We start from the raw sequence: 121,896 nt of genomic DNA on the forward strand, positions 1-121,896 counted from the left end.
CACCCTGCTATTAATAGTGCAAAATGTAGACAAGAGATGAGACAAGAAGACACCACAAGCGCTTGTGGTGTCTTCTTGTCTCGTCTCTTGTCTACATTTTGCGCTGTTATTAGCAGGATAGAAAACCAACAAGCCCAAGCTGCTATTCTAGCGAAATACTCTGCACCACGCCGTGTGAGTGCTACCAATCGCAGCATCCCCAACGGCGTTACAGCATTTGGCTTCACTTTTGGAAGCGCGTTCCGGGCACTTTACAATTCTACGTCACTCTAGCGGAACTCTGGATTTATTTGGCCATCTGGGGTTCTTTACCATGCCCCCAATGCACAATACACAAGCACTTTTGCATTCCACCTACAGCAAAATGTGGTCACTGCGGCCAGGATTGAACCTGATACCTCCCTGGTACACTCCGTAATATAGTCAGTACAGTGTGTGTGGGTAAGCGTGTGTGTTGTGTGCATTGGGGGAGGATTTTAGCCGAGTAAATACAAGACGTCTACAAAAATCGCCTTACAAACTTGAACTCAGTGCACTGTGGGTGCACAAGCAAAATTTTTAATATTGAGCCATTAATGAGATCAACAAACACATGCAGTAGAAGGCTTCTCTCGGCATAATAAAAGTAAGTCTTACAGAATTTAAACACTTAAAGGTGCAGTGCATGTAAGTAGGCTGCCTGTTCAAGTTCACGTAATTATGTTCCCACTAACTGAGCCTTATTCATATCATGAGAAGCCAAAAACCAGGACACCAAAGACAACATAGGGGAAATTACTTGTACTTACTAATTGAATTAAAGAAATGGTAAATAAATGGCAATGAAAGTGGATGAAGAAACAACCTGCTTCAGGTGGGCAACAATCCCAAGTCTTTTCATTATGCATGCAATGCTTATTGAGTGATGCTTATTGGGCATTACATGTGCACTGTTTATTGAGCACTTCGTCACACAAGATGCAGCTGTAAACAGGTGGCCAGCCAAGAACAGCTTATCTTGAATGTCTTACATTTTGGATGATGTCGAAGATAGCATTTATGGCAAGGGGGATAAGGCCAGGCTGGCTGCTGTTTCCCATCATTGTGTACGTCTTGCCAGAAGACGTTTGACCAAAGGCAAAGATGGTTCCTGGAAAGAGCATCAATGTTTCAGCAAAGCAATGAGTGGGAGGAGGTCGCTCACGCATGCACACTTAAGCAAAGAGTCGCAACATTTGGAGAAGCAGGCACACAAAGTGAAAGGGGAAAGAAACATCCACTTAAGAGGTTTCACATGCAAAAACAATATAATCATGAGGCAAACCGTAGTGGGGCAATCCAGATTAATCTTCACCACCTGGGATTCTTTATTGTGCAGCTAAATCTAAGAACACAAGCATTTTCTTTTCTTTTCATTTCACCCCCATCAAATGCGGCTCTTGTGGCCAGCACTAAATCTGTGACGTCGAGCTCAGCAGCATAACGCCATAGCCATTAAGCTACTGCAGCGGGTCTGGAGAGAAATAGAGTACAGCCAAAACCCACGATAACAAAATCCCGCAACAACGAAATTCTCACGACAATGAAACATTTTCGTATCCCCAGCAAACGCCCATGGGATTCAATGCATTTCGAACCTCTCGGCAACAAAATGTCACTGTACTGCAATCCGGCATCAATGAAATTTACCGGAACGTAACTCCGCATATTACCTACTCGCATAAGGCTAGCAGGCTCCAAAATGTGCTCAAATTCGATTGTTTTGCACTAAAATTGTGTATAATATCACCACATTACTACTTGTGTGGGCCCCGCCATTTTCATTCACAAAAACAACCAAGCGCCAGAAGCGGTCACTGCACTGGAAACACGTCATGGCCGCCATCTTGTTTGTTGATCGCCCGTTTAAAACGGCACGCATGTTGCTACCCATGTTGCTACCGACATGTGATGATGGTTTTTGCAAACCTACTCTTATATAAGCGAGATCATAAATCATTGTTTGAAACGCGCATTCAGTTTGCTTTCCCCATGGCCTATGCCAATCACGTGAGGCAAAACTGAACACAAAATAAATGCCCCTTTCGAAGTACAATCACTGATCACTGCAGTGCACTGCGTAATGTGTGCCTTGGTGATAAAAATGCAGCAAAAACAAGGAAATCCACGTCCCAGCAACTTGGAATTATTCATGGCACTTGAGATGGTGGTCCCAGCATATGGAGTGTCACGCATTGGGCCATGATTGAGCTATCGACCCGGAATATGCATCCCTTGCTTCAAGAACGCTGGTTTTAGTGCCACCCGCCAGGCATTGCATGCGGATTTGGCGCCGGGCGTAGATTTGCGCGAAAAGGCCGTTATCTCAATAGTTTGCCTTTGGGTACACGAGATACAATCCCTTTTGCGCTTGGCATTGGACGCGTCGGCGCCTACGTGCAACACCATGAGCTGGAGAAATGCTGCTGCATGTGCTGTTGCTCTGCGTACAGTGCCGAGTTACGCAAAATTTTGTAAAAGTGACCGCACCTCCGAAAGCAAACTACCGAGAATACTGCGCTATGGCAGCGCTGCCACTGCTTGTACTGTCGCATTGGCACTGCGCACTTTGTACTGTCGGCAATGCGGTTCTATATCCTCGAACAAAGCTTGCAAAGCAGGCTAACGGAATTTTGACAGCAAAGTTTTGCATTACCTATCTGTGCTGTCTCTTTCTGCAACGACGTAATTCTCACAAGAGCAAAGTTTTTCGCATTCCCCGCCGATTTCGCTATTGCCAGGTCAACTATAGAACCTCGTTGATGCGTTCCCGTTACGCACGTTTTTCTGGCGCCAACGTTCGCAATCGAGAACACGAAAACTCACCCAATAGAGTTCTGCTCTTTTTTTACTGGTTCATACATTCCCGAAAAACATGAGTTTTCGGCATCAATGTTCAGTACATCGTCAAACTGCAATAGTATGATACGTTTTCCAGCTGCAAGATCCCATGTAAACAAGAAAATGTGCAAGGTAAGCGCGATCTAGTACAGTACATAGCTGCTCACCGCGGCAGCTTCACTGCAATGCTCACCCGCCAGTCTCGCGTGAAAACACCGGCGCGCACTCAGTTCCTTATTTCGGTACCAAAATAATCTTCTGTGCAGTCGTTGCACGATGCATTCCCGGCTATCACCACCAATCCTACTGCAATAAGCATCTTTGGCTAGCTGTTTCACAGCGCGTGGTGCCATTGGAAGCGTAGCGCACACTTTTATTAAGCGATAACCAAAATGAGCCGCCGTTCCCTGGTGCAGACTGCGATCATACACCTTTTCTGGCTGCTAGATCCGATGTGAACAAGAAAAGCCGTGAGGCACGCGCGATCGAGAACAGTACATAGCTGCCCGCCTCACGTGAAAAACTACGCCGCACGCCGCATTCCTAACTATCGCCGTCAGACCTACCGCGATAAGCACCTTCACCCATCTGTTTTACAGCACATGGTGCGTAGTGCCATTGGTAGCATACTGCAAGCTTTTAGAAGGCGATAACGCACACACGCTGCCATTCCCTGCTGCAGGTGGCACGATGTGAGCATCACGTTTCGCTTTGGTGGCATCCGGCGTCGCCCACTAGCATCTTGTTTCGGTTGCCTGCCGCCTTCTTAAAACGCGACGCTACAAGAAAGCAACAAAACGCGTCTCAGGCCGCTGGAGCACCACCAGCTTAAGCATTACACAGATGTCAACAATTGAGCCTGCCAATTTTTTAGACACCTCAGATCATACGTTTTCCTGGTTAGTACGTTTTTCTCGTGTTTTTTTCTGAGACGTATTAATGATGGTCTCCTGTATCAAACTAGACTAAATAACACTGGCAGAATGCACTTAATACTAACGTCACTCTCACAGCGAGTGAACGTTTGTCAAATTGGAAAGGACAGAAAAAACAGAGTGGGTCGCGACCCAATTTTGAAGTTCCCGCACTAGTTCCATATCACACATTTTGACAGTGGTCGCTCGGGGATGGCTAAAAGTTTGCCTATAAGGAAGTGTTGAACTGCATTCCAATGTAAGCAGAGACCCAGTGTGGAGACCTGAACACAGAAATGGCCCAAACATATGAAAATGGTGTGAAATCTCACATGGCACTGACACTGGCGTCGAATTTGTGTGCAAAGATTGAAAAGGGGAAGCTTGGCCTTCATTTTCTCTGTAATCGGTGAATTGGTGCCAAAGAAGTAAGGCTAGAACTTTCAAAGAATGCTCTACTAGACTACACTAATTTGGGGCTGCCGTTTAGTGTCCTTTTCACCCTTCATCTGCCAAAGCAAACTCCAAAGAAATTTTTTTTAAAGAGGGACATTTTTACTAAAGGCGCTTATTTATTGCCAATTATCTCTAAAAAGTATACCAGGAATGCCGAACGCATTTCACTGGTCATGCTGAAAAAAAGAAAAGTTGCAAAATTCATTGTGTATTATTTACGTACTTGTCAAAATTACAAGAAATTACACATATACACAGATGAAGAAATTGTGGAAAGCTCGCAAGTTTACTTGTCATAGGCAGTTAGCGGGTTAAACGACAAGCACAGATAGCCATCGTTTATTCTTGTCCGTGTGTTTTATTGTGTACACTACAGAGGAAACGTAGCAACAAACAAAATGCTCTTCCTTCACATATCAGCAGGTAAGCCAAAAATTGGCTGCAAACTGTAGCTGACAGTCATATGCATGGGAATTTCAAAGAACGAGAATTGTGGAGCAAAGTAGGTACGACAAGAGAAGTTCTATTTTTAAACATTCACTACGGTTTCCGTAGGAGGCTGAATATCAAAAGAAATAAGAAAGAAAGGAGCACTCGCTTTTTTGGAAGCAAAAGTTGCACTTGCAAATTCACTGCTTCTACTGGGAGCAAGATCGATATGGATCATGCAGTAGTCCTGTCAAAAAATATCAGTTTCACCCAATAAGGCAAAGCACTAAAGCCAATATCAAGGTTTATTGCTGTAACGAAGTTCCTCGTACGATGTTCTAACAATATGTGGAAGCAACATGTTGGCATGAAGCAACACGCAAGGCAGCTTGATGCTGTGCCACAGAAGCAGTACTCTGGCAGCTACCAGGCGTCGCAGATGGTTGGCACAATGAGGAGGAGAGCCAGCGGTGTTGCAGGGCATTTGATACACGAGCCGAGACCAAAGGAAAATCACTGGTGTTTGTAGCTTGAAGCACAGGCAGAAAGTTTTCATTTTTCTGGAAGGGGCTGGGGCTCGACCAGCTTTCCAAACCCCCCTCATAAAGAAAAGCAATATATGTATATATATATATATATATATATATATATATATATATATATATATATATGCAAACCTGTTACAACCATCCCAATTGCGATTTTTTTTTTACATGTACTGTTAACTGGTCAAGAGTGCAAGCCCCTTACAGCAACAATGTGTCTCGGCAGTGGACAAGCACGTAGGGGGGCCCCACATGCCATGTGCGTATTTAAGCTCAGTGCCTTACTGTTTCATGTACTCCCTGACGAAGTGCGGACCCCGGCAGAAACGTAGGAAATAAAGCATCGTTTTTTCGTATGTATGTCCTCAACCTACAAATGCCTGCTCAACTACCAGATCCCGGCAGACTCTCACTTCATGTACTATATTCCTTCACCCAATACCAGTTGTAATTGAAGAAACTTCGTATGACCTCGAAAAACTGCTCATTGAAGTGACGACGTTATATGGGTATTTACAAGACTTCATAGTAGGAGACAGTTCACTTTCACAGCCCGAGTCTTCGCCAGACGCCAAGCATCTGGCGTCTTTTGGTGGCGTAATCTTCCTTCGTGGAATTGTCATATAGTACTTCACTATCACTAATACTGCTCTTTCGGGAGAAACTGCAGCCTCTCTTTCTCTCTTTTTTTTATTGTGAGTGCGAGTATAAGGGCTGCTGCGCATGACTGCTGTTGATTCTTATTTGCAGTGAATCCGGCTTGGCTTTATTTCAGTGATTTAGTTGAATTATAAAGGGTGTCCCTACTATCATGCACTATGTCTTCAAAAAAGAGCAATTGCGTTACTCGAGGAAAACCTAATGCATATAGTTTCCAGAACAGTGGAGTAGCCGCCACTAATTTTTTGTTAATGAGGTTTATTAAGTTATTGCAATCAATTATCGAACTTGAGAATTAATGTTTTAATTATGAAAGTGAGAATGAGGCATTTACAAGCACAGCCGAGAGACATCTAACTGTGGTATTTTCAGCGACATACTAATTGCGTACCGTTTTTTTTCCCGAGTGGTAAAGGAACCCCACAATTATAAAAAACACCATGTGACTGTGCACCCACCTGCATCAAAAAGCAGCGCCCTCAAATACGCTGACTGAAAGCAACTGCTTTGCCTGTCTTAAACCTGAAGAAAGAGACAGCGCATCACCTTGATAATGATACAGAAGGAGCACCAACAGCAGGTTTCGTGGCTTCACACCTATTCCTTCCTCTAATTTTTATGTCACACTTACTATCCATATCTCAAGGCCGACTGATCACATTGATAACAAAAGCCCCTTGATAACGAGGCCGAAGCACCGCTCTGACTATGCACAAAATGCAGAAAGCAATGTAATAGGCATAGAATGTTTAAAAATCTTGGTTCTGCTCACGCCGCACCGAGAGAGCGCACACGCAGCTATATTTTGCGCCAGAAACTTGCTTCAGACCAAAACCAAATTAAAGTGACGGTTTTAGACTTCATGTCAATGTATAACTGAGGCAAAATCTAGCTCGTGGCAAAAAACAAAAGCGTTCCTCTTCACTTGAACATTATCACCCATGGCAGCAAAAGAAAATAAATGTACTGCTTCTAAATGAGCTGATTTGAGAATTGGGACGTCTGCACAAAAAACAACAGAAAAAGAAAACCATCAGATTTCAGCGGCTCTGGTTATCTGTGAATGTGTAAGTGCCATTGAACACCAGCTGCTGCTTAGAGGGCTTCTTCGAACAGGTGTCCTTCTGCAGCTAGGCAGTACTGAGCCCGCTTTAGCACATCTTCAGTGGCGTTCTTGATCACCAACGCTCGAATTCTATACAGCAGACATCCATTATCCTTGTCTTGAGCTAATCTGACGTCTGTCTTGGTCATGTAAGCACAATCTTTCACATAACCCCAATGAAAGAAATCAAGTGGAGAAAGCGCAGTTGACTTAGCCAGTCAATTTAGAGGCCCATGCCTTCCAATCTATTGTGTATGAAAAGTCGCATCCAGCCAGTTTCGTGCTTGGATATCACAGCAGTGGAAGACACGACAGCAAGATTTCACTGAGAAACTCATCCACTACTCCTTCAAGGACTTCGTCCATGTAGTGCTGTCTAGTCAGTGTGCGATTGAAGTAGGTGGGACCGATTATTGCACCATAGTAAATTCCGCACCACACATTGAACACCGATTGGTACAGGTGCCAAGTACACTTTACCCAGTGTGGACTGGAGTCACTCCAAAAGTGTGCATTATGCAAATTTGCCTGGGCATTTCTGCAAAGACTGCCTTCATATGTGCACATGATGTTGCTCACAAAGTCTGGTGACTCATCGGCTTTCGTGAGGACCCATTTCAAGAAATCTAGACGATTCGGCAGGTTCCTATCTTCCAAGCATTGGTGCTGGCTAAGGTGGTACGAGTGAAAGGCTCAGTGATTTAGAATCCTCGAAACTGATGACTTGGAAATTGGTACCTGGGCAGCCATGTCCCTTAAGCTAGCATGAGGGTTTAAGGCCATAAATGCCAGAACATCCATGCATAGGCTAGGGCTCAAAGATAGGGTCCTCCGTGGCTGTTTCTGGAAGCTGCTGGTTTGTCTCTGGCTTTCATCATTTCTGATAATAGTCATTGTGTCTGGTATACCGCCACACTTCCATGACAGATATATATTTGTGGCCTTCCTCTTGTTGCCATTTGCAGCTGCCAAGGCAAGGATAATGTTTTCCTTCTGCTCATTAGAGAAAGACATGGTGACTGGGATGAAACAAAACGCACTATCTTTACAGTCACGTTCTCAATTCGTTTTTGTGGTGATAGGCCTTGTGGGAAAAAAAATAAGAAGACCCATCCATGCACTTTATCTACGCTAAGACAACAGCTATCACAGTTTGTTTTCAACTAACAACAAACGCGACACGTTACTTCGGCCAGGGTGCAGCATATGAGGCACTAGCTAGATCACTATGTTTTTCTTTATTTCCTTAATTTTGTTCTGGCTAACTCGGAAGGAGCCTGTTCGAGGGCGCTGCTTTATGATGCGGGTGGGGGGCACAGCCACGTGGTATTTTTCATATTTTGCAGGGTTTATTTATCAGTTGAAAAAAATTAGCACATTGCTGAAAATACTGCAGTTAGATGTCCCTTGGCTGTGCCTACATATGCCTCATCGACACTTTTATAATTAGGGTAGTACTTCTCGAGTTAGATAATTATTTACAATTACCTAAACAAATCTCAGTAACGAAAATATTACTGGCATCTACTACACTCTACTGGAAACAATATGCACTAGGTTTTCATGGAGTAATGCAATTGCATATATTTTTAATGTTGGCGCATCATAGTTAATTGGGGCACCCTGTATATATTTATGACCTCTGCATGCAAGTGACAATGTTTCCATCCTTAATAAGTGTCGTAACTTATTAGAAGAGTTTCTCCTTTCTTTTTTCATGAGTCGTTAGAATTGCCTACTGGAAAGAGAAGCAATACTGAAACACATATCTTTCACATGCATTTCATACACCATGGATAACATACTCTGCCGAAGGGGTCACTGAAGTTTGCAGGTTTTCTTCAGGATCAAAAAGCATGCAAAGCAATCTGAAAGGAGGTGAACATATAGCAGCATATTCATTCTCTATGTGAAGGTTATCCATACCTTTAGAAATAATTGTTAATTGCCTACTTCCTCATCTTGCAAAAATTTAAACTTTGTCCTGTGTATATATTTAAATGTATTGTATACATGCATGGTGTTTACAGTGGAAATTTAAAACGGATGAGCCAGCCGAGGCTGATGCTTCTAATGCGCTTGTCTTCATTTCGTCAGGGTTTGAATAAATAAAGTGAAAGTATTAATTAGAAACCGTGCACGCCCGTGCAAATAATGATGCAGTAAGCTATTAGCCCCAATAAAATATTAGGTGAAAAGGTAGAGGCAAGTCAAAAGAAGCCTCAAATGATGTGGGTTACAAAACTCCAGTAGTGAGGGGGGGCTGGGGGTGAACTTCCGCATCGCGAGGCAGGGGGGGTCTCAGCTACCTTTCCCCCCTGGAAAACTCTGGAGGGGGCTCGAGCCCCGGAGCCTCCTCATAGTCGGCATCCATGGCTTGAAGTTTATTGTCCCTTCCACTCAGACTACTGTATGCACGTAGCTGCACAGCAGGAAAACTGGCGTGTGTAGAATGTTCATGCTAGCAGCAGGAGGCGGAACCTGGCTCCGCAGCAGAGCATGATGGTGCGTCCATGTGGCTTCATCATTTCTGTAGCCAAATTCACTGCGCCCTGTCATGCTTCCATGGTAGTGGAAGCGTGAGTGCATGAATGCAGCACAAATGCACATCAAGTGTCCGTAGAATTGCTATCGCAATAAAATGTCATTGATACCAATGCATCATTGATCATATTATAAGCAGAACTGACGATGGTGGTAAGTGCACAATAAGGTTTGAGGGGGTGCTCAAGCTATCTGAGTCCTTTACGACTTATGCCACTGTTGTCACCTAGGACATGTGGACAGCAGTTGCAGAAGTGGCCTAATTGCTTTCACAAACTGTCCTCTGTTCTCCTTTCTTTCGTTATCTTCAGCTGCCCTTTAACAACAGCAGCTGTGTTTGTCACCCTTCGCAGCAATTCTGTTCACTTTCTGTCCATGTCCCAAAACATCCTGCCACCTTTGCACATTGCCTGCTTAACTAAAGGTAAATAAGAAATCTTGCACAACCGTCGCCCTACATCAACGCATGATTGAAGCATTCATAAACCAGCACTAAGGTGAACTTGAGCAGTACAGGCAGCTATTCCAAGGTGTATGATGTCAAATTGCTGAACACGTCACACATCTACAATTCTTTAGTACACATACTTGCCTAATACCCCTGTCACACGGCAAATCTAATGTCATTTACAACGAATTACATTCATCGAAAATGACATTTACGAACGAATGAGTTCGCCAAACTCATTCACATTCGTTTTAGAACTGAATGTGTATCCTCGACACCATGAGCCTACCGGTCCAGTTTCGCAAACAGTATGTGCTTCCTTTATTGTTAAAAAAAAACTAACTACTGTTTTATTGATTTTATGACCTAATTATTACTTTAACCCTTTGATGGTCAATGACGTAAACATACGGCGCCGCGAACAAGTCTGAAAATGGTCGATGCCGTATATTTACAGCGCTGTCTGTACGTTTAAAAAGCAGGCCAATTTCCAAACTTTCTCTTTTTTGTCATGTGCTGCCACTATGTGGGGGTACAGGAAATTTCTCTTGCGCGCCTACGTCTCTCGGTTTTCATTGCATGGTTTGTTTTAGTGCTTGTTTGCTCCTGCGCGTCTATATACTACCGCTCGCGCATTGGCGCGCGCGCACACGGGCGGCCGTTTGGATTTTGTTTCGCGGGCGGTTTCGGCTTTTTGTGCTTGCGAAACTGATGGTTACCTCGTTCCTAATCGCTCAAAGGGCGACCGCTTGTTTCTCGCTCATTTAGTGCTCACAGGGGTGCGCATAGGAAGGATGCCGCCGTGCATGCATCTCCATTTCTTTTTTTTAAGGCTGGCGAAAGCTAATTGCCTTAGCTGGTTGGCGATAAGATGAAGATTAGCGGAAGTTTGTCACACGTGTTGCTTTATTTGATGGACACACAACCAAACAGTTTTTTTTAGTGAGCGTGCCTACGCAGTTCGATTACGCTATGGACGTACATATTAGTGTAAGAGTAGGAACATTTGAGTCTTGCGAAATATTCTCGTGTACGCATTTTCAAAGCCTTGAAGTATAACAATGCATAAAATTTTCAATTCTTATAAGCTTATTTTCTTTTTATTGTTATTATTCATGAATGAAGAGTGCATATATACCAAGGCAAAATATTTTTTTCTCACTTTACAGTCACTCTAGAAAAATTACGGTAAATTTTTTTTGAAATAAGTCCCTAAGAAGAATCGGAATCTGCAATAAAAAAATCAACCCTGGGCGGTCGCATATTGCGAAATAAATCGACCCTCAAAGGGTTAACGACATTGAAGTGCATCACAGTGCATAATCACAGAAAGCTACTCTCAATCCAGTGACTAGACAGCCTTTAGCTTTCGCTGCGGCAGTCGTGTTGGTTCACCCTGGAGCATCGGCCGCGGCCACTTCGGTTGACTTGACATAAATGCATGCACATGTTTTCCTGTGGCACACGCCAAGAATGTGGATATTAGGAGCCTGCATGCACATCAGAATGGCGATGACGTGCAACTGCTGTTCTCGTTCCTCTTTAGTAGATGTAGCCTATGCACCCATCATGCTTTTCGCCATGTTGCTTGCCTGATCTACAGCTTGGCTTGACTCCACTTCATTGGCAATGTTTATATTTAGTGATCGAACACTATGGTATGAAAGGGACGATCACGTATTCGAAGGGAATTTAGCATATTGGAAAATATTTATTGGACAAAGGTGAGTTTGAGGCTATTTTTGAGTGTCTTTTTATTTACTAACGTCAATGTCATCTTTTTCAAATGACATTAGTTTTTGCCGTGATAATGACATTAGCCCCAACAAATGTCTTTTGTTGGTAATGACATTAGATTTACCGTGTGACAGGGATATAAGTCACCCACTCTATAGCTGCATTTTCTTGAAAATAAACATTCGCTGTTTGCACTACTTCGAGGGGGCAACACAGCAGGCCTTCTTCAGTATCACAATATTCACCACATAATATGAATGTCTAGTTGTACAGGCAAACATTGAGAAGTTGCTCTTTTTGTGAGAGCACAACAGCTATGCTATGCTCTATTTTCATCTCCCTAGCTCTGTGCAATGGAGGCTATGCATCACATCAGCCAATCAGGGAAAACTGGCTGCTAGTATAAGAAGTAAAAAGAAAAAAAAGGGGGAGGGGATCTGCCCGTAGCACACCTGTAATCCTCCCACGACCTCTCCAGGGAAGTTAAGCATAAACACGAGGACAAGAAAGGAGGCACAGTGGACAAACAGGTGCTTGTGTGTCCACCATGCCTCCTTTCTTTTTGTCCTGGTGTTTCTCTGTGCTTGACTTCCCTTCAGTGAAGATGTACCAACAAGCCCGTATTGCTACCTTTGTCTCTTCACTTGAACATTATCACCCATGGCAGCAAAAGACACAGTGGTAAAGCCCTTCTGGTTCATCCACATGCTGCAAGGAGCTTACCATTGAAGCCTAGCATAACTGACTCCACAATTGGGTGGCAGTACTTTTCATAAACTTCAAGGTTGGTGCTTGTAGAGTCAAAAACATGGTCTGTGGAGGGAAAACATGGTGAATTAGCGGGGACTGCAAAAACACTTTTGTTCAGTGCTCAAGTTTGGGCACTAATATATAAAACATGGCCATACTGAAATTTCTGAATGTTAATCTCAGTTTGGTTTAGACATGCAGTCGATCCCGGATATATCTAATTATTGCCTACATCGAACAGTTGAAAAATCCCGGTGGGAATCCTATGCAAAAGTATAGCGCTACTGCTCGCGTAGATAGAACTCCCGTGCAACGGCATATCGATGTATTGAGCTTCGTGCTAAGCTGCGCCCTGGCAAGTGCGCTTCTCCCACCATACCCCACCCCTGCAAGTGCGCTTCTCCCATCGCTTCCCACCCCGCAAGTGCGCATCTTCTCACAAAGCTCTCGCAATGTTCCCGCGACATCACGTGCGCCGCCCCGCACTCCGAGAAGGGGGCGTGTGGGTAAAGGCACGTGAAAAGGAGCACTTGGAGTGCGATTGGGAGTGAAAGGAAAGCGGGAGGGAGAAACCACGCTGACCGCAGGCGCCCGTTTCCTGTGTTTTGGTTGGCTGACACCGCTGGTGCAGCGAAGAGTGGCCAAATATTTCTGACAGCTTTTCACCATCGCAAATATTCAATGCATATGAGACGGCACTGTTTTGGCAAATGCTGCCAAACAAGACTCTGCATCTGAAGGGCACTGCATGCCATGGTGGAAAAAACAGCAAAGTGCGCGTATCAATGTTGCTTGCTGCAAATATGGATGGGTCATGCAAACTACGACCATCTGTTATCAGAAAGGGCAGGTCACCACGCTGCTTTAAGAATGCGAAAGGCCTCCCGGTTCGATACGCGTTCGATAAGAAAGCTTGGATGACACACGATTTTTTCTTTGAGTGGCTACAAGCATGGGATGCCGAACTGGAGAAGTCTGGCTGCAAAGTTTGTCTTCTTGACAATTGTTCGGCCCATCATGTCACTTGTCACTTCGCCAGCGCGAAGCCTCTGCCATCCCGAGTAGGGGAACAGCGGCAACGCCGGGAGACGCACGCACCAAGACGTCAACTACGACCTCGCCGCAGTTACCGTGACGACCATGACATCGACTACGGAATCGCATCCGATGGCTCAACAACCCACACTGGCTTTGAGCGATGAGGTTATGGGCTTTGACGCCCAAAACCGGGACGATGAATGACCGCCCGGGAATTGCACCATGGCGTCGGCGCACGCCAACGTGAATTTTCCCACCCAAACAGAGACTGACCGCGCAGATGATGGTTGGCAGATATCCCAATCGCTCAGTGCACGGAAGAAACAGGCAAAGGAGTGGAATTTACGACAAGGAGGGGACTTCTCCGCGGACAGCAAGCATACGGCGGACAACCAGCCAAAATGCCGGGGTAGGCCGACAAGACGCAGGCCCCCACCACTACCCAAGGATGACCTGAGAGTGGTCTTTCAACCTCACCAGGGACTGCCACTGAGTAATGTAACCACCCAAGCGCTTTCCGACGCAATAGCGGAGGCCTGTCAAGGAAAAATCAGGTGGGACCAGTTCATTCTCCGCATCCAGTTGCGCTCCAACATAGCACTAGCGTCTACCCCGGATGCGACCGTCGCAATGGCGATGAGCGGCGTCACGTCTTTGAAGATCAACGGAAGACCGCACCTAGTCAATGTCTACGTCACGCCAGGCGAAGGAACTAGGCGAGGTGTTATCCACGGTATAGAGCCGCACACTCCATCTGAGACTCTCAAAGCTAGCATCCGTTTTCGCACCCAGGGTATGGAGCTGGTAGAGGCCCGGATGTTGGGAGACTCTCAGAGTGCTCTCCTTACTTTCTTCGGAGACGTCCTACCGAGATACATCTACCGTATAATGCGGAATATAGGTCGACCCCCTTAAATTGAAGCAAGGAAGTCAACATAAAAATTATAAGGCACAAAACTTTGTTTTATTTAGTGGTGCCGCCAGACTCGTCACCTGTTCATTCGTCTGAGCTGTCTGAACTCTCGTACGAAGACGACTGCTTTTCGCTGGCTGCGTCCCGCAACATGTCATCTTCGGTGCCGTCCAAGGAGTTGCTAATGCAACACTTCTTGAATGCCCGCACCACCATATCGTCGGGCAGCGAGCGCCAAGCCTGCGACACCCATGTGGCCACAGTGGCGAGAGGCGGCCTGCGCAGCCGGCCGGTTGGGGTTGTCGCCGGCCATCCACTGATTATATTGTTCACGGACACGGTCTTTAAAGGGCTTGTTGAACACGACGTCCAGTGGCTGAAGTGTTGAGGTCATGTTTCCCGGAATAACGGCGAGTTCCGTCCTCCCGTCGCGGAGTGCCTGCTTCACACTTGCGGTATCCAAGGTGAGCAGGCTCGGACACCGCAGGAGTGCGCCGGGTCGCCGATTATAGACGGTCTTAATCCAACTGAGCATGAGGGCCTCGTCCATATAGCGCTTCTCATTCACGCGAACGACAACATCCCGCGGGAAAGCCTCTTTCGGCGTCGGACACCAAGGGGGCGATAACGATGCGGATGCCGAAAGGTCTGCGCTCCTACACGTTGCCAGACGACTATTCATGCTGTGCCAAGGGCCGGTATATAAGTCGAGGGGTGACCTTTTAGTAATATTTTTTGGAAAAAACCTCGACCTATATTCCGCACTATAAGGTACTACAGAGGAGGTGAGAAGGAGTGCATTCCTTTTCATAACACGGTCCAATTCTGCCGAGCGTGTGGGGAAGTTGGCCACCACACCGACGTGTGCCTGCAACCAGATTTGCCCACGTGCCGTACCTGCGGAGTGCGCAACCCAGAAGTAACTCACAACTGTACCCCGACATGTGCAATTTGCTCTGGGGACCATCTTACTGGAGACCGCAGTTGCCCAAAATGCCTCAAGCCTGTACGAAACCAGGCAGCGAAACCACCCAAGAAACCACACAAGCCAGCACCTCGCTGGTTCTCCTCGGAGGACAAAGAATCGGAATGGTTGTGCGGACGAGGTGCGACCAACAGGAGCCGCTCAAGAACCCGCATGCCATCGAGCAACCGCTCGGAGCACGGACAATCAGGGCAGCAGCCAGTGGCGTAGCAACAGGGGGGGCCGGGGGGCCGTGGGCCCCGGGTGCAAGGGGCGCCAGTGAGGGAGGGGGGGGGGTGTCATATACGTCTGAAGACACCCCTCTTTCCGCCGGCTACACCCAGCGGGGGGGGGGGGGGGGGGGTGACAGAACACCTAAGGGCCCCGGGTGCCACGTGACCTAGCTACGCCACTGGCAGCAGCGCCGAAGGTCCACGTCGAGGCCAAAACGAACCACACAGGAGAACACGAAGGCGAAGGCCCATCCGAGAAGCAAGTCACCCGGGGCATCCCTGGCACAGAGCAAGCCACAGGCGAATCAGGTAAGGGGGGCGCAAATCGTATCTCCCACTGCCAAACACACATCTGTTACACCACCAATCACGCAACACCCTGAATACAAAAGGGTGGCTCAAAACAGAATTAGAGGAGGTTAAGTCTAGGATGGCACGCCTCGAGGCACTACATTTAAAACAATCGAGCAACACGCCAGGCCCAGCGAACGCACCCGTTGTGCAAGCCTTGACAACGCACCAACCACAAACAGTGTCGCTAGCATACCTCGTACAGCAGATGCAGCTTGTCTTTGCCAAACTAGGGCAGATGGAACGCACCATTAGCAACCTAAGCCAGACGCAGAGCCCTCGCAAGAGAACTCGTGAAAGTCCCGGCTCTTCCACCAGACGACCGAAAGAAGTAGGACCGCATTACGAGAACACCAATCATGGCTAGACAGAGTAATAGTAAACAGACCAAACAAGTGGAAATTTGGCAGTGGAACTGCTGCTCACTGCGGAAAAAGCTCACCAATTTCACAACATTCATTGAATCGTCTCCAGTCCCTCCCGATGTTATATGCGTACAGGAGGTAGGCAAACACCAAGTAAATCTGAAGGGCTATGTGTGCTACAAGACCCCACAGTACCCACAAATTGCTACCTTCGCAAAGAAGGACGTAGCACTCAGTATTAGCTATGCAGGGAACGAGCCTATTTAACATTACATAATCATGGTCTGGCCTCGAAAGCGCTGCCGACCTAAAACGGTAATAATCAATGTTTACAGCCCTCCCAGAGAGAAACAGGCCGACCTCATGAATATGCTAGTGCACTCATTGGGCCTTCTAAGAGGAAAGGACAAACTTATATTTCTTGGAGACTTTAATGCACAGCACTCTAACTGGGGCTATTGCAAAGAAAACCCAAAAGGAATAGTGCTAGCGGACTTAGTGGAAAGGTACGACATATACCAGCTTACACAACCAGATCTCCCCACACGCATTGGTAATAGTGTCTCAAAAGACACGTCACCAGATCTGACATTTACGAACACCGCAAGGAACACGACATGGACGAATCTAGGAGAAAATCTTGGCAGCGACCATTTCACTTTGAGTATATCGCTCAGTGTGGCCACGATAAGAAGGGTGATCGGGAAAGCCAATATCTCGGGCTGGGTGAAATTCCGCGAAGGGCTAGACATTCATGGAGACCTGACCGACGTCAGCACATGGACAGCACAGATCAAAAGGACACACGCGAGGGTAACGAAAGAGATTGAAACAAACACTGAAACTCCAGTGGTCGATAAACACCTACTTCATTTGTGGGATGCCAGAAGGAGCCTCACCAAACGTTTGGAGGAGACAGAAACTTAACCGAAAGCTGAATATACGTATAGCCCAGCTAGCACAGCAAACTAATGAGTATGCGCAATGTTTGAGTGACACCAATTGGAGACAGTTTACTGACTCGCTCAAAGGCACACTGAGTACTAAGCGGACATGGCATGTCTTGAGAAGCATGATGGACCCCGAAGGTAGAAAAACAGTGGCGAACAGGACACTCAAAACCCTAGAGAACGAATTTAAAGGGGACGACATCAAGTTAATAAACACGATCAAGGAGATATATGTCGGGCACAACCTTACTACAAAGCTGCTACACACGGAATACAAAGGAATAGAGCAACTCGATTTAGATGCACCTATAACATTGGAAGAAATATACGCGGCAGCCCAATCTTTTCGGAAAAACACGGCTCCAGGAAATAATCAGATTACCAATTCCATGATCCGAAACTTTAGTGACGCAGCCCTAACACAAATCATGGACTTCTTTAATGAAAAAGTCTGGAGAGAGGGCAGAAAACTCCCAATAGAATGGAAACAGTCCAATATCACCCTAATACCCAAAGCCGGGTAAATCCAGGGATATCCAGAAACTAAGACCGATTTCGCTGACATCATGCGTGGGAAAGTTGTTTGAAAAAGTGATCTTAGCCAGACTGTCCAACCATGTAGAGACGGAAAACCTTCTACCCAGCAACATGTTCGGCTTTAGGCCACACGTATCAGCTCAGGACGTGTTTCTCCTTCTGAAGTACGATGTCCTGCACCCGATCAGAGGCTCGAGTGACAATTTTATACTGGCACTCGATATCGAGAAAACTTTTGAAACAATCTCCCATGACTCAATCATGGAAGGCCTGGAGTCCATAAACTGTGGCCGCCGCATGTAGGTGTACGTTAGGTCCTTCCTGACGCACCGAACCATGACAATAGATTTGGGATCGACTAGGTCCGACTTTTTCGACCTCCCAAACAGAGGCACCCCACAAGGAGCTATACTTTCTCCTATCCTCTTATTTGTGGGCATGCGTTAGCTCGCCATTGAACTACAGCAGGACCCAGATTTAGGCGTCGCTTTTTACGGGGACGACATAATCCTTTGGACACGAAGAAGGTTGTACGTGGAAAAACAGGGCACACACCAGAGAGCGATGGACAAGGTAATGGCTTTCACGGAAGGAGCAGGGATGAAATGTTCCCCTGAGAAGACCCAGCTAATCAGAATCAGGGCTAAATCCGCGAGAAAAAAACGATATTGTACCAATAATGATACATCTGGTTGAATGTCCCATTAGGGAGGTGAAAATACTGCGCATTCTGGGAATGTGGGTACAACAGAACGGAGGCACTACACACACCATCCAAAAGTTGAGAGCAACAGCAAGGAACGTAGCCCGTATGATATGAAGGATATCCAGCAGTAAAGATGGGCTAACTGAAGTAGAAACGATCAGGCTGGTCCACGCCTTTATAATTAGCAGGGTGACCTACGCACTCCCTTACCAAGCACTAAGAAACCAGGAGATGAAACAAGCTACCTAATACAATTATAAGGAAAGCCTTCAAGGCACCGCTTAGCCTTAGCCGATAAAGTTGAGAAACTGGGCATCTACAACACCTTTGAGAAATAGGCGAGCGCAGTCCTCATAGCTAAAAGAGAGCAGCTCTGCTCAACGAACCAGGGATGTGCAGTTCTAAAAAAGCTGGGCTTCACACCACGACCACTATACTGCGAAGAGGATACAGTGTTACTGGACAGGGACAGGAGATCTCGTATTACGGTGGCACCGATACCAAAGAATATGCACCCAACGTACCATGCAGGTAGAAGATGAACACGAGCTGCAACCTTGCGGAATCGTTTTGGGAAATTCTACCGCGTACTACACAGAAGCAAGCAGAGCCAGTAGAGAGACTCACACGCTAGCAGTCACTCAAAAACAATGTGTCACAACGGCCACAGTCGTAAATCGGTCCACGTGTGCAGCCGAAGCGGCTGCAATAGCCGTGGCCGTTGCAGACGCGGAACACAGAAACGAATCGGCAGTCATACTCTCCGACTCGCAAACAGCATGTCGCCTGTTTCTCAAAGGGACGGTACCCAAAATGGCACGTAGAATTTAGGGACAAACCCTAACAGAACACCACGACATTATTTGGTGTCCGGCTCACGAGGGCAACGTTGCGGCGGACCGTACAGCTCGAGGATTCAACAACCGAGCTGCAGCCGAGCCGAGCGCGGGACTTCTTCCAAGCACTCGTGACATTCTTCTACAACAGCGGGAGGAATGCAGAGAGTACGGTCATCCACACAAGGTGCTTAACAGACAGCAGAGTAGGGACTGGTGACGAATTCAAACAAACAGCTTTCCCAACCTGCGTCAACTCAGTAAAATAAACCCAACTGGATTTCTGGACGTCTGTCCATGGTGTTCTAACAAACCCACACTACAACATGTCACATGGGAGTGCCTGGAACGGCCTTCACATATTACTAGCCCATACATAGCTGCACATCCACTTATGTTAAATAGGCAGTGGGAGGCATGGCTTGCACGCGAGGGAAAGTAGAGCCAAGTGGCTCTCCTGGAACAAACCCAGCGAGCCGCTCATGCCAGTGGAGCCCTGGACTAAGGGCCCAAACACGCTCGCCTACTTTTCTTTCTGAAAAATAAAGTTTCTTTCCTTCCTTCCTTCCTTCTGCTGCCAAACACAATGGCAAAACTTAAGGCTCTCGTCCAAGGCATTGTGAAAGCGTTTAAAGTTGGGTACAGACGACGACTGGTGCAGAGGCTCCTAATCAACCTTCGATTAGGAATTGAACTCAAGGTGGACCTTCTCGGAGCCATTCTAATGCTGGCTGGTGCTTGGAACGACGTGAAGAAAAGCACAATTGTGAATTGCTTCCACAAAGCAGGCTTTGTGGTAGCTGCCGACGACTGATGTCTTGACAGTGAAGACGATGACGCTGGATACTTGGACAGCGAATTTAGCGAGCTCTCGGCATTCCCAGGCGGCGTTACAGCACGCGATGTTGTCAGCGCTGACGACGGCATGCAAGCTGTAGCGGATCACGCTGATGAAGAGAGTGTGGCTGACATCATGGGTGACGACGACGTAGACTCGAGCAGCGGCGAAGGTTCCGACGAAGACGACCAACCAGCATGCACTGCAGCTGAGCTTGCATCAGCTTTCAGCATCATTCACCGCTGTTGTGGCACAATGGAAGGAGCTGGGCTTTCTCACTTGGACACTGTCAACAAGCTTGAGGACAGCTTAATGAGCTTGATAATGCACAAGAAAAAGCAAGCAAAGTTACGAGATTTTGCACTTCCGAAATAAAGTACTCTTGTCATCGCACTGTGTTTTTGTTTTTTTACGCGCCTTGAAGGCACAGATCGCTAAGTTCCCTCCCGTTAGTCACGACATCGGGAAACTGCCTTGAGATGTGTGGAGTTGTTAGAGACGCTTTTGACATGCATATTTTATATTTCGAATTATCAATATACCGAACTATTTCGCGATCCCCTTCGAGTTCGATATTTCCGGGATCGACTGTACAATGTCAGGGATGAATAAACTAAAGGCAGGTGCACTTCGTCTGACAAAGGCCCCACCACCCAGTGACTTTTGTGTCAAATTACACAACTTGTATAATCCCTCAACCAACTTTTAAACAAGGCAAGCATACTTTTAAGGCCCTTCTATATAACTCACAATAGTGAAGTTAATGTTCGTGAAATCTGTCACTGTTTATTGTGCAGACCAAATAGTATTTGCCTTGTGCTGTTGAGCAGTGGGCTTTGCATACACATGCAGAGTGCCACGAGCATGCATATGGTGTGCATGTGCCACTTTGTCAATTACCAGGTATGCATGCTTTGATGCTGGCGAGACGTGGCAATGATCGAGTGATTACCCCTTTCTCAGCTGTGATTCAGATAGCATAGAGCCAAAACAGCTCTTCGTGCTTGACGCACCCGTTTGACCACTTTACACAAGGGCGATTACTTATGTACAGCAATCAGTGTAGGTTAGCCAAACTTCGCGACTCAATGCCTACTGTAAAGATTGAAAAATACAGTACTACAGAAGTTGAAGTGCCAGAGCAGTAAAATATTGAAGTATACAAACCGAATGTGTGGAGTGAGTCGATTTTTCCACATTCCCTATATATAGTGTTGTGACGTGCTTTCCAGATGGCCGCTTCACCACTGTTTATCTCCCTAAAAAAGAAAAAAAAAATACTGGTAAGACAGGGTAAAAAAACTTGTTACTACACAGACCAGAATATTTTTATTGCCGCACCCACATTTAGAGCAAGCATACAAAATCCTGACCTTATTCACCAACTGTCAGTGTGGCCGGTGCAGTGACTGAGGGTTGCGCATGCAACAAGAACCTGGCTGAGCGCCAACCCTCTCCCTCATTCACCAGTTTCCGCAGTCCCGAGAAAAAAAATGGCTGCAACCTACAAGAGCTGAAAATTCCGGTCTACATAGCATTTCATGTGAAGAAAGCAGTTATGGTCAAAATAAAAACTACAACCCCAATAGAAAAAGAATCGCATGCTTGCAGAAAAACAAGATGAAGTGACTTGCACAGATGCCATCGCCACTCATAATTGATAGGGCTTCACATTCCAAAGTCACACATCCTACGAATAACTGAGGCTTGATGTCCCAAAGGTGCACATGTGGTCAATGAGGGACATTGTAGTAGACGGTGTTCTTTGACATGCACCTGTGCCTAACCTTTTATGTGACAGTGTACAGGCATCCCAGAAAGTAAATGGAAGACAGGAGTGTCGGCCAAACCGAAGGTTTGTTCAATCTGCTTACATCATTTTAGCTAGTTCACAATGTGCCGCATCCTGCCATTCGTGTTCAGCGGTAGAGCAATGGCACCCTCTGAACCATGCCGTTCGTTTCCAAAGGTTCAGCACAATTGTAGTACTGGTTCACAATTTTCCTGCACTCTCCCTACTGATGGTGCCGACATGCAAGTGCAAAGCAGCAGCGCAGTCAGCGACACAGCACCCCGGCATATGCATGATTGAAACCCCGCTTACAAACACCTACTGCGTATATACAACATCGGATGTGTTGTTTACGTGCTTAAATTTTCATGCATGTGTACACTATTCAGCTGTCCGTGCTGATCAAACCAACATTGTTCCAGATTAAACATCGTGTCCCAATCAATATGTCAGGACTGGTGGTTTACTTTATGTTTATTGCCCTGTAATACCGAGGGAAAAATAAGATCTTCTGCATGTTTACCAAAGAAGACAGAAGTTGAGTTCAAGATATGCTCTAGGGTATAGGTTGCTTATCTGTAGCACAGGAACGGCTTTTTTCGGCTGTTTTTACGACCAAACGCCCAAGAAGCAAACCATACCTGCAGTTTGGGATCCGTCATATTTTTACCATGCCTTTTAAACTAACATGGACGATGCAGATTATGCGGACTAACCGCATCTGCAGCTCACCATTCATTTCACGTGTCGTGTTGTGCCTGCATTGCTGAGCTCGAGCTGCACAACTTTTGGACTTCTTGTACCCTGCCATGAAATGCTTCACAGTGGTGCATGCAAATCAAATGGACCTTGCATCTCAATGCACTAGCGGCGGCAGCATGTACTACTGCGCATGCACAAGATGAATCTGCAATGACTGTGATACGCTTTTGACAACTGGCTCATTGACAGCTCAATTGACAGCTTATTTTAATAGTCGATGCTAGGGGAGATTCTGCACTTGTCGGCAGCAAACAGCTCTTTCCAGAAGCAATTGCTTCCTGCATATGTGGCAAGCGTCCTTGGCCAAGCTTTGTTTCTTGAGATAAGAAGTGCTTTCAAGATCTTTTGTAGAAATTTTTAGTAGGTGAAGAAGCCAGCGTGAACACTCGCACAGTTGCTCATGCAGCCAAACGACTGACCATCCACGGAGAAATGCCAGGGGATTGTTTCTGAAGTGTCATGTTCAAAGTGCCCCACCACTTACATTGATGAAAACAAAAGTTTTTCCGACAGAATCCACCAGAACAAGAACGACATACGAAAGCTCAAAGCCTAGCGAAGCGTTCTCCCTGAACGCTGCGAGATGCATGACAGTGCAATTGATTTGAAAGCCACCTCTGTGGTCGAAACCAAGACCAACACGACAAGACATCTCCCTGAGTCGTGGCACATTCAAAAGACTCACAGCAACATCCATCGGTCATCGAGTACACTTCACCATGTACATGCTCAAGGTCCTTGCTGCACTACAGAGAGGAGGAATCGGCAACACAAAGGCAGGAGCTGAAAAGATTTTTTTCAGTCGCTTCAGTCACCCCCTAAAGAAGGGATCGCACCAATCCCGAAATGCCTGAACTTTTTTTACCTTTGTCTGGAGCAGTTCTTTCCTCTATTTCCCACCCAGCCAGAGTGATCTCTGTTGAAAATATTTACTTTTAGGTCTTTGAATAAAAAGTGTTAATTGATCGCACGTAGCAGCAGTCTATCGTGCTCTGAAATCAACCTAATGCGGCACCGCTATCATGATGTTCCCGCTCACAGCGAGATGACAGTGATTGTTAACAAGAGCAATCATCGCATGCCTCAAGAAACGAAACTCAGGCAGCGACGCATACTGCACGTACAGGAAGCAAATGCTTCTGGTAAGAGCTGCTCAATGTTGATAAATGGTTGCTGTAAGCGCAAGACGCTTCCCTAGCACCTGCGGTTACAAAAACGCTTGTTTGCCTGAGCATTTGATAAAGCAGTGGTCAATAGCTTGTCACACTGCCACCACATTTTTTTTTCATGCGTACTCTGTAGTACGTGCTGCCACCGTTGATGCACGGAGATGTAGTTTAGCCCAGTAATGTTCTTTGAAGGTAATTTTCCTCTTTTCAAAAAACTGCTGCCCACAATTTTTCAGGAAAGGGAAATCATTGCGATGTTCCGGGAAAGTTAAGATTCATGGAGTAAACACTGAAATTATGCTAGTGAACAAGACATTGTAAAGTCTATCCAAAGCACGTCAATTTCAGTGCTTTTGCACCTGAGGGCGGTCCCTCCATTAGGAACCAGTTTGTTGCATTTGAAGGCGATCCCGCTGCAAGCGACCTGTCTCTCGAAGCTCCACCGACATTCCTTATTGGGTAGCGTGGCGTTGTCGGCGAGCTGCAGGCCTCCGGTAGAGCATGGCGACCGAGCAAGTGTGAGACGACGTTTTGCTAGTGCGAAACTTGCACTGTTTTATTCAATGGTAGTTGAAAGAAAGTAAGAAGAGAATGAAGCATCGAGTATGAAGCACGTGGTATGAAGTATGGAGCCCCTTAAATAGGCTCTTCTACAATCGTGTGGGCGGGATCTTGCTTGCGTCGATGACACGTGATAGGCACAGAGAGAAGGCCCCCCCTCCTGCAATACCAGGCACGGGAAGGAGAAGTCGATCCTCTTTTCGACGAATCTGAGAGGAGCGGAAGAGTGAATGACCTCTCCGGCGCTCGTGGGCTCCGGCGCAGGGGGTAGAGTGAGGGGACGAGGTAAGCATACCCGATGCCACGACCATGAGAAGGGAAGGGGATCACGTAGCCCCCACGGTGCCCGTCCACGTTGACAAGGGAAGGGGATGACGTAGCCCCCACGGTGCCCGTCCACGTTGAGAGGGGAAGGGGAGGACGTCGCACCCACGGTGCCCGTCCACGTTGAGGGGGGAAGGGGATGACGTATGGCCATCGGCGTCAGGCCATACCTAACAGTGCACGGGATCAACTAAGAATCAGTCAGTTTCAAGTTCTTATACTCCATTATTGAAAAGCTCGCATTATGGTTGGTACAAGGCATAAAGTGCAGACTGCTGCGTTAATATTTCCTTGGTTAAACAACTGAGCATCACTTTAAAGCTGGATGACAAATTTTGGACTATGCGGCAGAAATGCCCAGAATTGAACAGTAAACATTAGAAAGTGAATGTTTGTTTTACGCGTTATACACGGAAGTGACCAATAAACCTTGCAAGGTCACTCAACGTAACTTTCATCTAACAACCACGTTTGCCAAGGAACTGTCTTTTCAGGGAAACTTATGGGAATATTTTTCTAATCATGTGGGTAGAAAGGCTGAAGAATAGAGAACTTTCATTTCTACGAATGGGAATTTTTCTGTGAGGTGCGGAACATCACGGGTTCGGCCTTCGCTCGCGTGCTCCGTTTACTTTCTGAGGAACCTGTACGCGCTTGTGCACCTGTTTTTGCCACTTCCGTTCAACAGTGGCTGGAAAAAAGTTAAGAAAAAGAAAAGCATCGAGCTGGAGCCAGATTGCACTTCCTGCATATTAAATGCCGCTCTATTTCACTTTGAGTGTGCAGAGTATCGTCACGCATATACGGCCACTTTAGTGAAAGCACTACCATGTTAAATGGGGTGTTCGACATGTTGTCGGCGATACTAAATCAGTGGCTTTGTCTTTTCGTAATCCTGGGTGGATTGTGGGGTTATGCACTACATAAACAGCTATTAAACACTTTCTGCAGCTTCACGCCTGAAGTGGAACGCGTTATTTGTTTCGATGCACGTGATTAGCTGGTGGCCAGGACGTGATTAGCTGGTGGACAGAAAGCATCTGCTTCCCCATGGCACATAAATCCCTCTTTCCTCTAGCCACGTTTTAACAGGCAAGGTTCCCGTGTGAAGCTTGAAGAAGAATGTTTTAACGTTCGCCGGTATACACATAATTTTAACCCTTTTAAGTACGTCTTGCCCAGGCCCTTGTTGAAAAATTAACCGATATAATGGAACAGGGAACACACTTTCAATGAGATCCTTGATAAGACGCTTTCTTTTTACATTGGAGAGGTACTCAAGGGAAAATCTCGCCCTAAGGAAACGATAGGACGTTACAACTTCACGCAAGAACCTTGAAATTGTGTAGTGAAGGCCAATGGCTGAAGAAACAAAAAAAATCAGGCATAGAAACTGTTAACATGGTTTGATAAAAAAAACAACGCAGAAACGGGTCTCTTTCGTCCCTTATCAATATGAAACGTGATACAACTTGCTGAAGAAACAAGTGGCACACCGACAGACCACCTTTCTTTACTCGACGAAACAAATTTGTCCTTGATGTTCGTTCCCACGTAGAACACCAGGATAAACGTGGCAAATATTCCGTGAAATTTTTGAATGTGCCTACGTGTGCAATACAGTGCCTGCAGAAGATACATAATTTTCGCAACGAGAAAAACGTTACAAATAGTGGCACGTGCAAAAATCGACAACTCATGACCACCCCATGCCTAGGCCATCGCACGCATTTCATCCGTTTTTTCGAGCCAAAGTGACTCGTTCTCACGATACCCATCCAAAGGTACCCCCAGGTAAGTGCTAGGTGTCGTGAGCCACCGAATATTTTCAAAGAAAACACCGGGCGTGGCATTCCAATGGCCATGCCAGAGACCAATACTCTTTTGCTTATTGATTTCACTGCCGCTTTTCTCGCAAAACCTTTCAGAAATTCTTAATAATGCGCTAACACTCTCCCTATCTGCAGCAAAGAGGGCAACGTCATCGGCATAAGCTAGAACACGTACTTCACAGGACTGTATCTTAAACCCCCTGATTTCTGTACTATTAACTATTTTTCTACAAAGCGGCTCCAGAAATAAAGCAAAAAGTAGAGGACTTAACGGGCAACCCTGTCGAACGGAAGAAAGTACTTGTATGCATTGTATTGTATTGTATTGGGTTTTATGGCGCTTAAGCAACTTAAGGTATCATGCGCCAAACACATGGTATAACTTATTTCAAAAATTGGGTATCCTCAGCGAGGTCCTTGTCCGGACAAGGCTTCTGAGGAGCCCAACGAACCAAATGAAGGTTGAAGTTTGAAGGTTGAAGGTTTATTTCCGCAACTGGTGTTGCGAGGACAGCCAGGGAAAAAGCTGTATAGACAGCTTGAGAGGTCCTGGCTTCCTTTTACAGTGCAGCATTGACGGCGGCGGAGTACAACAACAAACAAAACGTGAGGAGAAAAACAAATAAAAAAAACACGTACGTTCGGTACAGAGAATGAGACATGCACGTTCAGTACGCAGTACATTGTACTTGTACAGTACAAAACTACACGAACATTTGGGGCAATTCTTTCAGAGAAATATTAGATAAATCAATATTCTCGTAGCAGTACAAATGGTTCAGAAGTGTCGGTAAAGTATGCTGCAACATTTGTTTTCCATAGTTTGTGCGGCATTTCTTAACATTCCAAGGTTCTGTTGTACGGGTATCATACACAGTTCTGCTCTGCTCTAACCCAGCAAGTCTAAGCAAGGAGTCATCATTTTTCATCATGGCGAGTTAATATTTATAGCACAGTCTGTAGTTATACATGGACTTCATCTGTATAATGTTGTGTTGATGGAAAAGGCCTGCAGTGTGGAAGAAATACCTAAGAAGACCTCAGCCTTCTTCTCAGAACTGAGAAAATGGGTGAGGTGCATCGTAAGATGCGTGAAAAAACCGGGTAATAAATTTTAGAATTAGTAGTTCTGTGATACATTATATTTCATTTCGCTTTGATATGCCATTTTGATGCCTTTACACATGACGGAACGAAGCCCTACATAATTAATAACAAGAGAACACTATGTGGTACCATATCAAAAGCCCTAGCTAGATCTATTTGCAGCATCGCTACCTTGAGGAGAGCGCTATCGCAATATTCTAAAATGCTTCTAGCTGTATGAATATTTGTAAATATTTTCCTACCTCTGATGCCGCATGTCTGATGCGGCCCAACTAACTTCCGTATAACTCCTTGCAGCCTTGCTGCAAGAACTTTCACGAAAACCTTGTAGTCAACATTAGTCAACGTAATTGGCCTGTATCCCGTTACATTACGTAGTATATTTTTTTCTTTGCCTTTTGGGATAAGTACTGTGCGTGCACGATTGAACGATGGTGGTAAAGTCCCCCGCTCGAGTGCCTCTTAAAATACTTCATGCAATGCTGTTGCCATGTCCGTCTTGAACGCCTTGTAAAATGCCGCGGTAATCCCATCCGGACCAGGAGATTTGCCCGAGCTTAGTTCCTCAATAGCCCTCTCAATCTCTTCCATACTAATGTTCATTTCTAATAAATTCGTTTCCTCTTTGCCTAGCGTTGGCATTTCTGCCAGAAAGTCATCCTCGTAGCCCGGCGCCTTTGGCTCACGACAAGCACTTTCAAATGCCGACATGATAACTTTCTGTTCTCTGAATATCCTACTATTATATTCTATTTCCAATATTTCATTTCCTCGAGCGTACGCCTTTTCATCTGACAAAGCTCGCTTTGTAGGTACTTCCCCCGCAAGGTATTTTTCGGCTCGTGCTCGTATAATTGCACCTCTGTATTTATCCTCCTCTAAGCTTTCTAATTTTCTTTTAATGACGCAGTTCTTGCGCCGCCAAACCCAGCTTAGCTGTTTCGATTCGCACCAAGTCTTCGAGCTCCTGCCGCAACATCTGTTCATGTTTTTGAGCCTGATACTTCATATGCCCACCTCTTTTTATTGCGTTCAATTTTACCCTTTGTTTAAATAACTCCCATTTCTCTGCGGCACTGCGTAGTGTGTCATTAAAACATTGATGTATTTCTTTTTTTGTTTCATCTATGAACACGTCATCCTTGAGAAGCTTGGCATTCAATTTCCATCTTTCCCATTCAAGCTTCCTTTTTTTTTTGCTTTTGGCCAATCTCGAAGGTCACTAAACAATGATCACTGAAAGAAACAGCATCAACATCGTAGTTCTGACACAACGGCGCAATCTCCGAACACACATACACTCGATCTAGTCGTGCATGGCTGGTGCCTTGAAAGTGTGTGAAATGCTGGCGACTTCCACCTCTTGCGAACTGTGCCACATCATTTAAAAGAATTTGCTCACGCATTCTTTAAGATACGCAGCACTTTCTTCATTTACACTAGCAGTGGTTGAACGGTCTTCCTGATTAAGGACACAATTGTAGTCACCCAACACAATCAAACACCTCTCACAATCAAAATATATACTCAATTCGCGAAAGAACAAACATCTTTCATGCGGCTTTGTAGGTACATAGACACAAATCTAAATTTCGCTTCCCCGTAAGAAAGATCGCACAAAACAAAGCGTCCTTGCAAGCAACTTGTAACCGTTTCAACGACAATGCCAATTGAATTTTTAACAAACAACATACACCCGGCTGATGTTCCCACCGCATGGCTCACGCATACATTGTACCTCAAAGAAACTTTTGCTACCAAGCCTTCGGTCGCCTCCTCTCTGCTAACCTTCGTCTCCTGGACCGCAAGCAAATCTAGGTCTCTTGCTTGCTTTATGCGTTTGACTTGATATTGCTTGCGACTAGCCCCTAGACCCCGTACATTGAGCGTACCGACGCGTAATGGTGCAGGTATACTAATCATGGTGATTGTAAGCGCGAACCACCAGTACAACGCTAACCGTGGCTCTACCTTGCAGTGGGAATACCAGTGTATTACTTATCGCGTCCCTGACCCCGAAACGGCGACGATGACGCCGACCGGACTTCGGGGACATATTTTTTACCCTTGGCGCCAGCAACGCGGTGCCACTGACGCTCCAGGCGTTTAACCTTGCGTTCGGTGCTTTCCTCCGTCAACTTCGGAATACCTGTTCTGGGACGCTTCCCGCGTCCCGCGGTCGCCCCCGTAGCGTCTGCTTGATATTCGGCTGTAGTGATCTCGGTGCTGTCGCTCATGTCTTCTTCACTTGCTTGACTTAAGGGCAGTGACTCTTGCGTGTAGCCTATTTCGGCACGTTCCTCAGTTGCCTTCGTCAAGTCCCGATTGTCAGGTGTCGTCCCTCCAGTTTTCTCGGCGTCAGTCTCCCGGGCCTTGTCTTCGCATTCCTTGGTGTTGCTGTTCGGGGCAGACTTTTTCGGCCTCCTCCGCGTCCATTATGTTCTCTTGTACTTCTGTTGTGAGAACCGTTTTAGTTACCCTGGCGTAGCTCCTTGCACAATCATTACTTTCGTGTCCGAACGCCCGGCACACACCACAACGTGGCGTCTGGCAGTCCCGTCGAATGTGTCCTTGCCTGCGGCACCTCAAACATAGCGGGAACCGGCCCGGGGCCACAAGAAGGACGGTGCCACTTCCCAACTTGAAAAGATGAGGCAGGTCATCAAGCTCAACATCTTCCTTGAGTCTCATTCGCACCACTCTCGTCGTGGATGTCGCATGTTCAAAACCGGCGACGGACCAGTTGTCGTTCGACACGTCAAGGACGTCACCAAAGCTGCTCAACGCTTGCCGAAAGCTCTCACTTTGGACAGCAAAGTCGACCCAGTGCACTTTCACGGTGACGTCTTGTTGGACGGGGTCAATGACAGCTCAGAAGCCGCCCTTGACCTGAAGTCCACCCGTTTTCACCAGAGCATCCTTGTCCGCCTTGCTGCGCAACTTGAATAGCCAGACGTGATTCATCTGGTAGGCTCCAAAACCCGTGATGTTCTTGATGATACCAACGTCCTCCAATGGCTCGCGAAAATCTTCCAGTCGATATGGTCTTCTTGCCAGGTCCCCGTGCAAAAAAACGCACTGCTGCATGCTCTCGCCTGAAGGCAATGTCGGCAGCAAAATCCTATAATCCGAGGGTGCAGAAGAAAACCTGTCACAGCGGCCAACGGCGGCCGCCAAAGAACCTCGCACGGAGCGAGCCATCACGCGTCCTTCCACCTCGAAAGCCGAACGCGGAGTCGAGCCACGAGCATAGAGAAAGAAATTTCTCTATGCCACGAGTTCGATGCTTCAAAGCGGTACAAAAGCGCCTCTAGTGAATGCGGTGTTGCCTTAGAAGCGAGCTGTTTCTAAGGCTCAGGCGTGCGTCGCTTGCTCAGGCGCACATTTCGTTGCCGCGCCGAACGCTGCGTTGCTCGACGCTCACCGCGTCCGATGCGGGGTGCGTAGTCTCTACGCCGTAGCCCATTCTCTTACACCCCTTGGCGGGTCGCCGGGAACGCTGTCGCGTTCCACTCTTGGAGGCGAAGCTTAAGCGTCCTCCAATTTTTAAAGCAAGCTGACAGTTAACTGTAGCAAAAAAAGAAAACGTGAGAAGGGGAACGGGAAGTGCATGTTCAGTATAATAAAAGGGTGTGTTGTTCCCAATGCCACAGTTAGGCCCCAGCAATAGAGCGATGAAATAACAGCGTCTATTGTAAAAGCAACAATCCTGCCGAACGCGCATTGTTACCACCACATCGTAGCTACTCCATTATTGATTGTTCTGCTGTGAATTCGATGCAGCTGCACTGTTTATATGGTATGACGTATGAAATTTGACACACGAAATGCTAGACGCAACGACGCCTCGCACTACAAGCAGTTAGTGTGAAACAGTGATAACCGCATAACGTAACTCCAACTCACCTTTCAATGGGAGGCCTCAGCCTGACAGCTACCTTGATGTTGGACATCTTACTTGCATGGGCTGCTTGCCCTAGGGCGAAATTAATGAAAGCCGACGCACATTACTAGTAGCAGCTACGACATTTGACGTTGAAATGGTTCGAATGAGCGGCGCGAGCCATGCGCGAGCGGGAACGTGACGTCACAGCTGCGCCGAGGAAAGCAACAATTTTTACTTGTTTTGTTAAATATATAAGCTAAATAAATCAAATTAACTGCATCTTGAGCAAACAAGTAATTATTTTTTAAATTAATTTTTACGCTAGTGTTCCAGCGTCTGTTGCTTTTCTATTATTGAGTCAAATTCAACTTGACCTCAGAGATGTCCTGCGGCACACGCTAGCCATAGCGCTAGTAGCATAGAGAAAGAAAAATGCTAGAAGTACTAGGAGAGCGCAGAGTTACAGACATGGTTACATAGTTCTGTGAGGCTGAGCAAAAAAATTAACAGCAACAAAGCGGGTAATCCATAGAGTTAATGTGCTACACTATAGAGAAAAAGCTAGACGAAAAAAAAAGCAGCAACTAATACGGTTGTCACACGGCGCACTTTTGATCGCGATCAAGCCGGACTCGGATCGAATTTCTCGGCTGCACTTGGTTCCTTTGCGCAAACTGCGTGAGGGAGTCAATCGCAGCCTAGAGTTTCGATCCGGATCGGGCATGATCGCGATCGAAAGTGATCGTTTGACGCCGGTATAACGGTAGAAGTGCTGCTTGCTGGGCGAGTTGGTTCACGCTGAGACTTGAGAAAACCAGCGAAAAAATTGAGACGCAAGCACGAAAGAAAGAAGAGGCACCAGAACGCTGGACTATAGCCCCTGACATATATATGAAAACACGGATCACCCTCGAACATCAAACCGCCAACGCATGCGCAATGCTCTTAGCAAGGTACAAAATCTTTAAAAATTGATGAGAGCACCATTTTGCCCTAACTCATCTTTAAATTCAGCCTTTTATAAGTGCTATCTCGATCTTTATCGCTCAGAGAGATAGACGGAACACTGATGCATTTTCCTTCCTCTTGTATACTGATATAAAACGCCTCAAGTATTTCTCTTTCGGTTTTCGTCCTAACCTTGCCAAGAATCGCTACATTTTCGAAAAGTGGTGCACAGGCGACAGTGACGACAATGAAAAGCCAGGTGACCTTGAGAGTTCGTTAACACACAAACTCGCGCATCAAGTCATGCACCAAACAGGCCGATATATGCGTCACTGACCGGATGCGCGAGCACTGTGCGTTGACCAATTCGCTCTTAAACAAATGTGCACCATAGAGTCTCTACGTGTACACCCTTTGGGTCGTACCTTGCCACACAACGGTAATCGTGATCTGTCTTCAGTGGCGTAGCAACAGGGGGGCCGTGGGCCCCGGGTGCAAGGGGCCACTGGGGGGGTGTCATACGTTGGAAGACACCCCTCTTTCCACCGGCTTGACTGGGCACAAATGGCAAAGAATGACCCAGTATCCAGTAGCCCGAGCTCATGTACCCGATGCGTCGCGCCGCAGAATTGTCGGCTGCAGCTCTATCAACACCCCACGAAATAATTGCACGAATGTGTGGGCTAAAAAATTTATTTCGCAAAATGGTCGCTAAACTATTCGCCTTAGCAGAATGTTTCATGTGGGGTGCACTCGTGCCGTGCGTTCATGCTGGGAGCAGGAGTCGCTAAACATGCACATAAGGCGTTGAGGCTCTTGGGTCCCTCTTCCGTTCAGAACGCGCAGCGAAGGCGAATAAAGACATCAGGAAGAGGGCGTTCAACCAGCGCGGCCGGCGCTCGCGTTTACGGCGTAGCGTTCGTTGAGAGCGACGTTGCATAAGTGCGGCTGTCATAAGTCGCGAATGGGATTCTCTGGATCGTCGTCAGACTCGGTGCGGCCGAAGAGTTTGGCGGCGTATCACTCAACAGGCTGTATTATAGTCGCGGGCGCCGCGATGTTCCGCTCGCTTTTACTTGCTCTCTCCCGCTCGCTCCGAGAAGCCGCTGAGAAACCTGCCTTTGTGTTTCACGCTTTCCTTCTTACCCTCGAAAGTTTCAGAAAACTGTTGTTGTGTGACTTCATGTCACAAGTACAGTGTCTGTGTCAGCTGTACAGAATTTGACAACAACAAAAACGTGAATTTTGTAAGGATATTTCACGATATTCTATGAAGTAATGTGTCTTTGTGATTACTAGGAACTCGCTAGCGTGAAAAATATGGCAGATAAGTAATAACCATGTCCTTAATAAACCCTTAATTAGTACTTATAGAGGAAGCACTTCAATTCCAAGAATTGAGGACTCAAAGTCATATTATTAACTCAACAAAAACTTCTTAAACAAAATCGTTTTGGGTGCTACAACCTGCAGTGCTTTGGCACTGCGGGCGGCGCCCAGTATGGCAGTAGCGAAAGAAATATGAAATAGTGGACCAGTGACGTTGATCCTTCAACCCTCTCCATTGCGAGTGCAGACCAACATGTTTCGCTGGCACGGACTTCATCGCAGTGTTATTTCTTTTTTCTTTTTTTTATGGTGACGCCAAGAATCGAGGCGAAGCGTGCTCTGTTCTGTTCCCAATATTTTGGTGGTACCGCAGCTCGGATAATCACGTTTGTCCGTATAGCAGCAAATAAAAACAGGGCTTTATTGATCAGAATGAAGAGAACTCGTAATTGTCATAGCATTGGCGCCCGCGCGGCAGGGAGGCAGGTGGCGTTTTCCGTTTTTCTAATACGGTGGAGAGATCAGCGTCGCTGAGACACAATTTAATTTTCATTTTCGTTCAGGGCTGCCCATCCAAAATACTGCGGGCCATTGTACCTACGACGATTTTTTGTGAAGTTGTTGTTGGGCAAGATATGAATGTCTGCCTTCAATTTTGCAAATGCAATGTTGCCGCTAAAATTGGTAATTAAACTTTATAATTTTTTTTTACTTGTGACGTGAGCCGTATTTGCCACGATGCCGCATTTGTATTGGTCGCCAAGCCTTACAGTCTGACAGAAGATGTGCAGATGCGCTTATCACAAGTTATCACTGCAGCATCCTGTGTTATTTGGCGCAGAAAAAACAGCGTGTATTGGCCTCGAGCTCCACCACTGGAAAAGCTGGCGCCACCGTCGGCGTGACGTGCTATTAGGGATCACGTGGACATAGCGGCCGCGTCGGCTGCTTCGGGAGCGCCGAAGCGAGCTGGAAACGAGAGTTTAAGTTCCCGCGTACGCTGCGGTCCTCATTTAGTGGCGATATTTTCCCGCTTCGAGTGCCTCCTTTGCAACGCTTGAAAGCACTACAATAGGTAGTGGCTGCCTTTGAAGGCGCGAGACATGGTAGGCTACTGCTCGGTGCCGCAGTGTCGGACGTACGCAATGGAGCACGGTGTCAGCCTTATTCATCCGTAGCCGCAGGACAAGAAGCTGCGTGAAGCTTGGTTCGCGAAACATAAAACCAGCAAACAGTCATCGTCTAGAACTCGGGTATGCAGCAAGCACAGATGCGAGCAAGATTTCTGCTACGGCGCTGGGTCTGCGATGTTCGAAAAACGTGCAGTACGACGCTCGCCCGAGTCCGCTGCCCGACTAATGTCATGACGGTATGGTCTATGAACTTGTCGATGCTATAGATACTGGCAAGTTCACTGGAGTGGAAAGGGAGCGGTAAGAAGCACATTAAAAAAAAAGCATGGCATATGGTCATGTTTGTGTTATGAAATAATGCACTGGATTACAAAAAAAGAAGCAGCGGGAAATCGCACGTTGAGAACACCAATAAACATATAGTGCGACGCAACTGGAGAAATAATATTGAAATGTCCAAGAATTTAGAAAAAGAAAGATTGAATCGTCGCGTCGGCGCATCACAGTCCCTGTAGGCGTCGAAGTCTCTACAATGAAATTATTTGTGAACAGCTCTGAAAGCGCCCACCCAACAATGGTTGCTTTTATACTGTCAAATGCTCATATTTTGCAGCCTAAAGCTCATTAGCATGGTGCGAAAACGCGCATGCGGAGAAAGCGAAACAGTGCGCGGAACAGAATGCAAACGTGCAGTCGATAGCTGCGAAGCTGTGCGATCGCTCCATTGAGGCTTCATTCTATTACGCGCCATTTAGTTATACATGCACTATAAGAACATGTTGCACATAGTTTGCTCTCAGCGTTTACCTACCTTTCATGCAAGAAGCCGGTTCGGGAGACTCCATCGCGGTGACCGCGCACAGTGGCGTTCACTGTACGTATTCTGCAAAAAGATAGCGTCTGTAAACGATTGTGTGCTTTCAGTTTGCACAAGGTTATAATTTAGACAGTAAAAATCTTCCCTCGTTTCGAAAGTACTTACAGAAAGGTCCGGGAGAGCTCCCGCGTGGTGTTTTCAGTGAGCGCTGATAGCAAAACCCATGAGGAGCGCGCCGCGTGATCCCTCATACTACGCCAGCGAGGAGCTTCCGATAGATGGCGACTCCCTAACTCCTCGCCGCCAACACCTGCTGCATTCACGATCCCTGGGAAAGAAAGCCAAGGAGAGGGCGACCCGGGGGACGTGCGCGGTATCCAAGGCGTCTGTACTGCTGCTGAAACTACAACCGGAAGGGGGGGGGGGTGGAGGGGTGACAGAAGACCTATGGGCACCGGGTGCCAGACGACCTAGCTACGCCATGTGTCTCCCGTTTTAATGTGTGTGAAAGCCCGCTGTATGGGGGAGAGGGAGGCGCAAATGCGCAGCGACGACCCTTTCCCATGTATCGCGAGGTCGCCACACATCCAGGAAAGACGGAAAATTGTCAGTCACGTTAGCATCCTTGCGTGATTTGAATACGAAAGCATCATGCCTTCTCTAATTCATTTGTTACGTCCATGATACGTGACGCCATACATTGTCACGTGTCCTTCACAACTCTACCGTAATCCACCTTGCTCTAATTGTACCAACGTCTTGTTTTCCTAAACACAACCACATAGCTTTAACGTGGCAGTTCTTCACCTTCCCTTTTCCAACAGGGATTGCCACGTCCTCTGGCGTCAGTCGAAACGTACAACACATTTATTTTGAGTCGTTGGTTGCAATGCAGCAGCACCTTTCACACAAAACATCATTTTCTCAAAAATGAGTGGCAACAAAATTACTAGACGCTTGACGTATGGTATCGCGTGCATCTATTGCTTAAAGTTGCAACAAAATATTTTAGCCTATCAGTTCGGTTTAACTTTGAAAGTGATTACAGCTTTTGTCCAGGGGAACATACACATGGCCTGAAGAGACTGTGAATGGTACAATAGTGTTGTCAATTTACAATAGAGCGGTTGTGTGTGTGTTCGCAGCTGACATCACTAATCACATGCGTTTATTTTAACACTTCGTTCTGGTCTAACGCGTATGCAGAGGCAAAGTTCAAATAGCCCATTTCATGAGATACTTACTTTACTTCATGTACATTCAGGGGGGGGGGGGGCAAGCTCCCAGTACTTGTAATCACATACAGGGTGTTATTTAGCTGTACAAATTATTTAACTATTACTTGCGGTTGCTAGCACAGTTCCCTTGATCTAAATTACTCAGTGAGGCGGCGATTGCTCCTATGAGGAATCAAAAATGGTTAGTTGAATAATAAACGCGATCATGCTAAATAACTTTTTCAATTAATTAGTTTACGCACATATTTCTACCAACGAATTGTGCCTAGTGAGTATGCAAGGCACATCGACTTGGAATGAATTTTGAGGATGGCACAGGTTTTGAGATATGCGCCGTCAAACCTGCGGTAAAAATGCACTGTTCCACTTTTTAATGTGGAACGCTGCTTTATGCATTCAAGCACAAAAGTAAGTGGAACGCCGATGCATTTCTTTGTATACTTTGAAATATAGCCGCTCAGCAGAATTGGCACAGTCTTGATAAGTGGTTCTAAGTCGATATACCTTGCATACTCGCAATTTACAATTGGTAGATTGAAATATCAACAGTAAATCATTCAAGTAAATAATTTAGAAGCCCAATTTTTTTTTAATATTTGGGGTTTTACGTGCCAAAACCACTTTCTGATTATGAGGCACGCCGTAGTGGAGGACTCCGGAAATTTTGACCACCTGGGGTTCTTTAACGTGCACCTAAATCTAAGCACACGGGTGTTTTCGCATTTCGCCCCCATCGAAATGCGGCCGCCGTGGCCAATTTAGAAGCCCACATTCATTGGCGTCATTACGAGGGTGAATCAGAAAGTCTTTGCCCCTACTTTATTTTTTATTTTTATTTGGCCTAATTACGACTACATGTAAATGCGAAGTCAAGATGTCCATTCCCAGCAGTGGCGCTTTCTTGGACCGACCCGGCCTTATCTGCCCATAGCTCGGCGACATGGCAGTGCTGTCTGTTGCTGAAGATGGCGGTCGTGCTTCACACGTTCACGGCGCACGAGTACCGATCGAAGTGTGATTCATTTTCTATGGAACAAGGGACGAACGCCCACTGAAATCCACCGGGAAATCCAGCCCACGTGTGGGCAAAGCCGTAGCTTTGAGAAGTGTGAGGTGGTGGTTTTGTGTATATTTGAAGTAGTAACTTAGCGCGAATAAAACCACGGAAACAAGAAAGACGGACAAGGACAAGCGGACAAGGTGTTGTGAGTTCACAAAAGGCCGTGAAGACTTGCATGACAATGAGCCTGGTTCCACAGTCAGCCGCACGAATTCTACCGCAAGGTCATCTCAAATTTAGTGCTGCGATGAGGTATTGTCTGAACTGGTTTGGGTACTAGGTGGAAAAATAGTGTAAGGTACGTAAAATAGTACGTATACTTGTAATTACCTGTATAAACCTAATTTGGCTAATAAAACATAGGGTCAAAGACTTTGATTCGCCCTCGCATTCTTTTCTTATTGAAATGAAAATAAACGAAAGAGACGTGGTCACCTTATAATGGTGACGGCTGTTCCATTTCTCATAGCGGAAACAACAATATAAATAAAAATTATGTAAGAAAATGAGAAAAAATCACTCCATACGGTCAGAAATCCACAGCACAGTCCTATACACCTATGAACATAACAATATAAAAGTAAAATGCAATGCACCACAACGAGTTTGTAAACAAAGTCACAAACACAAACAAACGGATGTGATGTAGACTGCGATGCGCATATAAACAGGTGAGGCATTACACAGTGTATTCTAATTATTCAAGTAGGTATTCTGATTCCTCGTAGTAGTAATGGATAACTCATCGAGCAACTTACATCAAAAGTAAGAACTGTGCAATCTGCCATAGGCATTTTTTTTTACTTTGCTGCAGCTAAAAAGCACGCCTTGTATTCTACAGCCCTTTCTTACGTTATGCGGTCATGTGCTTTCGCTGCAGGCGTGCAAGCCCGAACCTGCATACAAGAATGTCTACAGAGATTACGAAGGTCTGTACATCAGCAATACTTTCACGGATCGAAACATACGCTCTACTCTGTCCTACAAACCGCTCGATGGGGACGTCTTTGTCGTGAGCTACCCGAAGTGTGACACAACATGGATGCAATACATTGTGTACGGCGTATTCCGTGACGGTGTGCCCCGTGCGAACCTCATGGAGTTCATGAACATGGCTCCGTACTTGGAGCTTGTGGGAGCCGAGGTCGCACAGGCTATGCCGCGACCAAATGCCATCAAAACTCACCTACCGTTTCAACAAGCAGCCTTACTCGGCTAAGGCCAAGTACGTCTACATCACCCGCAACCCTTACGACTGCTGCGTGTCGTTCTACTACCACACGAGGAACATGCCGATGTACCTCTTCGAGGACGGCACGTTCGACCAGTTCTTCGACATGTTTGTCGAAGGAAAAGTCGACTTCGGCGACTACTTCGACCACGTCTTGTCCTGGTACGAACATCGAGGGGACAGCAACGTGCTTTTCATCACTTACGAAGACCTCAAGAAGGACACTCGCGGTTGGGTGCTCAAGATAGACGACTTCCTGGGTAAGGAGTACGGAGACAAGTTGAGGGAGAACCCAGATATCTTCGAGATGATTATGGCTATGACTACCGCCGACACTATGAAGAAGATTAACGCCTAGATGAACAACTGGAGCAAGGATTTGGCCAGCGTTCCCCTGGAGACGCTGCCTGAAGGGATGAAGTCTTGAGTAGGAGTCATGGGGAACCTGCTGGACAAGCCAATCAAGGGAGACTTCGTGAGCAAAGGCATCGTTGGGTACTGGCGGAACCACTTCTCGCCGGAGCAAGTCTCCAGGTTGAAAGAACGAATCGCACTCAAGACCACGGGCAGTGATGTCATGGAGCTGTGGAAAGACGCGGGCTTGCCCTAAATATGAGTGCAAGCTTGCGATTTGGCGTTCTGGCTGACGAAACGTCTGCAGCACGAGTGGACGGGTCATTTATGTGCTCTTTCTTTGATGAGCCGTAGCTAGTGAATAAAGAAACGGATGCTTCAGCACTCACGAGTCTTTAACCTAGACTAAGGATACTGGTGCAAGGCGAAGCAGTTGTGTGGACTTCGTGCCCACATTCCACATACATTCCACGTATACGATCACTGATATAGTAAGTTAGAGAGCAAATATAATTCTGAGGTGATGCGCATGGGAGTATTTGCAATACACTGAAGTAAGCACCATCGACATGTTTGCGTCTTTACCAGATTTTGTGAGTGGCATCATTGTGGTAACTAAGTTCGCAACACACGGCTAACTTAAGTTTCTTCTGTTAAGCTAGCTTTACAGTGTTTCTGCGTATTCAGCGCAAAGTTTATCGCCGCGGAGCAACACATTAATTTACCATCGTTGAAGAAGAAAATAAACTTTATTAAAAGAATGGTCCGACAGTTCTTATTGTAGTGGCATCAGGTGGCGGCTCGAAGTCCTTGAACTCGGGCGGCATCTTCGGCTTGCCGGACTGCCCAGAGCTGGTCTTCATGCTACGAACTTTTGAGAGCCACTCTCTGAGCAGCGGCGACACCGGTGGAGAAGGTTCGCGGCGGCAAGTAGAACTTGCAAGATTCGTCCATGCTTTATGTTTCGGATGTTTCGTTACGCAAACCGGCTGACTTGGTCTTCCGCCAACGTTTGTTCTCGCCTTTTTCTTTCCTGGTTAAGACCACTGTCTTTATTTTCCAATCATCTCCTTTTTCCGTATTGTCACTCGGTACAAAGGAGACATAGCTACATGCGAAATATACGCTGGTCCAGCATTCAACAACGCTCGCCATTATAACGTCTGTTGCTGAAGCAGTGAAAGGGTCTTCTGGCCCTAGAAACACTTTCTGAGCATAATAGGAAAAAGTTGTCCCTTCGTCGATGAGGCTGCTTTGAACATGCGAGTCAAATATGACTGCACTGCATGCAGCAAGGAATTTACAACCTCGTCTAAAAAACCACCATGCAACTACGTCGCAAGCAGCCATGCCAGCCTACAGTTATTGATTGAGTTCGTGACCACGAGAACAGTGTCAGTAATGCTACATTTGCTAATTCTATTTTAAATAACTGAATCAATCTTTAAAAGAATTATTTTATCTTTGTCCGTCCGGGCTACACACGCCATACGCGCGTAGCTGCGTCGGCCGAGTGTGACCTTCGAGATCGCATCATCGTAGATACTGCGTAGAACACATAAGTGCGTCGTATTCAGAAGTTAACGGGGTTTTCCCTGCTAAGCTACATCACTTCGTAAAAGGCGCTCTCTGTTTGTCCTTTGTTCAACGGTGCGCTAGACCACGTTTGGACAATATAACGCGTCTAACAGACTAATGCCTCGCATTATATTCGTCCTTACAAGAATATAACGTTTTTTCCCCTGTTGCTTCAAACTTCAGTGTGAGTGAGCTAAACCACAATCGCTACCGCGTACATAGCCATTGTTACGTTTCGCCTCCGACGTGCGGTATAGCCGGCGCGGATGCAACGGACGCCGGGGCTTCGTTCACAGCGGCGGACATTTTGGCCAGTTCAGCGCTGCCCCAACGCCTCCTGCCAAGCGCGTCCAGGCATGTTTCAATGCCACGTCTCTTCGTGCGTGCGTGTTGGTGCCCACGCTTGTCAAAGCGCGGCAGCCGGGGAGAGGAGCTCCCCAACTGTGAAGCGAGGAGGTCTGACCAGCACCGGCCCGGCGGATACTTGTCACTTGTCACAACGTGTCCGTGCGCCGCCATCACGTGCGCCTCTTCAGAGCCGTTCCTTCTTGCCCTCGACTCCGAGAGTATAAAAGCAGCTGCCCACGGACGCCAAGAAAGAAGCTTCGATTTATTCAGTCGAGTAACGTGGTCGCCCGGTTCTCCACTTCGGTCGACCTGACCGGCCGCTCTTTTGCGATGCTAGAATAAACAAGTTGTTCTGTTAGCAGTGGACTCATCCTTTGCCAGGACCTTCGGATGCTTCCGGCTGTGCCCCAGGCCGCCAGACCAACGCTACCCTTGAGGCTTGCGACCTAGATGCAGCAACTGGTTGCCAGCGGTGAGATCGCGACAACGGAGGCCAGCAGCGAAGATATGCGGTCGACTGTATGCTGAGCAGCACAACGACCATCCGGGAGCAGTGCAACGAGCCCTGTGTGATGACTGGTTGCCTGCAGTGTAACGACTGCGCTGAATTCTTGGCTGTGAGTGCGGGAATTCTTGGTTTGGTGAGTGCGGGACTTTCTTCTTCTGAGTTTTGCCAGGCTTTTGTTAGTGTCAGAAACAGAGCTGGTAATTGTGGTTGTCGTTGCTGCCGGGTTAGCTTGCGGCAAGACAATAGTAGGCAGTAGAGAAAGCAGCATTCAGAGCAGCCATGGAGTTGAAGTCGTTGCGCAAACCGTAATTGCTGGAGCTTGCAAGAGAGTTGGGTCTGGATGTCTCAGACAAACTCAGGAAACCAGAACTGTTAAGGGCTATTCTTGAGTAGAAGCTGAGGATGACGAGCTGTCGGAATGCTTTGAGACCATTGAGGAGAGGGAGACGGAAAAAAGACAGGAGCGCGAACGTAAAGAGCCAAAAGAGAAAGAGAAAGAGGAGCGCGAACGCAAGAGCAAAAAGAGAAAGAGGAGCGCGACCGTCAACACGCTTTGGAAATTAAGCGTCTCGAGGTAGAGATGGAACGCTCTCGTAATGGAAGTCAGGCACATGGTGCAGGAGAACGAGTATCGTTCAAAATGACTGAGCTGATGCGGCCGTTTAAGCTTGGAGAGAACGTTGGTTTGTTGCTGATAGTGATCTGGGGAAAGGAAGGACGCTTGGTTCTGCAACCCGTCAGGGAGCACGGCGAAGCGTCATCAGGGGAGAGGGAATGGGTAGTGAAAGATGATAGAGAAAGAGGGAGGAAGTGGCCTAATAGACTCCACTATACGCGGCAGGTGGCAGTCCTCAGTAAAGTTGCCAGCGTTGTAGCGGGCGCTTATAGGGTGTCTATTCCCGTGGAACTTATAAACTCCAGCAGGCTTCGCAGCGCAGGGAGCTGTGGACACACTGGGAACAGCAGGTCAGTCTCTGTGGCCGCTGGAAGGCCGTGGCGTCTGTAGGTGTTGATCACTGTGGAGCGTTCCTGCGCCAAGGATGGGCAAGCACAGAGAAGGTGCTCCAGAGTCTCGGGGTCCCCGCACCTCTTGCAGGCAGGCGACGTGGCGCGTCCCTTGGCGTACAGCCGGGCCGCAGTCCAGGTGCAGCCAGTCCGCAAGCGCAGGAGTGTGGAACGGTCTCTTCTGGAGAGGCCGTTCTCTGGAAGTGGCTTGGGGGCTTTGCCACTAGCCACTCGGGGGTCCGGATGAATGGAGGTGAGCAGGCACCGTAGCCGATGTCTCGTGTAGTCCGAAGCCGCTACCGCTCTGGTGACCGGGACTACATCTTGATGGGCAGCTTTGGCGTAGGTATCTGCCTCCTCGTTACCGGCTACCCCGACATGTGAGGGCAGCCAGTGGAAGGATACTGGGAGTCCGGCGGTGGCTAGAGCCGTTAACTTGGCAAGCAGCAGCACCACTGTAAGTCCTGCCCGCCGAGGGTTGACGAGGGCCTGGAGCGCTGGCTTGGAGTCGCACACCACCGCCACCGGCTGCTGGGGAAGGTGCTCAGCAAGGAGGTCGGCAGCCAGGTGCAGCCCCGCGAGCTTAGCTGCAGTAGAGCTTGCTGCAAACGGGAGCCTACACTGCCTGTGACAGGCGAGAGTTGGAACTGTGCATGCCGCTGCAGCCGACCCGCTGGGGAGGACTGAACCATCCGTGAACACCAGCAGGTGTCCTTCCAACTCCTCCTGGAGCTTGCAGGCTGCCGCCTGCTGCAGGGCTGCGGCTGGTGCTCTCCGCTTGGCTAACCCCCTGAGGGAGAGGTGCACATCCGGAGGTCCGTGATGGGGAGGAGGAAGAGCCACTGCCACAGGTAGTTGAGGAACTGTCTCCTCATAGAGGCGACACAGGTTGCCCATACGTGAAGCCGGCAGGCTCCGGAGCCGGTCTAGAAGAGCCTGGCCGTCTGGTGCGCGATGTAGCCTGATGTAGCCACTGTCACTGCTCATGTTGCAGTCCCCGTTGCAACATGAGCAGTGACAGTGGCCATTCGCCGGCCTCAGCCAGTGTTGCGGCGATCTTGGCCGTTGAGAAGCTCCACTCCGACATGAAGCGCGTGTTGAGAGCCTTGTGGTTTGAACAACAAACTGACTGGGAGCTGTGTCTGCCTGGGGTGATGTTTGCATTGAGGACCGCGCCGCATGCGGCTACGGGGTTTTCGCCAGCTGAGCTAGTGTACGGTCGCTCGCTGCGATCTCCGCTTCGCATATTTCGAGACGGATCACTGCCCTCTCCAATGGCTGCAGACCATCTGTTTCACAAATGGCCGCCTCCTGCGCTGGAGCCTCGCTTTGCAACAATATTCCTTTGAGGTGCGTTACAAAAAGGGGAGTCTCAACGGTAACGCCGATGGCTTAAGTCGAAGCCCCTAACGTGGGAATCAGCCTCAAAATTGTTTGTTATTGATGTTTTTCTTCCTGAGGCAGGATTTCTAACATATTGCTTTTGTGTAGTGTTTCAAAGTGATGATGTGCTTTCTAGTGCAATTTTCCGATTTGTGGACGCGTTCTGTGTGCTGCTAGACTACTGTAAGGAACTAGGCAGTAGTATAAAGGGGGAAAGAGCCTGGCATGGCTTAGTGAGGGTTGTGTCGTGCTTGTGGACTGAGCGGTTGAGTTTCGGTGTAGTTCTAACGCTTGCTGGGAACGAGAACAAAAAGAAGGCAACTCTCCCGAAGTCACTTTGCAGTGTCCTGTGTGAACCTGAACGTGAGAACGAGGCCTTCTCGGTGCGCTGCGCTCAAGAAACGCCGAGGGGCGACCGACTTCGGTTATGAGCATCATCGAGCGACATCCCTCCGGACAGCGGATGCAATCCCTTGACCATCGGGATCTCCTTCTCCCGGCGGCGAGGTGTGTTACGTTTCGCCTCCGACGCGCGGTATAGCCGGCGTGGATACAACGGACGCCGGGGCTTCGTTAAAAGCGGTGGACATTTGGGCCCGTTCAGCGCTGCCGCAACGCTTCCTGCCAAGCGCGTCCTGGCATGTTTCAATGCCACGTGTCTTCGTGTGTGTGTGTACATGTTGGTGCCCACGCTTGTCAAAGCGCGGCAGCCGGGGAGAGGAGCTCCCCAACTGTAAAGCGAGGAGGTCGGACCGGCGCCGGCCCGGCGGATGCGTCACTTCTCGTCTCAACGTGTCCGTGCGCCACCGTCACGTGCGCCTCATCCCGAGCCGTTCCTTCTTGCCCTCGATTCCGAGAGTATAAAAGCAGCTGCCCCCGGACGCCGAGAGAGGCTCCGATTTCTTCCGTCCAGTAACGTGGTCTCACGTCTCTCCACTTCGGTCGATCTGACCAGCCGCTCTTTTGCGATGCTATAATAAACACGTTGTTGTGTCAGCAATCGACTGATCCTTTGCCAGGACCTTCGGATGCTTCCAGCTGTGCCCCAGGCCGCCAGGCCAACGCTACCCTTAGGGCTTGCGACCCAAATGCAACAGTGAGTAGCCCTCCAGGACATGAGGTGGGGCACAATATGGTGTACATATTGAAATAGAGACGACGCTTTATTCCAAGCAGGAAAAATGGCGTCGATGCAAAAAAAAAACGAACACCAGCCGACGATTGATGATGACTTTGAACAAATGAAGATAAAGTCCGCATAAATGCTCACACAAATTTCCCCCGTGTACGGAAGCGGCCACCCTGGCCGCACATTAGACAGTGGAACTGAGATGTAAGGGCTGTGTGTGTGCAGCAAAAATTGCGATGTTTAATGGTATGAAGGCAGCTTTCTAGCAAGACTTTCCAGTACTTACAATCAGTCATACAATAATAAAGCTATTTCATAATTGTAAAGCACAATATTCTGTGAGGCAGTATGCCGACTAATGGCAGTCATTGCTGCAAACACTGTGTAGAAGCACACTTTGCTTGTATTATACTGAAAATGTTGATGTAGCTCTCGTGATGAAACTATGTAGCCGCAGTATGGTGCGTATAGCACCGTGTTCATTTGAACTATTGCCAATGCCACCATTAGTTGCTTCTATTGCTGAAAAAAAATGATAAGATTAAATGTGCACAGTGCAAATGAGGAAATAACTTTTGATAAATACTAATGTGTTCTTAGCAGCGGCTAAGGCATATTTACTCGTACTGTAATGCCATGTGGGATAATCTATTTGTTAGATTTCATAGGTGGGTGTCAACTTGCGTGATCCTTTTGCAACGTTCTGCGTCAAACTTATAGTACCATATTGAAGGGATGAAACCATACTTATTTCTGTTTTTGAAACATCATCTTTTGCATTTGCACCGTATCCCCTGTGTGGATGTGACTATACTGGGTGTGTTTGTGTTTTGCATTTGTGGGCAGTGCAATATGAGGAAGTTAAAAGAACTGCTAGACTGGCAACTTCTGGCTGAGTGCAGCGGGCAAATTTTTTAAAGAGACGTTAGTGTTCCAGCTTTTCTTCAGTGTTGCGAGTACAGAAAACAAAGAAAATATTGCAAGGATGAAGTATTCATACCGCTTCGGCACAATTGTTGTAGCAGAGGTGTCACAGGTACAAAGGTTTCTGCCGATATCACAGGCATTATGCGCTTGTGGCATCTCAAGGTTCTCTTCGCTTCCTCACTTGCGAGTTATCCGTTCATACTTTTGTACCTGTTTTAGTGCACAGAATGGATGTTCTCCTGGGACTTCACAACTAGCACAAGCAAACAAATTTTTTTTACCCACCCCACGGTGGCCCAGTGGCTATGGCGTTGGATTGCTAAGCACGAGATCATGGGTTCAATCCTTGGCTGCGGTAGCCACATTTCGATGTGGGTGAAATGCCAGAACTCCCGTGTACATATATTTAGGTGCACACTAAAGAAGCCCAGGTGGTCAACATTAATTCGGAGTTCCGCAACCCTCCCCCCTTCTCATTACGGTGTACATCAATCAATCATGTCCTGGTTTTGGACCTAAAACCTGACAATTTAACCTCTTTCTCCCTCTTTTCTAATAGCAAGCAAATGCTAAAGTTCCAATCTTGACCATTGCATCCAAACTGCAGTGCTTACAGCAGCCTGTGTTTGCATGTTTGCAGGTTCGAGTTGTGCTTGTGTAGGATAACGCCACTGAATTTTCAGGTCAAGCATTTACTAATTTCTGATTTAGTGTGAATCATTTCATTCAGCTGCCCTTGGCCAGATGTTGCAAACACTGCATACAGAGAGCTGGAGGATTTGAACATGGTGTTGCTCAAATCTGCTCAGATTACCAAGATCCTTTGATCTTAGTAAAGGTAACTGGCTGGCTCACTACTTCAGTTGTGTAATCTACCAGTGCAGCTTAGTATTTCCTCCGTGAGCTGCTAATTAGGTCTGCTTTTTTCCGTGCTGTCACAGATAAAAGGGACGAGTGAAAGTAGGCGCACTGATAATGATATATCCAGAATATTTATTGTGCCCGTTTTCATTTCTAGTAATCTGCCCCAATTATTAGTTCTTGTCCGAAAACTACTTGCTTCCCACATATGTCTGCAGCACTCAATTTGGTTAAACCACAATGTTTGGTTGTTTGTGCTCTGCAAAGGAGGAAGAACTGTTCCGCACAACGGGGCGTCTGCCGCCCTCTGCCGGGGGTGTGTCTGAGCCACCACAGGTGGTGGGCATGATCCCGCCAGTCTGCAAAGATTTCCTGAAGGGAGACTGCCGCCGCGCAGGCCGCTGCAAGTTCCGACACCTAGGAGAGGAGGAACCCGAGGCCAAGCGACGGGCCTTGGATGACGAGATGGGCTATCGTGTGCTGCAGCAAGAGAATGCCATCTTGCGCCGCAAGGTCGGCCGTCCCACTCCCTATACCCGATTTATGCAGCATTAAAGGCCTTTTCACTGCCTGCCGGGCACTCACCCCCCCCCCCCCACTTGTGGCTCTCTCTCTCTTATCTGGGATGGGGGCGCGAGTGCGGGGCGCAGTGCAGTGAAGAGCGCAGTATAGGCCAAAATGCAGAGCATAAAAAAAGTGCGGCAAACGCGCGGGTGGAGACCTTGTAGTGATTGGCAAGGCGTTGAAGTCAGAAGCAGAAGTGCGTGCGAAATGGCGGGAAGAGCACTTGCAGAATGGCGTGGCTATGGCATATTGCGTAAACGCAACGCAAGAGCGCAAGCGAAAGTATGGGAAAAGTGCAGTGCGATGTTGTGGGGCATGTGCGCGATAAAAAGGGTTGAAGCATGGCGAAGCATCTTAATAAGAGGCAAGAGCGCATGCGAAATGGCAATCGAAAGCAGCAGCGTAGCGCGGCAGGAAGCGTGGCGCAAAAATGCAAGGTCTGCAAAACCTAGAGGTCCGGGATTTGGAAAGGCGGACGAAATGCTGCAGAAATGTGTGCATTCAGGAGGCCCGGAGAGATACTCGGAACACACGTGGCAATATTTTAGTTGTTTCAATATGAGCGTGGGGCACGGTGGACAACTTGAGAAGCTGCAGCATGTCACCATGAAATGCAAACCGGCAAGTTGTGGTTGCGCCTCGCATTTATTGGCCTAAAACACCTAAAACAGCTTGAGTGTGGGGGATAGAGAGTGCAATGGTTGGTGCAGATCTGATAGCTGATTTACAAGTGCCACGTAACCTAACCTCTGTGTGTATGAGAAAAAAATTTACTAATGGTGTTTTATCATGGGCCTGCTCTCGATTATATGTAGTTTTTACAGTGAAGATAAACGTGTACCTTTCATGATATACATATGTACTTTTTCACACTTGGAGTGCAGGCACGACATCTGAAACTTTTCGTTTCTCACGTTTTAGGTCCTCAACTGCCAGAAACTCTACAAAATATACTGGCAAGTCTCGGAATGCCCTAAATAATTTACTATAATAGCTTTTCTACAAACCACTTTCTGTTTTGTTTCCCACGAGTTGTCTCCCACGGGCCTTGTGAATAACACTACATTTTGGCGCTTGTTCTGGCTCGCTGAGTTGTCTGTTATGCTGCTGTCCATTTCATGGCCCAATGTAGCAGAACAACAGACAAAGTGTGCCGGAGTGAGTGCCAAAACATGAATTTTCTGCTGTTTGGGAAATGAAGCAATAGCTGGTGAGCAGTAAAGCTATCATAGTAAATTATTCAGGCTGTTCTGAGACTTGTCAGTGTTCCTTCTATGGTTTTGGGGTTGAGAAGGTTTATTTAGTGCTAAAAACGAAACGTTCAGATATGTCAACAGTTCTTTACTGCTATAGTGAGGTATATTGAGGTATATTGGTAAATCTGACTTATGGTGACAAACATTTTGCTGCCTGTGACTGGTCTGTTATGGTCCAAGCGACATCTGCGGAAGACCAGTGGCATCTCCTGGCGCACATTTAGCAAGCGCTGGATGTATGCCAAAAAAAAAACATCCTGGAATAAGCTTGTGCCCTTAGCGACAACTAAATTTATCATCTTGTGGCCCATTGCAAGATTCTAAATTTGTAGTATTTTTATCCTGCAATGATGTTGACATAGTGCTCTAAACAGGACAAACGTTGCCCGTTTTTTGAAAGCTGTAGATGATAACCACGTGTAAAAAAAAGTCACAGCTGTGGCAAGCCTAGCTGTAAAATCTGCTGTGTAGCCCACTTAGCTCGCATATTCCAATGTTAAGTAGTATTGGTAGTTATTTTCAATGCCAGGCATAATTTTAAGAGACGGCAAGAAAGCGATTTGAATGGGAGAGCAAATGGGTACGGCTTATATAATGCTTGACATTAAGAGAAAAAAAATGGAACTGCGCAGGTCATGTAATGTGCAGGTTAGCTAACCGTTGGAGCATTAGGGTTACAGAATGGGTACCAAGGAGAAGGGAAGCGCATTCGAGGAAGGCAGAAGACTAGGTGGGGCGATGAAATTAGTAAATTCGCGGGCACTAGTTGGAATCGGTTAGCGCAGGACAGGGGTAATTGGAGATCGCAGGGACAGGCCTTCGTCCTGCAGTGGACATAAGATAGGGTGATGATGATGATAATTCATAAAATAATTGCATTTCGTTTAGCTCAGGTTGTGTAGGTGGACTTCAACGACAAATGCAAGCTTGGAGAAATTTAGGCATGCAGCTGGGCTTAGCTTTCCTAGTCTAAACAATAAGATATGCCTGGACGTCGAATGATAGTAGTAGTTGCTAGGCTACAGCCGCTGAAACAAGGCTTTAACAATCTTTACAAACTTCTTCGAGCATGTCATATGTATAGCACAGCTAGGTTTCTCAATTTCAAAGTACAAGGTACAGACTAAACACAGCTTAAGGTGGAGGCTCATGTTCTGGCACTATTTTCATCTTTTTCACTAGTATCTGGACTTGTACAGTGCCGTTCATTGCTTTATAGAGCGCATGATCTGACACTTCGCTCTACAGGGTAACACCTTGGGCCGGTTCCTTGGTCTGAGATGCACGCAGGAGCATGCAGAACCTAATAAAAACGTAGAGCTGCACGCATTGCTTTAAACCAGCAGTGATGTTGGTAAGCGCTATTGTTTTGCCGGATGTGTGCTTTGTCTCGGAGCACTGTCTTGCTGTGGCAACAGGGCAATGGAATCATATGTGTGGGGTGATAATGCATATGATTCACATCCCATCATATGAAAAAAAAATCGCATCTGTTTTTACTGATCTCGGATACTGTTATCAGCCCACAAGTGACTACATCTAGTGATTTCTAGTGGCTATAAAAACTGTATATATACCAAACATCACTGATGAATTGCCACTTTTGTCATGGCCTCTCGACTGACAGCGGAAGAGGAACGGTATCTTAAAAATTCAGTAAGTGCACATCGTTTGTTGCAAAAGGATTGGGCACGCATTGTCAACCCAGGCGCATCGCTTTACGGCATCGCGGTGCAGCAAGACTGCGAGTGCCATAAGGCCAAGTGCATGGTAGGTTATCAGCATCGCCACTTGTGAAAAGCAGTTCTGCAATGTCTATTAGTCTGTGCGCGCGTCTAGGCGTACAATCTTGGATGCTGCAGTCACCCCATAGAGTGGAGCAGGCTGCTTGTGTGCTCTGCACAGCAGTTAATTGACAGCACTGCACTTGACAAGCCCTTGCACCTGACTCCCAGTCTTGCGATTTGCAGTGGAGCAAGCTTCTGTGCTAGTTCTATCCCACTTGTCAAGGCAACACCTGGTTGACTTTCACAGACTCTGCACTTGTTACACTGTTTAAGAGCTTGTGTAGGTTTCGCTTTCCGTTTAGCATAGTCGTTCGTACAAAAAAAGGGAAAAAAGCTAGCTGTACTTCCTAAATACCCACATACAAATGTGGGTACACAGTAGGAATGCCAGGTAGTAGATTCCCAGCCCTTGTACTGCCAGTTTTTGTACCTGGCCTGTGCTACTGGCATGAAGGGATGTCTTATTTTAGGAGAGCAGATACAGTTGACTTAAGCAAAGCTCCTTTTTTATTTTCTTCTTTTTTGTTCACTTGCATGTTATGAAAGCATTAGTACAGCCCTGCCATTTGCTCTTCACAAAATTGCTTCATAATTTATTGTGTAATGACTTCAAATGAGGACATGTAAAATGACATTGAAGTTGAGAAAGGAATAAGTGACAAATAGACTAACTAGAAATTTGCTGTAAAGAAATCATTGAAAGAAGAAGATAGCTATAGCTAATGAAATCAGAAGCAGATGATTTAATTCTAACAAACGTTTTGGTATATAATTTTAAGGTGAACACAAATTGTAATCGATTAAATTACTTTATTCTGTATAGCCTTTGATCAGAGCACAAACATGCACTTCTGGAAACTGTTGCATGTGGCACATGGGGCATGTGCTTCCATAGTCCCTAGAGCTCTTGATCATGTGCCCGCATAAGCTTGCAGCACAGGGAACATTATGGAGACAAACAGGGAGCTGTTGGGAGAGTCTATATGGGATGTTTAATGCTGCATGCATAAATAAATGATTCATTGATGCTTCTATGGGTTGACCTGTGTGCTCTGCAAATAAATTGCAACCAAACACTGGCAAGGAAAAGACAGTTTGAAGCTGTGACATTGCCATATGTTCCTGTGCAATGTTTAGTTAGTAATTTTCTTAGATCAATTGCCTCGATATCCTAGTTGTCACTGTGTTGAAAGAACAAGAAACTCCTTAAAGATGCATGTATTTAGCAGACTGGCCTTTGCATGTAATCCTTGCATATGGTTTTGAAATGTCATAAGTGCCAATTCATGGAACAGGCATACTGCACTAGCAATTGAATACCACACCTTGATGTAGGGGCTATCCCTGAAGTGTTGTAGTAAAGGTAGGTGATCATCTTCAAACCTCACGTGGGCAAAGAACGCCCAATGTTTCACACCCATTTAAAGTTCTCAACATTTGTAACACCCGTCTTGCAGGTGGATGACTTGAAGAAGCAGGTGGCTGACCTGATGGCCACCAACGAGTTTCTGCTGGACCAGAACGCAGCTTTGCGGCTGAGCAAGCAGGCACCCGCTGGTACCCAGCCGCTGGGTGTGATCCCAACAGCGGCTGCGTTGGGGCCCGTGGCACCACTGGGTGGCACAGCCGACCTGACTTCCACACCACAGAGCATGACGCCCATGATGCCCGTGGTGCCAGTGTCCATATCATCCAGCTTGCCAGCTTCCCTGTCACAGAGCCTTGCACAAACCATAATCACCATGAGCAGCCCATCAGCGCCACTGGTTTCCTACCCTGTCATGACTCAAAGCCTGCGCCCAGTCATTGCCCACCGCATGACTCACTAGGCCCATCCCAGGTGGCAACCATACTCCCAATCTCTCTTGCACTGGTCTGGATCGTGTGAAGGGCATGCCTCTTAAGTGAAGCATGTGGCGATGGAGCGATTGAAGCTGCGCGTCCTCGTGCGACATCTAGCTTTGAGACGTCACATCTTGTTGGTACAGACATTCTGCTGCTAGATGGCAGCTGTAGTTGATTCTATTAGTTTTTCTGCTGTGGTGATGCCCGCACAAAATCCTGACAAGTGACATGGAGATCATTCCCCCCCCCCTCCAGTTCACCCCAAGTCCCCTGGATACAAACCATTCCTTTTCGGTTTGTGTGGCATGGACTCGCGTTTCAACTCACCAGCTCTCTTGCTGCCTTAGTTGTGTCTGACACCAAGTTAAGGTGGGAAGCTGTACGATGATTATTGCGAGACCTGGTGTAAATGTTGCAAGTGCGTGGCTTCAAAGAGAACCAGATGTGTTCTTGTACTGCTGGCTAAAAAAATATTATTGCCAACATTCTAAACAGTGGGTGAAATGTCAGTTTGAAACTTCGCTTAAATCTGACACTTTTCTTTCTTTTATTTTGTTCTTGTTTTTCTTTTTTTTCATAGGTGTGATGTGTTCTTGGCTTTCTGTCTCGTTCCACATATTTTTATAAGCATGTTGAATTTCCTCATGGTGCTCTGCTGCTGCACACTGTGGTACAATCACTGACATGCATTGTAGCTGCTGCTTTCAAACGTACATCCTACTCTTCATTGTTTCATGCTTCTGTCATATTTCGCATTGGACACTTTTGTCACTGCAATTCAACAAACTATATTCTGACACAACCATCACAACAGGAGCACAGCAACATTATTAAATTGTCAGTGCTGCTTCACATCTTGCACCGTTCTGTGTACATTCAGAAAAAAATTGAAATATGCTCTCTTTTTAGCCCCGTAAAAGTTCCTTACAAACTTACCAAGAGGTAAATTTGGAACCAAGGTCTAAGTGGGTTCCTTCAGTGGCGTTTCAACCAGCATGGGAATGATGGGACGTACGGCCTTTGTCAAAGGTGTACAGGCTGCCTCACACATTGACCATGTACAGTGACGTAGCTAGGTCGTCTGGCACCCGGGGCCCATAGGTCTTCTGTCATCCCCCCCCCTGGGTGTAGCCGGCGAAAAAGGGGTGTCTTCAGACGTATATGACACCCCCTCCCCTCCCCCTGGCCCCTTGCACTCGGGGCTTACGGCCCCCCGGCCCCCCTGTTGCTACGCCACTGACCATGTATGTCAAGGTGTGAGGGCCTTGTCCTGTCGCCTTTCTTGTGTCCATTGTATTGCACTAAACAAAGTATTTATGGATCCGCACCAACTAGCCTGCCAACGCAATGTGTTGAGACATGGGTCCTTTAACTCAGTAAACTCAGTGCTCTCATAGTGTGTGCACTAATCTGGAGCCCAACTGTTATTACACTGAAAATTAAGTACCGAAGCTAGCTGCCTTAACGGTTTGTTTTGCTTAGGAATGGAAAGAGAAACTTTGCAGACTTGAACAACTGCAACATGAACTTAAAAAAAATTTCTACAGAAAACATCTCTAGATTTCAACGATCTGTTAGCTGTAAACGTCAAAACGTAAAAAGAAAGCAACATTCTTGTGAAACAGCTTAGCTTAGTTGTGTCAAGCAACATATAGTATGCGAACATGTTTTGCATTGGCCAGTGTCAGAATTTCATACAAACCTACTGTAGCGAAGACTGGCGCTGCAATTATTCAACACCCTTGGGACTAGTAAGCACAATAGGCTTTGGATTGAAATTTGTTAATTAGAAATTGGTAATTAGAAATGTTGAAGAAAGACATGCCCTCCAGCCCATCAAGGACAAGACCAACTGGTGTGGGACTTGTCACGGCAGTGGAAACAAAATTTTCTGTAAAGTGGGAGTTTGTATACTAGCGAGCAACATTTATTTTGTATTGTACCTGGTTTTCAAGGGAACTCTGTTTCGTATATATAGAATAATTCCAAATATCTAGGTGTGTTGTGAGTTTTGATTTCGCATTGTATTGTTCCAGATTTGCTCCCGAAAGGGACATGTAAGCAGCCATAGTCACCTTGTGCTCTAAGCCATCAGCTGATGATTGAACATACTTTATCAAAAGTATATGAGGCACGTTGCCTGCGATAACCATGCTGGCTACATATAGGCTGTTTGAGGAAGTTTCTGTGGTATGCCACAAGTTGCAATATCCAGGGTAATGAAAAGAACTCTCATATTCAGAATCCAGGGGTCTGTATGTGTAGAGTGTACCATAAGAACCACGGCAGCCAGCCAAACGACATACATGGTCAAGGCGTGAGGCAGCCTGTATACCTATGACAAAGGCCGTACGTCCCATCATTCCCATGCTGGTTGAAACGCCACTGCAGGAGCCCACTTAGACCTTGGTTCCAAATTTACCTCTTGGTAAGTTTGTAAGGAACTTTTACGGTTATTCATCTCTGCCTACACGAGTCTGTGCAGGAGTTCATGATAAAAAGAAAGAATCTAAATGAACATTTATGATAAAGGCTTCAGCCAAAAGCATTTCTATCCACACAGGCGCCTCATTGTGTTTTTGCTTTACACAATTTTGAAGATGGTGCACCTGTTACACGTTTTGTGTAGTATGCCCGCAAAAAATATAAATGTTGCCCTGCAATTTTATTAGCTTCAATAAATGGAACTTGTGGCAGTGACATCTAGTAATGCCACAACCGTGGTCCATGGGTGCCTCAGGCCAACTTGAGACAGCTGATGTGCACATCTTCGTTCTACAGCATGGTGATGTAGATGGATAATGGCGCACCTACTTCTGTGGCAGTATTAGAAGCGTAAGCAGTACGTTGATGCTGTTCGCCAACAAGAACATAATATTGCATCTAGGCCGAGTAAATCCAGTGGAACCGCGTTACAATGTGTAAATAAGTAGCATCGGAAGCAATTTGATCCAATAGATGTAAATTTACGTGCAGAAACTGCTTTAGATAAATTGGCAGCAAGGCCTAAGCAAAAGCCACTGAAATATGAAAGTAGCCGCACAAAACTATCAGGCTGCAAACCCTTGCTGCTTTTATTGGAAAGGTCCCTATATACAGACACTTGAGGTGTGTTAGTACTGTACTGCCCCACATAAAGTCCAAGAGCAAGGAGAATGTGCAGATGCAAGGACTGGGCTGAGAAAGGTGGTGGCTTGATGCGTGTTATCTTCCTGTGTGCTCAATGATCACATTATTGAACCTACACTGCCCCACGGCTGGGCTAGAGAAGTGTGCTTGTCTCCTCTTCTGGCTCAGCTATGGCTGCCCACGCAGCCTGCACGCAGAAGTTTAGTTTGTTGCAGGAATTGAGGTGAAGGGAAAGCCAAGATTGTTGGTGGCTTACTGCGCTTTTAGTCTCAGACGCCGTGTAATGAGAGTTTTGGAGACAAGTCGCAGCCTATAGAATTACAAACCTTCATGTAACTGCCTAATGCTTTGCTGTCGCTATTAGTGCTTTGCCTTTTGGGTGAAACCCAACTTTTGATGTGTAGTACTCGTATTTCTCGTGAAGTTTTTTTGAAGTACGCAGAGTGGAGCACAACATCGTCAATTAGCTGCACAGGGCACAATAGTTGGGACCATGGCCAGTATTTGTTTTTGCCCGTAGGCAATACTGCATACCAGGGCAAGCGCATTTGAAACCTGGAAGCTCAATTTCATTATTTATGTTCATGAAGATTTTGCTCTGTGATATCGAATGCTGTATCAGATCTTGCATTTGACTCCAAGAGCACTTGACAGCTTGAAATGCCCTTGTCATAAAGTTGGGGAAGGAAGCAATTGCTACTGCCGCTAGGATTCAAACTACTGATCCTGTGGCAACATTTAGTTGGGAATGGTATGTTTTAACCACTGCATTATCCCATACTTATCAGAATTTGGCCTTCCGGTCAACAGCATGGCAGTTTGGGCGAGTGGATATGTCATGACTTTTTTTAGGCTCGTAATGCAGCTCAGAACGAGCACAAAAGGAAGGTGGAAAAGGTAATGAATAGGAACAGAGAACAGGGTGAGCGCTAACTTCCAACTGATGGTTTATTTCATGACTCGGAAGGCTTACTTATACACTCAGTGAACCATGTGACATGAAGAGACAACACAAAACCAAGAAACAAAAGCAACTGTAGCCATGTGAAAAAACATAGACAGCCTGTGGCGGTCCGAGATATGCCAATTCATTGTTTGATAATGATAATGAAGGTGAGCTTACACATGCATAACCAAGACCTTTGATAGCTTTTGCTTCAATTATTTCTCTTGTGAGCTGATTATGACTACGATCTAGAATGACGCATTCTTCTAAAACAGGCACGCAACTACATGTTTTGCATGCTGCGCAAGAAACCTCCCAACTGTAATACAATTCTTAGCATTGTAACAATGTTCGCACAGCCTATCATCCTGTCATCGGCCAGTCTGACCAACGTAACGTTTTCCCACACTTGAGTGGAAAACAATAAACAACACAATGTATGCAATTGAACTTTATGATTCTTATCACAGCTAGGAAGAGCCTCCTTTTTCATATTAGTGAGCTTGCAAGTGCTCATAAGCTTGTCAAGGGCAGAAAACACCAAACGAATATTCACTCGCTTGGCGATTTTCTTCAGACTGAGACGGTGTGGATATACGGGATAATGCTTGTCCTACCCCGAGTAGTTGTAGGATTATCTTCGTGCCGGTTGTCTTTTCTAAACTCTCTTAGAATCCGTTCAGCTACTTTGTAAGGACATGGGAAAACCAGCCTGCAAAAGCCGTACGCACTGAGAAGCAAAGCTAGACAAAACGATATGATGGCGCGATTTTTGCAAAGCATTATTTTGGGCAAATGTTAGCAATGCCTCTCGTGACCAACTTAGAATGAGCAGAATGAAACGGAAGAAGTGGTTTGGCCATAAAATAAAACCTCGTTTAACGACACTAGAAAAAATTCTAATAAAGAAAGATTATTGGTTTAATCTTATTGAATTATAAACAATAGACCTGACACATTGGTAAAACTGATAGTCTGTATTAGTCTATTGGATTATGAAACAGACCTACACTGATAAAACAGATAGCCAATACTAGTCTATAAAACAAGGGACTTCATACACTGATAGCCTAGGCAAATTGGTCTAGGTACGAGCACTGTGGAGCAAAGCGGTTTGTTCTACAACGGTACATTATATCTTCCCTTTAAAGCGAAGCTTTCTAGGTGAAGCCTCCTGGACTTTGCGAACCTTGATGGTTGCTGCTATATTGTGAAATAGCTCATTCATAGGACAACACTGATGTAACAAATAGTGGCTTGTATAGAGCCCAATCTGTACTATCCCTACAGATGTGCTGGCAGCCAGCTTTGTTCTCTACAAAATTACGCAATGAAACAACAGTACCTAAATTTAGTCATTGCAACAAATGTACAGCTTGGAAGTCGTACCTATTATTAAAGCGAAGTCTTCTGTGCCTTCATTCTCCATGTTTGGAACATCTGCACAGTTGGCTTCTTGCTGAGGTATACTGCCGGTACAAGTTTATATTATGATCACTGCAGTCCTGTTGCTTCCGTTTGGACCCATAACGCATTTTAGTTGTCTTGTGGAATATTGTACTGCCCAGTGGAAGCAGCTGCAGGACTCGCAGAAATCTCTATGGGTTGTACAATTCTTGTATAGTACCAATAGCAACAGGACATACTTCTTGGAATTTTCCCTAGGGGAAGTTGAGGGGGAGCCAAAATTAGTTATATGCATTGCTTCGTTCTATCTATGTTTCATGTACTGCACTATGAATCTCGGAGAACTTCAAGAGGAATTTCATTTACTTTGTTACATCCATTATTTTGTTAACGAAGTTGGTTTATGTTATATTGTAGCATCAAAAATCAGCGAGAAGAAAACTTGGCATACGGCAAGGCAAGATGTATGCACTTAGAGATAAGCACGGTAATGTCATCAGCAATTTCAATGTTATAGTAAATGCAGCAGAAGAATTCTATACTGACCTGTACTGCACCCAGAGCAGTCGTGCTACCTTCATTCGAAGTAGTGATGAACAGGATACAGATATATATATATAACTAGTGGTGAAGTTAGGTAAGGGCATTGCAAACCATGGCCCAGGATAAAGTGGTAGAAGATGGAATAACAGTTTATTTTATCAAAGATGGAGGAGCCATCGTGCTTGAAAAGCTTGCAGCCCTTCATACGCAATGCCTCACGACTTCAAGTGAACCAGAGAGCTCGAAGAATGCAAACACAGTGATCGTCCAGCCAGTTTAGAATCTGAAGCCATTTTTGGAGCTGGAAAAATGTCGTTCTGGAGCAGTATAGGCGCAGCCACACCAGCATTTTGGAATAGCTTCGGATCTGAAGAATTGGTATATTTGGAACACTTGGAGCAGTAATGTGTAGCCATTTGGCGAAGCTTGTTATTACTGTGCAATCAGAAAGTGCTGCCGAACAGTGAAGCAAGAAACAAAGCCAACAGAAACCAATTAGGCGTGCCTTCCCACGGACGGTATATCAAGCACGCCATGTTGCAAGCATTTTTATTTCGGTAGGCAAGGAACGGAATTCTGTAAACAATTCAATAGAACTTTGTAGGCTAACTAGAACAACGAAATGCACTTAGGCGCAAGACAGGCATAAAATTGCATATACAGTTGTCAGGCACATTCAAAAAGCGATGGCAAATTTCTGATGTGCCTTCCAAACCACAGATGTGCTTTGATAGGCATTACCGCAGTAGATATGATGTATGTTACGCCCAATAACAATGCTAGAAGCTCAACAAGAGACTATGTATCTATGAATGGTGCGAAGATGAGATGCCTCCATACGGTGTGCAAAGATCGATGACATTGGAGAACTACGTTCGTACCATCCCGTACATTTGCTTTTGTTGTGAGGCAGTTTGTCCGCTTCCTGTGTTTCGTGTGGCCTCTGCGAATAGATACGAGTCAATTTGGCACAAAAACCTAACTTCTGTCGCCAACACTCAACCAACCTTTTGAAGCACTAACGATTAACGGCCAAGGCGGCCGATGAGGCTGGCAAGCTTTCCACAAGCCATCGCGGAAAGCTTATTGCTAATGTATTCGTATAAGTGGCTAACCGGCAATCGGTTCCGAGATCATGCATCCATGTTTTTGACAACCGTCAAAGCTTGCAACTACTGCAATTGTGCATAGAAGTTCGCAGATTGACAAAGTTCTGAACTGCATGTGCAAATGCGTGAATCTGCGTGCATGAACACGCTTAATGCGATACGATTTGCGTGCCTTCCAGTAGCACATAGGTACTGCTTTTATCGCCGTTCCGTTTGTCGGCGTTTGGTATATGAGTTGATGACCTGGATGATCTTTGTACAAGACAGGTGTCTCATAATCAGATTGTGGTTCTGCCATGCATTTGGAACAGAAAAAAAGTATGAAATAAGATTAAACAAGATAACAGACATTGAACAAGAATCTGCATAACAAACAACATGAGGGAAACATTTTCACAATTATGATTGTCTGGTAAAAATGAGGGATGAACGCTATGGTTTATTCACAAAGTGCAGAAAGAAAGGATGAAACCCCAGGATTAAATTTTCTTTTGCCCCGAAGTCAAACTGATCGTGCAATGCATCGACCTCAGCCGAGCAATTTCACTAAATGTACGAAAATAGAGTAGCAGATAATCGAGTCGCGAACTGAATTATTTGAATGTTTACAATGCGATTTGTTATAGTTGCGTACAGTCAACGTCCGATTTTCTGGACTCCCTAGGGGGCCGCGAAAACGTCTAAAAAATGGGGCAGCCTTAGGCAGGAGCAGGCATTTGGAACAAAAAAAAAAGTATGAAATAAGATTAAACAAGATAACAGACATTGAACAAGAATCTGCATAACAAACATGAGAGAAACCTTTTTCACAATTATGATTTGTCTGGTAAAAATGAGGGATGAACGCTATGGTTTATTCACAAAGTGCAGAAAGAAAGGATGAAACCGTTGGACAGTCGACAGTTGTGGACAGTCGACAGTTGTGGCAGGTAATGTGTTGCATTCGGAAATTGTGCACGGGAAAAAATAATTTTGAAATGCGTTGGTCCTGCAGGAAAAATCACTAACCTTTTCGTTGTGATAAGAGCGCGCGCAGCGGTGGCTAGCTGGTAGAATATATGATGTTTTATCTATTCCTTATTGGTTGTTATAGAGTAAGAAGAAAAATTTCATTCTGTCCCGGTAACGCCTTATTGCAAGGTTTTCCAGTTTTGCAGCTTCTAGAAGAGATGATGGAAATGTGCGCCAGCTGTACGAAATTGAAAATAAACCTGGCTGATTTTCTTTGGACTTTCACAATTTTAGTGATGTTGGTTTGTGTGTGCGGATCCCAAACAATCGCAGCGTATTCTAGAATGGGTCAGATGAATGTTTTTTATGCTAAAAGCATTATTTCAGGTGAATCGTTTCCTACTGATCGCCTTAAGAAGTCTAGTTTCTTCATTGCTTTATTATAAATGTATGTTACATGTTCATTCCACCTAAGATCTGATGTTATTACTACTCCCAGGTATTTAATGTAATGAATCTCTCCAATCCTATTCATTGCATGCTTAGAGGTATTCAAGCTATTAGAATGGAATGGCTTAGGAGTGAGAATAAACAGCGAATATCTTGGTAACCTTCGGTTTGCGGAAGACTGTCCTATTCAGCAACAGTGGAGACGAATTGCAATAAGTGATTGAGGAACTTACCCAAACAAGTGTAAGAGTGGGGTTGAAAATGAATATGCAGAAGACAAAGGTAACATTCAATAGCTTGGCAAGGGAACAAGAATTCAGGATTGCCAGTCAGCCTCTGCAGTCTGTGCAGGAGGATGCTTATCTAGATCACTTACTCACTGGAGACCCTGATCAGGAGAAGGAAATTCATATAATAAAATGATGGAGTACATACAGCAGGCATTACCAAATCACGACTTAGACCATACCCCCTTTTGTTGAAAACCGTACAATCACTGAATTATACCGGAGCTAACATACGGGGCACAAACTTCGACGTTGACAAAACAATGCAGGAACAGGTTAAGGAAAGTCCAAAGAGTGATGAAACGAGAAATGTTGCGCATAACATCAAAAAACAGCAATTAAAACCTTGCGGGTTTCCGCAGAACTATTACGTTAAAAGACAGCAAGAGAGTGGTTTGGATCAAAGAGCAAACGGGTATAGCCAATATTCTAGTTGACATTAAGATAAAGAAATGCAACATATCCAACAAGCTAGAATCTATACAAAGCGAAGCTTTGTGTGAGTGCATAAAGAGTCGAAACGCTAGTACACACTTGTACGCACATGTACACAAGTGTAGGTGCGCACAAATTATACCGAGCCTTAAGCGGAGTTGATGGCTACTAGCGAGTACGAAAGACACTCATCATGGTTCCAGAGGCAGCATGCGCATACGTACGTAGCGCAATTTGAATCCATTCTACCCGCAAAGCGTTTACTTCTTAGTTACCGTGCAGCCACAGATGCTTAAAGGTGAGCTTTCTGCACAGCTGGCACCACCGCTAAGACCAGAGCCACCTGGTGGTGATGAAAAGAACCCAACAGAGGTGGTGCGTGCGTGCCTCCTCTGCAAAAATTAGTTGGCTTATTCGGCGACAGAACAGGCACACAGCTCCCACGGTCACGAAAACCTGGCGATATTCATAAAGAAAAGCTTGATTTTAAAAATGGAGCTCAGCAGGCCATGGTATGTGTAGGGTAGATAACCAGTGGACTATACGAGTTACAGAATGGGTGTCAAAGGAAGGGAAGTGCAGTGGAGGAGGGCAGAAAACTATGTGGGTTGATGAAATTGGGAAATTTCTAGGCGCAAGTCGAGATCAGTTAGCACAAGACAGGGGTAATTGGAGATCGCAGAAAGAGGCCTTCGTCCTGCAGTGGACATACAAATAGGCCGATGATGAATGTAGCATAGCTTCTTGGAGCATTACCTGCCATAAGGGGCAAATCCTGGTGCGCTGTCGGTGTTGTCAACTTTTTTTTCTATGTGAAACGATGCACACAAAGAACAGTGGTTCACAATTATTCACGCATTCAATTTCTAGGACTGTTGCCTAATGAAAACTCCCACATGTGCACATGCTCTCGCAGTTTTAAGCAAGTTGTTCAGAGTATGCATACGTCTGACAGCCTAATGGGCAGAGCATCAGGAGGAGGAGCAGATTCTAATGAAGCATCAGAGTAGACTTTTGTTCAATATGTCCATTCTACACAGTTTTTGTATTGAAGAGGCCAAAAACTAGGCGAGGCCACAAAGTGCCTGGTATGAAGCAAAGAATGTTCAATGTTACAGTTTTGTCTAAACCAATCACGCATAAAGCAATCGCTCACAATGGAAGTTGATACCTCTCTACCAGTTCCTTGAGTATGGGGACTTGCTTTACTGTAATCTCTTTTGGAATGTAGCAATTATTACTCTTTTGCTTAATTCTGAAAATAGTCTCAACTTAAGAAATGTGCTGTGTGTGTCACTTTTTGTCTTAATGCAGTTGTGCTGGATATTTTCATCGTGAATCCGAACCAACTAGCTTGCCAACACGCTTTAGTCTACACTTTTCTTTTCCCACACAAACCATGCAATGTGGCTTTTGCCACAGACATTTCATTCGTAAACCAGAGGAAAACTCAAATACGAAACAAGACAACACTACAACTTTCAGTAAGAGTTGTTTGTACAGTGTTGTAGCTGGATATCAGCACAGCTTCTATGCAAATGTAACAATGCATGAAAAATACCTTCGCAGTCTAGAGTGCACACCCATTGGTGGAGGCTAATATGCATCCACCTTTGAGGGGAAAATTCCACTGCTTCCTAAAGTTTTACCCTACTATAGTCTACTAGATTATGAAAACGGTGCATTTCTGCTGTCAAAAAGATTTACCATTATCAAATATATTTTGAGTAGCAAGGTTGAGAAGGAAACATTGCGGTACTTGATCTGGAATGCACTGCGGAAGTCCATCTGCACAAGAGTAGCATCGATTGGTTACCACCCAGAAGAAACTTCTTTGCATGGGAAATGCACCTGTGGACGTTGTTCCTGTTCATTAAAATCTTTGCAAATGTGTGAAGTGTGCAATGACAAGATAGACCCCGGAGAGAAATGTGACCTTGTGGGACCTGGTAAGAGGTCGCAAGTGTAATTATTTGCATGCGTGGTACAATGTATAATGGAGATGATGCCACATTTTTAGTCACCCTCAAGTTATGGGCAAAGGACTTCAAATGTTTTTTCAAACCCAAATTTATTGCGATATCATGATAAATTTCATGATAATAATAATAACATATTATCATTATCATGATATTATTATGATAAACTTCAAATGAACTAGCTTGACTTAGTCTTTCTTATAATGTAAATTTATGAATGACTACATGGTTGCACTGGTAGAAAAGAAGTTCAACAGCAAGACAAAAAAGAGCATTAAATGACTTATATTTGCGTTTTATGAACAAGAAACAACTTGCAGCTGTAGAAACAATAAAAAATTGCCAGTTCTGAGGACTTTCCATCTAAATCACCACCTCGCATCTGTACTTGCGTATACTAATCACAGCCTGTACCAACCAGTCCAGTCAATTTACAGTCAACTTACTAATCGTGGTAGGTACCAGCTTTTGGAAAGTTTCCTGGTCACAGCAAGTCCTGCCTGAACCAGCTTGGATTTTCATGGAGCTCGATATCTACTGGTTATGTCAACTGTTCTGAAGCTGCTCCGTGAGTGGAAAAATCTCTCGATGGACTTTCTTGTGGGGCGGTAAGGTGTCAGAGGGAAACACCCAGGAATAAACCGCGCAACGGTTCCTGCAATAATAAAGTTCCTCCTCCTCCTCCTCCACCTCCTCCTCCTGTGGGGCTACCACAGTATGCCTTGCAGCAAAAGAATACGAAGGTGGGCGGGCTCTCTCACACTAGTTCTTTTGGAAAATGTGGAAACATTATAGCGGCCTCGGCAGCACCTTGAACTTTCCACCACAGTGCAAGAATTATTCAGAAGGAGAATCCTTTTACCTGTGCCAACCAACAATTCCAATGCACTCGGGCGGCACGGTAGCGTCACAGCATGCGAGGACGAAACCAATTGCTTCCGGTGCATCGTAAGTGGCTCATGAAAAAATCTATGCTAATGCTCCATACTTAGCAAACTTTGCTTAATTTCATGCATGGTTATTCCTAGATACTGCTCCAAATACGTGCCGCAAAGCATCTAAAAAGAAATGTTAGCAGCAACTCGTCAGCAGAGAGTGGCTGCCGATGCCACAAAGTTACTATAAACCTGCATGCTTTTTGATTACGTGGGCAGATGTCCTCGTGAAACAATGCTGCGATTGCTCTGATCTGGGCAGGGTGTGATGAGCTGTACAAGCTTTCGCGGCTAGCACTTGACTCATAGAGCGGACTAAGAGCGGACACTCCGAGAAATCTGGCCTCAGGAACTACGTCACGGCTACGTAACGAACGAATGCTCTCATCAAACGCCAGGGGACGCAGGCGCAAAAAAAGAAAATGTTGTAATGAATTCTGCTCAATCGCTTTACAAAATAATAATTATACACCCAAATTTGGCGTGTTTCTGATACATAAGAACAGAATTTATCGAGAACACCTTCCGTGCTTTTTGTTCTTCATTCGTACTGCCATCATTGCACTGGCTTTCAGCAGGCTTCCCATGCCCATGTGACCAAGAGATCAGATCTTCATGACAGCAAAGGCAAGCACCTTGCATCTGTACGATTTGAGTATGAGGTGCAAATACATTGCACTGAACTACAGCAATGGTTACGCTTCATGCAGGGAAAAGAAAATTACCCTTAAAGTTCCCAGTGAACCAGCACGATTGCAAGCCTGTGCTCGTACCATTCCAAGGAAAGATTGAGAGCTCACATTACGACTATGGTTGCAACAATAAATTTATATATACAGAGAAAGCAGTACTATGGCGAGCGGCAAGGTGAAGAGACGTGTAGAAAATCGATGGTGCATCCTGTCACCTCCGATGTCTTCTAGTGTTCGTGGACAAGAGTTCTTTTATTCTTGGTTGGAACCCTTTGAGTGCAAGCACCAGTAGCAGTGAGGTAGCCAACCATGACACCAGATGGTACAGCACCTGTAACTCTGCTATCGCAAATGTACATGCACAAATTGGACCACAGACATTTGATTCATCCCCTCACATAGGCTTGTTAGATAAGTTTGCAAGAGAACAAGACATTGTCTTGACCAAAAATACATAGTTCTTAATGCACTGATCTGCAAAAAGTCGGGGAAGATGCCAGATGTACTGCGTTTTCCAGCTAACGTGCCACTGTAAGATATATGTATTCTTGCAAAAATAAGAAGTGAAGGTGCTCCGACCAATACTGGCTTTCGAAATAAAAAAAAAGACATCGTGCCTTCTGTTGCTTTACAACTCGTATTAAGAAAGCACCTCTTTTGTCTCAAAAGTGGCGAGCGCCAGAATGACCCTTAATCAGCGCATGCTATCCGCACCTTATCCTTTTTACTGTGAAAGGCGTACAAGAGAGGGAACCATTGCGCCACGCGCTGCACAGTGACCGTATTGAGTTGCAAGGAGAAGGACTGTTTCACCTCCTGAATAATTCTTGCTCTGTGCTTTTGAAGTACTACAGTGTACCTCAACGCTTATGTCAATGAATTATTGACAGAAAGGAGTCTTTTGCCCATTTTGCAGGGCTTGGTGCACCAGGAATACCTTGCCATACAGCCTAGCAGAAGTTCTTGTCATGAACAGTAGTCGAAAAACTTGTGATACAAGTCACATTTAATAAATGTCATCTGAATTCAGAAGTCAAAAGCCAAAACTAATTAAAATCACGCAGGTACCAGCAGGGTAAGTACACCCTTTGTACAGGGCAACTACAATCATTATGGTGAGTCTTCATCTGAGTCTTCATCCTCTTTGTCGTCCATTAAAAATTTCATTGGTGACCAATACGCCATCTCGTCCAGTATTTCTGCAAGGAGGTGGGAGAAGAAAAATAGCATCTTATAAGAACCAGAAGCATCTAGGTGCAGCAGGTGGGCCAGCCCCACCTGCAGCCCCACCTGTGCATTATATTTGGTTTCTCACCCTGCATGCAATGAAGTTGGCAACCTGAACTCCAACCTGTCTATTCTCTTTTGCTCATTCATTCCATGCAACATGTCAAGGTAATACTACCAAAAATCAATCAACTACTAGCCTGTGCGAAAGCACATACTTACAAAGAGTAGTTCTTTCATCACACCATAATCGAAATGAACTGGCAAATAGCACAATTCTAATCCTTGGGCTTCATTGCTCAAAGAGAGAGAGATTAACTTTCATTTATGAACAGTTTTGTTCCAGCCGTCATTTTTGATAACTCGATTGACCTACCAGCCACAATTTGTGAATTGCAATATAGGCCTTAAATTCATCATCATCAGCCTAGTTACGCCCACTGCAGGGCAAAGGCTTCTCCCATACTTCTCCAACTACCCCGGTCATGTACTAATTGTGGCCATGCCGTCCCTGCAAACGTCTTAATGTCATCCGCCCACCTAACTTTCTGCCGCCCCCTGCTACGCTTCCCTTCCCTTGGAATCCAGTCCGTAACTCTTAACGACCATCGGTTATCTTCCCTCCTCATTACATGTCCAGCCCATGCCCATTTCTTTTTCTTGATTTCAACTAAGATGTCATTTACCCGCGTTTGTTGCCTCACCCAATCTGCTCTTTTCTTATCCCTTAACGTTACACCCATCATTCTTCTTTCCATAGCTCGTTGCGTCGTCCTCAATTTCAGCAGAACCCTTTTCGTAAGCCTCCAGGTTTCTGCCCCATATGTGAGTACTGGTAAGACACAGGCGTTATACACTTTCATTTTGAGGGATAGTGGCAACCTGCTGTTCATGATTTGAGAATGCCTGCCAAACGCACCCCAGCCCATTCTTATTCTTCTGGTTATTTCAGTCTCATGATCCGGATTCGTGGTCACTACCAGCTCTAAGTAGATGTATTCCCTTACCACTTCCAGTGCCTCGCTACCTATCGTAAACTGCTGTTCTCTTCCGAGACTGTTAAACATAACTTCACTTTTATGCAGATTAATTTTCAGACCCACCCTTCTGCTTTGCCTCTCCAGATCAGTGAGCATGCATTGCAATTGGTCTCCTGAGTTACTAAGCACGGCAATATCATCAGCGAATCCCAAGTTGCTAAGGTATTCTCCATCAACTATTATCCCCAATTCTTCCCACTCCAGGTCTCTGAATACCTCCTGTTAACATGCTGTGAATAGCACTGGAGAGATCGTATCTCCCTGTCTGACGCCTTTCTTTATTGGGATTTTGTTGCTTTCTTTGTGGAAGACTACGGTGGCTGTGGAGCCGCTATAGATATCTTCCAGTATTTTTACATATGGCTCATCTATACCCTGATTCCGTAATGCCTCCATGACTGCTGAGGTTTCGACTGAATCAAACGCTTTCTCGTAATCAATGAAAGCTATATATAAGGGTTGGTTATATTCTGCACATTTCTCTATCACTTGATTGATAGTGTGAATATGGTCTATTGTTGAGTAGTCTTTACGGAATCCTGCCTGGTCCTTTGGTTGACAGAAGTTTAAGGTGTTCCTGATTCTATTTGCGATTACCTTAGTAAATACTTTGTAGGCAACGGCCAGTAAGCTGATCGGTCTATAATTTTTCAAGTCTTATATTTAGCGTCCCCTTTCTTATGGATTAGGATTATATTAGCGTTCTTCCAAGATTCCGGTACGCTCGAGGTTATGAGGCATTGCGTATACAGGGTGGCCATTTTCTCTAGAACAATCTGACCACCATCCTTCAACAAATCTGCTGTTATCTGATCCTCCCCAGCTGCCTTCCCCCTTTGCATAGCTCCTAAGGCTTTCTTTACTTCTTCTGGCGTTACCTGTGGGATTTCGAATTCCTCTAGGCTATTCTCGCTTCCACTATTGTCGTGGGTGCCACTGGTACTGTATAAATCTCTATGGAACTCCTCAGCCACTTGAACTATCTCTTCCATACAAGTAACGATATTGCCTGCTTTGTCTCTTAACGCACACATCCGATTCTTGCCTATTCCTAGTTTCTTCTTCACTGTTTTTAGGCTTCCTCCGTTCCTGAGAGCCTGTTCAATTCTATCCATATTATAGTTTCTTATGTCCGCTGTCTTACGCTTGTTGATTAACTTAGAAAGTTCTGCCAGTTCTATTCTAGCTGTAGGGTTAGAGGCTTTCATACATTGGCGTTTTTTGATCAGATCTTTCGTCTCCTGCGATAGCTTACTGGTTTCCTGTCTAACGGCGTTACCGCCGACTTCTATTGCGCACTCCTTAATGATGCCTATGAGATTGTCGTTCATTGCTTCAACACTAAGGTCGTCTTCCTGAGTTAAAGCTGAATACCTGTTCTGTAGCTTGATCCGGAATTCCTCTAGTTTCCCTCTTACCGCTAACTCATTGATTGGCTTCTTGTGTACCAGTTTCTTGCGTTCCCGCCTCAAGTCTAGGCTAATTCGAGTTCTTACCATTCTATGCTCACTGCAGCGTACCTTGCTGTGCACGTCTACATCTTGTACGATGCCAGGGTTCGCGCAGAGTATGAAGTCGATTTCATTTCTAGTCTCACCATTCGGGCTCCTCCACGTCCACTTTCGACTACCCGCTTGCGGAAAAAGGTATTCATTATCCGCATATTACTCTGTTCTGCAAACTCTACTAATAACCCTCCTCTGCTATTCCTAGAGCCTATGCCATATACCCCCATTGAGTTGTCTCCAGCCTGCTTCTTGCCTACCCTGGCATTGAAGTCGCCCATCAGTATGGTGTATTTTGTTTTGATTTTACCCATCGCCGATTCCACGTTTTCATAAAAGCTTTCGACTTCCTGGTCATCATGACTGCATGTAGGGGCATAGACTTGTACCACCTTCAATTTGTACCTCTTATTAAGTTTCACAACAAGACCTGCCACCCTCTCGTTAATGCTATAGAATTCCTGTATGTTACCAGCTATTTCCTTATTAATCAGGAATCCGAATCCTAGTTCTCGTCTCTCCGCTAAGCCCCGGTAGCACAGTACGTGCCCGCTTTTTAGCACTGTATATGCTTTTTTTTGTCCTCCTAACTTCACTGAGCCCTATTATATCCCATTTACTAGCCTCTAATTCCTCCAATAACACTGCTAGACTCGCCTCACTAGATAACGTTCTAAAGTTAAACGTTGCCAGGTTGCCTTAAACGTTGCCTTAAATTAATTAGTTATAATGTTGTTGACTAAAATTGTTATTGATTTATTAGGGGTGGACAAATATATTCAAAGTTTTGAATACGAATCAAATATTACACACCAATTATTCGTGTTCATATTCAAATATGAAATATATAGTATTTTAACTAACCAAATATTTTGCAACAGACTTAAAGTTTGGTTACAGTTGCCTGTCTGCTAAACAAAGTATATTGTAAAATCTCACGAGTGCTACTACGATAAAAGTTCTCGAAGCAATGCAGAAACAAAATGGGCAACGCAAGCATCGTTTTGGGTTTTGCGGCGGAAGCCCACATGACAACCTAGAATTTGTTTGTAGTCTGTCATTTAGTGTTTTTGACAGTCTATAGCCATGTAACAGTTTTATCTTCTACTCTGCAACCTGCAAGGCTTTCCTTTCATACGCCCTTTTTCATGTGTCTATGGTACACAAGTCCTTCAGCAGCTTTTTTTTTTCTTTACTTTTTCCACAACTTTTGCTATTTCTTTTTTTTTTGGCAACCACTTATTTAGCATACTTCGAATGCTAGTCATACAGAAGCCATTCTTCTTGGGAAATATTGCTTGCAACCAGGCTCTGAAGTTGTTGAAAGGCTATTCGTGCAGCTTCTTTAATAACAATAAGTCATCTTGTGCTTATAACTGAACTGTCTTTTCTGCACTAGTCAGTAATGGCTTGGCACGTAATTATACCGAAGTAAATATTCCTGCAGTAAATATAAGCGTCTGCACTTGACTATTCAATAATTACTACTTCATATCTAAAAAATTTGGCACTTGTCCACCTTTATTATTTCGTAAATTATGCATTTCGATTTCTCGCACATGTAATGTCGATCTCTTTGAGCAGAATCCACCCCAAGCTTTAAAATTGTGATGTCTGCCACAGGCAATTTTGAAAATTCGTAACTCATTCTGAAACACTATTAGCAGTAGCAGACAAAATGGTAGCAGCGACTAACATGCATAGTTTGTCATTGCACAATGTTTCAAACCCATGTCGATGAAACAAATTAGTTTTGCACTCTTTTTCATTTTACTTTTGTGGTGGTCAGCATTTTGAGGATGTTAAATAGGTAACGTCTTTCCTCTGGAAATGAAGAGCCTTACAAGTAGTATATGTTGTACTACACGCACATTCTGGACTTTACATTATTGTGGTACATTTTTATGTACTTGCATTTCCGACAGATAATCTCTGAGCATTACGATTTACTTATTGAAAAAGAAACTAGGCATAGCCACAATATGGTTGACAAAATTGTCTACACTGTTGTAAACATGAAACTAGAAACAAAAACAGGGGAGCACTGTCACCATGCTGCCAGAACATTGACAATTTGTAGAGCGGCTTTTTTACATGATATAACTGACTATAATTTAGTTTTTCTTTCAAGGTTATTTTTAGCAAGGGTTAAAACGAAAATTTAACATTTTATACATTATTACTTCAATTGCTTAAAGTACAGTGCTACATGAATTTTATGGCTACAAAAGACCACTTATTTTCTCATAGATGTTCATATTGCTTCTTCAGTTATATAGTATATATTCGGCTATGCTGCATCCTTGCAGATCGTCAAGCCGCCCGAAAGTCATAACAGGAGATAAAGTGATCAAGAATGATTTCGAGTGGCGTCCTTATTGCACATAAGCCACAGGATACATACCCTCTTTGGCACTTTCTGCAGAACTGTGACTCTTCTGGTCGGCTTCCTTTAACGGGGTTCTTGGCTCAGCATTTCCCATACGTGAACTGAAAAGCGCACACAATGTCCAATACCAATGTACAGCTACTGTCAGAACTAGCATGAACAATAAAGACATATCTAAAGGATTAACTTGAACAAATTCCAACTGATGGAGCAAAGTCTGAATGCTTTGACAGGGAGACACATTCAAGGGACACTAGAGAAAATGATAAGTTGAGCTGCAATGGTAAATGACCTAGAATACCAAAACAGTTCCTTTTATAGAGAGCAGAAACTTGATAAACCCAGAAAAAAATGCACTATCTCATTGGACATGGATTTTAACGGGCTTGGTTAACTTTTTCATCACTAAATATGGCCCTAATTGTAGTCTAATAGAACCAAAGATAGAACCCAACAAGTTTTGAGAGCTTTTAGTGTCCCGAAGTGGTCCGGACATAGACTTGATTATCATTGCTATGTCACACTGACATAGCAATTCTGGTGTTTCGATGAGAAACTTAAGAAATTAAACTCTGAGCTTCATTTTCTCTTCTACTACCAACCTCTTACCGCAAAATTAATTCCAAGAAAGTTTGAAGAATAATTTAGCAGTTTCACTTCATATAATGTCCGTTGGTGTTTATTTATGCTGTCACATTCAAATCGCCCAATAAGATCTGTAGCATACTTTACTGTAGTTGACATCTGTGTAATGCGAAACATTGTCCGAATTGCACCACGAGACGCAGACGTGCATTGAGCTAGCGGGGTTTGAGTGGTTTCAGATACGCTTTGTAGCTTTCCCATTATCTAGTCATTTAGGACACCAAGGGGAAACTGAACCAGCTAAACCACTGGTGCTTGCCTGCGTCTCTTGCTCCTGCTAATACGGTGGCAGCCAGAAGGGCACGTCCAAAGAGGAGATACTTTGTGCGTGCACGATGAGCCCACACAAAGCATTTGGCGCCCCAGCCAACCACCAAGCACGCCAGCAAATCTAGAGCAAGGGTACTGAGCCTTTCATGCAACACAGCTTCTGAAGAGGCATATTGATCTCATGGTTATTTATGCAGTTCTAGACAGTTTCTTTTGGGGCACGAAGCTTTAATTTAATTTGGGCAAAAGTCATGCCCGATGACTATCCAAAAAGCAGTTTAATTTTACCAGCTGCTTCATGAAAGGGGCCAGAGGCAAGCTGGGTTGACTGACAAGAATGCTTTACTTTAAAAAAAATCAGACAAACCAAAGGTGCACTCGAGGCATGCTTGGTAAAGTATAATGGAGACTGTAAACAACGATTATGAAGCATGCCATAGTGGGGGACTTCAGATTAATTTTGACACCCTGTGGTTAACATGCACCCAAATTAAAGTAGACTAGCATTTCGACATTTTGCTCCCCACTATGCGCAGCATGTGTAAATTGTATAGGTGCCTCTGTTGCTCTGTTAGTACTGGGACATCCTTTTTAGATATGTACAGAGCAAAATTTTGGAGATGATGCACACATTGCGTGAAAGAATAGAAGCAGCCATAGATCTCACCCAACACTAAAAACAATGTTTCTTTAGACATGCTGAAAATATTTACTTGACTGTAACATATCAGTGACGGTAACATGCACTTCACAGCCAGGCATAAAAATGCAATGCGCTTGGCTGTTCACTTACAAAATTGTAAAAAAATGACCTTCGTTCCAAACCCATATATCGTATGAGCAAACTTTCTCCGATTTCTGCTGTCATTGTTCATCTTCATTTTTGTCCACTTCAAGACAGCACAATTACGCACATTATTAAATGACTATTTCATTTCATGTCTCATTCACTAGGATGCGCTGCTGTTTATTCTTCATCTTCCAACCCACACACCTCCACTTCCTCCTCTTCCGATCCTGATTCTTCATCTGCTTACGAGATATCTCTGCTTGTGTAATCAGGAGAAGGACCCGCTCCATCCATACTACTTCAGAGCAATTAAGCACCGACTGTTCTTTCCAAACACCGATACAGAATTGATTACGTGTATCACTGAGTGCCGAGCTATGTCGGGCGCTGAATCCATCCCCTCTCCGCTGTGCTATCTGTGCGTGTTGGGACTGCGCCAGCTGTTACAATGATGTTATCCGCAGCGCCAGGTGCCAATTCTTTTCTAAGTCATCCATCATGTGCCACGACAGCTGCGCTGCTGACCACATTCTTGGCGCTCTGCGAACGTTTACTGCCGAGCTTCATACACCCGCGTCGCATATCTTGAAAGTGGGGGCATATACATACGCACATAATAAATTAGTATTGTATCTGAGCCACAGTGGCATTAATCATTGTTGCTGTTGGACACCTTATCACTAGTATCAACAGCCCACAGCACCTCTTTGGTGACATTTATGGCATTTGAGATACTGACTTGTAGACAATGGAAGCTTAATAAACTCACAAAGCAGGTGCAGTCGAGAGCAAAAGTCTCCGCAACATTTTTTTCTATTCTCACAGCTTAGGCATAAAGGCTGAATTCAAGTGGTACTGCCTACGTGCTCCTGTTTAACCAGCGTCATGCATTAAGACTATATCACATTGCATGGCTGTGCTAGAAGAAATTAATTTTTTTTCCGACTCCGTGGTCTCTAGACTTTTGCTCTCGACTGTATAAACAATGCCGCATCAACCGCAGCTTCTACAGCTGCAGACGTGTGAACTAGACTGGATTAGAACAATTTTTAGTGCCAATGACAACAGCTTGTCGCTATTGCAGTTTTGACCTCATACGCATACTAAGGCACATAATTGTAAATTTTTAAAAGAAAAAGATGCATGTTAGAATCGAACATGATACTTGACGTGTGTTGGTTTGCTCACAACACTCTGTGTCCTTGTGTGAGCATTGTGTCTTTGGAAATCATGTTTAGGGCCCTTCATTTCTGGGTTCTGTATTATTCAAAATTTAAAGGTTAAATTGCAGGAACAACTTTTAGATGCAGTTGGAAGAAGCGGGTTTTTCTACGGAATCTGTTCCAGAATTTCTTGTTTCATTTGCACCAAAGAAAAAAATATCCACTGAAAAGCAGTCGGAGCTTCGGTGGCATACAATATCCCATACTCTGTTTCAGAAATTCTGCGTAGCAGAACCAAGGCTAGGCGACCCACGAGCGCAAATTCTTGCATGGCGAGATATAATGCTACAGTTTGGCACCCGTTGGATGACTAAACGGCCTTCACAAGTGGTCTTGTCAGCACGTTAACTTGGCAGCTCCCTTGCAGGTTGCAGGACGGTTTGTTGTGCGACTCTGCTTCATTCTTTAATAAAATATTTATTGAGGTTCTACGATAATGAAAATACAGTAATTCTCCACTTGTTCGAGTGAAAACGTGCAAACAACAAAAAATTCGTGCAATGTTGCCATACAGACATTAATTTGCATTTAAAAAATACATACAATAAATTCTTTTAACAGTGGCTAAATTCATACATGTGGCCAGCATAGCCACAAGATTGCTTCATCTTTTGCAAAAATGGCGTCTGCAGACTTGCTTGTTAGGTATCGTCCCAAGCTGCTCTTTTACGTAAAAGGGACAAATAAGTTGGTGTTGAACATCCTTGAAACAGTGCGGGACGAGCGAGATAAACGTGCGCAAATTCTAATTAAGAAAACAGCTACGCTTACTGATATGAAGTGCTGTGCCACACGTGTCAAACATGATTCGTTCTTTTCATGTTACGTCATAGGCAAGCAGCCTATATATATAGTTCGCTGTCACTGAAATAAAACAGTGCGGTACGTGCTCTTGGATCGTCTTCGTCCCTCTGCCACCCGCTACAACAGTGGCGACGAGGCTGACCACCCCGCGGAGCCCCCGCCACGAACCGTGGCGTCTCGGAAGCGCTGGGAGTCCTGCTGGGTACTGAAAATAATGGAGTCTACGGAGCATCGGCGGTCATGGCCCTGGCTACGAACCTCCGTACCCCAAGTTTCGACGAAAATCACGATAAGTGGGATATTTACTTGACTTGACCGGAGGCATTTTTTGAAGCAAAGGATATTAAGACAGATGATAAGAAAAGGGCGCTCTTGGTTTCGACACTGTCAACGAAGACGGTAGGCGTTCTTGCTGGACACTGCGCCCCCAGAAAGTAAATGGCCTGAGTTACAAGGACGCACTTACCATCCTAAATAACCACTATGCGCCGAAGACTAATGAGGTTGCCGCAAGTTACAAGTTCTTTACAAGGGATCAGGCTGCAAGCGAATCTGACCGGGACTATGTTGTTGAGCTACGCAAGCTTGCGGATAATTGTCACTTCGGCACAAGTTTGGACCGTATGTTACGGGACCGCATTGTTTGTGGCGTCCGGAATCGGGCGTGCAGCAGACGCTGCTTGAAAAAACTGAGCTCACACTTGCCCAAGCTGAAACGATTGCCATAGCGGCAGAGACAGCCGCACTGGAAGTAAGCACCATGACTATAGACCTGATAATGAGGCAGCGGTGTGCAATGTAGCGAGTAAATCACGCCGATATCAGACCTTCACCAAAGATAAGCAAAGCCATACTGAGTGCGCACGCTGCGGAAACTACGATCACGAAGCAAGCGACTGTCCGCACAAAAAGGAGCAGTGTTTTCGCTGTTGGAAGACTGGTCATTTCGCAAGAAAATGCCGCTCCCAATCGGGGCTTCGGGCTGGTCGTAGGCGCGATGGCGTCGCTAACGCAGTTCATTATGAGAGCGCTGTATCCGAAACGGAGGAAGGCGATATTCCATCAGTCTTCGCATTGCAGGAATCACGGGAAAATAAATCTTTGCTCCAGGCGTTCCGCAGAGTTATCCGCTGGGGTGGCGTGCCCTTGAACATGATTACTGACACCGGATCACCGTTTTCTATCATCCCTCAGGAGGTGTATCTAAAGCACCGTCTGAGTTGGCCACGCTTATCGAAATGCAAACACACGCTCAGCTGTTACTTGGGCAAGCTACCTATTGTCGGTGAACTGCACCTTGAAGCCCATTTTGCGGGGAAGACTGTACCTGCCACACTGATAGTTACAAGCTGCTCAGGTCCCAGCCTTTGCGGAAGGGACTTAATCCAAGCATTCTCGCTTTTGCCGTCCGGGTTTTTCGCTACGGCTAAATCGACGTCAGCAGATCCCGACAGCCTCAGGACCGAGTTTTCTGCCCTTTTTGAGCCAGGACTTGGAAACATTCAGGGGCCACCTGTGAAATTCCACATTCGAGAAAGCGCCCAACCGAAGTTCCACAAGGCGCGGTCAATTCCTTATGCTCTTCGTGAAAAAGTGGAAACTGAGCTGGACCGTTTAGTAGAGCAAGGCATATTATCGCCCATAGCACATTCTGAATGGGCGGCGCCAGTCGTACCAGTACTGAACAAAGACGGGTCCCTTTGCATCTCCGGCAATTTCAAAACCACCATCAATGCTGCGTGCATAACTGAGCAGTACCCTTTACCAAACATTGAAGACACTTTCGCGTCGCTACGTGGGGGATCATTTTTCACAACACAGACCTTAAGGATGCATATAACCAACTCCCTTTGGATGAGGATGCGAGGAAGTTGGCCGTGATAAACACTCACAAGGGGTTGTTCTGCTATAACCGTCTTTCGTTTGGAGTTGCCTCGGCTCCCGCGATTTTTCAGCGGCGCATGGAAATGGTCCTGGCTGGTCTTCCAGTCGTGCAGGTGTATTTGGCCGATGTATTGATAGCGGAACGTCAAGACGATAATGGCTCAGTGCTTCGGGACGTTTTGCGCAGGCTTCAAGAAAATGGTATCAAGCTGAAGGCTGAAAAATGCCATTTTCGCAAAGACTCAATCGTTTATCTGGGCCATCGCATTGACAAAGACGGCTTGCATCCACTTGAGAAGAACCTAGCAGCAATACGCGACTCGCCACGGCCTACGAATGTGAGCGAACTGCACTCGTTTTTGGGTCCGTTGACTTATTATCACCGGTTCTTGCCACACGTCAACAATGCTGGCCCCGTTGTATCTTCTGCTTGAAGGAGAGCATAAATGGCACTGGGGAATGGTGCAGGAAAATTCATATCTCAAGGCTAAACAAACACTTTTGAGTTCGCCTGTTCTGACGGATTTCGATACCAACCACCCAGTGCGCTTGGAACGCAATGCGTCACCTTCGGGTTTAGGTGCCGTAATCTCGCACCGAATTGGGACATCGGATAAGCCCATCGCCTTCCTTTCACGCACGTTAACACACGCCGAAAAGAATCATTCTCAGCTCGAGAAGGAAGCGCTCGCACTGGTATTCGGATTAACAAAGTTTCTAGACTACCTCCTGGGCCGCGAGTTTGCATTAGTCACGGACCACCAACCACTGGTGGGACTTCTACGAGAAGATCAACCTGTGCCCTTAATGGCGTCGGCACGTATTCAGAGATGGGCTCTGTTTCTAAGCCAATATAGCTACCGCATAGAGTACAAGGCCGGCAAGGAAAACGCCAACGCGGACGGACTCAGCCGCTTGCCCGTGCCGATAACAGACCACCAGAACCAGACTATATAACCAGAATATATTTATTGCCGCACCCACATTTAGAGCAAGCATACATAATCCTAACCTCAGTCACCAACCGATGTTATATGCGTGCAGGAGGTAGGCAAACACCGAGTAAATATGAAGGGCTATGTGTGCTACAAGACCCCACAGTACCCACAAATTGCTACCATCGCAAATAGGATGTAGCACTCAGTATTAGCTATGCAGGGAACGCGCCTATTTAACATTGCATAATCACGGTCTGGCCTCGAAAGCGCTGCCGACCGAAAACGGTAATATTCAATGTTTACAAGCCTTCCCAGAGAGAAACAGGCCGACTTCATGAATATGCTAGTGCACTCATTGGGCCTTCTAAAAGGAAAGGACAAACTTATATTTCTTGAAGACATTAATGCACGGCACTCTAACTGGGGCTATTGTTAAGAAAACCCCAAAGGAATAATGCTAGCGGACCTAGTGGAAAGGTACGACCTATACCAGCTTACACAACCAGATCTCCCCACACGCATTGGTAATAGTGTCTCAAAAGATACCTCACCAGATCTGACATTTACGAACACCGCAGGGAACACGACAAGGACGAATCTAGGAGAAAATCTTGGCAGCGACCATTTCACTGACCATGATGATGCAGCGGTGGCGTAGAGGTAGAACACCCGCCTCGCGTGCAAGAGGTCCGTGGTTAGAATCCCGGTGCCGGCAATTTTCCACCGGATTAAAAAAAAAATACGCGTGTTGATAAAATTGCATAAACAGGCCTGGAGTGTGGCCTGATCCCGGTGACCAGAACCGGTAACGCACTCCCTCACCAGAGCAGGATTGGCCACCCTGGTGCAGTAATTGGCCACAACCTCCTATATGAACAACACAATCGAACCACGGCCCTCAGTCCCCAGCAGCTGCGAAGCAACTGACCACGGCGGCGGTCAGACCTGCGTCGCTTCAGAGGGTGCTAAGAATCACTGGCTCCGGACAGGCCTCCATTGGAATATGAACCTGGCAACGTTTAACGCTAGAACGTTATCTAGTGAGGCGAGTATAGCAGTGCTATTGGAGGAATTAGAGGGAAGTAAATTGGATATAATAGGGCTCAGTGAAGTTAAGGGGCCAAAGGAAGCATATACAGTGCTAAAAAGTGGGCACGTCCTGTGCTACCGGGGCTTAGCAGAGAGAAGAGAACTAGGCGTCGGATTCCTGATTAATAAAAATATAGCTGGTAACATACAGGAATTCTATAGCATTAACGAGACAGTGGCAGGTCTTGTTGTGAAACTTAATAAGAGGTACAAAATGAAGATTGTACAGGTCTACGCCCCTACATCCAGTCATGATGACCAGGAAGTCGAAAGCTTCTATGAAGACGTGGAATCGGCGATGGGTAGAGTGAAAACTAAACAAACTATACTAATGGGTGACTTTAATGCCAAGGTAGGCAAAAAGCAGGCTGGAGACAAGGCAGTGGGGGAATATGGCATAGGCACTAGGAATAGCAGGGGAGAGTTATTAGTAGAGTTTGCGGAACAGAACAATATGAGGATAATGAATACCTTCTTCCGCAAGCGGGATAGCCGAAAGTGGACGTGGAGGGGCCCGAACGGCGAGACTAGAAATGAAACAGACTTCATACTATGCGCTAACCCTGGCATGATACAAGATAGGGACGTGCTCGGCAAGGTGCGCTGCAGTGACCACCGGATGGTAAGAACTCGAATTAGCCTAGACCTGAGCAGGGAACGGAAGAAACTGGTACATAAGAAACCGATCAATGAGTTAGCGCTAAGAGGGAAAATAGAGGAATTCCAGATCAAGCTACAGAACAGGTATTCGGCTTTCACTCAGGAAGAGGACCTTAGTGTTGAAACAATGAACGACAATCTTGTGGACATCATTAAGGAGTGTGCAATGGAAGTCGGTGCTAACTCCGTTAGGCAGGATACCAGTAAACTATCGCAGGAGACGAAAGGTCTGATCAAGAAACGCCAATGTATGAAAGCCTCTAACCCTACAGCTAGAATAGAACTGGCAGAACTTTCGAAGTTAATCAACAAGCGTAAGACAGCTGATATAAGGAAGTATAATATGTATAAAATTGAACATGCTCTCAGGAACGGAGGAAGCCTAAAAACAGTGAAGAAGAAACTAGGAATTGGCAAGAATCAGATGTATGCGTTAAGAGACAAAACCGGCAATATCATTACTAATATGGATGAGATAGTACAAGTGGCTGAGGAGTTCTATAGAGATTTATACAGTACCAGTGGCACCCACGATGATAATGGAAGAGAAAATAGTCTAGAGGAATTCGAAATCCCACAGGTAACGCCGGAACAAGTAAAGAAAGCCTTGGGTGATATGCAAAGGGGGAAGGCAGCTGGGGAGGATCAGGTAACAGCAGATTTGTTGAATGATGGTGGGCAGATTGTTCTAGAGAAACTGGCCACCCTGTATACGCAATGCCTCATAACGTCGAGCGTACAGGAATCTTGGAAAAAGGCTAACATAATCCTAATCCATAAGAAAGGGGACGCCAAAGACTTGAAAAATTATAGACCGATCAGCTTATTGTCCTTTGCCTACAAACTATTTACTAAGGTAATCGCAAATAGAATCAGGAACACCTTAGACTTCTGTCAAGCAAAGGACCAGGCAGGATTCCGTAAAGGCTACTCGACAATAGATCATATTTACACTATCAATCAGGTGATAGAGAAATGTGCAGAATATAACCAACCCTTATATATAGCTTTCATTGATTACGAGAAAGCGTTTGATTCAGTCTAAACCTCAGCAGTCATGGAGGCATTACGGAATCAGGGTGTAGACGAGCCATATGTAAAAATACTGGAAGATATCTATACCGGCTCCACAGCCAGCCACAGTAGTCCTCCACAAAGAAAGCAACAAAATCCCAATAAAGAAAGGCGTAAGACAGGGAGATACGATCTCTCCAGTGCTATTCACAGCATGTTAAGAGGAGGTATTCAAAGACCTGGAGTGGGAAGAATTGGGGATAAAAGTTGATGGAGAATACCTTAGCAACTTGGGATTCGCTGATGATATTGCCATGCTTAGTAACTCAGGAGACCAATTGCAATGCATGCTCACTGACCTGGAGAGGCAAAGCAGAAGGGTGGGTCTGAAAATTTATCTGGATAAAACTGAAGTAATGTTTAACAGTCTCGGAAGAGAACAGCAGTTTACGATAGGTAGCGAGGCACTGGAAGTGGTAAGGGAATACATCTATTTAGAGCAGGTAGTGACCACGAATCCGGATCATGAGACAGAAATAATCAGAATAAGAATGGGCTGGGGTGCGTTTGGCAGGCATTCTCAGATCATGAACAGCAGGTTGTCATTATCCGTCAAGAGAAAAGTGTATAATAGCTGCGTCTTACCAGTACTCACCTACGTGGCAGAAACCTGGAGGCTTAGGAAAAGGGTTCTACTAAAATTGAGGACGACGCAACGAGCTATGGAAAGAAGAATGATAGGTGGAACGTTAAGGGATAAGAAAAGAGCAGATTGGGTGAGGGAACAAACGCGAGTTAATGACATCTTAGTTGAAATCAAGAAAAAGAAATGGGCATGGGCAGGACATGTAATGAGGAGGGAAGATTACCGATGGTCATTAAGGGTTACGGACTGGATTCCAAGGGAAGGGAAGCGTAGCAGTGGGCGGATGAGATTACGAAGTTTGCAGGGACGGCATGGCCACAATTAGTACATGACCGGGGCTGTTGGAGAAATATGGGAGAGGCCTTTGCCCTGCAGTGGGCGTAACCAGGCTGATGATGATGATGATGATGATGATGATGATGATGATGATGATGATGATTTCACTTTGAGTATATCGCTCAGTGTGGCCAGGATAAGAAGGGAGATCGGGAAAGCCCAGATCTCGGACTGGGTGCAATTCCACGAAGGGCTAGACATTCATGGCGACCTGACCGACGTCAGCACATGGACAGCACAGATCAAAAGGACACACGCGAGGGTAACGAAGGAGATTTAAACAAACGCTGAAACTGCAGCGGTCGATAAACACCTACTTCATTTGTGGGATGCCAGAAGGAGCCTCACCGAACGTTGGAGGAGACAGAAACTTAACCGAAAGCTGAAAATACGCATAGCCCAGCCAGCACAGCAAACTAATGAGTATGCGCAATGTTTGAGTGACACCGTTTGGAGACAGTTTACTGACTCGCTCAAAGGCACACTGAGTACTAAGCGGACATGGCTTGTCTTGCGATGCATGATGGACTCAGAAGGTACAAAAACAGTGGCGAACAGGACACTCAAAACCCTAAAGAACGAGTTTAAAGGGGACGACATCAAGTTAATAAACACGATCAAGGAGATATATGTCGGGCACAACCTTACTACTGAGCTGCTACACACGGAATACAAAGGAATAGAGCAACTCGATTTAGACGCACCTATAACCTTGGAGGAAATATACGCGGCAGCCCAATCTTTTCGGAAAAACACGGCTCCTGGAAATAATCAGATTACCAATTCCATGATCCGAAACTTCAGTGACGCAGCCTTAACACAAATCATGGACTTCTTTAATGAGAAAGTTTAGAGTGAGGGCAGAAAACTCCCAATAGAATGGAAACAGTCCAATATCACCCTAATACCCAAGCCGGGAAAATCCAGGGATATCCAGAACTTAGGACCGATTTCGCTGACATCATGCGTGGGAAAGTTGATTGAAAAAGTGATCTTAACCAGACTGTCCAACCATGTAGCGACGGAAAACCTTCTACCCAGCAACATGTTCGGCTTCAGGCCACACGTATCAGCTCAGGACGTGTTTCTCCTTCTGAAGTTCGATGTCCTGCACCCGATCAGAGGCTCGAGTGACAATTTTATACTGGCACTCGATATCGAGAAAACTTTTGATACAATCTCCCATGACTCAATCATGGAAGGCCTGGAGTCCAAAACTGTGGCCGCCGCATATAAGCGTACGTTAGGTCCTTCCTGACGCACCGAACCATGACAATAGATTTGGGACCGACTAGGTCCGACTTTTTCGACCTCCCAAACAGAGGCACCCCACAAGGAGCTATACTTTCTCCTATCCTCTTATTTGTGGGCATGCGTTAGCTCGCCATTGAACTACAGCAGGACCCAGATTTAGGCGTCGCTTTTTATGGGGACGACATAACCCTTTGGACACGAAGAAGGTTGTACGTGGAAAAACAGGACACACACCAAAGAGCAGTGGACAAGGTAATGGCTTTCATGGACGGAGCAGGGATGAAATGTTCCCCTGAGAAGACCCAGCTGGCTAATCAGAATCTGAGCTAAATACGCGAGAAAAAACGATATTGTACCAATAATGATACATCTGGTTGAATGTCCCATTAGGGAGGTGAAAATACTGCGCATTCTGGGAATGTGGGTACAACAGAACGCAGACACCACACACACCATCCAAAAGTTGAGAGCAACAGCAAGGAACGTAGCCCGTATGATATGAAGGATATCCAGCAGTAAAGATGGGCTACCTGAAGTAGAAACGATCAGGCTGGTCCACGCCTTTATAATTAGCAGGGTGACCTACGCACTCCCTTACCAAGCACTAAGAAACCAGGAGATGAAACAAGCAACCTATTACAATTATAAGGAAAGCCTTCAAGGCACCGCTTAGCCTTAGCCAATAAAGTTGAGAAACTGGGCATCTACAACACCTTTGAGAAATAGGCGAGCGCAGTCCTCATAGCTAAAAGAGAGCAGCTCTGCTCAACGAACCAGGGATGTGCAGTTCTAGAAAAGCTGGGCTTCACACCACGACCACTATACTGCGACGAGGATACAGTGTTACTGGACAGGGACACGAGATCTCGTATTACGGTGGCACCGATACCAAAGAATATGCACCCAACGTACCACGCAGGTAGAAGATGAGCACGAGCTGCAACCTTGCGGAATCGTTTTGGGAAATTCTACCGCGTACTACACAGAAGCAAGCAGAGCCAGTAGAGAGACTCACACGCTAGCAGTCACTCAAAAACACTGTGTCACAACGGCCACAGTCGTAACTCGGTCCACGTGTGCAGCCGAAGCGGCTGTAATAGCCGTGGCCGTTGCAGACGCGGAACACAGAAACGAATCGGCAGTCATACTCTCCGACTCGCAAACAGCTTGTCGCCTGTTTCTCAAAGGGACGGTACCCAAAATGGCACGTAGAATTTAGGGACAAACCCTGACAGAACACCACGACATTATTTGGTGTCCGGCTCACGAGGGCAACGTTGCGGCGGACCGTACAGCTCGAGGATTCAACAACCGAGCTGCAGCCGAGCCGAGCGTGGGACTTCTTCCAAGCACTCGTGACATTCTTCTACAACAGCGGGAGGAATGCAGAGAGTACGGTCATCCACACAAGGTGCTTAACAGACAGCAGAGTAGGGACTGGTGACGCATTCAAACAAACTGCTTCCCCAACCTGCATCAACTCAGTAAAATAAACCCAACTAGATTTCTGGACGTCTGTCCATGGTGTTCTAACAAACCCACACTACAACATATCACATGGGAGTGCCTGGAACGGCCTTCACATATTACTACCCCATACTTAACTGCACATCCACTTATGTTAAATAGGCAGTGGGAGGCATGGCTTGCGGACGAGGGAAAGTAAAGCCAAGTGGCTCTACTGGACGAAGCCCAGCGAGCCGCGCGCGCCAGTGGAGCCCTGGACTAAGGGCCCAAACACGCTCGCCTACTTTTCTTTCTGAAAAATAAAGTTTCTTTCCTTCCTTCTGCTGCCAAACACAATGGCAAAACTTAAGCCTATCCCACGAAACACAAAACCTCTTAAAAACTTCTTGAAATGGCTACAAACGGCTATAGACGTCTTGGTCTATGATAAGACTGAAAATAGAATTTCTTCTAAACATAACCTCAGCACTTGGAATATGCTAGCATATATTCTATCTGCGGCAAAACCCACTACGGGTGTCACTAGAGTCTGTTTTGGTAAACGCATTCAGAATGTCTAACTCAAGAACTTTTCTAGATCTTTTTGTCTAAAAGTGCATAAAATGCCAAACGACGTGTTAAATGTGCGGTTACCGTCGGCCGTCGACGTTAGCGAATAAAAGACGCCTCAGACAAATTGAACTCGTTCGAAGCAACATAAGTTAATTGGCTTTAGTATTAAATAATTTCACACCAGAACTTCAACAATCAAGGGCGTGTTATTGTTTTCCATGCGGGCGCGCACGCGACGCCTGGAAACCATTCTATGATCGCGCAGCAGCAGGAGCGAAATGCCGGTGTTGCACAGCGGTGTCACAGAGCCACCGCGCTGCGACCACTTCGGTGGTACAATCCAAATTTGTCGAACATCTCATTCTGTGCTGGGAACACTGGGAGGCAGGAAGTTTGAAAAAAAACGGCCACTCCCGCCCGCAATGTCTCGGTCGTGGGTTCGTTATGCCAGTTGTTCAAGCCGTTCTGTACATTTATACTGGACATTAACTGGAGTCATTTAGCTGTGCTGATGCTGTTTGCCGTGTGTTTTGCATCAGTGCTTCGTGACATCGGCTGTATTGCGTGTTTTCGCCGACGGCTTACTACCACAATGGCGGGATCTGCGTTCGCCGCCTTCGTGTCTCGGTGCGTCTTTGTACGTCGCACGTTCGGATAACACTTTTTCCGGTAAGTGAAATGCATTGCGCTTCGTTTTTCGTCAACAATGTGAATATATTTAGGTGTTACCCGCGGCAATTCTTGATATATGGGCTCTTCTGCCCTGCGAGTTTTCGTCATTACTTTTATACGAGGGTTCTGCTTGTGTTCAGCCGTTCAGCACTACCGCGCTCCACGACTTCCGCAACAACAGTCAGAACTTTGCCCTGCTTGTTAGCCTGTGGTTAACGTAGCACGAGCTAACCGAAAGGAGTGCATTCGAAGATGACGCGCTGGCTGTAATGCTGAACCAGACTGAACTCGCCTTATTTTGTGTCCTTTTGTACTTACGTGTGCGCGCGTGTGTCAGTGACTATGCAGTTTGTAGCTATCCCACTTTATAGCAAAACAAAAAATATAACTGCAATGTTTACTTCATCTATACAATTCCAAATTAAATCGTCTGCTGATGTACAAATTTCACTTGTTTTGTTCTAAATAAGCAGCAAAACCTTTAACCTAGTAGGTGCTTCATCTGGGAGTGAAATCACGACAGCTTGGCATTTATTAATGAATGACTGTGACTGGGTCACCTTATGTGTAATTGCAAATCTGCCTTTCAACTGACTTGATGCTATCTTATTTTGTCCCTTTCACTCTATAGACGGCTGGACATCCTTCTTGTACCTTGGCGCTAGCTGGATGACGGGACCTCATCATGATCAGTGTAAGCCAATGTACTGTACCCTCTCTGGTCCTCCCAGTGCTTTTTATGTGGGTTAAGGCCAGGGAGCGCTTCGTGGTAAAATAGCTAGTTGGTGTCTCACCAACGGCCATTTTTTAGCTCTGGTCCATTATAAGCTGCCACTATTATAACCAATTTCTCAGTGCCAGTGTACATACACAGTTCTACTAATAATTAGTTTCCCTAAGCCTTACAAAATTTACTTGTAGGTAGTCATTGCTATGTAAGAACTCACAAATTAACTCTGCTGTGTCATAGAAGTATTCCATACATGAGTAAAAATTTTCTACAACAGTGTACATTACACCTTGCTTCCCTAATGCACAAATGTATTCAAGCCAGTATTTGATTAGTTTGGCATTCTAAATGTTTCCTGTGTGATTTAGTTTCTTTACAGGAACTTACTGTACAGTTTGACATAAAAACGTTTACAGCGCAAACACATGCAACCACAAAGTAAGGGACAGGACACAAGCGCTGTACAGCATCAGCAAGCAGTCTTATTTAAGATTTATGTGTGCTGTAAAAGGTGTGCTTTGCCGCTAGAATTGATAAAACATGGGCCAAGGCTTCCATACAAGGACAAACTTCAATTTCGTTCTACCACCATGAGCACTTGGTTGGTGCTTGCAAAATGAATCGCATCAAGTAGCTTGTGCCAGACTGTTTTTTAACCTTATTGTGAGGAGATCACAAAGTGATCTGTGGATGCGCCTGCGTCTGAGATATAGATTGCGCTGCAACATATGTGCGTGTAGAACAGGCATGATGCTGAGGGTTCCAGCAGTTTGCAGAGGTGCTTTTAAAATTTTGTCATGACTGCAATTTTACCTGTGCTGTTTTTTATCACTTATTTCAATAATATCATTGAATGTGTTATCAGAATTTATCAATCTATTTGCCCTGGCCCATTAGCCTGCCACATTTGCCTCTTCACTAGGTGGGCAATTATTCTGCATGGACCATTACTTGAATACACCTTTTTGTGTGCAGTAGCTTCTCAGTTGCAAGTCAGCATAGATGCTCAGAATTACCTGAGAGTATAGATACACTGATAATTTGCCACCTATACGAATCACTTCGCACTTTCTCACGCAAACAGCATGTTAACACTTCCAAGTCAGCGGGCAATGTTATCGTTTGATCACATCATGAGATACTTTCAACTTTGTATGAAGCATCATCCAAGGTGTTGCATCATTTGTGTGAGGTATTGCCCGAAGCCAATTAGGGTCACTTGAAAATATATCAACAAAAGTGATTGATCCAGCTAGGAGTGTTACTTTGGAACACTACTTTATCACCAGTCCTCCTTTGCATGCTACCTGCTTACTTTGTACTGTGTCATGTTTAAGTTTGAAAGAAAGGCAACAGCTAGGCAGCGCAAAATGCCAAACTTGCTTTTAGTTCAACAATATAAGAAAGACGCTATTTAACTTAATTAAGTTAGTACATCATTTACCTGCAGAGTGAATTACTGTTTTAAACTGATTATATTTTGCAGGAAGCTTCTCAGACTTGTTTGACAGGTTGATAAGTGGCTTTTTAGCCACAAAACACCATACAATAATTTAAAGGCTGATTTTGACTCTGCTATGCAACTTAATGACTATATGCCAGGAACAAGGCCTCTGAGTTGAGGCGCTGGCTAACACTCCCAGTGTTCTACTAGGACACATAAATACCCAAGAAAGTGGATGGGAAAACGACGCCGCTGTAGCTCAATTGGTAGAGCATAGCACGCGAAATGCGAAGGTTGTGGGTTCAGTTCCCACCTGCGGCAAGGTGTTTTTTCATCCACTTTAATTTCCATTAATTTATCATTTATTTAATTTATTAAGCACAAGTAATTTCCCCTATGTTGTCCTTGGTGTCAGTGTTTGTTGGCTTCTCATGATAGGAAATATACTAGTCATTTTAAACATCATCGCATACATACCTTAAGATACCCGTAATTTAAGAGAAAGGAATGCTTAAATTAATTTTTAATGTGAGCCAAACTTCTTACGTAGCACATATTGCTAATTGAAGTTCCAATTTCAACATTCCCATTTCCTCCCTTGCCCTTTTTTTCCTGTTCTGTGCAGGTATTGCTTTCCTATGTCTACAAGAACCGTCACGGGTGGCCTGTGACAGCAAGCTTTTGTGGGCAGCCAGTGCTCTCCTACGAAGGCTGGCCTACTCTGGCAGCGGCGGCAATCATCTTCAAGATTTATCGATGATCACCTTTGCTGCTATTTGTCACTCTTCTTAATTACACTTTCTGCATCTTTTCTAATCTATTAGGTAATAAAGTATGAGTATGTGACATGGTGTGAAGTTGATGCCTTGCTGCATTTTAGCTTGCAATCACCTTTTATGCATGAAAAGCTCATCATACAATTTATGGAAAAAAAAATGACAGCATATTATGATTTATCTTTCAGTATCTTGTCACATGCAACATACAAGGAATTCACTAATGGATGGTATGCCGAAGAACTGGCCATTATTTCTGCGTGATGCTGTGCAAGCATTTGGCGTTACCTTACAAGAGGCACCCGGAAAGTAAGTTACAATTTACTTTTAAATGAAGCATGGACATCAGAAAAAATATATTTACATTGCTAGTTAGGGTGGTTCGCAGAGTGTTTTTCCAGATGTGTACTATCCTTTATTTCTTAACTCATTGCAGCACAGTGTTCTGTTTCGTATATTGGTGTAAGGCTATTGTGCCCCCTGTAGCTGAAACCAGGATATAATTTTTGCCTGAACTGCAGCATCACTGACAAAATTTTTCTTTGCTAGAAACTATTTCAATTTGGTGGAGACCCAGCAGGGCGAAGTTTTGTCAATAATGGTGTGTTTCACGCAGAGATGTTCTTGTTTAGGTCAATGAGTGAACATTGGAAGTATATCAGCATACAATACAGACCTTGTTTGATTTGCAAAATAATTCTGACAGGTGGCATTCAATTGATTGGTCTAATTAAAAAGCACAAATTGACCAATGAGGCTGTACTACACTATTGCCATGTTTCACATCTGGAAAAAATACCTCTGCATCACTCTATCCGACAATATAAACTATTTTTTTTTCTGATGTCCATGCCTCGTTTAAAATAAATTGTAACTGTGGGCAAACGTCGTGTTACTGTAAGAGCTGCCGCAAAAATTTGAGGGAATGTCTAATAAAAGTCTTCAGTTGTTCTTGTCAAGCTGTCCATTAGCCAACTTTTAGCGTAACGTTAGCAGGGCTAACTGAAGTACTTCTAGACGTCCATGGCTACAAAATGTCTTGATAAAGACAGCTACTAGGCTTTTGAATTAGCCGTTGAAGACATCTTTTAGACATCAAATAGCTGCTTGCGTGTTTCGTGGGTATCTACCAAGGCATTGTGAAAGCGTCTAAAGGTGGGTACAGACAACAACTGGTGCAGAGGCTCCTAATCAACCTTCGATTAGGAACTGAACTCAAGGTGGACCTTCTCGGAGCCATTCTAATGCTGGCTGGTGCTTGGAACGACGTGAAGAAAAGCACAATTGTGAATTGCTTTCACAAAGGAGGCTTTGTGGTAGCTGCAGACGACTGATGTCTTGACAGTGAAGACGAAGACGCTTGATACTTGGACAGCGAATTTCGCGAGCTCTCGGCATTCCCAGGCGGCGTTACAGCACGCGATGTTGTCAGCGCTGACGACGGCATGCAAGCTGTAGCGGACCACGCTGATGAAGAGATTGCGGCTGACATCATGGGTGACGAGGACGTAGACTCGTACAGCGGCGAAGGTTCCGACGAAGAGGACCAACCACCATGCACTGCCGCTGAGCTTGCGTCAGATTTCAGCATCATTCACCGCTGTTGTGGAACAACGGAAGGAGCTGGACTTTCTCATTTCGACACTGTCAACAAGCTTGAGAACAGCTTAATGAACTTGATATTGCACAAGAAAAAGCAAGCAAAGTTACGAGATTTTGCACTTCCGAAATAGAGTACTCTTGTCATCGCACTATGTTTTTGTTTTTTTACGCGCCTTGAAGGCACAGATCGCTATGTTCCCTCCCGTTAGTCACGACATCGGGAAACTGCCTTGAGATGTGTGGAGTTGTTAGAGACGCTTTTGACATGCATATTTTATATTTCGAATTATCAATATATTGAACTATTTCGCGATCCCCTTCGAGTTCGATATATCCGGGATCGACTGTACAATGTCAGGGATGAATAAACTAAAGACAGATGCACTTCATCTGACAAAGGCCCCACAACCCAGTGACCTTTGTGTCAAATTACACAACTTTTATAATCCCTCAACCACCTTTTAAACAAGACAAGCATACTTTTAAGGCCCTTCTATACAAATCACAGTATAATAAGGGTGAAGTTAATGTTCGTGAAATCTGTCACTGCTCATTGTGCAGACCAAATAATATTTGCCTTGTGCTCTTGAGCAGTGGGCTTTGCATACACATGCAGAGTGCCACGAGCATGCGTATGGTGTGCATGTGCCACTTTGTCAATTACCAGGTATGCATGCTTTGAAGCTGGCGAGACGTGGTAATGATCGAGTGATTGCCCCTTTCTCGGCTGTGATTCAGATAGCATAGAGCCAAAACAGCTCTTCATGCTTGACGCACCCGCTTGACCACTTTACACAAGGGCGATCACTTATGTACAGCAATCAGTGTAGGTTAGCCAAACTTCGCGACTCAATGCTTACTGTAAAAATGGAAAAATACAGCACTACAGAAGTTGAAGTGCCAGAGCAGTAAAATATTGAAGTATACAGACCGAATGTGTGGAGCGAGTTGATTTTTCCAGATTACATATATACAGTGTTGCCATGTGCCTTCCAGATCGCCTTTTCGCCATTGTTTATCTCCCTAAAAGAGAAAAAAAATACTGGTAAGACAGGGTAAAAAAACTTGTTACTACACAGACCAGAATATATTTATTGCCGCACCCCCATTTAGAGCAACCATACATAATCCTGACCTCAGTCACCAACCGATGTTATATGCGTACAGGAGGTAGGCAAATACCAAGTAAATCTGAAGGGCTATGTGTGCTACAAGACCCCACAGTACCACAAAATTGCTACCTTCGCAAAGAAGGACGTAGCACTCAGTATTAGCTATGCAGGGAACAAGCCTATTTAACATTACATAATCACGGTCTGGCCTCGAAAGCGCTGCCGACCGAAAACGGTAATATTCAATGTTTACAGCCCTCCCAGAGAGAAACAGGCCGACTTCACGAATATGCTACTGCACTCATTGGGCCTTCTAAAAGGAAAGGACAAACTTATATTTCTTGGAGACCTTATTGCACAGCACTCCAACTGGGGCTATTGTTAAGAAAACCCCAAAGGAAAAATGCTAGCGGACCTAGTGGAAAGGTACGACCTATACCAGCTTACACAACCAGATCTCCCCACAGGCATTGGTAATAGTGTCTCAAGACACGTCACCAGATCTGACATTTACGAACACCGCAAGGAACACGACAAGGACGAATCTAGGAGAAAATCTTGGCAGTGGCCATTTCACTGACCATGATGATGCAGCGGTGGCGTAGAGGTAGAACACCGGCCTCGCGTGCAAGAGGTCCGTGGTTAGAATCCCGGTGCCGGCAATTTTCCACCGGTATAAAAAAAAATTCGCGTGTTGATAAAATTGCATAAACAGGCCTGGAGTGTGGCCTGATCCCGGTGACCAGAACCGGTAACGCACTCCCTCACCAGAGCAGGATTGGTCACCTTGGTGCAGTACTTGGCCACAACCTCCTATATGAACAACACAATCGAACCCCGGCCCTCAGTCCCCAGCAGCTGCGAAGCAACTGACCACGGCGGCGGTCAGACCTGCGACGTTGCAGAGGGTGCTAACAATCACTGGTTCCGGATAGGCCGCCATTGGAATATGAACCTGGCAACGTTTAACGCTAGAACGTTATCTTGTGAGGCGAGTCTAGCAGTGCAATTGGAGGAATTAGAGGGCAGTAAATGGGATATAATAGGGCTCAGTGAAGTTAAGGGGCCAAAGGAAGCATATACAGTGCTAAAAAGCATGCACGTCCTGTGCTACCGGGGCTTAGCAGAGAGAAGGAAACTAGGCGTCGGATTCCTGATCAATAAGAATACAGCTGGTAACATACAGGAATTCTATAGCATCAACGAGAGGTTGGCAGGTCTTGTTGTGAACCTAATAAGAGGTACAAAATGAAGATTGTACAGGTCTACGCCCCTACATCCAGTCATGATGACCAGGAAGTCGAAAGCTTCTATGAAGACGTGGAATCGGCGGTGGGTAGAGTGAAAACTAAATACACTATACTAATGGGTGACTTTAATGCCAAGGTAGGCAAAAAGCCGGCTGGAGACAAGGCAGTGGGAGAATATGGCATAGGCACTAGGAATAGCTGGGGAGAGTTATTAGTAGAGTTTGCGGAACAGAATAACACGAAGATAATGAATACCTTCTTCCGCAAACCCTGGCATCATACAAGATGTGGACGTGCTCGGCAAGGTGCGCTGCAGTGACCACAGGACGGTAAGAACTCGAATTAGCCTAGACCTGAGGAGGGAACGGAGAAACTGGTACATAAGAAGCCGATCAATGAGTTAGCGGTAAGAGGGAAAATAGATTAATTCCAGATCAAGCTACAGAACAGGTTTTCAGCTTTAACTCAAGAAGGGGACCGTAGTGTTGAAGCAATGAACGACAATCTTGTGGGCATCATTAAGGAGTGTGCAACGGAAGTCGGTGGTCTCTCCGTTAGGCAGGATACCAGTAAACTATCGCAGGAGACGAAAGATATGATCAAGAAACGCCAATGTATGAAGGCCTCTAACCCTACAGCTAGAACAGAACTGGCAGAACTTTCGAAGTTAATCAACAAGCGTAAGACAGCTGATATAAGGAAGTATAATATGGATAAAATTGAACATGCTCTCAGGAACGCAGGAAGCCTAAAAAGAAGAAACTAGGAATTGGCAAGAATCAGATGTATGCGTTAAGAGACAAAGCCGGCAATATCATTACTAATATGGATGAGATAGTACAAGTGGCTGAGGGGTTCTATAGAGATTTATACAGTACCAGTGGCACCCACGATGATAATGGAAGAGAAAATAGTCTAGAGGAATTCGAAATCCCACAGGTAACGCCGGCAGAAGTAAAGAAAGTCTTGGGCGATATGCAAAGGGGGAAGGCAGCTGGGGAGGATCAGGTAACAACAGATTTGTTGAAGGATGGTGGAAGGAAGGGTGGACAGGGAAACTGGCCACCCTGTTTACGCAATGCCTCATAACGTCGAGCGTACCGGAATCTTGGAAAAACGCTAACATAATCCTAATCCATAAGAAAGGGGACGCCAAAGACTTGAAAAATTATAGACCGATCAGCTTACTGTCCGTTGCCTACAAACTATTTAATAAGGTAATCGCAAATAGAATCAGGAACACCTTAGACCTCTGTCAAGCAAAGGACCAGGCAGGATTCCGTAAAGGCTACTCAACAATATATCATATTTACACTATCAATCAGGTGATAGAGAAATGTGCGGAATATAACCAACACTTATATGTAGCTTTCATTGATTACGAGAAAGCATTTGATTCTGTCGAAACCTCTGCAGTCATGGAGGCATTACGGAATCAGGGTGTAGACGAGCCGTATGTAAATATACTCAAAGATATCTATAGCGGCTCCACAGCCACCGTAGTCCTCAATAAAGAAAGCAACAAAATCCCAATAAGGAAAGGCGTCAGGCAGGGAGATACGATCTCTCCAATGCTATTCACAGCGTGTTTACAGGAGGTATTCAGAGACCTGGATTGGGAAGAAATGAGGATAAAAGTTAATGGAGAATACCTTAATAACTTGCTATTCACTGATGATATTGCCTTGCTTAGTAACTCAGGGGACCAACTTCAATGCATGCCACTGACCTGGAGAGGCAAAGCAGAAGAGTGGGTCTAAAAATTAATCTGCAGAAAACTAAAGTAATGTTTAACAGTCTCGGAAGAGAACAACAGTTTACAATAGGCAGCAAGACACTGAAAGTCGTAAGAGAATACATCTACTTAGGGCAGGTAGTGACTGCGGATCCGGATCATGAGACAGAAATAATCAGAAGAATAAGAATGGGCTGGGGTGCGTTTGGCAGGCATTCTCAGATCATGAACAGCAGGTTGCCATTATCCCTCAAGAGAAAAGTGTATAATAGCTGTGTCTTACCAGTACTCATCTACGGGGCAGAAACCTGGAGGCTTACGAAAAGAGTTCTATTAAAATTGAGGAGGACGCAACGAGCTACGGAAAGAAGAATGATAGGTGTAACGTTAAGGGATAAGAAAAGAGCAGATTGGGTGGGGGAACAAACGCGAGGTAATGACATCTTAGTTGAAATCAAGAAAAAGAAATGGGCATGGGCAGGACATGTAATGAGGAGGGAAGATAACCGATGGTCATTAAGGGTTACGGACTGGATTCCAAGGGAAGGGAAGCGTAGCAAGGGACGGCAGAAAGTTAGGTGGGCGGGTGAGATTACGAAGTTTGCAGGGACGGCATGGCCACAATTAGTACAGGACCGGGGTTGTTGGAGAAATATGGGAGAGGCCTTTGCCCTGCAGTGGGCGTAACCAGGCTGATGATGATGATAATTTCACTTTGAGTATATCATAGAGTTTCTTACAAAAATTACTAGAGGGAACTCTTGCGCTGCAATCGTTGTCCTACCATGGGAATGATGGGAAGTACATGGATTTGTCTGATCTTCGTGCTTGTGGACTCAAACGTTCTTGTGGCTTTGTATATTATGCTATATAAATCTTATTGTCGTATATTTCAGCGCAATCTATATTCTTCGAAGTGCAGAAGAAGCCAGGAAGGCGTACAATTGCTATTAATTGCAACGATTGAGGTTCTCCAGGTGGCCAAATCGAAACGCGCCAAGCGTCTCAAGGCACTGGCATGCCTGCGATAAATTCATAAGAGCATTTCATTCGTTTGTCGATACATGCGTTTGTGGCTTAATGGTTTCAATATCAGGCTTCTGTGCTAGAGTCCCTGTGTTCGAATCCTGGCATCCGGCAATTTTAATGATGTTTATTTAATTATTTATTACGCAATAAACTGTTGAAAATGAGGAGTTTGCAAAGCCACGAAGCCGTTTGAAGCCAAAAGGACGAAGTTTAGGCAAATCCATGTACTTCCCATGATTCCCATGCTAGGACAACCACTCCCATTGCAGCTCCCGTAGACACTAGCGCCAGAGTTCCCTCTAGTAATTGTAGGAAACTCTATGGAGTATATCGTTCAGTGTGGCCACGATAAGAAGGGAGATCGGGAAAGCCAAGATCTCGGACTGGGTGAAATTCCGCGAAGGGCTAGACATTCATGGATACCTGACCGACGTCAGCACATGGACAGCACAGATCAAAAGGACACACGCGCGGCTAACGAAGGAGATTGAAACAAACATTGAAACTCCAGCGGTCGATAAACACCTACTTCATTTGTGGGATGCCAGAAGGAGCCTCACCAAACGTTGGAGGAGACAGAAACTTAAACGAAAGCTGAAAATACGTATAGGCCAGCTAGCACAGCAAACTAATGAGTATGCGCAATGTTTGAGTGACACCAATTGGAGACAGTTTACTGACTCGCTCAAAGGCACACTGAGTACTAAGCGGACATGGCATGTCTTGCGAAGCATGATGGACCCCGAAGGTAGAAAAACAGTGGCGAACAGGACACTCAAAACCCTAGAGCACGAGTTTAAAGAGGACGACATCAAGTTAATAAACACGATCAAGGAGATATATGTCGGGCACAACCTTACTACAGAGCTGCTACTCGATTTAGACACAGCTATAACCTTGGAAGAAATATACGCGGAAGCCCAATCTTTTCGGAAAAACACGGCTCTAGGAAATAATCAGATTACCATTTTTATGATCCGAAACTTCGGTGACGCAGCCCTAACACAAATCATGGACTTCTTTAATGAGAAAGTCTGGAGTGAGGGCAGAAAACTCCCAATAGAATGCAAACATTCCAATATCACCCTAATACCCAAGCCGGGTAAATCCAGGGATATGCAGAACCTAAGAGCGATTTCGCTGACATCATGCGTGGGAAAGTTGTTTGAAAAAGTGATCTTAACCAGACTGTCCAACCATGTAGAGACGGAAAACCTTCTATCCAGCAACATGTTCGGCTTCAGGCCACACGTATCAGCTCAGGACGTGTTTCTCCTTCTGAAGTACGATGTCCTGCACCCGATCAGAGGCTCGAGTGACAATTTTATACTGGCACTCGATATCGAGAAAACTTTTGATACAATCTCCCATGACTCAATCATGGAAGGCCTGGAGTCCATAAACTGTGGCCGCCCCATATAAGCGTACGTTAGGTCCTTCCTGACGCACCGAACCATGACAATAGATTTGGGACCGACTAGGTCCGACTTTTTCGACCTCCCAAACAGAGGCACCCCACAAGGAGCTATACTTTCTCCTATCCTCTTATTTGTGGGCATGCGTTAGCTCGCCATTGAACTACAGCAGGACCCAGATTTAGGCGTCGCTTTTTTTGGGGACGACATAACCCTTTGGACACGAAGAAGGTTGTACGTGGAAAAACAGGACACACACCAAAGAGCAGTGGACAAGGTAATGGCTTTCATGGACGGAGCAGGGATGAAATGTTCCCCTGAGAAGACCCAGCTGGCTAATCAGAATTAGAGCTAAATACGCGAGAAAAAGCGATATTGTACCAATTATGATACATCTGGTTGAATGTCCCATTAGGGAGGTGAAAATACTGCGCATTCTGGGAATGTGCGTACAACAGAACGGAGGCACCACATACACCATCCAAAAGTTGAGAGCAACAGCAAGGAACGTAGCCCGTATGATATGAAGGATATCGAGCAGTAAAGATGGGCTACCTGAAGTAGAAACGATCAGGCTGGTCCACGCCTTTATGATTAGCAGGGTGACCTACGCACTCCCTTACCGAGCACTAAGAAACCAGGAGATGAAACAAGCTACCTAATAGAATTATAAGGAAAGCCTTCAAGGCACCGCTTAGCCTTAGCCGATAAAGTTGAGAAACTGGGCATCTACAACACCTTTGAGAAATAGGCGAGCGCAGTCCTCATAGCTAAAAGAGAGCAGCTCTGCTCAACGAACCAGGGATGTGCAGTTCTGGAAAAGCTGGGCTTCACACCACGACCACTATACTGCGACGATGATACAGTGTTACTGGTCAGGGACACGAGATCTCGTATTACGGTGGCACCGATACCAAAGAATATGCACCCAACGTACCATGCAGGTAGAAGATGAGCACGAGCTGCAACATTGCGGAATCGTTATGGGAAATTCTACCGCGTACTACACAGAAGCAAGCAGAGCCAGTAGAGAGACTCACACGCTAGCAGCCTCTCGAAAACAATGTGTCACGACGGCCACAGTCGTAACTCGGTCCACGTGTGCAGCCGAAGCGTCTGCAATAGCCGTGGCCATTGTTGGTGTTCTAACAAACCCACACTACAACATGTCACATGGGAGTGCCTGGAACGGCCTTCACATATTACTAGCCCATACATAACTGCACATCCACTTATGTTAAATAGGCAGTGGGAGGCCTGGCTTGAGGGCGAGGGAAAGTAATGCCAAGTGGCTCTACTGGACCAAGCCCAGCGAGCCGCTCACGCCAGTGGAGCCCTGGACTAAGGGCCCAAACACGCTCGCCTGCTTTTCTTTCTGAAAAATAAAGTTTCTTTCCTTCCTTCTGCTGCCAAACACAATGGCAAAACTGAAGCCTCTCGACCAAGGCATTGTGAAAGCGTTTAAAGTTGGGTACAGACGACAACTGGTGCAGAGGCTCCTAATCAACCTTCGATTAGGAATTGAACTCAAGGTGGACCTTCTCGGAGCCATTCTAATGCAGGCTGGTGCTTGGAACGACGTGAAGAAAGGCACAATTGCGAATTGCTTCCACAAAGCAGGCTTTGTGGTAGCTGCAGACGACTGATGTCTTGACATTGAAGACGAAGACGCTTGATACTTGGACAGCGAATTTCGCGAGCTCTCGGCATTCCTAGGCGGCGTTACAGCACGCGATGTTGTCAGCCCTGACGACGGCATGCAAGCTGTAGCGGAACACGCTAATGAAGAGATTGCGGCTGACATCATGGGTGACGAGGATGTAGACTCGTGCAGCGGCGAAGGTTCCGACGAAGAGGACCTACCACCATGCACTGCAGCTGAATTTGCATCAGCTTTCAGCATCATTCCCCGCTGTTGTGGCACAATGGAAGGAGCTGGGCTTTCTCATTTGGACACTGTCAACAACCTTGAGAACAGCTTAATGAACTTGATATTGCACAAGAAAAAGCAAGCAAAGTTACGAGATTTTGCTCTTCCGAATAAAGTATTCTTCTCATCGCACTGTGTTTTTGTTTTTTTACGCGCCTTGAAGGCACAGATCGCTAAGTTCCCTCCCGTTAGTCAAGACATCGGGAAACTGCCTTGAGATGTGTGAAGTTGTTAGAGATGCTTTTAACATGCATATTTTATAATCGCAATTATCAATATATTGAACTATTTCGGTATCCCCTTCGAGTTCGATATATCCGCGATTGACTGTACAATGTCATGGATGAATAAACTAAGGGCAGATGCACTTCATCTGACAAAGGCCCCACCACCCAGTGACCTTTGTGTCAAATTACACAACTTGTAAAATCCCTCAACCAACCTTTAAACAAGGCAAGCATACTTTTAAGGCCCTTCTATACAAATCACAGTATAATAAGAGTGAAGTTAATGTTCGTGAAATCTGTCACTGCTTATTGTGCAGACCAAATAATATTTGCCTTGTGCTCTTGAGCAGTGGGCTTTGCATACACATGCAGAGTTCCACGAGCATGCGTATGGTGTGCATGTGCCACTTTGTCAATTACCAGGTATGCATGCTTTGATGCTGGCGAGGCGTGGTAATGATCGAGTGATTACCCCTTTCTCGGCTGTGATTCAGATAGCATAGAGCCAAAACAGCTCATCGTGCTTGACGCACCCGTTTGACCACTGTACACAAGTGCAATCACTTATGTACAGCAATCACTGTAGGTTAGCCAAACTTCGTGACTCAATGCCTACTGTAAAAATTGGAAAATAAAGCACTACAGAAGTTGAAGTGCCAGAGCAGTAAAATATTGAAGTATACAGACCGAATGTGTGGAGCGAGTTGATTTTTCCAGATTTCATATATATAGTGTTGCCATGTGCCTTCCAGATCGCCTTTTCGCCACTGTTTATCTCCCTAAAAGAGAAAAAAAATACTGGTAAGACAGGGTAAAAAAACTTGTTACTACACAGACCAGAATATATTTGTTGCCGCACCCACATTTAGAGCAAGCATACATAATCCTGACTTCAATCGCCATCTGTCGGTGTGGCCGGTGCAGTGACTGAGGGCTGCGCATGCAACAAGTACCTGGCTGAGCGCCAACCCTCTCACTCATGCACCAGTTTCCACAGTCCCGAGAAAAAGATGGCTGCAACCTACAAGCGCCGAAAATTCTGGTCAACATAGCATTTCATTTGAAGAAAGCAGTTATGGTCAAAATAAAAACTACAACCCCAATAGAAAAAGAATCGCATGCTTGCAGAAAAACAAGATGAAGTGACTTGCACAGATGCCATCGCCACTCATATATGATAGGGCTTCACATTCCAAAGTCACACATTCTACGAATAACTGAGGCTTGATGTCCCAAAGGTGCACATGTGGTCTATGAGGGACATTGTAGTAGACGGTGTTCTTTGACGTGCACCTGTGCCTAACCTTTTATGTGACAGTGTACAGGCATCCCAGAAAGTAAATGGAAGACAGGAGTGTGGGCCAAACCGAAGGTTTGTTCAATCTGCTTACATCATTTTAGCTAGTTCACAATGTGCCGCATCCTGCCATTCGTGTTCAGCGGTAGAGCAATGGCACCCTCTGAACCATGCCGTTCGTTTCCAAAGGTTCAGCACAATTGTAGTACTGGTTCACAATTTTTCTGCACTCTCCCTACTGATGGTGCCGACATGCAAGTGCAAAGCAGCAGCGCAGTTAGCGATACAGCTTCCCGGCATATGCATGATTGAATCCCCGCTAACACACACCTACTGCGTATATACAACACCGGACGTGTTGTTTACGTGCTTAAATTTTCATGCATGTGTACACTATTCAGCTGTCCGTGCTGATCAAACCAACATTGTCCCAGATTAAACAACGTGTCCCAATCAATATGTAAGGACTGGTGGTTTACTTTGATGTTTATTGCCCTGTAATACCGAGAGAAAAATAAGATCTACTGCATGTTTACTAAAGAAGACAGAAGTTCAGTTCAAGATATGCTCTAGGGTGTAGGTTGCTTATCTGTAGCACAGGAACGGCTTTTTTCGGCTGTTTTTAAGACCAAACGCCTAAGAAGCAAACCATATGCAGTTTGGGATCCGTCATATTTTTACCATGCCTTTCAAACTAACATGGACGATACAGATTATGCGGACAAAGCGCATTTGCAGCTCACCATTCATTTCACGTGTCGTGTTATGCCTGCATTGCTGAACTCAAGCTGCACAACTTTTGGACTTCTTGTACCCTGCCATGAAATGCTTCACAGTGGTGCATGCAAATCAAATTGACCTTGCATCTCAATGCACTAGCGGCGGTAGCATGTACTACTGCGCATGCACAAGATGAATCTGCAATGACTGTGATACGCTTTTGACAACTGGCTCATTGACAGCTCAATTGACAGCTTATTTTAACAGTCGATGCTAGGGGAGATTCTGCACTTGCAGTAGTCATTTGTCGGCGGCAAGCAGCTCTTTCCAGAAGCAATTGCTTCCTCCATATGTGGCAAGCGTCCTTGGCCAAGCTTTGTTTCTTGAGATAAGGAGTGCTTTCAAGATCTTTTGTAGAAATTTTTAGTAAGTGAAGAAGCCAGCGTGAACACTCGCACAGTTGCTCATGCAGCCAAACGACTGACCATCCACGGAGAAATGCCAGGGGATTGTTTCTGAAGTGTCATGTTCAAAGTGCCCCACCACTTACACTGATGAAAACAAGAGTTTTTCCGACAGAATCCACCAGAACAAGAACGACATACGAAAGCTCAAAGCCTAGCGCAGCGCTCTCCCTGAACGCTGCGAGATGCATGACTGTGCAATTGATTTCAAAGCCACCTCTGTGGTCGAAACCAAGACCAACACGACAGGACATCTCCCTGAGTTGTGGCACATTCAAAAGACTCACAGCAACATCCATCGGTCATCGAGTACACTTCACCATGTACATGCTCAAGGTCCTTGCTGCACTACAGAGAGGAGGAATCGGCAACACAAAGGCAGGAGCTGAAAAGATTTTTTTTCGGTCGCTTCAGTCACCCCCTAAAGAAGGGATCGCACCAATCCCGAAATGCCTGAACTTTTTTACCTTTGTCTGGAGCAGTTCTTTCCTCTATTTCCCAACCAGCCAGATTGATCTCCGTTGAAAATATTTACTTTTAGGTATTTGAATAAAAAGTGTTAATTGATCGCACGTAGCAGCAGTCTATCGTGCTCTGAAATCAACTTAATGCGGCACCACTATCATGATGTTCCCGCTCACAGCGAGATGACGGCGATTGTTAACAAGAGCAATCATTACATGCCTCAAGAAACGAAACTCAGGCAGCGACGCATACTGCACGGGCAGGAAGCAAATGCTTCTGGTAAGAGCTGCTCAAAGTTGATAAATGGTTGCTGTAAGCGCAAGATGCTTCCCTAGCACCTGCGGTTACAAAAAACGCTTGTTTGCCTGAGCATTTGATAAAGCAGTGGTCAAAAGCGTGTCATACTGCCACCACATTTTTTCATGCGTACTCTGTAGTACGTGATGCCACCGTTGATGAACAGAGATGCAGTTTAGCCCAGTAATGTTCTGTGAAGGTAATTTTCCTCTTTTCAAGGAATTGCTGCCCACAATTTTTAAGGAAAGGGAAATCATTCCGATATTCCGGGAAAGTTACGATTCATGGAGCAAACACTGAAATTATGCTAGTGAACAAGACATTGTAAAGTCTATCCACAGCACATCAATTTCAGTGCTGTTGCACCTCAGGGCGGTCCCTCCATTAGCAACCAGTTTGTTGCATTCGAAGGCGATCCCACTGCAAGCGACCTGTCTCTCGAAGCTCCACCGACATTCCTTATTGGGTAGCGTGGCGTTGTCGGCGAGCTGCAGGCCTCCGGTAGGCCATGGCGACCGAGCAAGGGCGAGACGACGTTTTGCTAGTGCGAAACTTGCACTGTTTTATTCCATGTAGTTGAAAGAAAGTAAGAAGAGAATGAAGCATCAAGTATGAAGCACGTGGTATGAACTATGGATCCCCTTAAATAGGCTCTTCTACAATCGTGTGGGCGGGATCTTGCTTGCGTCGATGACACGTGATAGGCACAGAGAGAAGGCCCCCCCTCCTGCAATACCAGGCACGGGAAGGAGAAGTCGATCCTCTTTTCGACGAATCTGAGAGGAGCGGAAGAGTGAATGACCTCTCCGGCGCTCGTGGGCTCCGGCGCAGGGGGTAGAGTGAGGGGACGAGGTAAGCACACCCGATGCCACGACCATGAGAAGGGAAGGGGATGACGTAGCCCCCACGGTGCCCGTCCACGTTGACAAGGGAAGGGGATGACGTAGCCCCCACGGTGCCCGTCCACGTTGAGAGGGGAAGGGGAGGACGTCGCGCCCACGGTGCCCGTCCACGTTGATGGGGGAAGGGGATGACGTATGGCCCTCGGCGTCAGGCCATACCTAACAGTGCACGGGATCAACTAAGAATAAGTCAGTTTCAAGTTCTTATACTCCATTATTGAAAAGCTCGCATTATGGTTGGTACAAGGCATAAAGTGCAGACTGCTGCGTTAATATTTCCTTGGTTAAACAACTGAGCATCACTTTAAAGCTGGATGACAAATTTTGGACTATGCGGCAGAAATGCCCAGAATCGAACAGTAAACATTAGAAAGTGAATGTTTGTTTTACGCGTTATACACGGAAGTGACCAATAAACCTTGCAAGGTCACTCAACGTAACTTTTATCTAACAACCACGTTTGCCAAGGAACTATCTTTTCAGGGAAACTTATGGGAATATTTTTCTAATCATGTGGGTAGAAAGGCTGAAGAATAGAGAACTTTCATTTCTACGAATGGGAATTTTTCTGTGAGGTGTGGGACATCACGGGTTCGGCCTTCGCTCGCGTGCTCCGTTTACTTTCTGAGGAACCTGTACGCGCTTGTGCACCTGTTTTTGCCACTTCCGTTCAACAGTGCCTGGAAAAAAGTTAAGAAAAAGATAAGCATCGACCTGGAGCCAGATTGGACTTCCTGTATATTAAATGCCGCTCTATTTCACTTTGAGTGTGCAGAGTATCGTCACGCATATACGGCCACTTTAGTGAAAGCACTACCATGTTAAATGGGGTGTTCGACATGTTGTCGGCGATACTAAATCAATGGCTTTGCCTTTTCGTAATCCTGGGTGGATTGTGGGGTTATGCACTACATAAACAGCTATTAAACACTTTCTGCAGCTTCACGCCTGAAGTAGAACGCGCTATTTGTTTCGATGCACGTAATCAGCTGGTGGCCAGTTCATTTGTGCATCCGTTGAGTTTCAACGCGACAGCGTTAAGGAGGTCGTGTCGCAGAAAAGCCAGTGTCGTCGGCGTCGTTGGCCGTGAGCGATAAATCCCAGCAGGCACTTCATGAATAAAAAACAACGTGCAAGATTGGCTGGGTGGGAATCGAACCAGGGTCTCCGGAGTGTGAGACGGGGACGCTACCACTGAGCCACGAGTTCTTTTATTTTCTTTGTTGCCTCGCTTTTCACAGAGTTTACGAGATCAGAAGAACAGAATAACAAGATAATAGTACCGTGAACCGTCAGCTGTTTGCTGACTACAAGCCATCAGTATTTCGGCATCTGCAACAACATTTCTAATCTTGGAACCCACTCTGGTACATACGGCTGCACCTTCTGCACTTCGGCAAAGTGGGACACCGATTCGCAAAAATATTCGCGAGCCAGTCTAGCGTCAATATCCGCATTGTGTACAGCAGTCCGAGTTCGCCATATACTGTGCAGGCCCAGGAGCATAACCAGATCGAAAGGCACACCATCGTCGTTTTCGACCGTGAGATAACGGATTCCGTGCGGACTTAATGGCAACTCTTTTTTCAAGGTTCTCTGTAAGATGTCCCAGAAGAACACTCCACCCCAGGAATCTAAAAACACATGCTCAATTGTCTCTGGTTTTTTGCATAACAAACAATGAGTACCCCACGGGACAAATAAACCCTTTTATTCTAACCATGTTTTAACAGGTAAGGTTCCTGTGTGCAGCTTAAAAAAAAAAGGTTTTAACCCCTGGCGCAACTAGCATATTTTAACGCGTTTCAAAACATCTTTTCCTTTGTTTGCACAGTATAATTCACGGTACAATGGCACAGGAAATAACACATCCACAAGGTCCTTGTACAGTTTTTTGCATGGTACATCTGTCAAATATTGCAAAGAAAAACGCACCGATAAGAAGCGGAAAGATGACACCACTTCTTTTGGGTATCCACGTACTGGTCCTTGCTGACACACCGAAGACACAACAAACTCTGGTAGCACTTTACCCAGCCTCAGTTGAATCATAGTTCTGAGAAAGGTATGATGTACATCTCTGAAAAAAACAAATAGACTGACGAGTTGTCTCACATACAGATGCACTAGACCAAGCCCACCATCACTCCCTCTTTTAAACAGATTTGTTCGGCTCGTTTTTTCCCATAGAGAGCTCCAGATAAAGACCGCGAACACTCTGTGCATTTTTCGTACATTTAACCTGCTGCAATGCAAAACTTGCATTCCATAGCTTGCTTAGAAGAAATAGGTTGCACGTCGTGGCCCGTGCGAAAATTGACTTAGCCCATCCTTTCCATTTTTGTGCATTTTCACGTAACACCTCTGTTTGTTTTTTCCAATAAGGCTCATTGTCAGAGTAGTACTGTAGGGGTACTCCTAAGTATTTTGTCGGTGTTTCTTGCCATTTAATGTTCAAAAATGTCCTTGGAGCGACGCCCCATTCCCCATGCCAGAACCCAACGCACTTGTCCCAGTCTACTGCACTACCACTTGCTTGACAAAAACTTTTAACAGCATTGACGGTATGCATTATACTTTCATGATCAACACAGAAAACTGCAATGTCATCAGCGTAAGCAAGAAGGCTTACCTCGGCTTGATGTGACTGAAATCCACGTATCGCATTGTTCCTAATTACGCTTAGACAAAAGGGCTCAATATATATGCAAAACAGAAGCGGTGATAATGGGCACCCTTGTCTGACCGAGCGCTGTACTGGTATGTATTCACCTACTGATTTGTTTATTATCAATCTCGTCGTATATCCGGCGTAAGCCATCAGCACACCTTCGCTGATCACATTGCCTACATTCACATATTCAAGCATACATAGAATCAGATCGTGCGGCACGACGTCGAATGCCTCCTCAAGGTCAACCTGCAGCATAGCGACACTCAGTTGCATTGCGTCACAGCATTCAAGGATTGATCGTGCTATGTGTATATTTGTCATAATTGTCCTTCCTTTTATTCCGCACGTTTGATGTGGACCGACTAAATCTTTCATTACGGTCTGCAACCTGCTAGCCAATACTTTCATTAATATTTTATAGTCTATATTTGTCAGGCTAATCGGCCTATACGATGTGACGTTACGTAATTTGATTGGGTCTTCAGTTTTTGGTATTAGGACCATGTGTGCTGACAAAAAGGACGGCGGTAGATGTTTGTTCGCGTAAGCCTCGTTGTATACTTCAGTCAAAACACGTGCGATAACACCCTTAAACGCCTTGTACAATGCAGCGCTTAAGCCATCCGGTCCCGGTGATTTGCCATTATTTAAATGGTCAATCGCATTCTTAACTTCCTCTACTGCTATGGGCACTTCTAATGCTTCCTTAGTTTCATCATCTAATGTTGGCATCAATGACATGAAGCCTTCTTTAAATCTATCAGTGTCAACTTGGCTACGGGAAAACAATACTTTGTAATATTCCAAAAAACAACTTGCTATTGTTTCTTTGTTGGTAGACAGTAACCCGTTATGTTCTATTTCTGTTATTGCATTTTGGGAAGCATATTTCTTTTCAACTCCCAAGGCACGTTTTGTCGGCATTTCTCCTGTGCACCATTTTTCAGCTCTGGCTCGAACCAGTGCTCCATTGTATCGCTCTTGGTCTATCAGCTCAAGCTTTTGCTTTATGCTTTTGATGTCTTCTAAGAAATAACCGAGTTGTATACTTTCAGCTTCCAATAATTGCTTCAGATTCAATCTAAGACGGGACTCGAGTTCTTTTTTTTCACGTCACTTAAGACACTGGCCCTTTCAAGTGCTTGCAATTTAATTGTTTGCTTACAAACTTCCCATTTATGTCCCCAACTATCTAAGTTTTGAGTTGTTTTATCTATAGCCTTGAGAAACTGCTCATAAAACTCGTCGTCTTTCAGCAAGTTTGCATTAAATTTCCAAAGATCCCAGGAAATTTCTTTGCTATTTGTTTTTTTCCTTTCCAACACGGAAAGAAACCAAACAATGATCACTAAATGCAACAGGTCTAACTCGATAATCTCGACACGACTGAATTAGTTCAGCCGACACGTACACTCTGTCAAGTCTAGCATGGCTCGCACCCTGAAAGTGGGTAAAGGTGACCGCTTTTCCACCGCAAAGACATTCACCTACGTCTTCTAGATTAAATTCTGCAATCAAGTCTTTCAAAACAGCTGTACTTGCATCATTGTGCTTCCCACTGGTTTTGTCACGTTCCGTACAGACACAATTGAAATCTCCCGCCAGGATTAGTCTACGCTCGCATTTCACGTACGTCTCCATTTCTTCAAAAAAAAAGCTTTCGCTCTTGAGCCTGAGTTGGTGCATAAAGACAAATTACTCGCCAATTTTCTGTTGACAGGGAAAAGTCAGATACAATGAAACGGCCTGACTCACAGGTAGTCACCGATTGCGCTACGGCACCAAGACTCTGCCGAATTAACAAAATGCACGCCGAAGACCTCCCCACCGCATGGGCAACACACACGTTATAGCGTCTGGTGAAAGGACGCACCATACGCTCTGTCTGATCCTCTCTCTCTACTTTGGTCTCCTGAATGGCTACAATATCAAAATCGTGCTCCGTTACGAGGCGGTAAAGTTGGTTTTGCCGCCTGTTGGCACTAAGCCCTCGGACGTCAAGTGTTGCAATATTTATTGACCTCTCTAAGGACTCCATATTGGCGAGTGACACCAGACCTAGCCTACGGCGCTCCCCTCACAGACCTTGCCTTGTAGCAACACACGGTCCAGTCGACGCTCAGGGCGTCGACTTGCCACCGCCGCGTGTAAGCGACGCCGACCGCTGATGGCTGGTGGCCACCCGAGGCTTTTTGGTTCCAGGCTCGGTCCCACGCCTCTCCGTAGCTCGTAGCCGGGTGTCTTGAGAAGCCGTGCTTGCTTTGCTGAGTCGGCGCTTCGTAGGTGTTGCCTCGGCGTCCATTGCAGCCTCATCCGTCGAATCACTGTCTTCGAGCGTCGCAACGACCTCGCTTACTGCGGTCTTGAGTTCAGCTATTTTCTCACCACTCCCGGACGCACTTAGTGGCAGCTGCTTTCCTAAAGAGTGGGTTTCAGAAGGGCGCTCTGCCAAACCTTCTTCGTACTTTCCCGTCGAAGTGTCTTCAAGAGTGGCGTCTGCTACCCGAGCGTCTGCAGCCTTGTTCTCTTGCGCACTTGCTGAGCTGGTGGACGCCGCCACTGCGGCCGCGTCGCTGATAGACGCCACCATCCCAGCCACGCTCTCCGCTTCCTCCTCGTCCATGAGCATCTCGCTCCGGTCAGCTTCACCGCCTACGCTTGCAACTCTGGCATACGAGCGAGTACAATTAGCCTGCTCGTGCCCGAACGCTCGGCAAGCAGCGCACCTGGGCACTCGGCATTCACGTCGTATGTGTCCAGTGTTGTGACAACGAAGGCATAACGGGGCACGTCCAGGCACAACCATGAGCGCAGTGCCGCTACCAAGACGCATCTGATGTGGGATGCGTTCTGGTGTGACACCATCGCGTAGTAGAAGACCCACTAGACGAGTCGTTGACTCGGCGCCCTCAAAGTCCTCGGCCTTCCACCGATCACTGATGACTTCCTTTATCTCGCCATACTCTCGGAAGGCTCGTCGAATGGTCTCAGAGCTGACGTCGAACGCGACTCAATGCAGCTTAATCCCGAGTTCTTGCCTCGCTGGATCAATGACGAGGCATGTCCGGTTCTTCACCAGTAGTGGTCCGGCGTCTAGCAGCGTCTGCTTTGCCTCATCTGTCTTCATGTTGAGCAGCCACACGTGCGACATTTGGTACGCACCAATTCCGCCTACTTGCTGAAATACTCCAGCATCCTTCAAGGGCTTCCGGAAGTCGTCGATTCTATAAGGCCGTCCAGTGACGTCGAAGTGTAATACAACTGCGCGCCTTTGTCCTTCACCTGTTGGTAACGGCGGCAAGATGACACGGTAATCCTTGGGCAACGCGGAACACGGGGTACCACGGCCAACGTCGGCCACTTTCGCAGCTCTCGAGGAGTCCTCCATTCTGCGTCCGTACTGCACGGCGTCCAGAAGCAGACTGAATGAGCCACGAGTTCGATGCTTCAAAGCGGTACAAAAGCGCCTCTAGTGAATGCGGTGTTGCCTTAGAAACGAGCTGTTTCTAAGGCCCAGGCGTGCGTCGCTTGCTCAGGCGCACATTTCGTTGCCGCGCCGAACGCTGCGTTGCTCGACGCTCACCGCGTCCGATGCGGGGCGCGTAGTCGCTACGCCGTAGCCCATTGTCGTACACCCCTTGGCGGGTCGACGGGAACGCTGTCGCGTTCCACTCTTGAAGGCGAAGCTTAGGCGTCCTCCAATTTTTAAAGCAAGCTGATAGTTAACTGTAGCAAAAAAAAAGAAAACGTGAGAAGGGGAACGGGAAGTGCATGTTCAGTATAATAAAAGGGTGTGTTGTTCCCAATGCCACAGTTAGGCCCCAGCAATACAGCGATGAAATAACAGCGTCTGTTGTAAAAGCAACAATCCTGCCGAACGCGCATTGTTACCACCACATCGTAGCTACTCCATTGTTGATTGTTCTGCTGTGAATTGGATGCAGCTGCACTGTTTATATGGTAAGACGTATTAAATTTGACACACGAAATGCTAGACGCAACGACGCCTCGCACTACAAGCAGTTAGTGTGAAACAGTGATAACCGCATAACGTAACTCCAACTCACCTTTCAATGGGAGGCCTCAGCCTGACAGCTACCTTGATCTTCGACATATTACTTGCATCGGCTGCTTGCCCGAGGGCGAAATTAATGAAAGCCGACGCACATTGCTTATTTAATTGTGAAAACTAGCAGCAGCTACGACATTTGACGTTGACTAAAGGTTCGAAATGGTTCGAATGAGCGGCGCGAGCCATGCGCGAGCGGTAACGTGACGTCACAGCTGCGCCGAGGAAAGCAACAATTTTTACTTGTTTTGTTAAATATATAAGCTAAATAAATCAAATTAACTGCATCTTGAGCAAACAAGTAATTATTTTTTAATTTAATTTTTACGCTAGTGTTACAGCGTCTGTTGCTTTTCTATAATTGGGTCAAATTCAGCTTGACCTCAGAGATGTTCTGCGGCACACGCTAGCCATTGCGCTAGTAGCATAGAGAAAAAAAAATGCTAGAAGTAGAAGAGCGCAGAGTTACAGACATGGTTACATAGTTCTGTGAGGCTGAGCAAAAAAATTAATAGCGACAAAGCGGGTAATCCATAGAGTTAATATACTACACTCTAGAGAAAAAGCTAGACGAAAAAAAATGCAGCAACTAATACGGGTGTCACACGGCGCACTTTTGATCGCGATCAAGCCGGACTCGGATCGAATTTCTCGGCTGCAATTGGTTCCTTTGCGCAAACTGCGTGAGGGAGTCAATCGCAGCCTAGAATTTCGATCCGGATCGGGCATGATCGCGATCGAAAGTGATCGTTTGACGCCGGTATAACGGTAGAAGTGCTGCTTGCTGGGCGAGTTGGTTCACGCTGAGACTTGGGAAAACCAGCGAAAAAAATTGAGACGCAAGCACGAAAGAAAGAAGAGGCACCGGGACGCTGGACTATAGCCCCTGACATATATATTAAAACACGGATCACCCTCGAACATCAAAGCGCGAACGCATGCTCAATGCTCTTAGCAAGGTACAAAATCTTTAAAAATTGATGAGAGCACCATTTTGCCCTAACTCATCTTTAAATTCAGCTTTTTAGAAGTGCTATCTCGATCTTTACCGCTCAGAGAGATAGACGGAACACTGATGCATTTTCCTTCCTCTTGTATACTGATATAAAACGCCTCAAGTATTTCTCTTTCGGTTTTCGTCCTAACCTTGCCAAGAATCGCTACATTTTCGAAAAGTGGTGCACAGGCGACAGTGACGACAATGAAAAGCCAGGTGACCTTGAGAGTTGGTCAACACACAAACTCGCGCATCAAGTCATTCACCAAACAGGCCGATATATGCGTCACTGACCGGATGCGCGAGCACTGTGCGTTGACCAATTCGCTCTTAAACAAATGTACACCATAGAGTCTCTACGTGTACACCCTTTGGGTCGTACCTTGCCACACAACAGTAATCGCGTGATCTGTCTTCAGTGGCGTAGCAACAGGGGGGCCGTGGGCCCCGGGTGCAAGGGGCCACTGCGGGGGTGTCATACGTTGGAAGACACCCCTCTTTCCGCCGGCTTGACTGGGCACAAATGGCAAAGAATAACCCAGTATCCAGTAGCCCGAGCTCATGTACCCGATGCGTTGCGCCGCAGAATTGTCGGCTGCAGCTCTATCAACACCCCACGAAATAATTGCACGAATGTGCGGGCTAAAAAATTTATTTCGCAAAATGGTCGCTAAACTATTCGCCTTAGCAGAATGTTTCATGTGGGGTGCACTCGTGCCGTGCGTTCATGCTGGGAGCAGGAGTCGCTAAACATGCATATAAGGCGTTGAGGCTCTTGGGTCCCTCTTCCGTTCAGAACGCGCAGCGAAGGCGAATAAAGACATCAGGAAGAGGGCGTTCAACCAGCGCGGCCGGCGCTCGCGTTTACGGCGTAGCGTTCGTTGAGAGCGACGTTGCATAAGTGCGGCTGTCATAAGTCGCGAATGGGATTCTCTGGATCGTCGTCAGACTCGGTGCGGCCGAAGAGTTTGGCGGCGTATCACTCAACAGGCTGTATTATAGTCGCGGGCGCCGCGATGTTCCGCTCGCTTTTACTTCCTCTCTCCCGCTCGCTCCGAGAAGCCGCTGCGAAACCTGCCTTTGTGTTTCACGCTTTCCTTCATACCCTCGAAAGTTTCAGAAAACTGTTGTTGTGTGACTTCATGTCACAAGTACAGTGTCTGTGTCAGCTGTACAGAATTTGACAACAACAAAAACGTGAATTTTGTAAGGATATTTCACGATATTCTATGAAGTAATGTGTCTTTGTGATTACTAGGAACTCGCTAGCGTGAGAAATATGGCAGATAAGTAATAACCATGTCCTTAATAATCCCTTAATTAGTACTTATAGAGGAAGCACTTCAATTCCAAGAATTGAGGACTCAAAGTCATATTATTAACTCAACAAAAACTTCTTAAACAAAATCGTTTTGGGTGCTACAACCTGCAGTGCTTAGGCACTGCGGGCGGCGCCCAGTATGGCAGTAACGAAAGAAATATGAAATAGTGGACCAGTGACGTTGATCCTTCAACCCTCTCAATTGCGAGTGCAGACCAACATGTTTCGGTGGCACGGGCTTTATCGCAGTGTTACGTTTTTTCTTTTTTTTTTATGGTGACGCCAAGAATCGAGCCGAAGCGTGCTGTGTTCTGTTCCCAATATTTTGGTGGTACCGCAGCTCGGATAATCACGTTTGTCCGTATAGCAGCAAATAAAAACAGGGCTTTATTGATCAGAATGAAGAGAACTCGTAAATGTCATAGCATTTGCGCCCCCGCAGCAGGGAGGCAGGTGGCGTTTTCCGTTTTTCAAATATGGTGGACAGATCAGCGTCGCTGAGACACAATTTAATTTTCGTTTTCGTTCAGGGCTGCCCATCCAAAATACTGCGGGCCATTGTACCTACGACGATTTTTTGTGAAGTTGTTGTTGGGCAAGATATGAATGTCTGCCTTCAATTTTGCAAATGCAATGTTACCGCTAAAATTGGTAATTAAACTTTATAATTTTTTTTTACTTGTGACGTGAGCCGTATTTGCCACGATGCCGCATTTGTATTGGTCGCCAAGCCTTACAGTCTGACAGAAGATGTGCACATGCGCTTATCACAAGTTATCACTGCAGCATTCTGTGTTATTTGGCGCAGAAAAAACAGCGTGTATTGGCCTCGAGCTCCACCACTGGAAAAGCTGGCGCCACCGTCGGCGTGACGTGCTATTAGGGATCACGTGGACATAGCGGCCGCGTCGGCTGCTTCGGGAGCGCCGAAGCGAGCTGGAAACGAGAGTTTAAGTTCCCGCGTACGCTGCGGTCCTCATTTAGTGGCGATATTTTCCCGCTTCGAGTGCCTCCTTTACAACGCTTGAAAGCACTACAATAGGTAGTGGCTGCCTTTGAAGGCGCGCAACATGGTAGGCTATGCCCGGTGCCGCAGTGTCGGACTTACGCAACGGAGCCAGGTGTCAGCCTTATTCATACGTTGCCGCAGGACAAGAAGCTGCGTGAAGCTTGGTTCGCGAAACATAAAACCAGCAAACAGTCATCGGCTAGAACTCGGGTATGCAGCAAGCACAGACGCGAAGAAGATTTCTGCTACGGCGCTGGGTCTGCGACGTTCGAAAAACGCGCACTAAGACGCTCGCCCGAGTCCGCTGCCCGACTAATGTCATGACGGTATGGTCTATGAACTTGTCGATACTATAGATACTGGCAAGTTCACTGGAGTGGAAAGGGAGCGGTAAGAAGCACATTAAAAAAAAGCATGGCATATGGTCATGTTTGTGTTATGAAATAATGCAGTGGATTACAAAAAAAGAAGCAGCGGGAAATCGCACGCTGAGAACACCAATAAACATATAGTGCGACGCAACTGGAGAAATAATATTGAAATGTCCAAGAATTTAGAAAAAAGAAAGATTGAATCGTCGCGTCGGCGCATCACAGTCCCTGTAGGCGTCGAAGTCTCTACAATGAAATTATTTGTGAACAGCTCTGAAAGCGCCCACCCAACAATGGTTGCTTTTATACTGTCAAATGCTCATATTTTGCAGCCTAAAGCTCATTAGCATGGTGCGAAAACGCGCATGCGGAGAAAGCGAAACAGTGCGTGGAACAGCATGCAAACGCGCAGTCGATCGCTGTGAAGCTGTGCGATCGCTGCATTGAGGCTTCATTCTATTACGCACCATTTAGTTATACAAACACTATAAGAACATGTTGCACATAGTTTGCTCTCAGCGTTTACCTACCTTTCACGCAAGAAGCCGGTTCGGGAGACTCCATCGCGGTGACCGCGCACAGTGGCGTTCACTGTACGTATTCGGTAAAGAGATAGCGTCTGTGAACGATTGTGTGCTTTCAGTTTGCCCAAGGTTATAATTTAGACAGTAAAAATCTTCCCTCGTTTCGAAAGTACTTACAGAAAGGTCCGGGAGAGCTCCCGCGTGGTGTTTTCAGTGAGCGCTGATAGCAAAACCCATGAGGAGCGCGCCGCGTGATCCCTCATACTACGCCAGCGAGGAGCTTCCGATAGATGGCGACTCCCTAACTCCTCGCCGCCAACACCTGCTGCATTCACGATCCCTGGGAAAGAAAGCCAAGGAGAGGGCGACCCGGGGGACGTGCGCGGTATCCAAGGCGGCTGTACTGGTGCTGAAACTACAACCGGAAGCGGGGGGGGGGGGGGGGAGGGAGGGGTGCCAGACGACCTAGCTACGCCACTCCATGTGTCTCCCGTTTTAATGTGTGTGAAAGCCCGCTGTATGGGGGAGGGGGAGGCGCAAGTGCGCAGCGACGACCCTTTCCCATGTATCGCGAGGTCGCCACACATCCAGGAAAGACGGAAAATTGTCAGTCACGTTAGCATCCTTGCGTGATTTGAATACGAAAGCATCATGCCTTCTCTAATTCATTTGTTACGTCCATGATACGTGACGCCATACATTGTCACGTGTCCTTCACAGCTCTACCTTAATCCACCTTGCTCTAAGTGTACCAACGTCTTGTTTTCCTAAACACAACCACACAGCTTTAACGTGGCAGTTCTTCACCTTCCCTTTTCCATCCGGGATTGCCACGTCCTCTGGCGTCAGTCGAAACGTACAACACATTTATTTTGAGTCGTTGGTTGCAATGCAGCAGCACCGTTCACACAAAACATCATTTTCTCAAAAATGAGTGGCAACATAATTACTAGACGCTTGACGTATGGTATCGCGTGCATCTATTGCTTAAAGTTGCAACAAAATATTTTAGCCTATCAGTTCGGTTTAACTTTGAAAGTGATTACAGCTTTTGTCCATGGGAACAGACACATGGCCTGAAGAGACTGTGAATGGTACAATAGTGTTGTCAATTTACAATAGAGTGGTTGTGTGTGTGTTCGCAGCTGACATCACTAATCACATGCGTTCACTTAACACTTCAAGCTCGTTCTGGTCTAACGCGTATGCAGAGGCAAAGTTCAAATAGCCCATTTCATGAGATACTTACTTTACTTCATGTACATTCAGGGGGGGGGGGGGGGAAGCTCCCAGTACTTGTAATCACATACAGGGTGTTATTTAGCTGTACAAATTTTTTAACAATTACTTGCGGTTGCTATCACAGTTCCCTTGATCTAAATTACTCAGTGAGGCGGCGATTGCTCCTATGAGAAATCAAAAATGGTTAGTTGAATAATAAACGCGATCATGCTAAATAACTTTTTCAAATAATTACTTTGCGCACATATTTCTACCAACGAATTGTGCCTAGTGAGTATGCAAGGCACATCGACTTGGAATGAATTCTGAGGATGGCACAGGTTTTGAGATATGCGCCGTCAAACCTGCGGTAAAAATGCACTGTTCCACTTTTTAATGTGGAACGCTGCTTCATGCATTCAAGCACAAAAGTAAGTGGAACACCATTGCATTTCTTTGTATACTTTGAAATATAGTGCAGTTACCATAACGGCGAAGTACTTGCGTCGTAGAGGCCTGCAACTCTCAGCTACTAAGTGTGCAGTCATGGCATTTACGCGCAAATCGATGTCAAATTATCCAATCGTTGTCGACGGATTGGCGCTCCCTTTAGTCACCCACCACAGATTTCTTGGCGTGATAATAGACCGCAGTCTTTCTTGGACCAAACATGTTACTGCGCTTAGGGCTAAACTGACCAACTTCATACACGTTCTTCGTGTAATATCAGGACTGAGATGGGGCCCCTCTGAGCGAAGTTTGCTCGAAGTGTACCAGGCACTTTTTGTGGGCTACATACGCTACAGCATGCCTGTGTTATCTAACATGGGGTCATCTTGTATACGCACGCTGGAGAGCCTTCAGGCTCAAGCACTACGGATATGTCTTGGCTCGACACGCTGCACGTCAACTAAGGGCACAATAGCGGAAGCACGGGCTTGTCCTATCGACATATACAGGTTTTGTGAACCTGTGCGAACCTATCTTCGCCTGCTAACCAGACACTCACACCATCCACTGTCAACGCTTCCAAGCATCAACTTTGACTGTGCTTTTTCTAAAGCTATTGCATGTCACGCAAGCATTGTACCTGCAAGATTCCAGGCAACCGACATCCCCGCGACACCTCCATGGACAGTGCCAAGACCACTAGTGAGGCTTCAGATACCCGGAATTATGAAGAAATCTCACGTTTCATCCATTGGCTTGAAGCAGCTCACCCTGTCCCATATATTTACTTTATATAGTGGGACTGTACAAGTATATACCGATGGTTCGGTCACACCATCTGCCACAACGGCCGCATTTGTCGTCCCACAACTTGGAATTACTCAACGATTTCGATTAGACCACAAATCGACATCTACGGCTGCGGAACTTGCGGGAATACGGGAGGCTGTCCCTTTTATGAGAACGCAGACACCCCATAAATGGACAATATTGTGCGATGCCAAATCAGCGCTACAGGCGCTAAAATACTTTTTAAACAAAGGACCATACTATCTGCTCATGCTGGAAATCGTCGAACTTTATCACAGTGCCGAGTTAAGTGGCCACGTGATCACCTTTCAATGGGTGCCTAGCCATTGTGGTGTTTTTGGTAATGAACTCGCTGACAGCGAGGCAAGATCGGCCTCCTCTTCCTCTGATGAAGTACGGATTGCCTACTCGCGACCTGACACCAACTCAATGATCAAGGCACTCATGCAGGACCTTACAAAGGCTTACAGAGCCCACTCTGATAACATTCAGAGACGTCTACACATGATTGACCCAGAGGGTAAATTCTGTTTGCCCCCGAAGCTTACACGGAGCAAAACATCATTGCTACACAGGATTCGGCTCGGCGTTGCTTTCACCCGTCGCTACGCACACCTCATCGGCCAATTGAACAGCCCTGATTGTGTACACTGCCACATGCCCGAAACACTGCAACACGTACTGTGCGACTGCCCAGCATATATGCTGGAGCGAAGGACGTTAGACAGTGTCCTAGCCAGCGTTGGCAGACAACTACTGTCGGAGGAAGCTATCCTCGGCCCATGGCCTGACACTGCAAGTTCAATGCGTGCAACAAAAGTATTGTTGAAGTTCCTGCAGGACACCAAGCTCGATGAGCGGCTCTAGCGAGGCAACTGTCTCATGTACATAAGCACTCACCTCTTCTCTTATCATCATCATCCATCCCAATACTTTCACTCCCCTTCCCTCTTCCCCAGTACACAGTAGCAGACTAGAGCGCACTAGCTCAGGTCGACCTCTCTGTCTTTCCTATCAATAAATTGTATTCATTCATTGAAATATAGCCGCTCAGCAGAATTGGCACAGTCTTGACAAGTGGTTCTAAGTCGATATATATACCTTGCATGCTCGCAATTTACAATTGGTAGACTGAAATATCAACAGTAAATCCTTCAAGTAAATAATTTAGAAGTCCACATTCATTGGCGTCATTACGAGGGTGAATCAGAAAGTCTTTGCCCCTACTTTATCTTTTATTTTTATTTGGCCTAATTACGGCTGTAAATGCGAAGTCAAGATGTCCATTCCCAGCAGTGGCGCTTTCTTGGACCGACCCGGCCTTATCTGCCCATAGCTCGGCGACATGGCACTGCTGTCTGTTGCTGAAGATGGCGGTCGTGCTTCACACGTTCACGGCGCACGAGCAACGAAGTGTGATTCATTTTCTATGGAACAAGGGACGAACGCCCATTGAAATCCACCGGGAAATCCAGCCCACGTGTGGGCAAAGCCGTAGCTTTGAGAAGTGTGAGGTGGTGGTTTTGTGTATATTTGAAGTAGTAACTTAGCGCGAATAAAACCACGGAAACAAGAAAGACGGACAAGGACAAGCGCTGACGAGGACAAGCGGACAAGGTGTTGTGAGTTCACAAAAGGCCGTGAAGACTTGCATGAATATGAGCCTGGTTCCACAGTCAGCCGGACGAATTCTACCGCAAGGTCATCTCAAATTTAGTGCTGCGATGAAGTATTGTCTGATCTGGTTTGGGTACTAGGTGGAAAAATAGTGTAAGGTACGTAAAATAGCACGTATACTTGTAATTACCTGTATAAACCTAATTTGGCTAATAAAACATAGGATCAAAGACTTTGATTCGCCCTCGCATTCTTTTCTTATTGAAATGAAACTAAACGAAAGAGACGTGGTCACCTTATAATGGTGACGGCTGTTCCATTTCTCATAGCGGAAACAATATAAATAAAAATTATGTAAGAAAATGAGAAAAAATCACTCCATACGGTCAGAAATCCACAGCACAGTCCTATACACCTATGAACATAACAATATAAAAGTAAAATGGAATGCACCACAACGAGTTTGTAAACAAAGTCACAAACACAAACAAACAGATGTGATGTAGACTGTTATGCGCATTTAAACAGGTTAGGCATTACACAGTGTATTCTAATTATTCAAGTAGGTATTCTGATTCTTCGTAGTAGTAATGGATGACTCAGCGAGCAACTTACATCAAAAGTAAGAATTGTGCAATCTGCCATAGGCATTTTTTTTATTTTGCTGCAGCTAAAAAGCACGCCTTGTATTCTATAGCCCTTACGTTATGCGGTCATGTGCTTTCGCTGCAGGCGTGCAAGCCGGAACCTGCATACAAGAATGTCTACAGAGATTACGAAGGTCTGTACATCAGCAATACTTTCACGGATCGAAACATACGCTCTACTCTGTCCTACAAACCGCTCGATGGGGACGTCTTTGTCGCGAGCTACCCGAAGTGTGACACAACATGGATGCAATACATTGTGTACGGCGTATTCCGTGACGGTGTGCCCCGTGCGAACCTCATGGAGTTCATGAACATGGCTCCGTACTTGGAGCTTGCGGGAGCCGAGGTCGCACAGGCTATGCCGCGACCAAATGCCATCAAAACTCACCTACCGTTTCAACAAGCAGCCTTACTCGGCTAAGGCCAAGTACGTCTACATCACCCGCAACCCTTACGACTGCTGCGTGTCGTTCTACTACCACACGAGGAACATGCCGATGTACCTCTTCGAGGACGGCACGTTCGACCAGTTCTTCGACATGTTTGTCGAAGGAAAAGTCGACTTCGGCGACTACTTCGACCACCTCTTGTCCTGGTACGAACATCGAGGGGACAGCAACGTGCTTTTCATCACTTACGAAGACCTCAAGAAGGACACTCGCGGTTGGGTGCTCAAGATAGCCGACTTCCTGGGTAAGGAGTACGGAGACAAGTTGAGGCAGAACCCAGATATCTTCGAGATGATTATGGCTATGACTACCGCCGACACTATGAAGAAGATTAACGCCGAGATGAACAACTGGAGCAAGGATTTGGCCAGCGTTCCCCTGGAGACGCTGCCTGAAGGGATGAAGTCTTGAGTAGGAGTCATGGGGAACCTGCTGGACAAGCCAATCAAGGGAGACTTCGTGAGCAAAGGCATCGTTGGGTGCTGGCGGAACCACTTCTCGCCGGAGCAAGTCTCCAGGTTGAAAGAACGAATCGCACTCAAGACCACGGGTAGTGATGTCATGGAGGTGTGGAAAGACGCGGGCTTGCCCTAAATATGAGTGGAAGTTTGCGATTTGGCGTTCTGGCTGACGAAACGTCTGCAGCACGAGTGGACGGGTTATTTATGCGCTCTTTCTTTGATGAGCCGTAGCTAGTGAATAAAGAAACGGATGCTTCAGCACTCACGAGTCTTTAACCTAGGCTAAGGATACTGGTGCAAGGCGAAGCAGTTGTGTGGACTTCGTGCCCACATTCCACGTACATTCCACGTATACGATCTCTGATATAGTAAGTTAGAAAGCAAATATAATTCTGAGGTGATGCGCATGGAAGTATTTGCAATACACTGAAGTAAGCACCATCGACATGTTTGCGTCTTCACCAGATTTTGTGAGTGGCATCATTGTGGTAACTAAGTTCGCAACACACGGCTAACTTAAGTTTCTTCTGTTAAGCTAGCTTTATAGTCTTGCTGTGTATTCATGCGCAAAGTTTATCGCCGCGAAGCAGCACATTCATTTAACATCGTTGAAGAAGAAAATAAACTTTATTAAAAGAATGGTCCGACAGTTCTGGTTGTAGTGGCATCAGGTGGCGGCTCGAAGTCCTTGCACTCGGGCGGCATCTTCGGCTTGCCGGACTGCCCAGAGCTGGTCTTCCTGCTACGAACTTTTGAGAGCCGCCTCTGAGCAGCGGCGACACCGGTGGAGAAGGTTCGAGGCGGCAAGTAGAGCTTAAAAGATTCGTCCACGCTTTATGTCGCGGATGTTTCGTTACGAAAACCGGCTGACTTGGTCTTCCACCAACGTGTGTTCTCGCCTTTTTCTTTCCTGGTTAAGACCACTGTCTTTATTTTCCAATCATCTCCTTTTTCTGTATTGTGACTCGGTACAAAGGAGACATAGCTACATGCGAAGTATACGCTGATCCAGCATTCAACAACGCTCGCCATTATAACGCCTGTTGCTGAAGCAGTGAAAGGGTCTTCTGGCCCTAGAAACACTTTCTGAGCATAATAGGAAAAAGTTGCCCCTTCGTAGATGAGGCTGCTTTGAACATGCGAGCCAAATATGACTGCACTGCATGCAGCAAGGAATTTACAACCTCGTCTAAAAAACCACCATGCAATTACGTCGCAAGCAGCCATGCCAGCCTACAGTTATTGACTGAGTTCGTGACCGCGAGAACAGTGTCAGTAATGCTACATTTGCTAATTCTATGTTAAATAACTGAATTAATCTTTAAAAGAAGTATTTCATCTCTGTCCTTCCGGACTACACACGCCATATGCGCGTAGCTGCGTCGGCCGAGTGTGATCTCCGAGATCGCATCATCGTATATACCGCGTAGAACACATAAGTGCGTCGCATTCAGAAGTTAACGGAATTTTCCCTGCTAAGCTACATCACTTCGGAAAAGACGCTCTCTGTTTGTCCTTTGTTCAACGGTGCGCTAGACCACGTTTGGACAATATAACGCGTCTAACGGACTAATGCCTCGCATTATATTCGTCCTCACAAGAATATAACGTTTTTTTTCCCCTGTTGCTTCAAACTTCAGTTTGAGTGAGCCAAACCACAATCGTTACCGCGTACATAGCCATTGTTACGTTTCGCCT

General features: G+C 45.8%; 2 protein-coding genes, 1 long non-coding RNA gene and 3 pseudogenes across 4 annotated transcripts in view; 4 read left to right on the top strand and 2 right to left on the bottom strand.

The window, feature by feature from the left end:
• The window catches only part of LOC135897258 (uncharacterized), a 135,768-nt gene extending 103,963 nt beyond the window's left edge, over positions 1-31,805 (bottom strand). Inside the window, exons 1-4 of one of the 2 annotated variants that reach the window (XM_065425852.1) lie at positions 31,632-31,805; positions 21,346-21,437; positions 12,421-12,510; positions 1,011-1,129 (exon numbers count right to left, since the gene is read on the bottom strand). In XM_065425852.1, coding sequence (XP_065281924.1) covers positions 1,011-1,129; positions 12,421-12,510; positions 21,346-21,437; positions 31,632-31,678 — 348 coding nt within the window. In that variant the 5' untranslated portion in view covers positions 31,679-31,805. Of the gene's footprint in view, positions 1-1,010; positions 1,130-12,420; positions 12,511-14,478; positions 14,975-21,345; positions 21,438-31,631 lie in introns of those variants that run through there. The other variant, XM_065425858.2, reaches the window with a different exon arrangement.
• A 3,446-nt stretch (positions 31,806-35,251) lies between these two features.
• Positions 35,252-39,977, top strand: LOC135897646 (sulfotransferase ssu-1-like; annotated as a pseudogene).
• A 7,723-nt stretch (positions 39,978-47,700) lies between these two features.
• On the top strand, positions 47,701-53,404 carry LOC135897656 (zinc finger CCCH domain-containing protein 10-like). The gene is made up of 2 exons (XM_065426354.1): positions 47,701-47,973; positions 52,525-53,404. The coding sequence occupies exons 1-2, from the start codon at positions 47,701-47,703 to the stop codon at positions 52,894-52,896; spliced, it is 645 nt and encodes a 214-aa protein (XP_065282426.1). The 3' UTR covers positions 52,897-53,404.
• Positions 53,405-66,763: 13,359 nt separating this feature from the next.
• LOC135897666 (uncharacterized) lies at positions 66,764-109,637 on the bottom strand (annotated as a pseudogene).
• Positions 85,321-89,200, top strand: LOC135896518 (uncharacterized). Its single transcript, XR_010562729.2, has 3 exons — positions 85,321-86,177; positions 86,812-86,874; positions 88,980-89,200. It is a non-coding gene; the product is annotated as an uncharacterized lncRNA (long non-coding RNA).
• Positions 109,638-118,391: 8,754 nt separating the features above from the next.
• LOC135897676 (sulfotransferase 1C2-like) lies at positions 118,392-120,331 on the top strand (annotated as a pseudogene).
• Positions 120,332-121,896: the final 1,565 nt, after the last annotated feature.

The sequence above is a fragment of the Dermacentor albipictus genome, chromosome 1, assembly GCF_038994185.2.
Source record: "Dermacentor albipictus isolate Rhodes 1998 colony chromosome 1, USDA_Dalb.pri_finalv2, whole genome shotgun sequence".
Taxonomy (NCBI): Eukaryota; Metazoa; Arthropoda; class Arachnida; order Ixodida; family Ixodidae; genus Dermacentor; species Dermacentor albipictus.

What these genes read in the sequence shown, in the direction of transcription:
- LOC135897656 (XM_065426354.1), top strand. Translation starts at nt 47,701, where the DNA reads ATGTTTGGTTGTTTGTGCTCTGCAAAGGAGGAAGAACTGTTCCGCACA. An exon ending in ATGCCATCTTGCGCCGCAAG is followed by an intron (nt 47,974 to 52,524) that starts GTCGGCCGTCCC and finishes CCCGTCTTGCAG; the next exon opens with GTGGATGACTTGAAGAAGCA.